Consider the following 144,179-nt stretch of genomic DNA (forward strand, 5'->3'; position numbering starts at 1 on the left):
ATTATTTATTATTTATATTTATTATTTATTATTTATTATTTATTATTTATTATTTATTATTTATTATTTATTATTTATTATTTATTATTTATTATTTATTATTTATTATTTATTATTTATTATTTATTATTTATTATTTATTATTTATTATTTATTATTTATTATTTATTATTTATTATTTATTATTTATTATTTATTATTTATTATTTATTATTTATTATTTATTATTTATTATTTATTATTTATTATTTATTATTTATTATTTATTATTTATTATTATTATTTATTATTTATTATTTATTATTTATTATTTATTATTTATTATTTATTATTTATTATTTATTATTTATTATTTATTATTTATTATTTATTATTTATTATTTATTATTTATTATTTATTATTTATTATTTATTATTTATTATTTATTATTTATTATTTATTATTTATTATTTATTATTTATTATTTATTATTATTATTTATTATTTATTATTTATTATTTATTATTTATTATTTATTATTTATTATTTATTATTTATTATTTATTATTTATTATTTATTATTTATTATTTATTATTTATTATTTATTATTTATTATTTATTATTTATTATTTATTATTTATTATTTATTATTTATTATTTATTATTTATTATTTATTATTTATTATTTATTATTTATTATTTATTATTTATTATTTATTATTTATTATTTATTATTTATTATTTATTATTTATTATTTATTATTTATTATTTATTATTTATTATTTATTATTTATTATTTATTATTTATTATTTATTATTTATTATTTATTATTTATTATTTATTATTTATTATTTATTATTTATTATTTATTATTTATTATTTATTATTTATTATTTATTATTTATTATTTATTATTTATTATTTATTATTTATTATTTATTATTTATTATTTATTATTTATTATTTATTATTTATTATTTATTATTTATTATTTATTATTTATTATTTATTATTTATTATTTATTATTTATTATTTATTATTTATTATTTATTATTTATTATTTATTATTTATTATTTATTATTTATTATTTATTATTTATTATTTATTATTTATTATTTATTATTTATTATTTATTATTTATTATTTATTATTTATTATTTATTATTTATTATTTATTATTTATTATTTATTATTTATTATTTATTATTTATTATTTATTATTTATTATTTATTATTTATTATTTATTATTTATTATTTATTATTTATTATTTATTATTTATTATTTATTATTTATTATTTATTATTTATATTTATTATTTATTATTTATTATTTATTATTTATTATTTATTATTTATTATTTATTATTTATTATTTATTATTTATTATTTATTATTTATTATTTATTATTTATTATTTATTATTTATTATTTATTATTTATTATTTATTATTTATTATTTATTATTTATTATTTATTATTTATTATTTATTATTTATTATTTATTATTTATTATTTATTATTTATTATTTATTATTTATTATTTATTATTTATTATTTATTATTTATTATTTATTATTTATTATTTATTATTTATTATTTATTATTTATTATTTATTATTTATTATTTATTATTTATTATTTATTATTTATTATTTATTATTTATTATTTATTATTTATTATTTATTATTTATTATTTATTATTTATTATTTATTATTTATTATTTATTATTTATTATTTATTATTTATTATTTATTATTTATTATTTATTATTTATTATTTATTATTTATTATTTATTATTTATTATTTATTATTTATTATTTATTATTTATTATTTATTATTTATTATTTATTATTTATTATTTATTATTTATTATTTATTATTTTATTATTTATTATTTATTATTTATTATTTATTATTTATTATTTATTATTTATTATTTATTATTTATTATTTATTATTTATTATTTATTATTTATTATTTATTATTTATTATTTATTATTTATTATTTATTATTTATTATTTATTATTTATTATTTATTATTTATTATTTATTATTTATTATTTATTATTTATTATTTATTATTTATTATTTATTATTTATTATTTATTATTTATTATTTATTATTTATTATTTATTATTTATTATTTATTATTTATTATTTATTATTTATTATTTATTATTTATTATTTATTATTTATTATTTATTATTTATTATTTATTATTTATTATTTATTATTTATTATTTATTATTTATTATTTATTATTTATTATTTATTATTTATTATTTATTATTTATTATTTATTATTTATTATTTATTATTTATTATTTATTATTTATTATTTATTATTTATTATTTATTATTTATTATTTATTATTTATTATTTATTATTTATTATTTATTATTTATTATTTATTATTTATTATTTATTATTTATTATTTATTATTTATTATTTATTATTTATTATTTATTATTTATTATTTATTATTTATTATTTATTATTTATTATTTATTATTTATTATTTATTATTTATTATTTATTATTTATTATTTATTATTTATTATTTATTATTTATTATTTATTATTTATTATTTATTATTTATTATTTATTATTTATTATTTATTATTTATTATTTATTATTTATTATTTATTATTTATTATTTATTATTTATTATTTATTATTTATTATTTATTATTTATTATTTATTATTTATTATTTATTATTTATTATTTATTATTTATTATTTATTATTTATTATTTATTATTTATTATTTATTATTTATTATTTATTATTTATTATTTATTATTTATTATTTATTATTTATTATTTATTATTTATTATTTATTATTTATTATTTATTATTTATTTTATTATTTATTATTTATTATTTATTATTTATTATTTATTATTTATTATTTATTATTTATTATTTATTATTTATTATTTATTATTTATTATTTATTATTTATTATTTATTATTTATTATTTATTATTTATTATTTATTATTTATTATTTATTATTTATTATTTATTATTTATTATTTATTATTTATTATTTATTATTTATTATTTATTATTTATTATTTATTATTTATTATTTATTATTTATTATTTATTATTTATTATTTATTATTTATTATTTATTATTTATTATTTATTATTTATTATTTATTATTTATTATTTATTATTTATTATTTATTATTTATTATTTATTATTTATTATTTATTATTTATTATTTATTATTTATTATTTATTATTTATTATTTATTATTTATTATTTATTATTTATTATTTATTATTTATTATTTATTATTTATTATTTATTATTTATTATTTATTATTTATTATTTATTATTTATTATTTATTATTTATTATTTATTATTTATTATTTATTATTTATTATTTATTATTTATTATTTATTATTTATTATTTATTATTTATTATTTATTATTTATTATTTATTATTTATTATTTATTATTTATTATTTATTATTTATTATTTATTATTTATTATTTATTATTTATTATTTATTATTTATTATTTATTATTTATTATTTATTATTTATTATTTATTATTTATTATTTATTATTTATTATTTATTATTTATTATTTATTATTTATTATTTATTATTTATTATTTATTATTTATTATTTATTATTTATTATTTATTATTTATTATTTATTATTTATTATTTATTATTTATTATTTATTATTTATTATTTATTATTTATTATTTATTATTTATTATTTATTATTTATTATTTATTATTTATTATTTATTATTTATTATTTATTATTTATTATTTATTATTTATTATTTATTATTTATTATTTATTATTTATTATTTATTATTTATTATTTATTATTTATTATTTATTATTTATTATTTATTATTTATTATTTATTATTTATTATTTATTATTTATTATTTATTATTTATTATTTATTATTTATTATTTATTATTTATTATTTATTATTTATTATTTATTATTTATTATTTATTATTTATTATTTATTATTTATTATTTATTATTTATTATTTATTATTTATTATTTATTATTTATTATTTATTATTTATTATTTATTATTTATTATTTATTATTTATTATTTATTATTTATTATTTATTATTTATTATTTATTATTTATTATTTATTATTTATTATTTATTATTTATTATTTATTATTTATTATTTATTATTTATTATTTATTATTTATTATTTATTATTTATTATTTATTATTTATTATTTATTATTTATTATTTATTATTTATTATTTATTATTTATTATTTATTATTTATTATTTATTATTTATTATTTATTATTTATTATTTATTATTTATTATTTATTATTTATTATTTATTATTTATTATTTATTATTTATTATTTATTATTTATTATTTATTATTTATTATTTATTATTTATTATTTATTATTTATTATTTATTATTTATTATTTATTATTTATTATTTATTATTTATTATTTATTATTTATTATTTATTATTTATTATTTATTATTTATTATTTATTATTTATTATTTATTATTTATTATTTATTATTTATTATTTATTATTTATTATTTATTATTTATTATTTATTATTTATTATTTATTATTTATTATTTATTATTTATTATTTATTATTTATTATTTATTATTTATTATTTATTATTTATTATTTTTATTTATTATTTATTATTTATTATTTATTATTTATTATTTATTATTTATTATTTATTATTTATTATTTATTATTTATTATTTATTATTATTATTTATTATTTATTATTTATTATTTATTATTTATTATTTATTATTTATTATTTATTATTTATTATTTATTATTTATTATTTATTATTTATTATTTATTATTTATTATTTATTATTTATTATTTATTATTTATTATTTATTATTTATTATTTATTATTTATTATTTATTATTTATTATTTATTATTTATTATTTATTATTTATTATTTATTATTTATTATTTATTATTTATTATTTATTATTTATTATTTATTATTTATTATTTATTATTTATTATTTTATTATTATTTATTATTTATTATTTATTATTTATTATTTATTATTTATTATTTATTATTTATTATTTATTATTTATTATTTATTATTTATTATTTATTATTTATTATTTATTATTTATTATTTATTATTTATTATTTATTATTTATTATTTATATTTATTATTTATTATTTATTATTTATTATTTATTATTTATTATTTATTATTTATTATTTATTATTTATTATTTATTATTTATTATTTATTATTTATTATTATTATTTATTATTTATTATTTATTATTTATTATTTATTATTTATTATTTATTATTTATTATTTATTATTTATTATTTATTATTTATTATTTATTATTTATTATTTATTATTTATTATTTATTATTTATTATTTATTATTTATTATTTATTATTTATTATTTATTATTTATTATTATTATTTATTATTTATTATTTATTATTTATTATTTATTATTTATTATTTATTATTTATTATTTATTATTTATTATTTATTATTTATTATTTATTATTTATTATTTATTATTTATTATTTATTATTTATTATTTATTATTTATTATTTATTATTTATTATTTATTATTTATTATTTATTATTTATTATTTATTATTTATTATTTATTATTATTTATTATTTATTATTTATTATTTATTATTTATTATTTATTATTTATTATTTATTATTTATTATTTATTATTTATTATTTATTATTTATTATTTATTATTTATTATTTATTATTTATTATTTATTATTTATTATTTATTATTTATTATTTATTATTTATTATTTATTATTTATTATTTATTATTTATTATTTATTATTTATTATTTATTATTTATTATTTATTATTTATTATTTATTATTTATTATTTATTATTTATTATTTATTATTTATTATTTATTATTTATTATTATTATTTATTATTTATTATTTATTATTTATTATTTATTATTTATTATTTATTATTTATTATTTATTATTTATTATTTATTATTTATTATTTATTATTTATTATTTATTATTTATTATTTATTATTTATTATTTATTATTTATTATTTATTATTTATTATTTATTATTTATTATTTATTATTTATTATTTATTATTTATTATTTATTATTTATTATTTATTATTTATTATTTATTATTTATTATTTATTATTTATTATTTATTATTTATTATTTATTATTTATTATTTATTATTTATTATTTATTATTTATTATTTATTATTTATTATTTATTATTTATTATTATTATTTATTATTTATTATTTATTATTTATTATTTATTATTTATTATATATTATTTATTATTTATTATTTATTATTTATTATTTATTATTTATTATTTATTATTTATTATTTATTATATATTATTTATTATTTATTATTTATTATTTATTATTTATTATATATTATTTATTATTTATTATTTATTATTTATTATTTATTATTTATTATTTATTATTTATTATTTATTATTTATTATTTATTATTTATTATTTATTATTTATTATTTATTATTTATTATTTATTATTTATTATTTATTATTTATTATTTATTATTTATTATTTATTATTTATTATTTATTATTTATTATTTATGATTTATTATTTATTATTTATTATTTATTATTTATTATTTATTATTTATTATTTATTATTTATGATTTATGATTTATTATTTACTATTTATTATAATTTCCGGATTCCAGCGCCATCTCTCCATCCAAATGCAATTTATACCAAATTTAGTATTTTCCGTACTTAAAAGTACGAATTTCAGAATTACCTCAATCCTACACTTCAAAAGTAGTTTTAATTCCAAATTTCAGTATTCCATCTCTATGCGTTTACTCACATCCAAATTGTACCAAATTTAGTACTTTTCGTACCCATAAGTACGAATTTCCAAAACTTCCTCAATCCTACACTCCAACAGTAACCATAATTCGAAATTTCAGGATTCCAACTCTATCCGTTCACCCAAATATAAATTTATACCAAATTTAGTATTTTCCGTACTTAAAAGTACGAATTTCAGAATTACCTCAATCCTACACTTCAAAAGTAGTTTTAATTCCAAATTTCAGTATTCCATCTCTATGCGTTTACTCACATCCAAATTGTACCAAATTTAGTACTTTTCGTACCCATAAGTACGAATTTCCAAAACTTCCTCAATCCTACACTCCAACAGTAACCATAATTCGAAATTTCAGGATTCCAACTCTATCCGTTCACCCAAATATAAATTGTACCAAATTTAGTACATTTAGTACTTTCCGTACACATAAGTATGAATTTCCAAAACTATCTTAATCCTACACTCCATCAGTAACCTTAATTCCAAATTTCAGGATTCCAACTCTATCCGTTCACCCAAATATAAATTGTACCAAATTTAGTACATTTAGTACTTTCCGTTCCCATAAGTATGAATTTCCAAAACTACCTCAATCCTACACTCCATCAGAAAACTTAATTCGAAATTTCAGAATTCCAACTCTATCCGTTCAACTAAATTTAAATTGTACCAAATTTAGTACCATTTAGTATTTTCCGTACCCATAAGTATAAATTTCCAAGACTAACTTAATCCTACACTCCAAAAGTAATTAAATTCCAAATTTCAGAATTCCAGCTCTATCCGTTCACCCAAATCCAATTTGTACCAAATTTAGTACCGTTTACTACTTTTCGTACCCATAAGTAAGAATTTCCAAAACTACCTCAATCCTTTACTCCATCAGTAATCTTAATTCCAAATTTCAGGTTTCCATGTCTATCTAAATCCAAATTGTACCAAATTTGGTACCATTTAGTACTTTTCGTACACATAAGTATGAATTTCCAAAAGTACACCCATATCTGAATCGTACGCTTCAACGGTAATCTAAATTCCAAGTTTCAGGTTTTCAGCTCTATCCGTTCACCCAATCCAAATTGTACCAAATTTAGTACCATTTAGTACTACTCGTACACATTAGTACGAACTTCCAAAATCATTTCCTTATATCAACACCACTTCCCAACCTTAATTTCCATACCAAATATGAAGATTGTAGCTATATCCGCTCAAAATATACAATTGGTACCAAATTTAGTAACTTTTCGTACACTTATAGGTCGAATTTTCAAAAGCCCTTTGGTACATCTTTCTAACTCTCCATCAGTTACCCTCATTCCAAATTTCAGAATTCTAGCTCTTCCCGTTTGTCTAATACAAAGGGTACCATATTTAGTACCTTTTAGTACTTTTCGTACCCTTCTAGGTCGAATTTCCAAAAACCCAGCCTTATTCTCACCCCTACACATCGACAGCAATCCACAGTCAAAATTTCAGATTTCTAGCTTCAGCGGTTTCGTCTGGGCGATGATATGTCAGTCACTCACTCACTCACTCACTCACTAAGCTCTTTTATATATATAGATATTTTATATTTTATATTTTATATTTTATATTTTATATTTTATATTTTATATTTTATATTTTATATTTTATATTTTATATTTTATATTTTATATTTTATATTTTATATTTTATATTTTATATTTTATATTTTATATTTTATATTTTATATTTTATATTTTATATTTTATATTTTATATTTTATATTTTATATTTTATATTTTATATTTTATATTTTATATTTTATATTTTATATTTTATATTTTATATTTTATATTTTATATTTTATATTTTATATTTTATATTTTATATTTTATATTTTATATTTTATATTTTATATTTTATATTTTATATTTTATATTTTATATTTATATTTATATTTTATATTTTATATTTTATATTTTATATTTTATATTTTATATTTTATATTTTATATTTTATATTTTATATTTTATATTTTATATTTTATATTTTATATTTTATATTTTATATTTTATATTTTATATTTTATATTTTATATTTTATATTTTATATTTTATATTTTATATTTTATATTTTATATTTTATATTTTATATTTTATATTTTATATTTTATATTTTATATTTTATATTTTATATTTTATATTTTATATTTTATATTTTATATTTTATATTTTATATTTTATATTTTATATTTTATATTTTATATTTTATATTTTATATTTTATATTTTATATTTTATATTTTATATTTTATATTTTATATTTATATTTTATATTTTATATTTTATATTTTATATTTTATATTTTATATTTTATATTTTATATTTTATATTTTATATTTTATATTTTATATTTTATATTTTATATTTTATATTTTATATTTATATTTTATATTTTATATTTTATATTTTATATTTATATTTTATATTTTATATTTTATATTTTATATTTTATATTTTATATTTTATATTTTATATTTTATATTTTATATTTTATATTTATATTTTATATTTTATATTTTATATTTTATATTTTATATTTTATATTTTATATTTTATATTTTATATTTTATATTTTATATTTTATATTTTATATTTTATATTTTATATTTTATATTTTATATTTTATATTTTATATTTTATATTTATATTTTATATTTTATATTTTATATTTTATATTTTATATTTTATATTTTATATTTTATATTTTATATTTTATATTTTATATTTTATATTTTATATTTTATATTTATATTTTATATTTTATATTTTATATTTTATATTTTATATTTTATATTTTATATTTTATATTTTATATTTTATATTTTATATTTTATATTTTATATTTTATATTTTATATTTTATATTTTATATTTTATATTTTATATTTTATATTTTATATTTTATATTTTATATTTTATATTTTATATTTTATATTTTATATTTTATATTTTATATTTTATATTTTATATTTTATATTTTATATTTATATTTTATATTTTATATTTTATATTTTATATTTTATATTTTATATTTTATATTTTATATTTTATATTTTATATTTTATATTTTATATTTTATATTTTATATTTTATATTTTATATTTTATATTTTATATTTTATATTTTATATTTTATATTTTATATTTTATATTTTATATTTTATATTTATATTTTATATTTTATATTTTATATTTTATATTTTATATTTTATATTTTATATTTTATATTTTATATTTTATATTTTATATTTTATATTTTATATTTTATATTTTATATTTTATATTTTATATTTTATATTTTATATTTTATATTTTATTAATTTATATTTTATATTCTATATTTTATATTTTATATTTTATATTTTATATTTTATATTTTATATTTTATATTTTATATTTTATATTTTATATTTTATATTTTATATTTTATATTTTATATTTTATATTTTATATTTTATATTTTATATTTTATATTTTATATTTTATATTTTATTTTTTATATTTTATATTTTATATTTTATATTTTATATTTTATATTTTATATTTTATATTTTATATTTTATATTTTATATTTTATATTTTATATTTTATATTTTATATTTTATATTTTATATTTTATATTTTATATTTTATATTTTATATTTTATATTTTATATTTTATATTTTATATTTTATATTTTATATTTTATATTTTATATTTTATATTTTATATTTTATATTTTATATTTTATATTTTATATTTTATATTTTATATTTTATATTTTATATTTTATATTTTATATTTTATATTTTATATTTTATATTTTATATTTTATATTTTATATTTTATATTTTATATTTTATATTTTATATTTTATATTTTATATTTTATATTTTATATTTTATATTTTATATTTTATATTTTATATTTTATATTTTATATTTTATATTTTATATTTTATATTTTATATTTTATATTTTATATTTTATATTTTATATTTTATATTTTATATTTTATATTTTATATTTTATATTTTATATTTTATATTTTATATTTTATATTTTATATTTTATATTTTATATTTTATATTTTATATTTTATATTTTATATTTTATATTTTATATTTTATATTTTATATTTTATATTTTATATTTTATATTTTATATTTTATATTTTATATTTTATATTTTATATTTTATATTTTATATTTTATATTTTATATTTTATATTTTATATTTTATATTTTATATTTTATATTTTATATTTTATATTTTATATTTTATATTTTATATTTTATATTTTATATTTTATATTTTATATTTTATATTTTATATTTTATATTTTATATTTTATATTTTATATTTTATATTTTATATTTTATAATTTATATTTTATATTTTATATTTTATATTTTATATTTTATATTTTATATTTTATATTTTATATTTTATATTTTTATATTTTATATTTTATATTTTATAATTTATATTTTATATTTTATATTTTATATTTTATATTTTATATTTTATATTTTATATTTTATATTTTATATTTTATATTTTATATTTTATATTTTATATTTTATATTTTATATTTTATATTTTATATTTTATATTTTATATTTTATATTTTATATTTTATATTTTATATTTTATATTTTATATTTTATATTTTATATTTTATATTTTATATTTTATATTTTATATTTTATATTTTATATTTTATATTTTATATTTTATATTTTATATTTTATATTTTATATTTTATATTTTATATTTTATATTTTATATTTTATATTTTATATTTTATATTTTATATTTTATATTTTATATTTTATATTTTATATTTTATATTTTATATTTTATATTTTATATTTTATATTTTATATTTTATATTTTATATTTTATATTTTATATTTTATATTTTATATTTTATATTTTATAATTTATATTTTATATTTTATATTTATTTTACATTTTATATTTCATATTTTATTTTTTATTTGATATTTTTTATATTATGTTAGACACTTCAATGTCTGCCTTTTGTAAATAAGCTGGTGAATTGTTGATGACATGAAAGTGTCCTTATATATTTATGGGACATATTACAAATAATTTCTTAGTTTGGTGTAGTTTTTTACTCCATAGACAAACTAGGAAGAGGATATTACAAAAAAAAAAACTCAAAGTAAAAAAATAAAATTTCAAAATTATTTCAAAATAAAGTTGATGTCTTACGCTTATGTTCAAATTCATGGTACTCTCGGCGGATATTTTGCGGGCATTGAATGGTGGTATTTCCGTTAGCTTCGCTATTGTGGGTAATTTCTTTTCTTGTGTGCTTGACTGAGGCTGAGGACTGGATGATGATGTTGATGTAGCAGCTGCGGGTGGTGTTGATGCAGCAGAGCCAACTAGCGACTGTGAAGCCAATTGATGTTGTTGTTGGCGGGAAATGGAACTAGCATTATTATTGATAATAAGTTGGGAATTTGCGGCATGGATAGTAGTGCGCTGTGGACTACTGCTGGCACTACTGCCTGTATTTTCCGCCGAATCCGTGGATTTCTTCCGGAAGGGTGGTATTTCTGGTAGATGCATACATTGACGGGTATTTAAGGCCAAGGAACTTGCAGAAGCTCTATATGTATTTACAGGATTTTTTGTACAAAAAAAAAACACAAAAGGAAATTGGAAGCCAAAGAGAAATAGAGGAAGACAAGAGAGAAAGGAAAGTAGACCAAAATGTAAGCAAGATCAAGTGATATAGGAAAGCAAAAAAGGATGAGATAGGAAAACAAATGAATGCGGGAGTGACAAAGGACCAAATCATGAGACAATCAAAATGTTAAAGAAGTGATTTAATAGAAGGTGTAAAAATTTTAATAAAAAATGGAAAGTGAAGAGAAACATTTCAGACAAGAAAGAGAAGACATGGAATTTAAGAAAAAAATTAGCAACATTTTCATAAAAATGGTGTTTAAAAAACGGTAAACATTAATAAATTTTTAATATTTTTTTCTTATTTTAAAACATGCAAATTCTTTTCAATTCGATTATGTTTACCCTAAGGGAAACTAACCAAATATTTTTTATTGTTACAAAAATTGATTAATCAAAGTTTTATTGATTTTTGGTAGGAATATTGGTCTTATTAACATCTATCTCTTCTATTTTTTACATACACACACACACACTTAAATATTTAAACTTTACCCCGTTAAAGCGTGCAATCTTTGTATTGGTATGGATGTTAAATTACGAACTGAATATCCATGAAATGGGGGTATTTCCGGTATTTTCTTTTTCTGCTTACAACTTTTACATGCGCTTTAGTAAGTAAAAAAGTAAAATCATATTATATATTTTCGTATTTTGATTTATAAATGGAATGGAAAATACAAATACACAGAAATTAGAAAATTATTTTTTGTCTACTTTGTGGGTATCGGTGGGGTTACTTTGTGGTGTGGTGTTTTTTAGTATTTTGAAAATTATGAAAACGAAATAAAAAATATTGCCTTGAAATAGTTCAAATAGAAACAACATCCCTAAAACCTTTTACGATTTCAGATCAACTTATTGATTCTTGTTAATGCTTGCAGCTAAAAATTCTAAGGCTTTTCCTACTTAATAGACAATAGTTGTGAGGGGGTATAAAATATTAAAAAAGTATGACAGGCTGATGATTGTTTCGCCAAAAAACTTTTCATTTCATTGGAGCTAAAACTTTGCAGTAACATAGGAAAAGGGAGTGAGATTTAAGCTCCGCTAGTAAGAAGGAAAGATATACTGCTGACATTTGCATGAATTGAAGATTATTATTCATCAATAAACTGCATAATTATGCAAATCAAATACCACTTAGGATTCACTAATGCGGACGAGAACATAAAACAAAACCTTTTTACTAAGAAAGCACATTTGTCAAAAAGAAACCAAAAGCTAAGGAATGGATCTAAGAGTAACCTATTCAAAACTACATTAAAACCCAAAATCCCAAAGCAAATCAGACTAGGTTCATAATGCATTGGTATTTACTTCAGGATCAGACTCATTTATTCTAGATTCCTACAGATATATCAAAACTCAACGAATATTTTCCTAGGCCACCACAAAATATTTTATATATTTTTTATACACCACCAAAAGATAAGGATTTTTAAAAATGTATATTTCTAGGCCTTAATTAAAAAACTTAAATTGTATAAAAAATATTCTTTTAGACCTTAATTAAAAAAGTAAAAAACATGATTTTTCTAGACCTTCTTATTTTATTAATTTAAAATAAAACGAAATTGATTTCGTATTGTGCACGGCGTTAAAAATTAAATTTAGCAAAAAATCAAGAGCTTAATTTAAAAAATATTTGTATAAGCTTATTATACCCTCAGCATTTATGCTAACGAGGGTATATACACTTTCATACGGGCAAACTGTGTCTCATCGAAATAATGGTTTTAGACCCCAAGTATGTTTGGACGAAATGTGTTTCAGACAATTTGGAGTTGATTTAGCAATGTCCGTTCGACCGTCTGTCTGTCTGGCTGGCTGGTGCGCACGATAACTCTCGAACGGATGAACCGATTTTGTCCAAACTTAGTTTAAGTTCAAAGATGGGTTATATTGGTCCACTTCTTCCAGTACCTACCTCCCACAAAAGTTCAGAAATGTTCGAAAAATTTGTGCGCACGATAACTCTTGAAGGAAGTAACCGATGGACATTGCACATCGTGAAATTTTTACCAGACTTAGATGAGGTTCCAATATGGAACCACACAAAATTTCGGAAAAGTTCAGTTTAGGACCTGCTCTCGAATCGCTTTGATTTTTGTTGTAGCAACTTGTACCCACTGCCCCCCATATGACGGTATACGTTTCATCAGGGGCAAGTCCATACTTCTACTACTACTGAGAAAATAGCCTGAAAGTTACAAAACCCCTATGACACCGTGTGTAGTGGTTAGAGCGCAAGATAACTCTCGAACGGATCTGCCTATTCGGTCAAAAATATGACCTTCGTAATATTTTGTCCAAACATAGTTTAAATTCGATGATAAGCAATATCGGTCCACTCCTTTAGGTACCTCCCTCACAAAAGTTCAAAAATGTTCGGAAAAATTGTGCGCACGACAACTCTTGTAATCCATACTTTGCATATCTTAATATATCTACCAGATATAGATCAGGTTCGAATATGGACTATATTTGTCTACTCCTTCTGGTACCTTTCACACAAAATATCGGATAAGTTCACTTTAAGACCTGCTCTCGAATCACTTTGATTTTTGTTGAAGCGATTTGCATTCGCTACCTCAATTACGACGTTAAAAGTTTTTTCAGAGGCAAGTCCATATTTCTTAGGAAAACAGCCCGAAAGGTGTAAAAAAATCCCTATGCACCATATGTGGCTGTCGGAGAGCACGATAACTCTCGAACTGTTCAACCGATTTGGTCCAACTTTCAGCCTTCGTCATACATATTATATCGAAACTTAGTTTCTTGGGGCAATACCGGTCCACAACTTCCGGTACTTCTCCCCAATATTTAAAAATGTCACTAAAATGCTAGGACGATATCACTTGAATGGGGCAACCAATTTGGTCCAAACGTTGGATCTCCAAATATTTTGTCAAAATTAATTTAACTTCTAAAATGGTCCATATCGGTTCTCCCTAAGGGTACCTCCCCCACAAAGGTTCAACATATTTGTGAAATTTTCACTTCACATTGGCTGAGGGTATGTATCTGCCGAAAGTTTTTTTTCTTGTTATAATTAATTTCTCTTTGGAGTCGAGCTTAATGACCGATAATTTTTTGAAAATTTTTCAAGTTCAACAAACAAACAACGAGGAAGGATCGCATCAGAAGTGGTGGTGGGGGACTAGCTTTCCTGTTGCACCAGTCTGTCAAATACAGACTTATCTCGCTTCAGCCTGTCTCTAATGACCCGTACAAGGAATGTATGGGGGTCGCAGTCAGGTGTGGAACTGCCGAGATAGAGTTGCTGAACGTATACATCTCGCCGTGAAATAGCTGTATCTCAGATTACGAGCCCGACATTAGCCCGCGTTTGGAATCTGGTCCTGGGGGACTTTACTGCGCATCATGAGATGTGGCATTCGGCCCTCGGAAACGACCAGAGGGGTGTAGCGCTGGCTGAGCAGATTGATAGCTCTACGTTTTGCTCGGTCAATGAGGATGCCCCTACCAGAATTAGAGGAGTGTGTCACAGTTCGCCAAACATAACCATCGTGTCACGTGGTCTGACAAAAGACTTTACCAGGCAACCTGTCATTTTCCTTGGATCAGACCATCCCCCAATAATTGTCTCCATTAGCAGACCAGCCGATTTCATCACCTCTGAACGCCGCACATTCGTCAATCATGGGAAAGCTGATTGGCCGAGTTTCAGAAAGTTCAACAATCACCGCTTCAGAGAATTGCCCAATCCTTCTGATGTTCGGGTAGCGGAAAGGACGTTCCGAGACATCATCAATGCTGCAGCCGCTCGCCATATACCTGCTGGTCGAATACCCGAAGTAAGACCAAATTTCCCAGCAGAGGCGACGGGATTAGCCAATGAGCGTGATGAGCTTCGTGGAACCAACCCCGACGATCCCAGAGTCAGGGAGCTGACACTGGAAGTTAGCAGAGTGGTCGGCGAGCATAAGCTGAACAAATGGTTAAATCATCTGAAGAGCTGCAACATTGGAACCGGTATAGGTGAATTGTGGGCAACGGTTAAGTCACTCTCGAACCCTGGAAGAAGGGAAGATAGGACCTCAGTCACGTTTGGCGACGTTACGTTGACTGACCCGAAGAGGTGCGCAAGTAATTTCAATCGACAGTTTGTCGAGCATCCCGAGAGTGACAGGGCGAAGAGAAGAGTATTACGTCGCATCAGATCTCTTCCTGCCGAGGATGAACCACCACAATTTACAATGGATGATGTTGCCAATGCCATCAGGAACGCTAAATCATCCAAAGCGTTGGGCCCTGATGGAATCTCCATGGTAATGTTGAAGCAGCTGGATGAGCCGGGAGTGGAGTATCTCACTAAACCTGTCGGTAGCCACCCTTATTGTTCCCGAAGTCTGGAAAATGGGCAGGGTGGTCCCGCTACTGAAGCCAGGCAAGGATGCCAGCAACGGTGGATCGTACAGGCCGATTTCGCTTTTGTCACCTGAAAGCCCTTGAGGCCTTAGTCCTCCCCAGCATTAGCTATCAAGTTGTCGATCATCAGCATGGATTCCGTAAGCAGCACACCACGACAACAGCCCTGTACGCCATCTCCACATATATTTGTCGAGGACTCAACCAGAAGCGGTGGTGTGATAAAACAGTGATGGTGGCGTGGCGCTTGACTTATCAAAAGCCTTTGATACTGTCAAGCACTCCACGCTGTTCGAGGACATGGAGCAGACAACTCTTCGGCTAAGTCTGAAACGTTGGATCAACTTTATGTGTGGTCGCCAGTCGTATGTGGAATTAAGGAACAAGAAATCCAAGCCCCGTAAAGTGAAAGAGGGAGTTCCCCAAGGAGGGGCGATATCTCCGGAACTGTTTAACCTCTACCTTTCCTGTATTCCGCCCCCTCCAGACGTTGAGATCGTAACGTATGCGGATGATTGTACGATCCTGGCGTCAGGTACCTACCCTGATGACATCTGTGAGAGACTGAACTACTATTAACCCGATCTTACCACCTTTTTCCACGCGAGAAATATGCAGATATACGCCACTTAATCGACGGCCGCTCTGTTCACCACATGGACGGCTCAGTATAGAAGAGAGTTGAATATCAGAGTCGATGGTAGCAGAATTCCGACCACAAACTGCCCCAAAATTCTAGGGGTCACATTCGACACCACTTTCACGTCGTCCTCGCATGCCACAGCTATCTGCGATAAACTGAAATGTAGGAACAAGGTCCTCAAGTCCCTAGCCGGCAGCACTTGGGGTGCAGATAAAGAAACCTGGTTGATCACGTATAAAGCGATAGGTCGGTCTGTGGTAAGCTATGCGGCGCCAGTTTGGTCCCCGAATTTATGTGACAAGCAGTGGGATAGGATTCAAATTTATCAGAACGCCGCCCTGAGAACAGCAACAGGGTGCCTCCTCAAATCTACAGTGGGCCATCTACATGAGGAGGCAAAAATTCTTCCAGTACGACAATGATATGCTATCGTTACCGTGAGAGCCATCTCAATCACCATCTGCTGGCCACCGATACACCCAGGCATATCAAGAAGGATATTCATGCTCTAGAGACGGCGGTCCAACAATATAGGAGAGAATCTCTAGATCAACAGGCATATCAGGCAGGTTTGAATAGCATTTACGCGGGCACAGTTGCTAAGACCATAAGCAATTATTATGTGAATGCAGTCATCGGAGTACATCCCCCATCTACCGCAGCTGAAGAGCGTCAGCTGCCACGACAAACCAGAGTAGTTTTGGCTCAATTACGCTTGGAATATTGCAGTCGCCAAAATTCCTATTGGGCGGGAATCGATCACACCGTGCAAGACATCTGCCCAGTATGCGGCATGAGCCCGCACGATACTAAGCACCTATTCAACTGCCCCGCCAAGCCTACTCATCTGACTCCAGTGGATCTGTGGTTACATCCCATATAAAGTAGCCACCTTCCAGGAACTGGAGATAGACCTAGAGCCAGATTGAACAGGGGAACTAACATACAAACATAATAATAAAAAAGATCAACATGCATATGATACAGTCGCTGAGGGTATAATAGTCTGTCGTATGAAGACCGTCCGGTAGAGCAACAGTTGCCTAGGCATGAGATAGTTGTTTTGGCGCAAGAGAGGTCCATGTGGTACAGCCACCTCAGTTTTTACTGACCCAGTATTGATGGCACCTTTTCAACTGGCCAGCCAAACCAACTCAGCTAACTCCACTCTCATTATGGACCAATCTTATCCAGGTGTCGTCTTTTCTGAACTGGGAGTTGGAAGCAGAGTCGAATCGATAAAATAAAGACATAAACGTACATATCGCAGCTGATACTTCCCCAGCCGATATACCTGATGAGCTGCCTAACTAACAGCGAAACCGAACGCATAATTTGGTGGTTGTGTGGGAATCCCTTCGAATGCTAAAGCTTGAGAGTTTCTGGATTTATAACCCGATCCACTTCAAGATATTTTTTCCTTAACTATGCCCTAACTATGAATCAATTATTTAAATGAGTGACAATTAGAATTGGTGGCCAAATGCTTCTCATTTAGGACAATCTAAAGTGGAAAAGGGATTACAGGCAGGTCATAAACTCGGGTCTAAAAATAATTTATAAAATTTTAGAAGAAAAAAATGCATACAAAGAAATAGCAAAAATGTGTGTTAGTGTAAGTAAGGCAAGAGAAAAAAAACTTGAAAATGTGTTAGTATATGTTATGCAAAAATATTTGGAGGAGAAAAGGTGTGAGGTAAGGTAAGGTGGGTGTGTTAAAAATATTATAGAAAGTGTGTGTCTATTTTGAGTATCATGGTAGGGTAGAAGTACGAAAAATGTTTTCAAATTTAGTGTGGCATTAATATAAACCTATCTACACGAACAACTAAATACATACCCGCTATGTGAACGGCCAACATCCTGATTAAGACTTGTCAGGGAGGCACCACCAAGAGGTGGTGTAGATTCCAAAAGAGGGCGGATGAGTATGGTACTTGTCTGAAATTAAGGAAATATGTTTTTTAACTTCTTGATATTTTATTAAAAAATAGAAAGTCTTACCTGTGATGGTGGTGAATCTGGCGAGGAATCACGATTCTCAAAAACATTAACATCTGCCTCAACGTTACGCTGCAAACCAAAACGTTGTATTTCATCAACATATGGTTCATATTCCCTTTGCTTAAGCATTTCCTGTTGATAGAGTAAATCTTCGGATAATTGTCGTTGTATGGACTGCTGATTGGCAGCAGCAGCTGCAGCAGAGGCAGACAGTGCAGCAGCACCATTATTAACACCATGTAAATTCAATGCAGCCAAATCGTGATCAGGTTGGGTTGAGGTGGTACTGGGTGGTGTTGGTGGTGTCGGCCTTGGTGATGTACCCTTACATTGCATTTCACGGCGACAGTGTTCGGCACGAGCAATCTCTGCAGCCAACCATGAGGGTAATTCGGGCAATAGCCAAGTCAAAGCTGAACGTAAACCCAACATAATATGCTAAACGGAAATAAATGGTAATTTATTACTGACTCTACCCCCTAACCCACTACGCAACTAAACACCTACCTCTAGTGTCACTATCAAAATGATTGTTTGTGCCGTAGTCAAACCCGGCCACAAACGAGACACTTGTCCGGACAAACCAATTAGTGCACAATTCACTATGACCGCAGCCAGTGACAGTAGGCTGAGAGCATTTTGCCACGTTCCAATATTGGCAACACGTTGACCAAATGGCCTCTGATGTACATGGGCCAATTTAAAGGCATCTGAACGTATTTCCATCAAATTATTAATGAGGGCACATATTCCGGCCAATGGGAAGGCGGCCGAAAATAGCACAACATAACCCATTTGGACAAGCATTTCCAAATGATCCGAAAAGGTGCCATCGTACTGGAATGGGATGAAAACAAAAATGTAAGTGAATTACTAGCTAGGCAGATGAAAGAGAAAGGAAGGTGATAAAAAAATAATTTTGAAAATAATTGGGTGATTTTTTTTAATGCAGGCTCGAAAATATTTTTTTAAATACACACGCAAAAATCAAGAATATTTTTCACAAAATCCCAGCTTAAAAATGATTTTTCAAAAAATCCACGCTTAAAAATATTTTTCAAAAAATCCACGCTTAAAAATATTTTTCAAAAAATCCACGCTTAAAAATATTTGTCAAAAAATCCACACTTAAAATATATTTTTCAAAAAATCCACGCTTAAAAAAAATTTTTCAAAAAATCAACGCTTAAAAATATTTTTCAAAAAATCCACGCTTAAAAATATTTTTCAAAAACTCCATGCTTAAAAACTATTTTTAAAAAAATTCAAAAATTCATTTTAAAGCGTCGACGCTTTAAAATATTTTTCATAAATCCACGCTTAAAAAATATTTTTCAATAAATCCACGCTCAAAAAATATTTTTCAATAAATCCACGCTTAAAAAATATTTTTCATAAATCCACGCTTAAAAAATATTTTTCAATAAATCCACGCTCAAAAAATATTTTTCAATAAATCCACGCTTAAAAAATATTTTTCAATAAATACACGCTTAAAAAATATTTTTCAATAAATCCACGCTTAAAAATATGTTTCAATAAATCCACGCTTAAAAATATGTTTCAATAAATCCACGGTTGAAAAATATTTTTCAATAAATCCACGCTTAAAAAATATTTTTCAATAAATCCACGCTTAGAAAATATTTTTCAATAAATCTAGGCTTTAAAAAATATTTTTCAATAAATCCACGCTTAACTGATTTTTTTTTATCAACGATTATTTTTTAATCCACGCTTGAAAAATATTTTTCACTAAATCCAGGCTTAAAAAATATTTTTCAATAAATCCACGCTTAACTAATTTTTTTAATCCACGATTATTTTTTTAATCTACGCTTGAAAAATATTTTTCAATAAATCCAGGCTTAACTAATTTTTTTAATCCACGATTATTTTTTTAATCCACGCTTGAAAAATATTTTTCAGTAAATCCACGCTTAATTAATTTTTTTAATCCACGATTATTTTTTTAATCCACGCTTAATTATTTTTTTTAGTCCACGATTATTTTTTTAATCCACGCTTCAAAAATATTTTTCAATAAATCCACGCTTAATTAATTTTTTAATCCACGATTATTTTTTTAATCCACGCTTAATTAATTTTTTAATCCACGATTATTTTTTTAATCCACGCTTAATTGTTTTTTAAAAAGATTTTTTAAAAACACACGCTTGAAAAATATTTTTTTTTTAAATCCACGCTTGAAAAATAATTTTTTTAATCCACGATTGAATAATTTTTTGAAAAATATTTTAATAAAAATCCACGCTTGAAAAATATTTTATTAAAAATCCACGCTTGAAAAATATTTTATTAAAAATCCACGCTTGAAAAATATTTTATTAAAAATCCACGCTTGAAAAATATTTTATTAAAAATCCACGCTTGAAAAATATTTTATTAAAAATCCACGCTTGAAAAATATTTTATTAAAAATCCACGCTTGAAAAATATTTTATTAAAAATCCACGCTTGAAAAATATTTTATTAAAAATCCACGCTTGAAAAATATTTTATTAAAAATCCACGCTTGAAAAATATTTTATTAAAAATCCACGCTTGAAAAATATTTTATTAAAAATCCACGCTTGAAAAATATTTTATTAAAAATCCACGCTTGAAAAATATTTTATTAAAAATCCACGCTTGAAAAATATTTTATTAAAAATCCACGCTTGAAAAATATTTTATTAAAAATCCACGCTTGAAAAATATTTTATTAAAAATCCACGCTTGAAAAATATTTTATTAAAAATCCACGCTTGAAAAATATTTTATTAAAAATCCACGCTTGAAAAATATTTTATTAAAAATCCACGCTTGAAAAATATTTTATTAAAAATCCACGCTTGAAAAATATTTTATTAAAAATCCACGCTTGAAAAATATTTTATTAAAAATCCACGCTTGAAAAATATTTTATTAAAAATCCACGCTTGAAAAATATTTTATTAAAAATCCACGCTTGAAAAATATTTTATTAAAAATCCACGCTTGAAAAATATTTTATTAAAAATCCACGCTTGAAAAATATTTTATTAAAAATCCACGCTTGAAAAATATTTTATTAAAAATCCACGCTTGAAAAATATTTTATTAAAAATCCACGCTTGAAAAATATTTTATTAAAAATCCACGCTTGAAAAATATTTTATTAAAAATCCACGCTTGAAAAATATTTTATTAAAAATCCACGCTTGAAAAATATTTTATTAAAAATCCACGCTTGAAAAATATTTTATTAAAAATCCACGCTTGAAAAATATTTTATTAAAAATCCACGCTTGAAAAATATTTTATTAAAAATCCACGCTTGAAAAATATTTTATTAAAAATCCACGCTTGAAAAATATTTTATTAAAAATCCACGCTTGAAAAATATTTTATTAAAAATCCACGCTTGAAAAATATTTTATTAAAAATCCACGCTTGAAAAATATTTTATTAAAAATCCACGCTTGAAAAATATTTTATTAAAAATCCACGCTTGAAAAATATTTTATTAAAAATCCACGCTTGAAAAATATTTTATTAAAAATCCACGCTTGAAAAATATTTTATTAAAAATCCACGCTTGAAAAATATTTTATTAAAAATCCACGCTTGAAAAATATTTTATTAAAAATCCACGCTTGAAAAATATTTTATTAAAAATCCACGCTTGAAAAATATTTTATTAAAAATCCACGCTTGAAAAATATTTTATTAAAAATCCACGCTTGAAAAATATTTTATTAAAAATCCACGCTTGAAAAATATTTTATTAAAAATCCACGCTTGAAAAATATTTTATTAAAAATCCACGCTTGAAAAATATTTTATTAAAAATCCACGCTTGAAAAATATTTTATTAAAAATCCACGCTTGAAAAATATTTTATTAAAAATCCACGCTTGAAAAATATTTTATTAAAAATCCACGCTTGAAAAATATTTTATTAAAAATCCACGCTTGAAAAATATTTTATTAAAAATCCACGCTTGAAAAATATTTTATTAAAAATCCACGCTTGAAAAATATTTTATTAAAAATCCACGCTTGAAAAATATTTTATTACAAATCCACGCTTGAAAAATATTTTATTAAAAATCCACGCTTGAAAAATATTTTATTAAAAATCCACGCTTGAAAAATATTTTATTAAAAATCCACGCTTGAAAAATATGTTATTACAAATCCACGCTTGAAAAATATTTTATTATAAATCCACGCTTGAAAAATATTTTATTAAAATTCCACGCTTGAAAAATATTTTATTAAAAATCCACGCTTGAAAAATATTTTATTAAAAATCCACGCTTGAAAAATATTTTATTAAAAATCCACGCTTGAAAAATATTTTATTAAAAATCCACGCTTGAAAAATATTTTTCAATAAATCCACGCTTAATTATTTTTTTAATCCACGATCAATTTTTTTAATCAACGCTTGAAAAATATTTTTGTAAAAAATCCACGCTTGAAAAATATTTTTGTTAAAAATCCACGCTTGAAAAATATTTTTCAATAAATCCACGCTTGAAAAATATTTTATTAAAAATCCACGCTTGAAAAATATTTTATTAAAAATCCACGCTTGAAAAATATTTTATTAAAAATCCACGCTTGAAAAATATTTTATTAAAAATCCACGCTTGAAAAATATTTTATTAAAAATCCACGCTTGAAAAATATTTTATTAAAAATCCACGCTTGAAAAATATTTTATTAAAAATCCACGCTTGAAAAATATTTTATTAAAAATCCACGCTTGAAAAATATTTTATTAAAAATCCACGCTTGAAAAATATTTTATTAAAAATCCACGCTTGAAAAATATTTTATTAAAAATCCACGCTTGAAAAATATTTTATTAAAAATCCACGCTTGAAAAATATTTTATTAAAAATCCACGCTTGAAAAATATTTTATTAAAAATCCACGCTTGAAAAATATTTTATTAAAAATCCACGCTTGAAAAATATTTTATTAAAAATCCACGCTTGAAAAATATTTTATTAAAAATCCACGCTTGACAAATATTTTATTAAAAATCCACGCTTGAAAAATATTTTATTAAAAATCCACGCTTGAAAAATATTTTATTAAAAATCCACGCTTGAAAAATATTTTATTAAAAATCCACGCTTAAAAAATATTTTTTAAAAGTCTACGCTTGAAAAATATTTTTTTTAAAAGTCGACGCTTGAAAAATATTTGTTTAAAAGTCCACGCTTGAAAAATATTTTTTAAAAGTCGACGCTTGAAAAATATTTTTTTAAAAGTCCACGCTTGAAAAATATTTTTTTTTAAAGTCGACGCTTGAAAAATATTTTTTTAAAAGTCCACGCTTGAAAAATATTTTTTTAAAAATCCACGCTTGAAAAATATTTTTTTAAAAATCCACGCTTGAAAAATATTTTTTAAAAAAATCCACGCTTGAAAAATATTTTTTAAAAAAATCCACGCTTGAAAAATATTTTTTAAAAAAATCCACGCTTGAAAAATATTTTTTAAAAAAATCCACGCTTGAAAAATATTTTTAATCCAGGCTTGAAAAATATTTTATTTTACGCTTGAAAAAATATTTTTCTCTACGCTTGAAAAATATTTTATTAAAAATGCACGCTTGAAAAATATTTTTTTTAATCCACGCTTGTAAAATAGTTTTTTTTAATCCACGCTTGTAAAATATTTTTTTTTAATCCACGCTTGTAAAATAGTTTTTTTTTAATCCACGCTTGTAACATAGTTTTTTTTAATCCACGCTTGAAAAATATTTTTTTTTTTAATCCACGCTTGAAAAATATTTTTAAAAATCCACGCTTGAAAAATATTTTTAAAAATCCACGCTTGAAAAATATTGTTAAAAATCCACGCTGGAAAAATATTTTTAAAAATCCACGCTTGTAAAATATTTTTTTTTTAATCCACGCTTGTAAAATAGTTTTTTTTTAATCCACGCTTGTAACATAGTTTTTTTTAATCCACGCTTGAAAAATATTTTTTTTTTAAATCCACGCTTGAAAAATATTGTTAAAAATCCACGCTTGAAAAATATTTTTAAAAATCCACGCTTGAAAAATATTTTTAAAAATCCACGCTGGAAAAATATTTTTAAAAATCCACGCTTGAAAAATATTTTTTTTTAAAATCCACGCTAGAGAAATATTTTTCTTAAAAATCCACACTTGAAAATATTTTTGTTAAAAATCCACGCTTGAAAAATATTTTTGTTAAAAATCACGCCTGAAAAAATTTTTTGTTAAAAATCTAAGCTTGAAAAATATTTTAAAAAATCTACGCTTGAAAATATTTTTAAAAATCCACATTTGAAAAATATTTTTTAAGAACTCCACGCTTGAAGTTTTTTTTAACAACCCAGGCCATAAATATAATTTTAAAAATACACGCTTGATTTTTTTTAAAAATCTAGGCTTAAAAATTAAGTTTTATAAAAATCGAATGCAATTAAAAAGCACGCTAAGAAGATATTGTTTAAAATACACTTTTAAAAAATCGAAAAAATCAAGCTTGAAAAATATTTTGTTTAAAAATCCACCGTAAAATTTTCGAAAAAAAATCCACTCTTAAAAATGTCAAAAACACGCTTAAAAAATCGAAAAAAAACGCTTTAAAAATTTCGAAATATTCTTAAAAAATCCACGCCTATTTTGGGTGATTGAAAAAAATATTGTTAATAAAAATCCACGCCTATTTTGGGTGATTGAAAAAAATATTGTTAATAAAAATCCACGCCTATTTTGGGTGATTGAAAAAAATATTGTTAATAAAAATCCACGCCTATTTTGGGTGATTGAAAAAAATATTGTTAATAAAAATCCACGCCTATTTTGGGTGATTGAAAAAAATATTGTTAATAAAAATCCACGCCCATACTGGGTGATTGGAAATATATTTTTCAAAAAATCCTAGCCTATTTTGGAGCTGAAAATATTTTCCAAAAAATCCACGCCTATATTGACTAATTGAAAAAATATTTTTAAAAAAAATCCACGTCTATATCGGGTGATTGAAAAAATATTCAAGCCTATATTGAGTGAGTGTGTGTTTTCCACGTGTCGTATAACTGCTGTCACAACTCATACGCCCTCCCAAACTTACCTTATACAATGAACTTTCAATCTCTGCTTGGTTAATATTCCGCTTCGTGGCACTCGTTGTAGTTGAGGGTGTTGAGCAACCCGTATCTGTTGAGGGTTTCTTGGGTAGCTGTTTAGATGGTGTACCTGGTTGTTGGGGAGTTGATGTGCCACTGGCCTGTTTAGTTTTATCCGAATCTGTGGAAGCAGCGCCTGCTGCAGCCACAGTTTCAGCAAATGTCCGAGTATGATCTTGAGTGGGGCTTAAGGCACCCCACATGTTGAAGCTTAATTTTGCCAGGCGCACCTGTTCGGCCACATATGGCAAGGCAGACTCACGTAGATTGCCAATAATTTGACGAGATATCAGCAGACCAGCCAATTGCTGAAGGGCAACAAAAAAGTGTATGAAATTGGAGAAAAGTGTAATTTTTGGGGAACTCACCTCTTTCAACTTCTCCTCATCTCTTAGATAAAACGCTATATAGAATAGCGATAGAAAAGAGTTAACAAATTGAAATAATGCCACCTTGGCTATTAAATGATTTTCATACTTTGATTGTAGGCGATAATTTTCTAGAGGAAGTAAACATAAGAAAATCGAAAAGTATGTATTAAAAATTAAAAAAAGTTGTTTTTGATGTTTCTTTTCCACTTGACTGGTTTTTTTCTTTTATGCACCTTTTACCTTACCTTTATCGTTTAACCAAACTGCCAATTTATAATATGCCTCATCCATAAGGGTTATGGCGCCAGCCAACAAAACCTTGGGTATTACACTTAAACAACAAAGGACACCAGTTTCGGGTAGTTTGGAATCCCACCAATCCTGTGAAGCAGAAGAGTAAAGAAAGAAACAAAAGAGATGAAAGAAGCTTAATACATGAAAATTAATTATGGTTAATAAAAGCTTATTAATACTTTAAGAATCTTTTTGAGGTTTCGTTTTCGTAGAGCGGTTTGAGTAAAATTTAGTTTGGAAATTAAATTTTCTGAAAATACTTTTATAAGTTTTGAAGAAAAATTAATTGGTTAAAAATTGATTAAAATAATATAAAGGGGGACTTGGTGGCGTATTAATGTGGTCACCACGTATACGCTTACAAAAATATACGCCTTTTTAGGTTATTTGGAAATATATTTTTATATATTATGTACTTAGAAAATATTAGGTACTTAGAAAAATATTATAAAATAATCCACACCTATGTTGGGTACTTAGAAAAATATTTTAAAATAATCCACGCCTATGTGAAGTACTTAGAAAAATATTTTAAAATAATCCACGCCTACGTAAGGTGCTTAGAAAAATATTTTAAAATAATCCACGCCTACGTAAGGTGCTTAGAAAAATATTTTAAAATAATCCACGCCTATGTGAAGTACTTAGAAAAATATTTTAAAATAATCCACGCCTATGTGAAGTACTTAGAAAAATATTTAAAGAAAATCCACGCCTATGTGAAGTACTTAGAAAAATATTTAAAGAAAATCCACGCCTATGTTAGGTACTTAGAAAAATATTTAAAAAAATCCACGCCTATTTTAGTTACTTAGAAAAATATTTTAAAAAATCCACGCCTATGTTAGTTACTTAGAAAAATATTTAAAAAAATCCACGTCTATGTTAGTTACTTAGAAAAATATTTAAAAAAATCCACGCCTATGTTAGTTACTTAGAAAAATATTTAAAAAAATCCACGCCTATGTTAGTTACTTAGAAAAATATTTAAAAAAATCCACGCCTATGTTAGTTACTTAGAAAAATATTTTAAAAAATCCACGCCTATGTTAGTTACTTAGAAAAATATTTAAAAAAATCCACGTCTATGTTAGTTACTTAGAAAAATATTTAAAAAAATCCACGTCTATGTTAGTTACTTAGAAAAATATTTAAAAAAATCCACGCCTATGTTAGTTACTTAGAAAAATATTTAAAAAAATCCACGCCTATTTTAGTTACTTAGAAAAATATTTTAAAAAATCCACGCCTATGTTAGTTACTTAGAAAAATATTTAAAAAAATCCACGTCTATGTTAGTTACTTGAAAAATATTTAAAAAAATCCACGCCTATGTTAGTTACTTGGAAAAATATTTAAAAAAATCCACGCCTATGTTAGTTACTTGGAAAAATATTTAAAAAAATCCACGCCTATGTTAGTTACTTGGAAAAATATTTAAAAAAATCCACGCCTATGTTAGTTACTTGGAAAAATATTTAAAAAAATCCACGCCTATGTTAGTTACTTGGAAAAATATTTAAAAAAATCCACGCCTATGTTAGTTACTTGGAAAAATATTTAAAAAAATCCACGCCTATGTTAGTTACTTGGAAAAATATTTAAAAAAATCCACGCCTATGTTAGTTACTTGGAAAAATATTTAAAAAAATCCACGCCTATGTTAGTTACTTGGAAAAATATTTAAAAAAATCCACGCCTATGTTAGTTACTTGGAAAAATATTTAAAAAAATCCACGCCTATGTTAGTTACTTGGAAAAATATTTAAAAAAATCCACGCCTATGTTAGTTACTTGGAAAAATATTTAAAAAAATCCACGCCTATGTTAGTTACTTGGAAAAATATTTAAAAAATCCACGCCTATGTTAGTTACTTGGAAAAATATTTAAAAAAATCCACGCCTATGTTAGTTACTTGGAAAAATATTTAAAAAAATCCACGCCTATGTTAGTTACTTGGAAAAATATTTAAAAAAATCCACGCCTATGTTAGTTACTTGGAAAAATATTTAAAAAAATCCACGCCTATGTTAGTTACTTGGAAAAATATTTAAAAAAATCCACGCCTATGTTAGTTACTTGGAAAAATATTTAAAAAAATCCACGCCTATGTTAGTTAATTGGAAAAATATTTAAAAAAATCCACGCCTATGTTAGTTAATTGGAAAAATATTTAAAAAAATCCACGCCTATGTTAGTTACTTGGAAAAATATTTAAAAAAATCCACGCCTATGTTAGTTACTTGGAAAAATATTTAAAAAATCCACGCCTATGTTAGTTACTTGGAAAAATATTTAAAAAAATCCACGCCTATGTTAGTTAATTGGAAAAATATTTAAAAAATCCACGCCTATGTTAGTTACTTAAAAAATTTTTAAAAAAATCCACGCCTATGCTAGTTAATTAGAAAAATATTCTTAAAAAATTCACGCCTATGTTAGTTACTTAGAAAAATATTTAAAAAAATCCACGCCTATGTTAGTTACTTAGAAAAGTATTTAAAAAATTGACGCCTATGTTAGTTACTTAGAAAAATATTTAAAAAAAATCCACGCCTATGTTAGTTACTTAGAAAAATATTTAAAAAAATCCACGCCTATGTCAGTTACTTAGAAAAGTATTTAAAAAATTTACGCCTAAGTTAGTTACTTAGAAAAATATTTAAAAAAATCCACGCCTATGTTAGTTACTTAGAAAAATATTTAAAAAAATCCACGCCTATGTTAGTTACTTAGAAAAATATTTAAAAAAATCCACGCCTATGTTAGTTACTTAGAAAAATATTTAAAAAAATCCACGCCTATGTTAGTTACTTAGAAAAATATTTAAAAAAATCCACGCCTATGTTAGTTACATAGAAAAATATTTAAAAAAATCCACGCCTATGTTAGTTACTTAGAAAAATATTTAAAAAAATCCACGCCTATGTTAGTTACTTAGAAAAATATTTAAAAAAATCCACGCCTATGTTAGTTACATAGAAAAATATTTAAAAAAATCCACGCCTATGTTAGTTACTTAGAAAAATATTTAAAAAAATCCACGCCTATGTTAGTTACTTAGAAAAATATTTAAAAAAATCCACGCCTATGTTAGTTACTTAGAAAAATATTTAAAAAAATCCACGCCTATGTTAGTTAATTAGAAAAATATTCTTAAAAAGAACCACGCCTATGTTAGTTACTTAGAAAAATATTTAAAACATTCCACGTTACTTAGAAAAATATTTAAAAAAATCCACGCCTATGTTAGTTAATTAGAAAAATATTCTTAAAAAGATCCACGCCTATGTTAGTTAATTAGAAAAATATTCTTAAAAAGAACCACGCCTATGTTAGTTACTTAAAAAAATATTTAAAAAATCCACGCCTATGTTAGTTACTTAGAAAAATATTTAAAAAAAAATCCACGCCTATGTTAGTTACTTAGAAAAATATTTAAAAAAATCCACGCCTATGTTAGTTACTTAGAAAAATATTTAAAAAAATCCACGCCTATATAAGGTGCTTAGAAAAATATTTAAAAAAATCCACGCCTATATTAGGTGCTTAGAAAAATATTTAAAAAAAAATCCACGCCTATATTAGGTGCTTAGAAAAATATTTAATAAAATCCACGCCTATATTAGGTGCTTAGAAAAATATTTAAAAAATCCACGCCTATATTAGGTGCTTAGAAAAATATTTTATCGTCACTACGTATACGCTCCGTGGCTACTATACTTAAATTATTTATAACAGCGATCAAAATCTTGAGCTCATTAGACTGGAATAACAAGTATTCAGATGGATGAACTCGCTGTATATATTTATACATTAGAGTGGGAATACCGTCCTCGGATTCCGTCTACCGCCCTTTACGTCCTTTGCATTTTGAACAAATATTTAAATATGATTAACGCACATTTATATCTCGCATTGTGTAAATCCACCAAAATGTTAATTCTTTGTTTGGTTTTATTTATCTTTGTTGCCAGTTGAATGTAAATACAGACGAGGCACTCCCCCTACCCCACTCCCCATAGCTCTATTACACCCTCTCCTCTAAGTATCCTCACACGAGCAATAATTATTTTCTTCATGTTACAAATGTAAAGAGCTTTGACCCTTTTATATACCACTGGGCCGAAACATTTGTGTTGTTAAAATTGTTGCTTTGTAAATAAATGAATAATAACAAAAGACCGCTGTTTGTTTATGGCGGTGATGTATACTTTTAGGCGTCTACGTGTGGTGGGGAATAACACTCAAGTCAATTATATGTCACAATGGATGGTTATAAAACAAAAAAAGAAAGATATACACAACATTGTATAAATGTGTGGAAAACACACATATAAACCCACATGCACGTACACCTACTCACACTTATACGATACAATTACCGTAGAGTAGCGAGCAGGAGAACCATAATCAACAGTTGATTTGCTTTAATTTTCATATCCACGCTTTATAGAGGAGGATATGAAAAAGAACCATAGAATGAGTCACAAAGTATTTTATGACAAGTCGTTTCACAATGTTCTATCAGTGTGACAGCGTGGTAAGTGGTGCGTGATTTCGACGCCACACAGGCTCATTTATGTGCATGGCTAAATAAAGCAACAACATTTTGCTTGCATTAATTTTTAAAGAGGTCACCCCCCGCCGCTGTCAGGGTGTTGCGATTTAATGGCTAAGAAACAAAATGATTGTAATTAAAAATAAAATGACAAAACTATTTGCATAAAATGTTTGAATGAGCATGTCAGAGATTATCGTTTTGTTAAACGTGGGTTATGATAGGCATAATTTAAATTAAAATTAAAATAAACTAAAAAAAATATATGTAAAAAATTTGTTTTTAAAAATATGTACGCCTATTTTTGTTACTTGAAAAAATATTCTTACAAAAATCCAACCCGAGGTTGTTTGTCAGATCCCCTACCGGAAGCATCACAAACGGCGGATAGGGGGAGGTGCATGGTCATACTAATCTGCCCTAAACAAGAAAAATCACTTGTGACATGACCAATCAGTAAAGGTACCTCTGCAGGCATATTCTGTAACTTTTATCGAATGAAAAATTGTTAAAATGAAATCGTTGTAAAACAAACAATGAGTAAAGTTGTTAAAAAGTTACTGAATGGGGGTGCTGGAAACCTTTGCTTTCCCCTAAAATAAAAAAGGCTATGGTGCAGAGCCTAAATAACCCAATGCGGGCGGGGACCTGTGATCTGCCTGTGAGTTCTAACTCCTCGTCATCAAGCGATTGAGAGCAAATATTTCCCGTAGATGTGAGTGCCTCGGCATCTATGGTCGAAGGTACGGTTACATACATACACCCTTAAGGAAAAGGGAGGAAGTGACAGGGAAGCTTATGGGGAGATTGAACTTGACCCAACCATCAGAGACTGGGAAGGACCCTGACTCCGAATCCGACAGCAATAACAAAATAAACACCACCGTTGGGTAAAATGCCAATTAAGAGGAGTCCCACAAAATGGTAGAAGAAGTAAGTGATAGGTATCGCAAAACTTACAACGAAAGGGGCGCAGTGGTCACGGGTCCAACGACGGAAATTTAAGAAGAACCAGGCGCGACGGCATGGAGGACAATGGGATGATCCAAAGGAGATCAATAATACTCCCTCCACTTCCAGGGAAGAGGCGAAGAGGATAATATCTCCTGAGGAACAGAACAACGCTAAACTTTGTAAGAAGAAAAAGAGCTTCCCACCATCAAATGTACAGAGCAAACCTATTCAAGACCAAAGCGGAGAAGGGTATCCAAAGTATCCACTGACAGAGGCCAACAAGGTGAGCTCGAACATGAAGAGGGTGAGCGCAACCGAAGAATCTTTTTTAAATATTTTTAAAAGTAACCAAAATAGGCGTGGATTTTTTGAAAAATATTTTTAAAATTTGCCAAAATAGGCGTGGATTTTTTGAAAAATATTTTTAAATTTAACCAAAATAGTCGTATATTTTTTGAAAAATATTTTTAAAAGTAACCAAAATGGCCGTGGATTTTTTGAAAAATATTTTTAAAAGTAAACAAAATAGGCGTGGATTGTTTGTAAAATATTTTTAAAAGTAACAATAATAGGCGTGGATTTTTTGAAAAATATTTTTAAAAGTAACCAAAACAGCCGTGGATTTTTTGAAAAATATCTTTAAAAATAACCAAAATGGGCGTGGATATTTTAAAAAATATTTTTAAAAATAACCAAAATGGGCGTGGATATTTTGAAAAATATTTTTAAAAGTAACCAAAATAGGGTTGAATTTTTTGTAAAATATTTTTAAAAGTAACCGAAATAGGCATGGATTTTCTGAATAATATTTTTAAAAATAACCAAAATAGACCTGGATTTTTTGAAAAATATTTTTAAAAGTAACCAAAAGAGGCGTGGATTATTGAAAAATATTTTTAAAATTAACCAAAACAGCCGTGGATTTTCTGAATAATATTTTTAAAAGTAACCAAAATAGACCTGGATTTTTTGAAAAATATTTTTAAAAGTAACCAAAAGAGGCGTGGATTATTGAAAAATATTTTTAAAATTAACCAAAATAGTCACAAATTTTTTTAAAAATATTTTTAAAAGTATCCAAAATGGCCGTGGATTTTTTGAAAAATATTTTTAAAAGTAAACAAAATAGGCGTGGATTTTTTGAAAAATATTTTTAAAAGTAACCAAAACAGCCGTGGATTTTTTGAAAAATATTTTTAAAAATAACCAAAATGGGCGTGGATATTTTGAAAAATATTTTTAAAAGTAACCAAAATAGACCTGGATTTTTTGAAAAATATTTTTAAAATTAACCAAAATAGTCGCAGATTTTTTTAAAAATATTTTTAAAAGTATCCAAAATGGCCGTGGATTTTTTGAAAAATATTTTTAAAAGTAAACAAAATAGGCGTGGATTTTTTGAAAAATATTTTTAAAAGTAACCAAAACAGCCGTGGATATTTTAAAAAATATTTTTAAAAATAACCAAAATGGGCGTGGATATTTTGAAAAATATTTTTAAAAGTAACCAAAATAGACCTGGATTTTTTGAAAAATATTTTTAAAAGTAACCAAAATAGTCGTAGTTTTTTTTTAAAAATATTTTTAAAAGTAACCAAAATAGACCTGGATTTTTTGAAAAATATTTTTAAAATTAACCAAAATAGTCGTTTTTTTTTTTAAAAATATTTTTAAAAGTAACCAAAATAGACCTGGATTTTTTGAAAAATATTTTTAAAAGTAACCAAAAGAGGCGTGGATTTTTGAAAAATATTTTTAAATGTAACGAAAATAGGAGACATTTTTTGAAAAATATTTTTAAAAGTAACCAAAATAGCCGTGGATTTTTTGAAAAATATTTTTAAAAGTAACCAAATAGACGTAGATTTTTTAAAGGATTTTTAAGGATATTTTTTCAAGCAAACACAATAGGCGTGGATTTTTTGAAAAATATTTTTGCAAGTAACACAAATTGGCGTGGATTTTTTGAAAAATATTTTTAAACGTAACCAAACTAAGCGTGGATTTTTTGAAAAATATTTTTTCTAGTAACCAAATATACATACCACCGATAAATAGTTGTATTCTATTAGCCCGCTTTTGGAAGGTCATAACTGGCTGGTCTTATGGGACTTAAATTGTCATCATGAGTTGTGACATTCGATCCTCGAAAATTTCCAGAGGGGTATTGTTCTGACTGAGCATATTGATGGCTCTATGTTTTGTCTGATCAATGAGGACGTCCCTACCAGATTAAACGGAAAATGTCCCAGTTCGCCAGATGTAACCATCGTGTCACCTGTTCTGACAAATGACGTCAGTTGACAACCCTCTGTCCTCGGTAATGTTCAGAGGGATATTTTGCTGGCTGAACAGATTGACGTTTTGTTCGGTCAATGAGGACGCCTCTGACAAATGACGTCACCTGGCAACCCTTCATTTCCCTTGGAACAGACCATCTCCCCATAATTGCCTCCATTAGCAGACCACCCGATTTATCACCTCTGAATGCTTTCGTCAATCATGGGAAAGCTTATTAGTTTGAGAGAGTTCACTTATCACCGATTCTGAGATCTTCCCAACCGGTCTGATGTTCGTGTTGCAGAGAGGACGTTTCGAGATATCATCACTGCTGCAGCCGCTGGCTATATACCTGCTGGTCACATACCCGAAGTGAGACCAAAATTCCCAAAAGAGGAATGCCAACCCTAGAGTCAGGAAGCTGATATTGGAAGTTAATAGGTTGTTCGGTGAGCATAAGCTCAACAAGTGGCTAAATCATCTGAAGAGTTGCAACATTGGAGGTGGAATAAGTGAATTGTGGGCAACGGTTAAGTTACATTCGAACCCTGGAAGGAGGGAAGATAGGTCCTCAGTCACGTTTGCCCACGTTACTCATACTGACCCGAAGAGATGCGCAAGTTATTTTAATGGAAAATTTGTTGAGTTACCCGTGATGGACAGATCAAAGAGAAGAGTACTACGTATCATTAGATTTCTTGCTGCCGAAGAGGAACCACCACAATTTACCATAGATGATGTGAGCGCAACCGAAGAATCTTTTGGAGTGGTCGGGGACTCAGAAAAGAAGTCCAGAATCTTCCAGAAGTGAAAGATGGCCCCAGAATCTGGAAATAGGGGGTCATATAATAATGCCAAGGTAGCCAGAAAAAACTGCAGACCCGCAGAGCATAGAAAAAACATTAGAAGGCCATCGAAAAAATGGTCAACGACAAAATATTGCAACACATACTGGTAGGAAGTGGACCTATAAAAATAGACAGCAGTGAGGTTAAGGTGGACCTCTTATTGTGCCAACCGCACGTGGTAAATTAAAGCTGGTAAAGAAGGATGAAATCCCTCACCTGAACAAAATGGCGATATACGTCAAGGGGTATGGACACAAACTGAAGATTTCTCAGAGGTCAGTCTGACAATGACAAAGATCATAACATCATATTACGTCTCAATCGGTACATGAATCGGTGGCAAGGTGGATGCAAAACTAAGCAGCCAGGATGTTAAACTACCATCACTTCATCAGCTATATCAGCATAACTATTTAGCCACGGGCAAAAACTTCTTCCTCGAGAGCACCTTGATTTTATAAGGGTCATGCAGCTCGCTGGGTGGACAGTCTTCTTCACTTCTCATCACAAAAATGTGGAAGTGAAAACTAAGAATAAAATGGAGTGGAGAACCCATGCTGGTGATCGGCAGCTGGATAGTTTTGTATGTATGGAAGAGTAAAACCTCAAAAGCCTTTGCTACGGGTGGCAAAAGCTATATCGGTCTCCACGATTAACCTTTGCTGGCTTCAGTAGAGAGACCACCCTGCCCATTTTCAGTCATCGGGAACGATGTGGGTGGCTAGCGACAGGTTGAAAACTTTGGTGAGGTACTCGACTCCCAGCACATCCAGCTGTTTCAGAATTACCATGGAGATTCGAATCAGGGCCCAATGCTTTGGAGGATTTAGCGTTCCTGATGACATGCACTACGTCTCGTCTTCGCCCTGCACCTCCCAGGGTACTCGACGAACTGTCAATTAATGTAACTTGTGCTACTTTTCAGTGTGCGTAACGTCGCCAAACGTGACTGAGGTCCTACCATCCTTCTTTCCAGAGTTCGATAGTGATTTAACTGTTGTCCACAATTCACTTATCCTGGTTCTAATGTTGCAACTCTTCAGATGATTTAGCCATTTGTTGCGCTTATGCTTACCAACAAAACTGTTAAATTTGACTCTAGGGATGGCTTGACGAAGTTCATAACGCTCATTTGCGTATCTTGTCGCCTCTGCTGGGAATTTTCGTCTCACTTCGGGTATGTGACCAGCAGGTATATAACCAGCGGCTGCAGCAGTGATGATATCTCGAAGCGTACTCTCTGCAACCCGAACTTTAGAAGGGTTGGGAAGATCTCCGAATCGGTGATTAGTGAACACTCTTAAACTAAGCTACTAAGCTTTCCCATGATTGAAGAAAGCATTCAGAGGTGATGAAATCGGGTGGTCTGCTAATGGAGGCAATTATGGGGAGGTGGTCAAATCTAAGAGAAATGACGGGTTACCAGGTGAAGTCATTTTTCAGACCAGGTGACGAGATGGTTACATCTGGCGAACTGTGACACTCTCCACAAATGCTGGTAGGGTCGTCCTCATGGATCAGGCAAAACGTAGAGCCATCAATCTGCTCAGCCAGCACTATATCCCTCTGAACATTACCGAGGACAGAGGGTTGCCAACTGACGTCATTTGTCAGACCAGGTGACACGATGGTTACAACTGGTGAACTGTGACATTTTCTGTTTATTCTGGTCAGGCAAATCGTAGAGTCATCAATCTGCTCAGCCAGAACTATCCCCTAGTTGATATTTCCGAAATGTCAAATGTCACAACTCATGATGAGAATTTAAGTCCCACAAGACCAGTCAGTTATGACCTTCGAAAAGCCTGCTAATGTTTTTTCGCCTATTTTGTGTTACGTGAAAAAAATATTGTTCAAAAAAACCACGCCTATTTGTGTTACGTGAAAAAAATATTTTTCAAAAAAACCACGTCTATTTGTGTTACGTGAAAAAAATATTTTTTAAAAAAACCACGCCTATTTGTGTTACGTGAAAAAAATATTTTTCAAAAAAACCACGTCTATTTGCGTTACGTGAAAAAAATATTTTTCAAAAAAACCACGCCTATTTGTGTTACGTGAAAAAAATATTTTTCAAAAAAACCACGCCTATTTGTGTAACGTGAAAAAAATATTTTTCAAAAAAACTACGCCTATTTGTGTTACGTGAAAAAATATTTTTCAAAAAAAAACACGCCTATATGTGTTACGTGAAAAAAATATTTTTCAAAAAATCCACGCCTATTTGTGTTACGTGAAAAAAAATATTTTTCAAAAAAAACCACGCCTATTTGTGTTAGGTGAAAAAAATATTTATCAAAAAATCCACGCCTATTTGTGTTACGTGAAAAAAATATTTTTCAAAAAAACCACGCCTATTTGTGTTACGTGAGTGTTACGTGAAAAAATATTTTTCAAAAAAACCACGCCTATTTGTGTTACGTGAGTGTTACGTGAAAAAAATATTTTTCAAAAAAACCACGCCTATTTGTGTTACGTGAAAAAAATATTTTTCAAAAAATCCACGCCTATTTGTGTTACGTGAAAAAAATATTTTTCAAAAAAACCACGCCTATTTGTGTTACGAGAAAAAAATATTTTTCAAAAAAAACACGCCTATTTGTGTTACGTGAAAAAAATATTTTTCAAAAAAACCACGCCTATTTGTGTTACGTGAAAAAAATATTTTTCAAAAAAACCACGCCTATTTGTGTTACGTGAAAAAAATATTTTTCAAAAAAACCACGCCTATTTGTGTTACGTGAAAAAAATATTTTTCAAAAAAAACACGCCTATTTGTGTTACGTGAAAAAAATATGTTTCAAAAAAAACACGCCTATTTGTGTTACGTGAAAAAAAATATTTTTCAAAAAAACCACGCCTATTTTGGTTACTTTTAAAAATATTTTTCAAAATCTCCACGCTCATTTTGGTTATTTTTAAAAATATTTTTAAAAAAATCCACGCCTATTTTGGTTACATTTAAAAATATTTTTCAAAAAAATCCACGCCTATTTGGGTTATTTTTAAAAATATTTTTCAAAAAATCCACGCTTATTTTGGTTGCTTCTAAAAATATTTTTCAAAAAATCCACGCCTATTTTGGTTACTTTTTAAAATATTTTTCCAAAATCCACGCCTATATAGTTTACTTTTAAAATTATTTGTCAAAAAATCCACGCCCTTTTTGGTTACTTTTAAAAATATTTTTCAAAAAACGCACGCCTGTTTTGGTTGCTTAAAAATACCCTTTAAAAAATCCACGTTTAATAGGATGCTTGAAAAAATATTCTTTAAAAATTCCACTTTAGAAAAATATTCCTAAAGCCCCAGAATTCCTAAATTCTTCTTATCTCCCCATTACATAACCCACATCCTTCTTTTCAAAAATTTAATTTATATTTTTCGGCAGTAGCAGTAACACCAACAACAAAACAGCATGATCCAAAACAACCATAAATAAGGCCAATGCATAACGATAATGAATACGCCCAAAAGGCGTTATCGAACAATAGCAATTTACGAGCGCACACTTGCTGTTCATAAGTAGCACAATATTACGCCAACAATAGTGTTATTGCGTGTCGTTTACACAAACACACTCACACATGTACATGCACTAAAATTCTCAAAAGTATATAAATCCTTGCAAAATGTAATTAGTTTACAACATTTTTATGAGAAGGTTGATAAGGGGAGGAGTGGGCAAAATATATGAAAATCTTTAAAGGATGTAGGAAAGTCTAAAAACTATAAGTTAAATATGTTAATTAAGCAAAGCAAAAGGTTTGATCTACAAAGAGAAATTAAAATATCTTGTTACGTAGTGAAAGTTAAGCGTATTAAGTTTTAGTTGGGGGAGGGAAGGTGGACAGAGACGATAAAGTTTCTTGCGATATTCACATGTTGAGGAAGATATGAATCTTGAAGGACATATTTAGGTTAATCGAAATTTTGTTGGCAAATGTATTAAATTTAAAAAATATTAAATTATTAAAAAATATTTTCAAAAAAATCCACGATACTTGAAAAATATTTTTAAACAATTCACGATTATTGAAAAATATGTCTTAAAAAATCCACGATTATTGAAAAATACTTTTTAAGAAATCCAAGATTAGTGGAAAATATTTTTTAAAAAATCTACGATTCTTGAAAAACATTTTTTAAAACATCCATGAATATTGAAAAATATTTCTTAAAAATCCACGATTATTAAAAAACACTTTTTAAAAAATTCAAAATTAATGAAGAATATTTCTTAAAAAATCCACTATTATTAAAAAATATTTTTTAGAAAATCTACGATCATTGAAAAATATTTTTTAAAAAATCCACGATTATTGAAAAATGTTTTTAGAAAATCCAAGATTAATGAAAAATATTTAAAAAAAAATCAACTATTATTGAAAAATATTTTTTAGAAAATCCAAGATTAATGGAAAATATTTTTTTAAAAAATTCACGATTATTGAAAAATATTTTTAAAAAATCCACGATTAATGAAACTTATTTTTTAAAAAATCCACCATTACTGAAAACGTTTTTGAAGAAATCCACGATTATTGAAAACATTTTTTTTAAATCAACGATTATTGCAAAATATTTTTTTAAAAAATCCATGATTATTTGAATATAATTTTCTTAAAAAATCCACGATTATTAAAAGATAGTTTTCTTTAAAAATTCACGAATATTTTTAATATACAATAAAAAATATTTTTTTAAAAAATCCACGATTATTGGCAAATATTTTTTTTTAAATCCATTGAAAAATATTTTTTAAAAAATCCATGATTATTGAAAAATATTTGTTTTAAAAATCCAAGATTATTGAAAAATATTTTTTAAAAAATCCACGATTATTGAAAAATATTTGTTTTAAAAATCCAAGATTATTGAAAAATATTTTTTTTAAAAAATCCACGATTATTTAAAATATATTTTTTTAAATTCACGATTATTGAAAAATATATTTTTCAAAAATCCACGATTATAGAAAAAATATATTTTTAAAAAATCTACGATTATTGAAAAATATGTTTTAAAAAATGCACGATTATTTAAAGAAACTTAAAAAAAATCCACGATTATTAAAAAATGTTTTTTTTTTTAATCCACGATCAATGAAAAATATTTTTTAAAAAATGTTATTATTAAAAAATGTTTTTTTTTAATCCACGATCAATGAAAAATATTTTTAAAAAAAAAATCTTTTAAAAAATCCACGATTATTGAAAAAATAATTTTTACAAAATCCACGATCATTGAAAAAATATTTTTTAAAAAATCGACAATTATTGAAAAAATATTTTTTAAAAAAACGACGATTATTGAAAAAATATTTTTTAAAAAATCGACGATTATTGAAAAAATATTTTTTAAAAAACCACGATTTTTGAAAAAATATTTTTTAAAAATCCACTATTATTGAAAAATATTTTTTTAAAAGTCAACGATTATTGAAAAAATATTTTTTACAAAATCCACGATTATTGAAAAAATATTTTTTACAAAATCCACGATTATTGAAAAAATATTTTTTAAAAATCCACGATTATTGAAAAAATATTTTTTAAAAAATCCACGACTAATGAAAAAATATTTTTTAAAAAATCCACCATTATTGAAAAAAAAATTTTTAAAGATCCATGATTTTTGAAAAAATATTTTTTAAAAATCCGCCATTACTGAAAAAATATTTTTTAAAAATCCACGATTATTGAAACAAAAAACATTTTTTAATAATCGTGGATTTTTTTTTTAAGTTTTTTTTAATAATCGTGCATTTTTTAAAACATATTTTTCAATAATCGTAGATTTTTTAAAAATATATTTTTTCTATAATCGTGGATTTTTGAAAAATATATTTTTCAATAATCGTGAATTTAAAAAAATATATTTTAAATAATCGTGGATTTTTTAAAAAAATATTTTTCAATAATCTTGGATTTTTAAAACAAATATTTTTCAATAATCGTGGATTTTTTAAAAAATATTTTTCAATAATCTTGGATTTTTAAAACAAATATTTTTCAATAATCATGGATTTTTTAAAAAATATTTTTCAATGGATTTAAAAAAAAATATTTTCCAATAATCGTGGATTTTTTAAAAAAATATTTTTTATTGTATATTAAAAATATTCGTGAATTTTTAAAGAAAACTATCTTTTAATAATCGTGGATTTTTTAAGAAAATTATATTCAAATAATCATGGATTTTTTAAAAAAATATTTTGCAATAATCGTTGATTTAAAAAAAAATGTTTTCAATAATCGTGGATTTCTTCAAAAACGTTTTCAGTAATGGTGGATTTTTTAAAAAATAAGTTTCATTAATCGTGGATTTTTTAAAAATATTTTTCAATAATCGTGAATTTTTTAAAAAAATATTTTCCATTAATCTTGGATTTTCTAAAAAATATTTTTCAATAATAGTTGATTTTTTTTAAATATTTTTCATTAATCTTGGATTTTCTAAAAACATTTTTCAATAATCGTGGATTTTTTAAAAAATATTTTTCAATGATCGTAGATTTTCTAAAAAATATTTTTTAATAATAGTGGATTTTTTAAGAAAGATTCTTCATTAATTTTGAATTTTTTAAAAAGTGTTTTTCAATAATCGTGAATTTTTAAGAAATATTTTTCAATATTCGTGGATGTTTTAAAAAATGTTTTTCAAGAATCGTGGATTTTTTAAAAAATATTTTCCACTAATCTTGGATTTTTTAAAAAGTATTTTTCAATAATCGTGGATTTTTTAAGAAATATTTTTCAATAATCGTGAATTGTTTAAAAAATATTTTTCAAGTATCGTGGATTTTTTTTGAAAATATTTTTTAATAATTTAATATTTTTTAAATTTAATACATTTGCCAACAAAATTTCGATTAACCTAAATATGTCCTTCAAGATACACATCTTCCTCAACATGTGAATACCGCAATAAACTTTTCCGTCTCTGCCCAACTTCCCTCCTCCAACTAAAAGTTAATACGCTTTACTTTCACTACATAACAAGACATTTTAATTTCTCTTTGTAGAGCAAACCTTTTGCTTTGCTTAAATAACATATTTAACTATTGAAAAAATATTTTTTAAAAAACCACGATTTTTGAAAAAATATTTTTTAAAAATCCACCATTATTGAAAAATATTTTTTTAAAAGTCAACGATTATTGAAAAAATATTTTTTACAAAATCCACGATTATTGAAAAAATATTTTTTACAAAATCCACGATTATTGAAAAAATATTTTTTAAAAAATCCACGATTATTGAAAAAATATTTTTTAAAAAATCCACGATTAATGAAAAAATATTTTTTAAAAAATCCACCATTATTGAAAAAAAATTTTTTAAAGATCCATGATTTTTGAAAAAATATTTTTTAAAAATCCGCCATTACTGAAAAAATATTTTTTAAAAATCCACGATTATTGAAAAATATTTTTTTAAAAATCAAAGATTATTTCAAAATTATTTTTTAAAAATCCGCCATTACTGAAAAAATATTTTTTAAAAATCCACGACGATTGAAAAATATTTTTTTAAAAATCAACCATTATTTCAAAATTATTTTTTAAAAATTCACGATTATTGAAAAAATATTTTTTTAAAAAATCAACGATTATTGATAAATATGCTTTTAAAAAGTCCACGATTATTGAAAAAATAATTTTTATAACATCCGAGATTATTGGAAAAATACTTTTTAAAAAATCCACTATTATTGAAAAAATATTTGTTACAAAATCCACGATTATTGAAAAAATATTTTTTAAAAATCCACCATTATTTAAAAATCAACAAATATAATTTTTTTTTTAATCCACGATTATTGAAAAATATTTTTTTAATAAAATCCACAATTATTGAAGAATGTTTTTTAAAAAATTGACGATTATTGAAAAAATATATGTTAAAAAATCCAAGAAAAAAAGAATATATTTTTTTAAAAATCCACGAGTATTGAAATAATTTTTTTAAAAATCCACGAGTATTGAAATAATTTTTTTAAAAATCCACGAGTAGTAAAATAATTATTTTAAAAATCCACGATTATTCAAAAATATTTTTTTAAAAAATCCGTGATTATTGAAAAATGGTTGTTTAAAAAATTTACGATTATTGACATATATTTTTAAAAATTATCGAATATTGAAAAATAATTTTTTTAAAGTCCACGATTATTGAAAAATATTTTTTAAAAAATCCACGAAAAAAAGAATATACTTTTTTAAAAATCCACGAGTATTGGAATAATTTTTTTAAAAATCCAAGAGTAGTAAAATAATTATTTTAAAAATCCACAATTATTCAAAAATATTTTTTAAAAAATCTACGATTCAAGAATATATTTTTTAAAAAATCCACCAGTATTGAAAAAAAAATTACAAATCCACGATTATTGAAAACTATTTTTTAAAACATCCACGATTATTGAAAAATATTTTTTAAATCCATTATTCAAAAACATATATTTTTTTAAAATCGACGATTTTTGAAAAATATTTTTTTTAAAAATCCACGACTTTCGAAAAAAATTTTAAATCCACGATTATTGAAATGAAATGTTTTTTAAAAGAATCCGCGACTATTGAAAAATATTTTTTTAAATATATATATTTTTTGAACAATTTTGGAAAATACGAGATTTGAAATCACATTAGCAGCAGAGGTTATGTGTGAAAGCATTAATATATGTTGGTGATTTGCACTTTTGTCTAATCCACCACCATCAACACACCCAAACATGTGTACTTTCTTCTCTCTTTCAGTTCTATTGAATTTAATTATTTATTTTGTTATAATTGAATTTAATTTGATATATTTTTTTCCAATTTCCTAAATTCCTCTGAACATGTCCGGGTCACATTTGTTAAATATGAAGCTACATATGTATGATTTTCCACAAGATTGTGTATACATATGTGGGTATATGTGTGGATATGTGTGTGTTTACAATAAATTCAATTTGTTCTCTGATGCCACTGTTTTTGTTGATATTCAATATCAATTTTCATTGGCAACAACCAACCAACAACAAGGCTAGAACCAATATTTTCATTTGCATTTATTTTAATAACTTTTGATTGTTTGGGTTCCATTGTGATACTAAATATACACAGGCAAAAATATACATGTATAAGTAAGATTTTTCATTCAACCATTTATGAGTAGTTTGCGAAATACTGTGCAGTAAAACATCGATATAAAGGTTCAGATTTTGTGACATATAACCTGTAGTATTTTTCTATTCCAACTGAAATAAATTTAAATGGCAAATATCTTTATACGGAACAAATAATCCACTTGCGACTAACTTCATTATAATAATTTTTCAATTCACTTTGCGAACGTCACACAAAATCTCCTTGGCGCCAAAAAGTATGCAAAGGTTTTTACCATATCACACGTTCAACTGCTACTAAAAAAGCATCATCCATTAATGTCAAAACCATTTATAAATTTAATAACAATAATGTTTATCCTTTCCCATACCACGAAAAAATAGCGACAAAATCCACAACACCAACAACCTTTGTCCTCAAAATAAATTTCACCCTAAACTGTCAAAGGCAGAACTCTACGTTTACAGCGCTTAAGTGTTATAAATTTAACAATTACCCCCAATAACCGACATGTCATTCATAGTTTTACAAATTAAAACACACAAACAACAACAAAAACTTAATATTCAACAGAATATTTAATTTAGCGGCTTTCGCAAAAACGACAGCCACAAAAGGTTGGCTTTTGTAGAAAAAGGGGGAAAGGGGCAATTGTTGTAAAGGTCACAGCAATGTAACAAGAAGTAACTGTTTTGTGTTGGTGACATACTGGACAATTTCAATTTATTTTAAAAATATTTTTTAAAAAATCCACGATTATTGAAAAAATATTTTTAAAAAAATCCACGATTATTGAAAAAATATTTTTAAAAAAAATCCACGATTATTGAAAAAATATTTTTAAAAAAACCCACGATTATTGAAAAAATATTTTTAAAAAAATCCACGATTATTGAAAAAATATTTTTAAAAAAATCCACGATTATTGAAAAAATATTTTTAAAAAAATCCACGATTATTGAAAAAATATTTTTTAAAAAATCCACGATTATTGGGAAAATATTTTTTAAAAAATTCACGATTATTGGGAAAATATTTTTTAAAAAATCCACGATTATTGAAAAAATATTTTTTAAAAAATCCACGAGTATTGAAAAAATATTTTTTAAAAAATCCACGATTATTGAAAAAATATTTTTTAAAAAATCCACGATTATTGAAAAAATATTTTTGAAAAAATCCACGATTATTGAAAAAATATTTTTAAAAAAATCCACGATTATTGAAAAAATATTTTTAAAAAAATCCACGATTATTGAAAAAATATTTTTTAAAAAATCCACGATTATTGAAAAAATATTTTTTAAAAAATCCACGATTATTGAAAAAATAATTTTAAAAAAATTCCACGATTATTGAAAAATATTTGTTAAAAAATTCCACGATTGTTGAAAATATATTTTTTAAAAAATCCACGATTATTGAAAATATATTTTTTAAAAAATCCACGATTATTGAAAATATATTTTTTAAAAAATCCACGATTATTGAAAATATATTTTTTAAAAAATCCACGATTATTGAAAATATATTTTTTAAAAAATCCACGATTATTGAAAATATATTTTTTAAAAAATCCACGATTATTGAAAATATATTTTTTAAAAAATCCACGATTATTGAAAAAATATTTTTAAAAAAATCCACGATTATTGAAAAAATATTTTTTAAAAAATCCACGATTATTGAAAAAATATTTTTTAAAAAATTCACGATTATTGAAAAAATATTTTTTAAAAAATCCACGATTATTGAAAAAATATTTTTTAAAAAATCCACGATTATTGAAAAATATTTTTTTTAAAATCCACGATTATTGAAAAATTCTTTCTTAAGAAACACGATTATTGAAAAAATATTTCTTAAAAAATCCACGATTATTGAAAAAATATTTTTTTTAAAATCCACGATTATTGAAAAATTCTTTCTTAAGAAACACGATTATTGAAAAAATATTTCTTAAAAAATCCACGATTATTGAAAAAATATTTTTTTTTAAATCCACGATTATTGAAAAATTCTTTCTTAAGAAACACGATTATTGAAAAAATATTTTTTAAAAAATCCACGATTATTGAAAAAATATTTTTTAAAAAATCCACGATTATTGAAAAAATATTTTTTAAAAAATCCACGATTATTAAAAAAATATTTTTTTTAAAAAATCCACGATTATTAAAAAAATATTTTTTTTAAAAAATCCACGATTATTGAAAAAATATTTTTTAAAAAATCCACGATTATTGAAAAAATATTTTTTAAAAAATCCACGATTATTGAAAAAATATTTTTTAAAAAATTCACGATTATTGAAAAAATATTTTTTAAAAAATCCACGATTATTGAAAAAATATTTTTTTTAAAATCCACGATTATTGAAAAATTCTTTCTTAAGAAACACGATTATTGAAAAAATATTTCTTAAAAAATCCACGATTATTGAAAAAATATTTTTTTTAAAATCCACGATTATTGAAAAATTCTTTCTTAAGAAACACGATTATTGAAAAAATATTTCTTAAAAAATCCACGATTATTGAAAAAATATTTTTTAAAAATCCACGATTATTGAAAAAATATTTTTTAAAAAATCCACGATTATTGAAAAAATATTTTTTAAAAATCCACGATTATTGAAAAAATATTTTTTAAAAAATCCACGATTATTGAAAAAAAAATCCACGATTATTGAAAAAATATTTTTTAAAAAATCCACGATTATTGAAAATATATTTTTTAAAAAATCCACGATCATTGAAAATATATTTTTTAAAAAATCCACGATTATTGAAAATATATTTTTTAAAAAATCCACGATTATTGGAAAAATATTTTTCAAAAATCAATGAATTTTGAAAAAAAAAATTTAAAAATCCACAATTATTGAAAGAATATTTTTCAAAATCCATCATTATTAAAAAAAATATTTTTTAAAAAATCCAAGATTATTGAAAAAATCTTTTTTAAAAAATCCACGATTATTGAAAATATATTTTTTAAAAAATCCACGATCATTGAAAACATATTTTTTAAAAAATCCACGATTATTGAAAATATATTTTTTTAAAAAATCCACGATTATTGAAAATATATTTTTTAAAAAATCCACGATTATTGGAAAAATATTTTTCAAAAATCAATGAATTTTGAAAAAAAAATTAAAAATCCACAATTATTGAAAGAATATTTTTCAAAATCCATCATTATTAAAAAAAATATTTTTTAAAAAATCCACTATTATTGAAAAAATATTTTTTAAAAAATCCACGATTATTGAAAAAATATTTTTTAAAAAATCCACGATTATTGAAAAAATATTTTTTAAAAAATCCACGATTATTGAAAAAATATTTTTTAAAAAATCCACGATTATTGAAAAAATATTTTTTAAAAAATCCACGATTATTGAAAAAATATTTTTTAAAAAATCCACGATTATTGAAAAAATATTTTTTAAAAAATCCACGATTATTGAAAAAATATTTTTTAAAAAATCCACGATTATTGAAAAAATATTTTTTAAAAAATCCACGATTATTGAAAAAATATTTTTTAAAAAATCCACGATTATTGAAAAAATATTTTTTAAAAAATCCACGATTATTGAAAAAATATTTTTTAAAAAATCCACGATTATTGAAAAAATATTTTTTAAAAAATCCACGATTATTGAAAAAATATTTTTTAAAAAATCCACGATTATTGAAAAAATATTTTTTAAAAAATCCACGATTATTGAAAAAATATTTTTTAAAAAATCCACGATTATTGAAAAAATATTTTTTAAAAAATCCACGATTATTGAAAAAATATTTTTTAAAAAATCCACGATTATTAAAAAAATATTTTTTTTAAAAAATCCACGATTATTAAAAAAATATTTTTTTTAAAAAATCCACGATTATTGAAAAAATATTTTTTAAAAAATCCACGATTATTGAAAAAATATTTTTTAAAAAATTCACGATTATTGGGAAAATATTTTTTAAAAAATCCAAGATTATTGAAAATATATTTTTTAAAAAATCCACGATTATTGGGAAAATATTTTTTAAAAAATCCACGATTATTGGGAAAATATTTTTTAAAAAATCCACGATTATTGGGAAAATATTTTTTAAAAAATCCACGATTATTGGGAAAATATTTTTTAAAAAATTCACGATTATTGGGAAAATATTTTTTAAAAAATCCACGATTATTGGGAAAATATTTTTTTAAAAAATCCACGATTATTGAACAAATATTTTTTAAAAAATTCACAATTATTGAAAAAATATTTTTTTAAAAAATCCACGATTATTGAACAAATATTTTTTAAAAAAATCACAATTATTGAAAAATATATTTTTAAAAAATCTACACTTGTTGAAAAATATTTTTATTGAAGAATATTTTATTAAAAATTTCGCGTTCTTTGAAAAATATTTTTTAAAAACTCCTCGTTTTTTCAAAAATATTTTTTAAAAATCCATTTTTATTGTTCAGAAGTTACTCAGAAGATTTGGTGATTTGTGGCGTATCATTGTTGTCAGTACTAATACGCCCATATTCTAATATATTTGCTCATATTAAAAAATCGTTTACCCTCTTTATATAATTTCCTTAGTTTGACAATAATTTTGTTGGATGATAATGATGTTATGATGATGATGTTAAACATAATTTAATGACAAACCATAATCATAAATTGATATTTAAATTATTACAAATGTTTACCACAAAAACCAACGTAAACTTATTTATATGTTTGTTTGTATATACAAATTAAATACAAACATAATTTAAAGAAATAAAATTGAATAATAATAACCTTGTGCAAATTATACATGCATTGAGCAATTCCACTATCGGGTATATTATTATTATCCAGCCAATCCTGTAAAAATAAAATATTGGATGATGATTAAAATGAATTTGAGTGGTTAACTATTTACGTATGTATATAATGTTGATAATAATTAAATTATTAATTAAAAAGATAAAATAAGAAAAAAATCCTAAAAATATAAAAAATGTAAGTTATTCCATTTTGCATTGTTCCACATTAATCACAAAAAAACTAATTAAAACAAATCGTGAAAAAAACTTTAAAAAACGAACACCACATTCCTTCCATCAAGAAAAAAGTATTGTTATGACACAAAAAAAAAAAAAACATCAAACCGGAAATAAAACAGTAAAGGAAATGCATAATAGAATGAAATAACAAAATAGTAATAACAATGAAAACAACAAGAAGAACAACAATGGTGTCAACATGAAGTGATAAAAATTTAAGTACAAAAACACACTCTCTTAAGAAGTAGAAAAATGCAAATGATTTGACAAAGTGTAAAATATGCAGAAAATAAAAGAGTAAAGGAGTGAATTTTTTTATAATGCCATGATGTTGATGGGTGATGGTGCAGTGAAAGGTGAGGGTATAATGAAGTGTCATGAAATGGGTGTTTTTTTTATTATTTTTTTACAAATAGAATTTAATGGAAAGTTTGCTATTTCACCATCAAAAAGTTTTTTGAACTTTTAATAAATTGAGTTTAAATTACTTTGAGTGTCAAATAGTTTAAAGCTGCTTTACATGTTAAAAGAATTTGTAAATTGTGGACCTGAAGCAAAGTGAGGACGAATTCTTCAGCATTCCGGTAGAGACATTCATACAAACAATGGGAATTGAAAATATGAATTAACACTGTAACATTGCTTGAGCTGATTGGGAGAAAAATTCTTCGAAAGATCTACGTGCTATTTTATATTTTATATTTTATATTTTATATTTTATATTTTATATTTTATATTTTATATTTTATATTTTATATTTTATATTTTATATTTTATATTTTATATTTTATATTTTATATTTTATATTTTATATTTTATATTTTATATTTTATATTTTATATTTTATATTTTATATTTTATATTTTATATTTTATATTTTATATTTTATATTTTATATTTTATATTTTATATTTTATATTTTATATTTTATATTTTATATTTTATATTTTATATTTTATATTTTATATTTTATATTTTATATTTTATATTTTATATTTTATATTTTATATTTTATATTTTATATTTTATATTTTATATTTTATATTTTATATTTTATATTTTATATTTTATATTTTATATTTTATATTTTATATTTTATATTTTATATTTTATATTTTATATTTTATATTTTATATTTTATATTTTATATTTTATATTTTATATTTTATATTTTATATTTTATATTTTATATTTTATATTTTATATTTTATATTTTATATTTTATATTTTATATTTTATATTTTATATTTTATATTTTATATTTTATATTTTATATTTTATATTTTATATTTTATATTTTATATTTTATATTTTATATTTTATATTTTATATTTTATATTTTATATTTTATATTTTATATTTTATATTTTATATTTTATATTTTATATTTTATATTTTATATTTTATATTTTATATTTTATATTTTATATTTTATATTTTATATTTTATATTTTATATTTTATATTTTATATTTTATATTTTATATTTTATATTTTATATTTTATATTTTATATTTTATATTTTATATTTTATATTTTATATTTTATATTTTATATTTTATATTTTATATTTTATATTTTATATTTTATATTTTATATTTTATATTTTATATTTTATATTTTATATTTTATATTTTATATTTTATATTTTATATTTTATATTTTATATTTTATATTTTATATTTTATATTTTATATTTTATATTTTATATTTTATATTTTATATTTTATATTTTATATTTTATATTTTATATTTTATATTTTATATTTTATATTTTATATTTTATATTTTATATTTTATATTTTATATTTTATATTTTATATTTTATATTTTATATTTTATATTTTATATTTTATATTTTATATTTTATATTTTATATTTTATATTTTATATTTTATATTTTATATTTTATATTTTATATTTTATATTTTATATTTTATATTTTATATTTTATATTTTATATTTTATATTTTATATTTTATATTTTATATTTTATATTTTATATTTTATATTTTATATTTTATATTTTATATTTTATATTTTATATTTTATATTTTATATTTTATATTTTATATTTTATATTTTATATTTTATATTTTATATTTTATATTTTATATTTTATATTTTATATTTTATATTTTATATTTTATATTTTATATTTTATATTTTATATTTTATATTTTATATTTTATATTTTATATTTTATATTTTATATTTTATATTTTATATTTTATATTTTATATTTTATATTTTATATTTTATATTTTATATTTTATATTTTATATTTTATATTTTATATTTTATATTTTATATTTTATATTTTATATTTTATATTTTATATTTTATATTTTATATTTTATATTTTATATTTTATATTTTATATTTTATATTTTATATTTTATATTTTATATTTTATATTTTATATTTTATATTTTATATTTTATATTTTATATTTTATATTTTATATTTTATATTTTATATTTTATATTTTATATTTTATATTTTATATTTTATATTTTATATTTTATATTTTATATTTTATATTTTATATTTTATATTTTATATTTTATATTTTATATTTTATATTTTATATTTTATATTTTATATTTTATATTTTATATTTTATATTTTATATTTTATATTTTATATTTTATATTTTATATTTTATATTTTATATTTTATATTTTATATTTTATATTTTATATTTTATATTTTATATTTTATATTTTATATTTTATATTTTATATTTTATATTTTATATTTTATATTTTATATTTTATATTTTATATTTTATATTTTATATTTTATATTTTATATTTTATATTTTATATTTTATATTTTATATTTTATATTTTATATTTTATATTTTATATTTTATATTTTATATTTTATATTTTATATTTTATATTTTATATTTTATATTTTATATTTTATATTTTATATTTTATATTTTATATTTTATATTTTATATTTTATATTTTATATTTTATATTTTATATTTTATATTTTATATTTTATATTTTATATTTTATATTTTATATTTTATATTTTATATTTTATATTTTATATTTTATATTTTATATTTTATATTTTATATTTTATATTTTATATTTTATATTTTATATTTTATATTTTATATTTTATATTTTATATTTTATATTTTATATTTTATATTTTATATTTTATATTTTATATTTTATATTTTATATTTTATATTTTATATTTTATATTTTATATTTTATATTTTATATTTTATATTTTATATTTTATATTTTATATTTTATATTTTATATTTTATATTTTATATTTTATATTTTATATTTTATATTTTATATTTTATATTTTATATTTTATATTTTATATTTTATATTTTATATTTTATATTTTATATTTTATATTTTATATTTTATATTTTATATTTTATATTTTATATTTTATATTTTATATTTTATATTTTATATTTTATATTTTATATTTTATATTTTATATTTTATATTTTATATTTTATATTTTATATTTTATATTTTATATTTTATATTTTATATTTTATATTTTATATTTTATATTTTATATTTTATATTTTATATTTTATATTTTATATTTTATATTTTATATTTTATATTTTATATTTTATATTTTATATTTTATATTTTATATTTTATATTTTATATTTTATATTTTATATTTTATATTTTATATTTTATATTTTATATTTTATATTTTATATTTTATATTTTATATTTTATATTTTATATTTTATATTTTATATTTTATATTTTATATTTTATATTTTATATTTTATATTTTATATTTTATATTTTATATTTTATATTTTATATTTTATATTTTATATTTTATATTTTATATTTTATATTTTATATTTTATATTTTATATTTTATATTTTATATTTTATATTTTATATTTTATATTTTATATTTTATATTTTATATTTTATATTTTATATTTTATATTTTATATTTTATATTTTATATTTTATATTTTATATTTTATATTTTATATTTTATATTTTATATTTTATATTTTATATTTTATATTTTATATTTTATATTTTATATTTTATATTTTATATTTTATATTTTATATTTTATATTTTATATTTTATATTTTATATTTTATATTTTATATTTTATATTTTATATTTTATATTTTATATTTTATATTTTATATTTTATATTTTATATTTTATATTTTATATTTTATATTTTATATTTTATATTTTATATTTTATATTTTATATTTTATATTTTATATTTTATATTTTATATTTTATATTTTATATTTTATATTTTATATTTTATATTTTATATTTTATATTTTATATTTTATATTTTATATTTTATATTTTATATTTTATATTTTATATTTTATATTTTATATTTTATATTTTATATTTTATATTTTATATTTTATATTTTATATTTTATATTTTATATTTTATATTTTATATTTTATATTTTATATTTTATATTTTATATTTTATATTTTATATTTTATATTTTATATTTTATATTTTATATTTTATATTTTATATTTTATATTTTATATTTTATATTTTATATTTTATATTTTATATTTTATATTTTATATTTTATATTTTATATTTTATATTTTATATTTTATATTTTATATTTTATATTTTATATTTTATATTTTATATTTTATATTTTATATTTTATATTTTATATTTTATATTTTATATTTTATATTTTATATTTTATATTTTATATTTTATATTTTATATTTTATATTTTATATTTTATATTTTATATTTTATATTTTATATTTTATATTTTATATTTTATATTTTATATTTTATATTTTATATTTTATATTTTATATTTTATATTTTATATTTTATATTTTATATTTTATATTTTATATTTTATATTTTATATTTTATATTTTATATTTTATATTTTATATTTTATATTTTATATTTTATATTTTATATTTTATATTTTATATTTTATATTTTATATTTTATATTTTATATTTTATATTTTATATTTTATATTTTATATTTTATATTTTATATTTTATATTTTATATTTTATATTTTATATTTTATATTTTATATTTTATATTTTATATTTTATATTTTATATTTTATATTTTATATTTTATATTTTATATTTTATATTTTATATTTTATATTTTATATTTTATATTTTATATTTTATATTTTATATTTTATATTTTATATTTTATATTTTATATTTTATATTTTATATTTTATATTTTATATTTTATATTTTATATTTTATATTTTATATTTTATATTTTATATTTTATATTTTATATTTTATATTTTATATTTTATATTTTATATTTTATATTTTATATTTTATATTTTATATTTTATATTTTATATTTTATATTTTATATTTTATATTTTATATTTTATATTTTATATTTTATATTTTATATTTTATATTTTATATTTTATATTTTATATTTTATATTTTATATTTTATATTTTATATTTTATATTTTATATTTTATATTTTATATTTTATATTTTATATTTTATATTTTATATTTTATATTTTATATTTTATATTTTATATTTTATATTTTATATTTTATATTTTATATTTTATATTTTATATTTTATATTTTATATTTTATATTTTATATTTTATATTTTATATTTTATATTTTATATTTTATATTTTATATTTTATATTTTATATTTTATATTTTATATTTTATATTTTATATTTTATATTTTATATTTTATATTTTATATTTTATATTTTATATTTTATATTTTATATTTTATATTTTATATTTTATATTTTATATTTTATATTTTATATTTTATATTTTATATTTTATATTTTATATTTTATATTTTATATTTTATATTTTATATTTTATATTTTATATTTTATATTTTATATTTTATATTTTATATTTTATATTTTATATTTTATATTTTATATTTTATATTTTATATTTTATATTTTATATTTTATATTTTATATTTTATATTTTATATTTTATATTTTATATTTTATATTTTATATTTTATATTTTATATTTTATATTTTATATTTTATATTTTATATTTTATATTTTATATTTTATATTTTATATTTTATATTTTATATTTTATATTTTATATTTTATATTTTATATTTTATATTTTATATTTTATATTTTATATTTTATATTTTATATTTTATATTTTATATTTTATATTTTATATTTTATATTTTATATTTTATATTTTATATTTTATATTTTATATTTTATATTTTATATTTTATATTTTATATTTTATATTTTATATTTTATATTTTATATTTTATATTTTATATTTTATATTTTATATTTTATATTTTATATTTTATATTTTATATTTTATATTTTATATTTTATATTTTATATTTTATATTTTATATTTTATATTTTATATTTTATATTTTATATTTTATATTTTATATTTTATATTTTATATTTTATATTTTATATTTTATATTTTATATTTTATATTTTATATTTTATATTTTATATTTTATATTTTATATTTTATATTTTATATTTTATATTTTATATTTTATATTTTATATTTTATATTTTATATTTTATATTTTATATTTTATATTTTATATTTTATATTTTATATTTTATATTTTATATTTTATATTTTATATTTTATATTTTATATTTTATATTTTATATTTTATATTTTATATTTTATATTTTATATTTTATATTTTATATTTTATATTTTATATTTTATATTTTATATTTTATATTTTATATTTTATATTTTATATTTTATATTTTATATTTTATATTTTATATTTTATATTTTATATTTTATATTTTATATTTTATATTTTATATTTTATATTTTATATTTTATATTTTATATTTTATATTTTATATTTTATATTTTATATTTTATATTTTATATTTTATATTTTATATTTTATATTTTATATTTTATATTTTATATTTTATATTTTATATTTTATATTTTATATTTTATATTTTATATTTTATATTTTATATTTTATATTTTATATTTTATATTTTATATTTTATATTTTATATTTTATATTTTATATTTTATATTTTATATTTTATATTTTATATTTTATATTTTATATTTTATATTTTATATTTTATATTTTATATTTTATATTTTATATTTTATATTTTATATTTTATATTTTATATTTTATATTTTATATTTTATATTTTATATTTTATATTTTATATTTTATATTTTATATTTTATATTTTATATTTTATATTTTATATTTTATATTTTATATTTTATATTTTATATTTTATATTTTATATTTTATATTTTATATTTTATATTTTATATTTTATATTTTATATTTTATATTTTATATTTTATATTTTATATTTTATATTTTATATTTTATATTTTATATTTTATATTTTATATTTTATATTTTATATTTTATATTTTATATTTTATATTTTATATTTTATATTTTATATTTTATATTTTATATTTTATATTTTATATTTTATATTTTATATTTTATATTTTATATTTTATATTTTATATTTTATATTTTATATTTTATATTTTATATTTTATATTTTATACATTTTAAACATTTCATATATCTTTAAAGTGTAACACGCAATAGCTTCACCTTTCGTGTGATTTTGACATGGTTGGCATTTTACTGGTTTTATTTTTTCTTTACATTTTACTACACTTCAACGCACACACACACGCAAATCAAACAATGACCCAGAATTTCAACACTATTCACCCCAAAATACTGCAATTTTGTGTGCACTGCATTGAAGGTGTTGTTTGAAGTGTTGCTTTGTTTAACTGAAAAAAAAACTGAAACAAAAAAGGAAAATTTACTTAACACAAAAACTAAGAGGACTTGTTTTTATTAAAACAGTCAAGAGAAAGAGTGGGAGAGGGAGACAAAAAACGAAGCAAAACAATACCAACAAATGAATGACTTGGCATTAAACAGCTGCGAAAAGTTTAAACAATGAACGTTTTCAAACAAATTATATTTTAAATGATTGCAATTCTATTTCGTGTTGAATTAATTGGTGTATACTTCATATTTAGTTTTAATATGAAGTTGTGATGTTTGATTTTCAAAACCAAAAGCTTCCTAAACGCATAAAAGGGTTCCAACATGTTATATGATGTTTAAAATAAATTATTTGATTCTTCAGACCTAAAAAACAACAAATAACCCCTTCATAAATTTAATTTGTAATGAAAAAAGTCACATTTTTGAAAGGATAGATTTCTGTGCTTAAGGAAATCAACATTCATGAAGAGGATTAAACAATAACACACGATTAATTTTCGACCATTTTAGCATACGTCAGGTTATACGAAAATTTTACTGACAAGTTGGGAAAAAATGTATTAAAAAATTGAAAAACCTTTAAAAATGATAACAACAGATATAACCAGCAGCAGTAATTTCGAAATTTTTTCATTTTTAATTGCAATTTTTTATAGGCTTTATACTTCATAATTTAATATATTGAAAAAAGATTTTTTAAAAAATCCACGTTTATTGAAAAATATTTTTTAAAAAATCCACGTTTATTGAAAAATATTTTTTAAAAAATCCACGTTTATTGAAAAATATTTTTTAAAAAATCCACGTTTATTGAAAAATATTTTTTAAAAAATCCACGTTTATTGAAAAATATTTTTTAAAAAATCCACGTTTATTGAAAAATATTTTTTAAAAAATCCACGCTTATTGAAAAATATTTTTTAAAAAGTCCACGCTTATTGAAAAATATTTTTTAAAAAGTCCACGTTTATTGAAAAATATTTTTTAAAAAATCCACGTTTATTGAAAAATATTTTTTAAAAAATCCACGTTTATTGAAAAATATTTTTTAAAAAATCCACGCTTATTGAAAAATATTTTTTAAAAAGTCCACGTTTATTGAAAAATATTTTTTAAAAAATGCACGTTTATTGAAAAATATTTTTTAAAAAATCCACGTTTATTGAAAAATATTTTTTAAAAAATCCACGTTTATTGAAAAATATTTTTTAAAAAATCCACGTTTATTAAAAATTATTTTTTAAAAAATCCACGTTTATTAAAAATTATTTTTTAAAAAATCCACGTTTATTAAAAATTATTTTTTAAAAAATCCACGTTTATTAAAAATTATTTTTTAAAAAATCCACGTTTATTAAAAATTATTTTTTAAAAAATCCACGTTTATTAAAAATTATTTTTTAAAAAATCCACGTTTATTAAAAATAATTTTTTAAAAAATCCACGTTTATTAAAAATAATTTTTTAAAAAATCCACGTTTATTAAAAATTATTTTTTAAAAAATCCACGTTTATTAAAAATAATTTTTTAAAAAATCCACGTTTATTAAAAATAATTTTTTAAAAAATCCACGTTTATTAAAAATAATTTTTTAAAAAATCCACGTTTATTAAAAATTATTTTTTAAAAAATCCACGTTTATTAAAAATTATTTTTTAAAAAATCCACGTTTATTAAAAATTATTTTTTAAAAAATCCACGTTTATTAAAAATTATTTTTTAAAAAATCCACGCTTATTAAAAATTATTTTTTAAAAAATCCACGTTTGTTAAAAATTATTTTTTAAAAAATCCACGTTTATTAAAAATTATTTTTTAAAAAATCCACGTTTATTACAAATTATTTTTTAAAAAATCCACGTTTATTACAAATTATTTTTTAAAAAATCCACGTTTATTAAAAATTATTTTTTAAAAAATCCACGTTTATTACAAATTATTTTTTAAAAAATCCACTTTTATTAAAAATTATTTTTCAAACAATCCACTTTATTAAAAATTATTTTTTTAAAAAATCCACTTTATTAAAAATTATTTTTTCTACAGAAGCCTGCCAAGGAGGCCTTCTGTACTATAAAAGCTTCCTAAGGTGGCGTTCTAAGCTGTAGAAGTCTTCTAAAGAAGTTGTATATACTATAGAAGTCTCCTTAGGAGAACTTCTGTACTATAGAAGTCTTCTAAAGAGGCATTCTCTACTACACAAGTCTCCTAAGGAGGCCTTCTACACTGTAAAATTATCCTAAGGAGGCCTTACATGCTACAGGAGCCTGTCAAGGAGGCCATCTTAGCTGTAGAAGCCTTCTAAATAGGTTTTCTATACTATAGACATCTCCTAAGAAGGCTTTCTGTACTATGGAAGTGTTTTAGAGAGACCTTCTGTACTATAAAAGGCCCCTAAGGAGGCCTCCTATACTGTAAAAGTATCATAAGGAAGCCGTCTATTTTACAGAAACCTGCCAAGGAGGCTTTCTATACTATAAAAGCTTCATAAGGAGGCCTTCTAAGCTGTAGAAGTCTTCTAAAGAGGTTTTATATACGATAGAAGTCTTTAAAAGAGAACTTCTGTGTTATAGAAGCGCTCTAAAGAGGCATTATGTACTATAAAAGTACCCTAAGGAGTCCTCGCATACTGTAAAAGTATCCTAAGGAGCCCTTCTATACTATAAAAGCTTTCTATATTATAGAAGTCTCCTAAGGAGGCCATTTGTACTATAGAAGGCTTCTTCAGAGGTCTTTTGTACTATATAAGTCTTCTAAGGAGGCCTTCTATACACCTAAGGAGGCTTCTTATACACCTTATCTTCCTATGGAGGTCTTTCATGCTACAGGAACATCTTAATGAGAAGCTTTATAATGAGACCTTCTATGCTAAAAAAGCCTGCTATGGAAGCCTTCTATACTATAGAAGTCTCCTAAGGAGGCCTTCTCTGCTATAGAAGGCCCCTACAGAGGCCTTTTGTACTGTAGAAGCCCTCTAAGGAAGTTTTCTATACTGTAAAAATCTCTTAAGGAGGCCGTCTAATCTACAGGAGCCTTTCAAGGAGGCCTTCTGCACTATAAAAGCTTCCTAAGGTGGACTTCTAGCTGTAGAAGCCTCCTAAAGAGGCTTCCTATACTATAGAAGTTTTTGAAGGAGATCTTCTGTACTATAGAAGTCTTCTAAAGAGGCCTTCCGTATTATATAAGTCTTCTAAGGAGGCGTTCTATACAGTAAACAAGGAGGACGCCTATTCTACAGGAGCCTACCAAAGAGGCCTTCTGTACTATAAAAGCTTCCTAAGGAGGCCTTCTAAGACGCAGTCGCCTCCTTAAGGGGCCTTCTATTCTGTAGAAGTCTCCTAAGGATGTCTTCTCTGCTTTGTACCAACTTTCCTGGCTTCTTGTATAATGTAGTTGGCTAACGATATATTGGGGACACTTGTTAAATATTCAACCCCGGGTTCATTCAGCCGATTAAGCATTACCATTGAAATTCCTTGTGGGTCCAACGCTTTGGATGATTTTGTGTTTCGAAGGACGTCTGCAAGGCCGCCCATTGTAAATTGTGGTGGTCTTCCTCAGCTGGGAGAGCTCTTCTTATACGTAGCACACTCCTCATTGTCTTATCATTCTCGGGGTGTTGTTTAAACTGTCGATTACAATAACAAATAACACTTACCTCTCGGGTCAGTTACTGTCATCATTCTTCTTTCCCGGACTCGAGAGTCACTTAATCATTGCCAACAATTTACTTAATCTTGTACCAATGTTACATTTCCTGAGGCGGTCTAGCCACCTTTTCCGCTTATGTTCGCCTTCTAGCCTCTTGACTTCAGTAGTAAGTTCTCCACCGACGAAGCTCATAACGCTCATTTGTTAGTTCCGTCGCCTATGCTGGGAAATTTGGTCTGATTTCGGGTATTCGACCAGCAGATATTTAACAAGCGGCTGCAACAACGATGATGTCCCGGAAAATTCTCTCGGCTACCCGAGGATCTGAGGGTATGTCCAGCCCTCTGAAGCGGTGATTGTTAAATTCTTTGAACTCTTGCCAATCAGCTTTTCCATAGTTCAGAAATGTTATGAAGGCTATGGAGTCAGGTGGTCTGTTTACGCAGACGATGCTCGGAAGATGGTTTGAGCTAAGGTTAGTGACGCGTTGCCAGGATACGACATTTATCAGACCGGATGCCACAATGGTGATGTCTGGCTAGCTGTGGCAATCCGCTCTTATCATCATAGGAGCGTCTTCTTTCACCGAGCAAAACGTTGAGCTATCAATTTGCTCGGACAGCCTCCCTGAGATTGCGCTAGATAAGTGATTTTGTCCAATAATATATCCAACAGCCCTCACACGCCCTCCAATCGCTACGTTAATTGTGTTAAATTTCCTAAAGAAGAAGAAAGGTTGGAAAAGAACCACCTTCAATTACCGAAGTAGTCCCGCAATATTACTGCACCCTCTCTCTCTCTCTATCTATCTCTCTCTCTCTTGATGTTTTCGTTGAGTGAGAGACCGAAGATAGTGGCACCACTCACGCACATTGCCCTATATCTTTCCCAAGGAGTCAGGAACTCGGACCCTCTACTTTCTCCATCTACTACTCTAAATCTGAGTTGAAGATGATCATCATCGCTAAGACAGCCATAAAAGCTGGTCATTGCTGTTGTTGTTGTAACAGTGTTTATTATTATGTTTGTATGTTCGTTCTTAGTGGAGTTAGATGAGTAGGTTTGGCGGGGCAGTTGAAAAGGTGTTCTCTGTCGTGCGGGCCCATGCCGCATACTGGGCAGATGTCTTGCATGGCGCGATCGATTTCCGCCCAATAAGAATTTAGGCGACTGCAATATCCCGAGCATAGTTGAGTCAAACCTACTCTGGTTTGTCGTGGCAGCTGACGCATCTCAGCTGCGATAGATGGGGGATGTACTCCGAGTAATTTATTCACACTATAGTTGCTTAAGGCCTTAGCAACTGTATCCGTGTGAATGCTATTTAAAACTGCTTGATATGCATGTTGATTTAGGGGTTCTCTTCTGTATCGTTGGACCTCTCCCTTTAGAGCGTCGATATTCTTCCTGATGTGCTTGAATGTGTCGGGCATACCCACCAGATGGTGATTGGGATGGCTCTCACGGTAACATCCAAGCAAGTACTGCAACGAAAGCATCTCATTTTATTGCTGTACTGGAAGAATCTTAGCGTCCTCTTGTAGATGGTCCACTGAAGACTTGAGAAGGCACCCTGTTGCTGTTCTTAGGGCGGCATTCTGACAGGTTTGAATCTTTTTCCAATTCGTATCTCGGGGACCAAACTGGAGCCGGATAGCTTACCACAGACCGACCTACCGCGTTATATGTGGTCAACAAGGTTTCTTTATCTGCACCCCAAGTGCTGCCGGCTAGGGACTTGAGCACCTTGTTCCTGCTTTTCAGTTTGTCGCCGATAGCTGTGACGTGAGCGCACGACTTGAATGTAGTGTCGAATGTGACCCCTAAAATTTTGGGGCAGTTTGTGGTCGGAATTCTGCTACCGTCGATCATGACATTCAACTCTCGTCCAAACTGCGCTGTCCATGTGGTGAACAGAGTGGCTGTAGATTTTGTGGCGGAAATCTGCATATTCCTCGAGTGAAAAAAGCTGGTAAGATCGGTTAAATAGCTGTTCAGTCTCTCACAGATGTCATCAGGGAAGGTACCTGACGCCAGGATCGTGCAATCATCCGCATACGTTACGATCTCGATGCCGTCTGGAGTGGGCGGAATACATGAGAGGTAGAGGTTAAACAGTTCCGGAGATATCACGACACCTTGGGGAATTCCCTTTTTCACTTTACGGGGTTTGGACTTCTCGGTCCTGAATTCCACGTACGACTGGCGTCCACACATATAATTGAATATCCAACGTTTCAAGATAGGCCGGAGGGTTGTCTGCTCAATGTCCTAAAACAGCGTGGAGTGCTTGACTGTATCAAAAGCTTTTGATAAGTCAAGCGCCACCATCACTGTTCTATCACACGGCGGTCTCTGGTTGAGTCCTTGACAAATATGTGTGGAGATGGCGTGCAGCGCTGTTGTCGTGCTGTGCTGCTTACGGAATCCATCCTGATGTTCGGCAACTTGATAGCTATCTCTGATACTGGGGAGGAGTAAGGCCTCAAGTGTCTTTGCCACGGGCGACAAAAGCGAAATCGTCCTGTACGATTCACTTTTGCTGGCATCCCTGCCTGGCTTCCGTAGTGGGACCACCCTGCCCATTTTCCAGACTTCGGAAACAATGGGGGTGGCTAGCGTCAAGTTGAGAACTTTAGTGAGATACTCCACTTCCGACTCATCCAGCTGCTTCAGCATTACCATGGAGATTCCATTAGGGCCCAACGCTTTGGATGATTCAGCGTTCCTGATGGTATTGGCAACATCATCCATTGTAAACTGTGGTGGTTCGTTCTCGGCACGAAGAGATCTGATGCGACGTAATACTCTTCTCTTCGCCCTGTCACTCTCGGCGTGCTCGACAAACTGTCGATTGAAATAACTTGCGCATCTCTTCGGGTCAGTCAACGTAACGTCGCCAAACGTGACTGAGATCCTATCTTCCCATCTTCCAGGGTTCGAGAGTGACTTAACCGTTGCCCACAATTCACCTATACCGACTCCAATGTTGCAACTCTTCAGACCAGCCTGTTAACCTCTAGTGTCAGCTCCCTGACTTTGGGGTCATTGGGGTTGGCTCGACGAAGCTCATCACGCTCATTTGCTAATCACGTCGCCTCTTCTGGGAAGTTTGGTCTTACTTCGGGTATTCGACCAGCAGGGATATGGCGAGCGGCTGCAGCAGTGATGATGTCTCGGAACGTCCTTTCGCTACCCGAACATCAGAAACATTGGGCAGTTCTCTGAAGCGGAGATTGGTGAACTCTCTGAAACTCGGCCAATCAGCTTTCTTATGATTGACGAATATGCGGCGTTCATAGGTGATGAAATCGGGTGGTCTGCAAATGGAGACAATTATGGGCAGAGGGTTTGATCCAAGGGTAATGACGGGTTGCCTGGTAACGTAATTTGTCAGACCAGATGACACGGTGGTTATGTCTGGCGAACTGTGACACTCTCCTCTAATTCTGGTAGGGGCGTCCTTATTGACCGTGCAAAACGTAGAGCTATCAATCTACTCAGCCAACGCTGTACCCCTCTGGTCTTTTCCGAGGGCCGAATGCCACATCTCATGATGCGCATTAAAGTCCCCCAGAACCAGACGATTATGACCTTCCAAAAGCGGGCTAATGTCGAACATCAGAAACATTGGGCAGTTATCTGAAGCGGTGATTGGTGAACTCTCTGAAACTCGGCCAATCAGCTTTCCCATGATTGACGAATGTGCGGCGTACAGAGGTGATGAAATCGGGTGGTCTGCTAATGGATACAATTATGGGGAGATGGTTTGATCCAAGAGTAATGACGGGTTGCCTGGTAACGTCATTTGTCAGACCAGGTGACACGATGGTTATGTCTGGCGAACTGTGACACTCTCCTCTAATTCTGGTAGGGGCGTCCTTATTGACCGTGCAAAACGTAGAGCTATCAATCTACTCAGCCAGCGCTGTACCCCTCTGGTCGTTTCTGAGGGCCGAATGCCACCTCTCATGATGCGCATTAAAGTCCCCCAGGACCAGATGATTATGACCTTCCAAAAGCGGGCTAATGTCAGGCTCGTAATCTGAGATACAGCTATTTCTCGGCGGGATGTATAAGTACAGCAACTCTATCTCGGCACTTCCACACCTGACTGCGACCCCCATACATTCCATGTACGGATCATTAGAGACAGGCTCAAGCGAGATAGGTCTGTATTGGACAGACTGGTGCAATAGGAAAGCCAATCCCCCCCCCCCCCTCCACTTCTGGTGCGATCCTTCCTTAGCACGTTGTAACCATCACAACGTTGTAAGCTACAGTTGTTGTTGAGTTTGGTTTCTTGCACCGCCGCGACGGTTGTTGTCGAGGGGACTGCAGGGGAGTCTCATAATTTGACGACGAGGGAGTTTCGTAATCGGCTGACGACTCACTGGGGACTGTATTCACGTAGCATGCAGCAACATAGTCCCTGTCGTAGTCCCTCACGTGGACAAGTCCAGAGCAACCCCTTAGATGCGACCACTCCTGACATCTATTGCATCTCACCGAAGGTTGGATGTGGGTGAAGATGCGGATGTGGAAAATCGACCACAAATATATTGGTCCTGGGTTTTCCTCCGTCCCGGCACGGACCAAAAGAATTCGGAGCAGGCATTTCGGGATATGTTGCTCCCAGAACGACTGAGCGACATTATTTTCTAGGGACAAGGGAACTGCGCCAACACACTTTTCGGAATAGTGACAAGAATTCTGGTGGACAGCTGTATGGTCTCCAGCCCACCCACATATACGGGGAAGCTAATCTAAAGCTAGATTCTGTCGGATCCTCCCAAAGGATCCTAAGCCAATTTGCGTACAGGAACCACGATAAAATATAAAAAACATTTCATGAATATGCTTTGGTCCACAAGCTTTTGTGCGGATATTATTGATATTATTAATGAATTAATTGTCTTATAGCTCACGAAGACTTTTGACTTTCTACCTTTTAAATTTGAGTCGTATACATAACTACAACACTTATACGCACGGTGGTATAATGAAAATAAAAGCCCTCAAACTGCTGCTTCATCTGTTGTTATCACTTTACAAACCATTGGATTTTGAACATTTCATAGGTAAGGCAGGGCAATAAAGAGCTTACATATATCCACTACAACACCTGTCGAGCATTACTTTTGTTACGGTTTATTGTTAACACCATGTTAGCTTGACCTACCCCAGACAAAACAAAAAAAAAAACAAACACTTACCTGAAAACGTAACATGAGGAACATCACAACAAATACCAAAAACAAACATAAGCCGATTATGGGGAAACTGACAAGATAGCGAAAGGCACGACGCTTCCAGGCGGGTGCTTCTTTGGGCTCCAAACGACCGGTGACATTGTTTTCAACAAGTGGACCCTGTTTAAGGGAGGAAAGAAGCAAAAATTAAGGAATAAGAGATGGATTAATTTAGAAAAAATTATATAATTACCTTATACAGGGGCCTCGGTGGTTCCAAAAGTTCCGGTGGTGTTGACAGTGTTCCCCAACGAAAAGCCAGCTCTACCGAGTATCTCTTCCAGGCCTCCAAATACAAAGAAGCCCATGCCACATTGAAAAGAGAAAACAAAACATGACCCATATCTTGGGCCATTTGATTTTTGCCCCACAGAAAGGCATAGAGAATGGTGCCAAAGACCGCCGGTACACCCAAAGCACAGGTGTAGTGGCCCAGCCAGGCAAAATATAAGGCTACCTTGACACCAAAATATTCAGCAATGTCATCTAAAAACAAACATCAATGAAATACTTTTTATATGTCCACAAGAAATCCATTTTCCTTCTTCCTCACCCAATGGCTGTGGGGCCAAGACCTGCTTAACCCAACTCTTTTGCAGCGAGGCCAAACTTTTTGTCTCATGCAGTGGAAAAATTTGCATTATCAACCCGGTCTCTTGCCATGCGGCCACAATACTTTGACCCTCTTCCACTGCGGCACGGCCCTGTAAGGCTTCTATATCTGACTGGCCTGCCCTCAAGCCTTGCAATACCTGCAGCACCAACCATTGACGTTCCTGTGACGTGAAAAGCGATGTATTGCCGTCATCACTTTTGATTTGTTGAAAACAATGACTTTCGCGGGTTGTAAATTCTCTTAAGGCACCACCCAAATCCGGACGTAAACGTTTCGGTAATCGAGCCTCTTCCGCTGCTCGAAATAATCTATAAACACACACACACACCCAAAAGAAAAGAAGAAATAAATTAATGGATTTCCTTCTCCAGCCTAAATCCGCCAATATAAAAAAGAAAATTGTATTTACATATTTGTGGGAGCACTTATATAAAATGAATTTCGCCTTGAACTTTCGTGAGCCTTCACTTGCACCACCAAACCCAAACCGGCTGGCGGTTGTGAACGAATGCGTGCCAATAGCCATCGCAATGCTTCATCGGGGGCATCTTCGGGAAATTCAATGACCACATCACATTGAGTGGGTATTTTGTTAAGCCACAGGCGTCTTGGTGTCATTAAATGACCGGCATAGGGCACCTTACGCCTTAACTGGCGAGAAGCTGAAAAGAAGGAAATAAAGAAGATAAGTGAAAGACTTGTTTTGTTTAAAGAAAAAAAAGCAAAATATGGCCAAAATAAACAGAAAGGGAAATAAAAATATATGAGACAGTGGGGCGTATACATTGCGACATCACTAATACGTACGAGGGTTCAATACGATATCCATGAAGTTTTTCAATTAACCAATAAAAAAATATTTTTTCAATTAACCAACAGAAGCGTGGATTTTTTAAAAAAATATTTTTTCAATTAACCAACAGAAGCGTGGATTTTTTAAAAAAATATTTTTTCAATTAACCAACAGAAGCGTGGATTTTTTAAAAAAATATTTTTTCAATTAACCAACAGAAGCGTGGATTTTTTAAAAAAATATTTTTTCAATTAACCAACAGAAGCGTGGATTTTTTAAAAAAATATTTTTTCAATTAACCAACAGAAGCGTGGATTTTTTAAAAAAATATTTTTTCAATTAACCAACAGAAGCGTGGATTTTTTAAAAAAATATTTTTTCAATTAACCAACAGAAGCGTGGATTTTTTAAAAAAATATTTTTTCAATTAACCAACAGAAGCGTGGATTTTTTAAAAAAATATTTTTTCAATTAACCAACAGAAGCGTGGATTTTTTAAAAAAATATTTTTTCAATTAACCAACAGAAGCGTGGATTTTTTAAAAAAATATTTTTTCAATTAACCAACAGAAGCGTGGATTTTTTAAAAAAATATTTTTTCAATTAACCAACAGAAGCGTGGATTTTTTAAAAAAATATTTTTTCAATTAACCAACAGAAGCGTGGATTTTTTAAAAAAATATTTTTTCAATTAACCAACAGAAGCGTGGATTTTTTAAAAAAATATTTTTTCAATTAACCAACAGAAGCGTGGATTTTTTAAAAAAATATTTTTTCAATTAACCAACAGAAGCGTGGATTTTTTAAAAAAATATTTTTTCAATTAACCAACAGAAGCGTGGATTTTTTAAAAAAATATTTTTTCAATTAACCAACAGAAGCGTGGATTTTTTAAAAAAATATTTTTTCAATTAACCAACAGAAGCGTGGATTTTTTAAAAAAATATTTTTTCAATTAACCAACAGAAGCGTGGATTTTTTAAAAAAATATTTTTTCAATTAACCAACAGAAGCGTGGATTTTTTAAAAAATATTTTTTCAATTAACCAACAGAAGCGTGGATTTTTTAAAAAATATTTTTTCAATTAACCAACAGAAGCGTGGATTTTTTAAAAAATATTTTTTCAATTAACCAACAGAAGCGTGGATTTTTTAAAAAATATTTTTTCAATTAACCAACAGAAGCGTGGATTTTTTAAAAAATATTTTTTCAATTAACCAACAGAAGCGTGGATTTTTTAAAAAATATTTTTTCAATTAACCAACAGAAGCGTGGATTTTTTAAAAAATATTTTTTCAATTAACCAACAGAAGCGTGGATTTTTTAAAAAATATTTTTTCAATTAACCAACAGAAGCGTGGATTTTTTAAAAAATATTTTTTCAATTAACCAACAGAAGCGTGGATTTTTTAAAAAATATTTTTTCAATTAACCAACAGAAGCGTGGATTTTTTAAAAAATATTTTTTCAATTAACCAACAGAAGCGTGGATTTTTTAAAAAATATTTTTTCAATTAACCAACAGAAGCGTGGATTTTTTAAAAAATATTTTTTCAATTAACCAACAGAAGCGTGGATTTTTTAAAAAATATTTTTTCAATTAACCAACAGAAGCGTGGATTTTTTAAAAAATATTTTTTCAATTAACCAACAGAAGCGTGGATTTTTTAAAAAATATTTTTTCAATTAACCAACAGAAGCGTGGATTTTTTAAAAAATATTTTTTCAATTAACCAACAGAAGCGTGGATTTTTTAAAAAATATTTTTTCAATTAACCAACAGAAGCGTGGATTTTTTAAAAAATATTTTTTCAATTAACCAACAGAAGCGTGGATTTTTTAAAAAATATTTTTTCAATTAACCAACAGAAGCGTGGATTTTTTAAAAAATATTTTTTCAATTAACCAACAGAAGCGTGGATTTTTTAAAAAAATATTTTTTCAATTAACCAACAGAAGCGTGGATTTTTTAAAAAAATATTTTTTCAATTAACCAACAGAAGCGTGGATTTTTTAAAACATATTTTTTCAATTAACCAACAGAAGCGTGGATTTTTTAAAAAATATGTTTTCAATTAACCAACAGAAGCGTGGATTTTTTAAAAAAATATTTTTTCAATTAACCAACAGAAGCGTGGATTTTTTAAAAAATATTTTTTCAATTAACCAACAGAAGCGTGGATTTTTTAAAAAATATTTTTTCAATTAACCAACAGAAGCGTGGATTTTTTAAAAAATATTTTTTCAATTAACCAACAGAAGCGTGGATTTTTTAAAAAATATTTTTTCAATTAACCAACAGAAGCGTGGATTTTTTAAAAAATATTTTTTCAATTAACCAACAGAAGCGTGGATTTTTTAAAAAATATTTTTTCAATTAACCAACAGAAGCGTGGATTTTTTAAAAAATATTTTTTCAATTAACCAACAGAAGCGTGGATTTTTTAAAAAATATTTTTTCAATTAACCAACAGAAGCGTGGATTTTTTAAAAAATATTTTTTCAATTAACCAACAGAAGCGTGGATTTTTTAAAAAATATTTTTTCAATTAACCAACAGAAGCGTGGATTTTTTAAAAAATATTTTTTCAATTAACCAACAGAAGCGTGGATTTTTTAAAAAATATTTTTTCAGTTAACCAACAGAAGCGTGGATTTTTTAAAAAATATTTTTTCAATTAACCAACAGAAGCGTGGATTTTTTAAAAAATATTTTTTCAATTAACCAACAGAAGCGTGGATTTTTTAAAAAATATTTTTTCAATTAACCAACAGAAGCGTGGATTTTTTAAAAAAAATATTTTTTCAATTAACCAACAGAAGCGTGGATTTTTTAAAAAAAATATTTTTTCAATTAACCAACAGAAGCGTGGATTTTTTAAAAAAATATTTTTTCAATTAACCAACAGAAGCGTGGATTTTTTAAAAAAATATTTTTTCAATTAACCAACAGAAGCGTGGATTTTTTAAAAAAATATTTTTTCAATTAACCAACAGAAGCGTGGATTTTTTAAAAAAATATTTTTTCAATTAACCAACAGAAGCGTGGATTTTTTAAAAAAATATTTTTTCAATTAACCAACAGAAGCGTGGATTTTTTAAAAAAATATTTTTTCAATTAACCAACAGAAGCGTGGATTTTTTAAAAAAATATTTTTTCAATTAACCAACAGAAGCGTGGATTTTTTAAAAAAATATTTTTTCAATTAACCAACAGAAGCGTGGATTTTTTAAAAAAATATTTTTTCAATTAACCAACAGAAGCGTGGATTTTTTAAAAAAATATTTTTTCAATTAACCAACAGAAGCGTGGATTTTTTAAAAAAATATTTTTTCAATTAACCAACAGAAGCGTGGATTTTTTAAAAAAATATTTTTTCAATTAACCAACAGAAGCGTGGATTTTTTAAAGAATATTTTTTCAATTAATTTAATTAAAATATTTTTTAAATCTATGTTTTTTGAATATTTGAAAAATATTTTTGTAAAAAATAAAGCATTTAGTTGGTTGCTTGAAAAATTATTTTTAAAAAAATCCACGTTTCTTGTGGACGCTTAAAAAATATTTCTTCTAAATACAAGCGATGGATACCTAAAAAAATATTCCTTAAAAAATGTTGTTAATTTATGAATGTTTTAACGAATATTCTATAAAAAATCCATGGTCCTGTTGCATGTTTAAAAAGATATTCCTTAAAAATCTACCTCTTTCAATCTGTTGCCATTCGGTTCGTATAACTGATGTCATCACTTATACGCGCCAATGACCAATTTCAAATATACCACTAAAATGGAAATTAATTTCCCATTTCTAAGCTCTCATTAATTGATGATATTATCAACTGCTTCTTTTCATTCCTTCTCATGAAGTGATGTGATTTCAGCTCTAGTAGCAGTTTACTGCCGTTTTCATTTCCTTTGACGTATCATTACCGCCAACAGATGGATTACATTGCAATTTGTGTTGAAAAATTATATATGGCCTTTTTAAGGTGGAAAAATGTTCGAATGTTTAGGAGTCAATTCAATGTGTCCTTATATTTTTTCTGAATGACATCTCAGATTACTGGTAATTATGTTAAGTAATTTGGGAAGGGCAATTTTTGGGAACTTTTTTTTTTGTTTTTTTGCTAATAAGCAATCCATTGATCCTAATACCAAAGGTCAAATAAAGTGTTGCTAGTAAATTGTGGTCCATCGGTTGCATGATTTAAGTTTTTTTGTGAATTTTGATTTCAGTCCCCAAGGGTGCGTATAACTTGCGACAATATGTATACGACCCAAACCTCTCACTCTTAGGATTTTGTATCAATTCCAAGCAAGTTATCAGCAGACTATATTGACTTGCTTTCGCATCATTTTTACTTTTAATTGCTTTAAAATGTTTATGCATGTCACAAAATATTGAAAAAAATTCCAACAACAAGAAACATATCTCAGCACTCAATCATATGCCTGGCTTCCTAGTTGTTCAAATTGTTATCAACTACCACAATTCCCTGGCTGTGTTCTCAAGTTAACGTTCATTAAGGCAACGACAACAATAGTTGTGACAGAAAAGGAATTCTGTCCTTAGCTGATAACTGTGAAACCAATTTTCATATAACATTCAACTGCAAACCAAAATAAATGTTCTGACGGCTTACAGGCGGACGGGGGACTGCCATAAACAAGAAAATATTTCCAAGGAAGTAGAACAACATGACCTTTTGAGACTCCGAAAACAAAAGCTAACAAGAAAACGAAGAAGAAAACGGTGGAGGAAGAAATAAATTTCCTCTGCATGCAGTCCGTCTTTAGAAATTGTGCAAAAGCAAGTAGTTTGCATACCAGGAGGGGAAATGAATTCGATGTTATTGTCAGGATGCAAGCGATATGAATGCCTCAAATGTAGGTATGCTGCGGAAGTTGGAAAAAATGTTGGTTGCTTCTCCGGTTGTTTTACACAAATTGGCTGAGATAAAAAGGAGAGATTTTAATTAGACAATTGAGGTGAGTGATAGAATTTTTGTAGAGGAAATTGTTTTCCTCGAAATGGCTTAAATAAGTGGGAATTTTTTCTGATAGACAATGAGTTAGGTTTATAGGTTCTATGGAATGATTTGGGGTGTTCAATAATGGGGTTTATGGAAAGTTTTGGGAGCGCATACTTATCGACACAACAAAGACGTACCAAAGCATTTCAAAGCATGTCTTTAGGTCGTATAAGCGTTGTCACAACGTATACGTACCCCTGAACAAACCCTCGAAATCAAAAAATCATGTTAGAAAAATATTTTTTAAAAAATCCACGTTTTGTTAAATGTTAGAAAAATATTTTTTAAAAAATCCACGTTTTGTTAAATGTTAGAAAAATATTTTTTAAAAAATCCACGTTTTGTTAAATGTTAGAAAAATATTTTTTAAAAAATCCACGTTTTGTTAAATGTTAGAAAAATATTTTTTAAAAAATCCACGTTTTGTTAAATGTTAGAAAAATATTTTTTAAAAAATCCACGTTTTGTTAAATGTTAGAAAAATATTTTTTAAAAAATCCACGTTTTGTTAAATGTTAGAAAAATATTTTTTAAAAAATCCACGTTTTGTTAAATGTTAGAAAAATATTTTTTAAAAAATCCACGTTTTGTTAAATGTTAGAAAAATATTTTTTAAAAAATCCACGTTTTGTTAAATGTTAGAAAAATATTTTTTAAAAAATCCACGTTTTGTTAAATGTTAGAAAAATATTTTTTAAAAAATCCACGTTTTGTTAAATGTTAGAAAAATATTTTTTAAAAAATCCACGTTTTGTTAAATGTTAGAAAAATATTTTTTAAAAAATCCACGTTTTGTTAAATGTTAGAAAAATATTTTTTAAAAAATCCACGTTTTGTTAAATGTTAGAAAAATATTTTTAAAAAAATCCACGTTTTGTTAAATGTTAGAAAAATATTTTTAAAAAAATCCACGTTTTGTTAAATGTTAGAAAAATATTTTTAAAAAAATCCACGTTTTGTTAAATGTTAGAAAAATATTTTTTAAAAAATCCACGTTTTGTTAAATGCTTGAAAATTAATTTTTAAAAAATCCACGTTTTGTTAAATGTTAGAAAAATATTTTTTAAAAAATCCACGTTTTGTTAAATGTTAGAAAAATATTTTTTAAAAAATCCACGTTTTGTTAAATGTTAGAAAAATATTTTTTAAAAAATCCACGTTTTGTTAAATGTTAGAAAAATATTTTTTAAAAAATCCACGTTTTGTTAAATGTTAGAAAAATATTTTTTAAAAAATCCACGTTTTGTTAAATGTTAGAAAAATATTTTTTAAAAAATCCACGTTTTGTTAAATGTTAGAAAAATATTTTTTAAAAAATCCACGTTTTGTTAAATGTTAGAAAAATATTTTTTAAAAAATCCACGTTTTGTTAAATGTTAGAAAAATATTTTTTAAAAAATCCACGTTTTGTTAAATGTTAGAAAAATATTTTTTAAAAAATCCACGTTTTGTTAAATGTTAGAAAAATATTTTTTAAAAAATCCACGTTTTGTTAAATGTTAGAAAAATATTTTTTAAAAAATCCACGTTTTGTTAAATGTTAGAAAAATATTTTTTAAAAAATCCACGTTTTGTTAAATGTTAGAAAAATATTTTTTAAAAAATCCACGTTTTGTTAAATGTTAGAAAAATATTTTTTAAAAAATCCACGTTTTGTTAAATGTTAGAAAAATATTTTTTAAAAAATCCACGTTTTGTTAAATGTTAGAAAAATATTTTTTAAAAAATCCACGTTTTGTTAAATGTTAGAAAAATATTTTTTAAAAAATCCACGTTTTGTTAAATGTTAGAAAAATATTTTTTAAAAAATCCACGTTTTGTTAAATGTTAGAAAAATATTTTTTAAAAAATCCACGTTTTGTTAAATGTTAGAAAAATATTTTTTAAAAAATCCACGTTTTGTTAAATGTTAGAAAAATATTTTTTAAAAAATCCACGTTTTGTTAAATGTTAGAAAAATATTTTTTAAAAAATCCACGTTTTGTTAAATGTTAGAAAAATATTTTTTAAAAAATCCACGTTTTGTTAAATGTTAGAAAAATATTTTTTAAAAAATCCACGTTTTGTTAAATGTTAGAAAAATATTTTTTAAAAAATCCACGTTTTGTTAAATGTTAGAAAAATATTTTTTAAAAAATCCACGTTTTGTTAAATGTTAGAAAAATATTTTTTAAAAAATCCACGTTTTGTTAAATGTTAGAAAAATATTTTTTAAAAAATCCACGTTTTGTTAAATGTTAGAAAAATATTTTTTAAAAAATCCACGTTTTGTTAAATGTTAGAAAAATATTTTTTAAAAAATCCACGTTTTGTTAAATGTTAGAAAAATATTTTTTAAAAAATCCACGTTTTGTTAAATGTTAGAAAAATATTTTTTAAAAAATCCACGTTTTGTTAAATGTTAGAAAAATATTTTTTAAAAAATCCACGTTTTGTTAAATGTTAGAAAAATATTTTTTAAAAAATCCACGTTTTGTTAAATGTTAGAAAAATATTTTTTAAAAAATCCACGTTTTGTTAAATGTTAGAAAAATATTTTTTAAAAAATCCACGTTTTGTTAAATGTTAGAAAAATATTTTTTAAAAAATCCACGTTTTGTTAAATGTTAGAAAAATATTTTTTAAAAAATCCACGTTTTGTTAAATGTTAGAAAAATATTTTTTAAAAAATCCACGTTTTGTTAAATGTTAGAAAAATATTTTTTAAAAAATCCACGTTTTGTTAAATGTTAGAAAAATATTTTTTAAAAAATCCACGTTTTGTTAAATGTTAGAAAAATATTTTTTAAAAAATCCACGTTTTGTTAAATGTTAGAAAAATATTTTTTAAAAAATCCACGTATTGTTAAATGTTAGAAAAATATTTTTTAAAAAATCCACGTTTTGTTAAATGTTAGAAAAATATTTTTTAAAAAATCCACGTTTTGTTAAATGTTAGAAAAATATTTTTTAAAAAATCCACGTTTTGTTAAATGTTAGAAAAATATTTTTTAAAAAATCCACGTTTTGTTAAATGTTAGAAAAATATTTTTTAAAAAATCCACGTTTTGTTAAATGTTAGAAAAATATTTTTTAAAAAATCCACGTTTTGTTAAATGTTAGAAAAATATTTTTTAAAAAATCCACGTTTTGTTAAATGTTAGAAAAATATTTCTTAAAAAATCCACGTTTTGTTAAATGTTAGAAAAATATTTTTTAAAAAATCCACGTTTTGTAAAATGTATGAAAAATATTTTTTAAAAAATCCACGTTTTGTTAAATGTTAGAAAAATATTTTTTAAAAAATCCACGTTTTGTTAAATGTTTAAAAAAATATTTTTTAAAAAATCCACGTTTTGTTAAATGTTAGAAAAATATTTTTTAAAAAATCCACGTTTTGTTAAATGTTAGAAAAATATGTTTTAAAAATTCCACGTTTTGTTAAATGTTAGAAAAATATTTTTTAAAAAATCCACGTTTTGTTAAATGTTAGAAAAATATTTTTTAAAAAATCCACGTTTTGTTAAATGTTTGAAAAATATTTTTTAAAAAATCCACGTTTTGCTAAATGTTTGAAAAATATTTTTTAAAAAATCCACGTTTTGCTAAATGTTTGAAAAATATTTTTTAAAAAATCCACGTTTTGTTAAATGTTAGAAAAATATTTTTTAAATTTTATTTTGGGTATCGGAGCGTATACATATTGTCACAACTTATACGCTCTTGTGAACAAACGTGTATCAGAATTCGAATCAAAATTCTCGAACAAAAACTTAGTTGAAATTCAATTTTGTCTACCCAAGATTTTAATTAATTGCAAAATTCTGGCCATGTTGACCACAATTCATTATCAAAAAAATCTATTTGACCCTTACTATCAAAAGCAATATGTCGATGTTTTGCCAACAGGACAAAAGTCAAAGTCCACTTTTTTTCAAAAGGCCACTTTCCCAACTCTCTCCCCCATCCCAAAAAATATTGAACATAATTAGCCGCATTAAGATGTCATTCAAACCGTAGATAATGACAAATTGAATTGATTCCTAGCAGTTAAGAAAATGTTCACAGAAACATTGATTGCAAATGACATCAAAAGTCGTTGACACACATGAAGACAAATTTGGCAATGTCATTTTTTTGAAAAAAAAGAAAAACAATCATTAACCTCCACTCCCTCCCATGACACCCACTATTATTTTCACATCTGTATCACGTAGAATGCAATCAAATAAATCCTCCATAACCAATACAAATGACATTAGAATCCATCACCAGTTTGTGGTAATGACGATAGGTAAAAGGAAATGAAAATGACAGTAAAACGGATACAGAAGCTAAAAACACATCACACAAAATAAGGAGGGGAAATGAAAATAAGCAGTTGGTAATTTCAGCCATTAAATAGAGCTTAAAAATGGGAAATTAATTTGTGATGCTGGAGTTCTTTTTTTAAATGACATATCAGTTCGTATAAGTGATGACAATAATTATACGACCCGGATGTAAAGAACAAAATTGTCACATCAATTCATGAAAAGAAGCCCCACTGTCTTAGATATATTACATTTATTTATCTGAACAAATTTTGGCTATAAAACTGAGATTAGATAGGCAATAGGTCACATACGAGCCCTTTATTCTTCTAACGACGAAAACTTAAACTAAAAAGCAGTATATATGTAATGTCACTTTTAAAGAAACTATACATACGGCTTCCATACTAGACAAACTTTGTTACACATAATACAGATACACACATGAAATATTACATTCCAACATACATACGTATGTTTCCCATCTTTCGAAACTTGCCATAGTAAATACTGGTTAGAATACATTACATATTCAAAACACGTTTACATACATATGTATAAAGGAGACCAAAGGGGTCAATACCAATTGAAAACTTCATTTTCACATCATGTGTATTACACATACAAATACACATATTTTAGTTTATCTTACATAAAGAAGAAACTGATGTAAGTGGGGATTTTATTATTAAGTCCCGTGTCCTTCGAAGAGTATTGTTATGAGATTTTCACATATTGACAATACATAGCCTAATAAGGTAATTTTGAGAATAGTGTAACATTTTGTGAAATTAAGCTACTTATGGCTGGGTAATTGGAAGAAATTGTCAGGTTCCAAGGATGTGTATTTGGGTTTTATAAAACCTTGAATTTTAATAAATGTACTTATGAGCGTATACGTTGTGACGTCTATTATACGTCCTATGGCACGAATATGAGAAGAATCTATAAGGGCCACAAATGCGGGGATTTCTTAAATAATATTGTAACCTACTTTGAAAATGTTGGTATTATAAATAACTTTGGAAAAGGGAAAATATTTAACATACGTGAATTTTGTTTAACAATTCCCAGACCAACGAATCACCTCCAAAAAATCGAAATGCCTAAATATTGTTGAAATAAAAAAGTTTTTCGCAAAACGTGAATTTCTAGAAAATGTAAGATATTAAATGAGTTTTTTTCAAGAATTCTAGAATTTGTTTTAATTAGCAATATTTTTTAACAAAATCCATTTTTTTAATAAAAAATTAAATCCTCGATTTATTAAAAACTGTATTTCAAAAATCAACTATTATTAATATCTTTTTTCAAAAATTCAAGTTTTTTGAAAAAAATATTTTCTGACAAAAAACACGTATTTTAAGGAAGGAAGGAAAAACTTCTCATTGAACTTTTTTCTTTGCTTACCTTTATACTTCGAGCTGACGATTGATGTTTAGGTATAACAAGTTTTTTGTTGAAGAAGTTATTGAAAAATAAAACAAAACACAAGGGAACTGATGAGATTCTGTGGCGAGAATCGAAACTATAGTATTCCCTGCCTTACCCCTTGGCGAACTATGCCAAATCTTTTCCACTAATAATAACACAATTTTTGATGAATACCCTTCAAGCCCCTGTTTAATTTCATATTAGAAATTAAAAAAAAAATGTTTTTTTTTCATCTTTGTGTTTATTTCAGCTTGAGTCCATATTTTGTTGTAATTCAATTGTTTGAATAACAACAAAATATTTTAAAGTGGATATGAAATTGATTAGTTGCGGGCGAAGGGTAGGGAATACTATAGTTTCAGTTGTCACCAAACAACTTCATCAGTTCCCTTTTTCGCCGACTCTGTATCGATAAACAGGTCAATAAAGCCATCTAGCAAATTAAATAAAATGAGAAATTTGCTGTATGGCCCTAAAGCTGTTTACCCTACAATTTGAGTCGAACTAAAGAATTTCATATCCACCACTGTTTTTATGTCGTCTTTGCTTCGCAAAGAATACGAACATATGAATGGGTAAAAACAACAAGAAAGTTGTTTTTGCATTACGCATTGGTCAACAAGGCCGTGCTGATGCCTATTATTGTTGTTGGCGTTTTTTATTGTTGGACTGCAGAATTTTACATCTTTGTGTTTATTTATTTATTTATTTATTTTTTTTTTTTTTGAATTTTTGCCTTTTAGGGCGAAGATCATTTTTAATGATTTTTTATTAACTTTCTCGTTTAGAGTTAAGCTTGATGAAATAAAAAACAGGCTGAGCCCGGCTGGGATTTGAACCCACGTCCTTGAAAACATATCAAAAAATGTTGTCACGGCGTGTTAGCGTTCAAAGCCAAAACTCATAACTTCAAAGGCAGCGCAAAAAAGCGTTTGTCGTGAAGAAAATAAACTTCAGCGGACAAATATCCGCGTAAATGTAGAAAAAACACATTTGCATTTGAGAAACGAAAAGTTCTAGGACAGAGAAGCCACTACGTAGTCGATACGTCCGAAGATCTGCTTTACCACCAGTGAAACCAGGTAACGTAATTTGGTGACTATGTAGGTTCGAGTCCTTGGCTTTCCTTTTTCACTTGCAAATAATTTCCGATCATCAAGCTTAACTCTAAACGAGAAAATTAATAAAAAATCATTAAAAAAGATCTTCGCCCTAAAAGGCAAAATTTCAAAAAAAAAAAAAATAAAAAACCCATTTGTTTTTAATTTCTAATATGACCTCAAGCCAAATTAAAACGAAAGAAAAATCACGTTTTCTCAAAAAAAGGTTTTTTTTTTAAATCCACGTTTTGCAAAGAAACATTCTTTAAAATCTACTAAAAAAATTTTAAAATCCGCTCAAAAAACATTTTTAAAATCCACTTTTCCTCAAACAATATCTTTTAACATCCACTTTCTCTCAAAAAATATTTTTTTTTAAATCCAAGTTTTTAAAAAAAATATTTTTTTTAATTCCACGTTTTCTCAGAAATTTTTTTTTAAAATCCAAAAAACAAATTTTTTTTAAAATCCACCTTTATAATTTTTTTAAAAATGCTTTTTTTATGTATTCATATTTTTGAAAAAATGCAAGTCCTCTTGAAATAAAATATGTTATTAATATTTTCCATGTTTTTTTAATATTTTTTCAAAATCAAATTTTTTTTAATTTATTAGATTTACTTTTGTTTTTTAATATTTTTAATACGCGACATTTTTTTAAATCCACATTCTTAAATTGTTAACAATCCATTTTTTTTAATTTTAAAAATCGATTATTTAAAGTTTTTTAATCCCCTTTTTAAATTTTTTAATTACTCATTTTCTTTAAATCCACGTTTTCTCAAAAATATTTTTTAAAATCAACGTTTACTCAAAAAATATTTTTTTTTTTTAAATCAACGTTTTCCCAAACAATATTTTTTTTTAATCGACGTTTTCTCAAACTGTAATATAATTGTTCCACAAACATCCCATACGGGACAAGGGAGACCTCTCTCATATCAATGAGTGCACCCCGATTCATATTAGCTCAGTGATATGGGACCTACAGTTTATCGCCGAGTCCGAACGGCGTGTCCCAAGATACCACTTGTAGAGAAGTTTTACATGGCTGTAATACTCAGGAAATGTCGCCAACATTACTGAGGGGTATTTTGCCAACGTTGAAAATTTTGATGTTTGACTGGCCGGGGAATCGAACCCACGACCTTCAGCGTGCAAGGCGGGTGTGCATACCATTGCACCACGTTGGCACTCAAACTGTATTATTGTTATTTTTAAAATAAAAGTTTTCTCCAAAAATATTTTTTTAAATTCACGTTTTCTAAAAAAAAATTTTTAAATCCACGTTTTCTCAAAAATATTTTTTAAACAAATTTTTTAAAATTCACGTTTTCGCAAAAAAAGCATACCCTTTAAAATTCACGTTTTGCTAAAAAAATGTCTACGTTTTCTCAACAAATATTTTTATTAAACTCCACGTTTTATTACAATTTCTTTTTTTAAATCACGTTTTTTTAAAAAAAAAATACTTTTTAAAATCCACGTTTTCCCAAAAAATATTTTTTTTTTTAAATCCACTTTTTCTCAAAAAATATTTTTTAAAGTCCAAGTTTTCTCAAAAAATATTTTTTAAAATCCATGTTACTCAAAATATATTTTTTTAAATCCACGTTTTCTCACACAATAGTATTATTATTATTATTTTTAAATTAATGTTTTCTCAAAAAATATTTTTTAGAATTAACGTTGTTTGAAATATCCACGTTTTCAAAAAAAATATTTTTTTTTTTAAATCCACGTTTCATTGAAAAAAATATTTTTTAAAAACCACGTTTTCTCAAAAAATTTTGAAAAAACAAAAACAATAAATTTGAAAAAAAAATTATTTTGTTGAAAAAAATAATTTTTAAAAAATGCACGTTTAGCTGAAAAAATAATTTTTAAAAAAAATGCACGACTAGTTGAAACAAAAATTATTAAAAAATACACTTTTTGTTGAAAAAATGATTTTTTAAAAAATCCACGTATTTTTGAAACAAGATTTCAAAAAATCCACGTTTTGTTGAAAAAATAATGTTTAAAAAATCCACGTTTTGTTGAAAAAATAATGTTTAAAAAATCCACGTTTTGTTGAAAAAAAATGTTTAAAAAATCCACGTTTTGTTGAAAAAATAATGTTTAAAAAATCCACGTTTTGTTGAAAAAATAATGTTTAAAAAATCCACGTTTTGTTGAAAAAAAATGTTTAAAAAATCCACGTTTTGTTGAAAAAATAATGTTTAAAAAATCCACGTTTTGTTGAAAAAATAATGTTTAAAAAATCCACGTTTTGTTGAGAAAATAATGTTTAAAAAATCCACGTTTTGTTGAAAAAATAATGTTTAAAAAATCCACGTTTTGTTGAAAAAATAATGTTTAAAAAATTCACGTTTTGCTGAAAAAATAATGTTTAAAAAATCCACGTTTTGTTGAAAAAATAATGTTTAAAAAATCCACGTTTTGTTGAAAAAAAATTTAAAGTCCTCGTTTTGTTGAAGAAATATTAATTTAAGTTTTTTGAAAAAAATATATATTTTGTTTAAAAAAATATACGTTTCGTAGCAAAAATATTTTTTTTTAAATCCACGTTTCGCTGCTAAAAATATTTTTTTAATCCACGTTTCGTTGCAAAAAATATTTTTTTAAATCCAAGTTTCGCTGCTAAAAATATTTGTTTTTAATCCACGCTTCGTTGCAAAAAATATAAAATCAAAAAAAATTTAAAAAATGTCGCGGATTGAAAATTATTTAAAACCCGTAAATCTAAAAAATTAAATGCTTTTCCAAACTTAGATTTTGAAAAAAATACTTTTTTAAAACAAGTGGATTTTGAAAAATCTATTTCGTTGCAGTTAATATTTCGTTGCAAATAAATATTTTTAAAAAAAAAACCCACGTTCCGCTGCAAATTTTTCTTATATCACGTTCCTTTGCGAAAAAATATTTTTTTTTTAAATTTCTTAACATACATAAAATATGTTATTAATTGTAGTCCAAATTTTTTAATATTTTTCAAAATCCACTTGTTTTAAAAAAGTATTTTTTTTCAAAATCTAAGTTTTGAAAAACATTTATTTTTTAGATTAACGGGTTTTAAATAATGTTCAATCCGCGACATTTTTTAAATCCGCTTTCTTCAAAACTGTTATTTGAAATTTTTAAAAAGCTATTATTTAAAATTTTTAAATCCAATTTTTTTAATACATACATAAAATATGTTATTAATTGTAGTCCAAATTTTTTAATATTTTTCAAAATCCACTTGTTTTAAAAAAGTATTTTTTTTCAAAATCTATGTTTTGAAAAACATTTATTTTTTAGATTAACGGGTTTTAAATAATGTTCAATCCGCGACATTTTTTAAATCCGCTTTCTTCAAAACTGTTATTTGAAATTTTTAAAAAGCTATTATTTAAAATTTTTAAATCCAATTTTTTTAATTTTTAAAAAATCATTTTTTAATTTTTTTTAAATCTACGTTTTCTCAACAAATATTCTTTAAAATACACCCTCTCACAAAAAAATTTTTTAAATCCACATTTGCTCAAAAAATATTTTTTAAAATCCGCATTTTCTCAAAAAAAATTTTTAATCCACATTTTCTAAAAAAATATTTTTTAAAATCAAAGTTTTGTCACAAAATATTTTTTAAAAAATCCAGGCTTTTTTTAAAAAAGTATTTGTTAAAAAATCCAGGCTTTGTTGAAAAAATATTTTTTAAAATCCACGTTTTCTCACAAAATATTTTTAAAAAAAAAATATAGACTTTGTTGAAAAAATATTTTTTAAAAAATCCACATTTTGTTGAAAAAATATTTTTTAAAATCCACGTTTTCTCACAAAATATTTTTAAAAAAAAATATAGACTTTGTTGAAAAAATATTTTTTAAAAAATCCACGTTTTGTTTAAAAAATATTTTTTAAAAAATCCACGTTTTGTTTAAAAAATATTTTTTTAAAAATCCACGTTTTGTTGAAAAAATATTTTTTAAAATATCCATGTTTTGTTAAAAAATAGTTTAAAAAAAATCCACGTTTTGTTGAAAAAATAGTTTTAAAAAATCCGCGTTTCGTTGAAAAAAAAATTAATTTCAGTTTTTGAAAAAACAAATATATATTTTTTTCAAATCCACGTTTCGTTGCAGAAAAAAAATATTTGTTTTAAATTCACGTTTCGTTGCAAACAAGTATTGTTTTAATCTAAATCCACGTTTCGCTGCTAATTTTTTTTTTTTAAATCCACGTATCGTTGCAAAAAATATTTACTTCAAAAAATCCACGATCCGTTGAAAATTTTTTTTAGATCCACGTTCCAAAATCCACGTTTTGTTTTTCAGCAGTTATTTGTTAAACAAAAAAAGTAAATAAAAAAATTATACTACTTTTTCTTTTAAATCCTCGTTTTGTTGAAGTTCTTTTTAAACCACGTTTTTTTTTTTTGATTTTTTTTAATCCACGTTTTGTTTTTTTTTTAATAAAATCCCTAGGTCGATTATCTGGATTAATTCAATTAATTAACAACTTTAACAAAATAAGGACCTTCGTCCTAATAAGACAATAATAAGAAAAAATCCAGGATTAGTTAAAAAAAATATTGTTTTTAAAAAAAATTGTTAAAAGAAATATTTTTTAAAGAATTTTTTTGTTGAAAAAAATATTTTTTAAAAAAAAATCCATGGATTGTTGAAAAAAATATTTTTTATAAAATCCACATTTTATAGAAAAAATATTTTTAAAAAGAAATCATGTTTTGTTGAAAGAAATAAGTTTTAAAAAATCCACGTTTTTTTGAGAAAAATATAATAATATTTCTTCTTTCAGAGTACACCTTCAATTTCATTTTCAATTATTCGCACACATGGAAAAAATTATTTTCAAAGACTTAATATTTTTCCAATATTTTGGATCTCTCAAATAAAACGGTTGCGTTGAAAAAAAATTACAAATCCACATTTTATTAAATACTTATAAAAAAAATTAAAAAAAAACAACCTATTGTGAGATGCTTGAAAAAATATTCTTTAATAAATCGACGCTTCTGCTGTACGCTTGAAAAAATATTCCATAAAAATTTATTTTCAATTGACTTATATTACTTAACCTCTTTTTACCTCATTCCATACTCAATTCTAAAATTTAATTAACTGCAATTTTTTTAAATTTCATTTCCATTTTACTATTTTTCCAATTTCACCGAAACTTTGATATGTTTTATCTACCGTGATGACCTTTTGAGGATGGGTGATTAATGAACTTACCGACTGTCTGACTGAGTGATGGTATTAAATGAACTTAAATGCGATTGGTATGCAATGAACCTGATGTAATTGTGTGTATGTGAGAGAGAAAGATTGTTATGTGGAAAGCAGAAAAACGGAAAATTTCAATTCATCCAATTTGTTGACGTAATACCGTCACGGTGATGGCATGAGAAACAAATATAGAAAGTGTGGAAAAAAACTAGTAACAATGATATAGTTATGAGGTAAATAAAGTAATGTCCCATTGGGGAGGGGATCAATAAGCCACTCTAAATAAGTAATTAAGGAACTTTTGTGAGTTTATCGCTTTGAACAAATCCTAGGTGCTAATTGGGATTTAATGGCTTCTATACATTTTAAAGTGGGGCAAGTGTTTAGGAAAATAAAGCAAAACAGTTTAAGATCTTTTTTTAAAAAATAAAAAATGACACATACTGCGTATATTTTACGTCATAAGTTATACGACAAGGTGGACACAGAATATGTTGACATGATCCCGAAGAAATGTAAATCTATTTTTATTTTCCAAATAAAAAAATCCAAAACATAAATAAATTTATAGATCCGAATTCTGCTTACTACTAAATTTTGCTAGCATAGAGCGTATACATAACGACACAACGTATACGACGTGCTAAACAAATTATTTTCTTCAAAGTACGTATTTAAACAGTTCGTCTTTGCTGTTTCATTTTCGAAACGTTTTCTTCTTTAAAGGACATTCCTTTAGAAAAAGTTTTAATTATAATCAAAAGCCCCCTGTGAAAACAAAGAAACAAATCTCTTCACAATTATCCACTCAAAACCTAACACCACATTATTCTCGCTTGCTGCTTTCATGTCTTCATTATCTTTTAACTTATCCTCCCCACGCTGATGTGCTCACATCCTTATTACATTTCATTATGCAATGCCAACGTTAACATATGTTTCTCTCACGTATACTCAGCACTCCATTAGAGCTGACCACAACTGGAAATTACAAAGCTTTACGATAAATTGCCATATACATTGTTGCAAATGGATAACAATACAACAACAAAATAGCAAGAAATAAATCTTGTTCAATGTAAGGCAAAATTGAACAGTGAGTTTGTTATCTTGGAAAGGGGCAATAAGGCGTATGACAATTGTCAAAACGTATACGCTGTACAGGCATGAGAAAACTTCTTAAATAATTTGTTCTGCCTTCAACAGAACGTGGATTTTTTAAGACTAATTTTTAAAAGCTTTGGGTTTTTTAAAATATGTTTTTCAATTAACCAACAGAAGCGTGGATTTTTTAAAAACATATTTTTTCAATTAACCAACAGAAGCGTGGATTTTTAAAAAAATATTTTTTCAATTAACCAACAGAGGCGTGGATTTTTTAAAAAATATTTTTTCAATTAACCAACAGAGTCGTGGATTTTTTAAAAAATATTTTTTCAATTAACCAACAGAGGCGTGGATTTTTTAAAAAATATTTTTTCAATTAACCAACAGAGGCGTGGATTTTTTAAAAAATATTTTTTCAATTAACCAACAGTGGCGTGGATTTTTTAAAAAATATTTTTTCAATTAACCAACAGAGGCGTGGATTTTTTAAAAAATATTTTTTCAATTAACCAACAGAGGCGTGGATTTTTTAAAAAATATTTTTTCAATTAACCAACAGAGGCGTGGATTTTTTAAAAAATATTTTTTCAATTAACCAACAGAGGCGTGGATTTTTTAAAAAATATTTTTTCAATTAACCAACAGAGGCGTGGATTTTTTAAAAAATATTTTTTCAATTAACCAACAGAGGCGTGGATTTTTTAAAAAATATTTTTTCAATTAACCAACAGAGGCGTGGATTTTTTAAAAAATATTTTTTCAATTAACCAACAGAGGCGTGGATTTTTTAAAAAATATTTTTTCAATTAACCAACAGAAGCGTGGATTTTTTAAAAAATATTTTTTCAATTAACCAACAGAAGCGTGGATTTTTTAAAAAATATTTTTTCAATTAACCAACAGAAGCGTGGATTTTTTAAAAAATATTTTTTCAATTAACCAACAGTAGCGTGGATTTTTTAAAAAATATTTTTTCAATTAACCAACAGTAGCGTGGATTTTTTAAAAAATATTTTTTCAATTAACCAACAGAAGCGTGGATTTTTTAAAAAATATTTTTTCAATTAACCAACAGAAGCGTGGATTTTTTAAAAAATATTTTTTCAATTAACCAACAGAAGCGTGGATTTTTTAAAAAATATTTTTTCAATTAACCAACAGAAGCGTGGATTTTTTAAAAAATATTTTTTCAATTAACCAACAGAAGCGTGGATTTTTTAAAAAATATTTTTTCAATTAACCAACAGAAGCGTGGATTTTTTAAAAAATATTTTTTCAATTAACCAACAGAAGCGTGGATTTTTTAAAAAATATTTTTTCAATTAACCAACAGAAGCGTGGATTTTTTAAAAAATATTTTTTCAATTAACCAACAGAAGCGTGGATTTTTTAAAAAATATTTTTTCAATTAACCAACAGAAGCGTGGATTTTTTAAAAAATATTTTTTCAATTAACCAACAGAAGCGTGGATTTTTTAAAAAATATTTTTTCAATTAACCAACAGAAGCGTGGATTTTTTAAAAAATATTTTTTCAATTAACCAACAGAAGCGTGGATTTTTTAAAAAATATTTTTTCAATTAACCAACAGAAGCGTGGATTTTTTAAAAAATATTTTTTCAATTAACCAACAGAAGCGTGGATTTTTTAAAAAATATTTTTTCAATTAACCAACAGAAGCGTGGATTTTTTAAAAAATATTTTTTCAATTAACCAACAGAAGCGTGGATTTTTTAAAAAATATTTTTTCAATTAACCAACAGAAGCGTGGATTTTTTAAAAAATATTTTTTCAATTAACCAACAGAAGCGTGGATTTTTTTAAAAAATATTTTTTCAATTAACCAACAGAAGCGTGGATTTTTTAAAAAATATTTTTTCAATTAACCAACAGAAGCGTGGATTTTTTAAAAAATATTTTTTCAATTAACCAACAGAAGTGTGGATTTTTTAAAAAATATTTTTTCAATTAACCAACAGAAGCGTGGATTTTTTAAAAAATATTTTTTCAATTAACCAACAGAAGCGTGGATTTTTTAAAAAATATTTTTTCAATTAACCAACAGAAGCGTGGATTTTTTAAAAAATATTTTTTCAATTAACCAACAGAAGCGTGGATTTTTTAAAAAATATTTTTTCAATTAACCAACAGAAGCGTGGATTTTTTAAAAAATATTTTTTCAATTAACCAACAGAAGCGTGGATTTTTTAAAAAATATTTTTTCAATTAACCAACAGAAGCGTGGATTTTTTAAAAAATATTTTTTCAATTAACCAACAGAAGCGTGGATTTTTTAAAAAATATTTTTTCAATTAACCAACAGAAGCGTGGATTTTTTAAAAAATATTTTTTCAATTAACCAACAGAAGCGTGGATTTTTTAAAAAATATTTTTTCAATTAACCAACAGAAGCGTGGATTTTTTAAAAAATATTTTTTCAATTAACCAACAGAAGCGTGGATTTTTTAAAAAATATTTTTTCAATTAACCAACAGAAGCGTGGATTTTTTAAAAAATATTTTTTCAATTAACCAACAGAAGCGTGGATTTTTTAAAAAATATTTTTTCAATTAACCAACAGAAGCGTGGATTTTTTAAAAAATATTTTTTCAATTAACCAACAGAAGCGTGGATTTTTTAAAAAATATTTTTTCAATTAACCAACAGAAGCGTGGATTTTTTAAAAAATATTTTTTCAATTAACCAACAGAAGCGTGGATTTTTTAAAAAATATTTTTTCAATTAACCAACAGAAGCGTGGATTTTTTAAAAAATATTTTTTCAATTAACCAACAGAAGCGTGGATTTTTTAAAAAATATTTTTTCAATTAACCAACAGAAGCGTGGATTTTTTAAAAAATATTTTTTCAATTAACCAACAGAAGCGTGGATTTTTTAAAAAATATTTTTTCAATTAACCAACAGAAGCGTGGATTTTTTAAAAAATATGTTTTCAATTAACCAACAGAAGCGTGGATTTTTTAAAAAATATTTTTTCAATTAACCAACAGAAGCGTGGATTTTTTAAAAAATATTTTTTCAATTAACCAACAGAAGCGTGGATTTTTTAAAAAATATTTTTTCAATTAACCAACAGAAGCGTGGATTTTTTAAAAAATATTTTTTCAATTAACCAACAGAAGCGTGGATTTTTAAAAAAATATTTTTTCAATTAACCAACAGAAGCGTGGATTTTTTAAAAAATATTTTTTCAATTAACCAACAGAAGCGTGGATTTTTTAAAAAATATTTTTTCAATTAACCAACAGAAGCGTGGATTTTTTAAAAAATATTTTTTCAATTAACCAACAGAAGCGTGGATTTTTTAAAAAATATTTTTTCAATTAACCAACAGAAGCGTGGATTTTTTAAAAAATATTTTTTCAATTAACCAACAGAAGCGTGGATTTTTTAAAAAATATTTTTTCAATTAACCAACAGAAGCGTGGATTTTTTAAAAAATATTTTTTCAATTAACCAACAGAAGCGTGGATTTTTTAAAAAATATTTTTTCAATTAACCAACAGAAGCGTGGATTTTTTAAAAAATATTTTTTCAATTAACCAACAGAAGCGTGGATTTTTTAAAAAATATTTTTTCAATTAACCAACAGAAGCGTGGATTTTTTAAAAAATATTTTTTCAATTAACCAACAGAAGCGTGGATTTTTTAAAAAATATTTTTTCAATTAACCAACAGAAGCGTGGATTTTTTAAAAAATATTTTTTCAATTAACCAACAGAAGCGTGGATTTTTTAAAAAATATTTTTTCAATTAACCAACAGAAGCGTGGATTTTTTAAAAAATATTTTTTCAATTAACCAACAGAAGCGTGGATTTTTTAAAAAATATTTTTTCAATTAACCAACAGAAGCGTGGATTTTTTAAAAAATATTTTTTCAATTAACCAACAGAAGCGTGGATTTTTTAAAAAATATTTTTTCAATTAACCAACAGAAGCGTGGATTTTTTAAAAAATATTTTTTCAATTAACCAACAGAAGCGTGGATTTTTTAAAAAATATTTTTTCAATTAACCAACAGAAGCGTGGATTTTTTAAAAAATATTTTTTCAATTAACCAACAGAAGCGTGGATTTTTTAAAAAATATTTTTTCAATTAACCAACAGAAGCGTGGATTTTTTAAAAAATATTTTTTCAATTAACCAACAGAAGCGTGGATTTTTTAAAAAATATTTTTTCAATTAACCAACAGAAGCGTGGATTTTTTAAAAAATATTTTTTCAATTAACCAACAGAAGCGTGGATTTTTTAAAAAATATTTTTTCAATTAACCAACAGAAGCGTGGATTTTTTAAAAAATATTTTTTCAATTAACCAACAGAAGCGTGGATTTTTTAAAAAATATTTTTTCAATTAACCAACAGAAGCGTGGATTTTTTAAAAAATATTTTTTCAATTAACCAACAGAAGCGTGGATTTTTTAAAAAATATTTTTTCAATTAACCAACAGAAGCGTGGATTTTTTAAAAAATATTTTTTCAATTAACCAACAGAAGCGTGGATTTTTTAAAAAATATTTTTTCAATTAACCAACAGAAGCGTGGATTTTTTAAAAAATATTTTTTCAATTAACCAACAGAAGCGTGGATTTTTTAAAAAATATTTTTTCAATTAACCAACAGAAGCGTGGATTTTTTAAAAAATATTTTTTCAATTAACCAACAGAAGCGTGGATTTTTTAAAAAATATTTTTTCAATTAACCAACAGAAGCGTGGATTTTTTAAAAAATATTTTTTCAATTAACCAACAGAAGCGTGGATTTTTTAAAAAATATTTTTTCAATTAACCAACAGAAGCGTGGATTTTTTAAAAAATATTTTTTCAATTAACCAACAGAAGCGTGGATTTTTTAAAAAATATTTTTTCAATTAACCAACAGAGGCGTGGATTTTTTAAAAAATATTTTTTCAATTAACCAACAGAGGCGTGGATTTTTTAAAAAATATTTTTTCAATTAACCAACAGAGGCGTGGATTTTTTAAAAAATATTTTTTCAATTAACCAACAGAGGCGTGGATTTTTTAAAAAATATTTTTTCAATTAACCAACAGAGGCGTGGATTTTTTAAAAAATATTTTTTCAATTAACCAACAGAGGCGTGGATTTTTTAAAAAATATTTTTTCAATTAACCAACAGAGGCGTGGATTTTTTAAAAAATATTTTTTCAATTAACCAACAGAGGCGTGGATTTTTTAAAAAATATTTTTTCAATTAACCAACAGAGGCGTGGATTTTTTAAAAAATATTTTTTCAATTAACCAACAGAGGCGTGGATTTTTTAAAAAATATTTTTTCAATTAACCAACAGAGGCGTGGATTTTTTAAAAAATATTTTTTCAATTAACCAACAGAGGCGTGGATTTTTTAAAAAATATTTTTTCAATTAACCAACAGAGGCGTGGATTTTTTAAAAAATATTTTTTCAATTAACCAACAGAGGCGTGGATTTTTTAAAAAATATTTTTTCAATTAACCAACAGAGGCGTGGATTTTTTAAAAAATATTTTTTCAATTAACCAACAGAGGCGTGGATTTTTTAAAAAATATTTTTTCAATTAACCAACAGAGGCGTGGATTTTTTAAAAAATATTTTTTCAATTAACCAACAGAGGCGTGGATTTTTTAAAAAATATTTTTTCAATTAACCAACAGAGGCGTGGATTTTTTAAAAAATATTTTTTCAATTAACCAACAGAGGCGTGGATTTTTTAAAAAATATTTTTTCAATTAACCAACAGAGGCGTGGATTTTTTAAAAAATATTTTTTCAATTAACCAACAGAGGCGTGGATTTTTTAAAAAATATTTTTTCAATTAACCAACAGAGGCGTGGATTTTTTAAAAAATATTTTTTCAATTAACCAACAGAGGCGTGGATTTTTTAAAAAATATTTTTTCAATTAACCAACAGAGGCGTGGATTTTTTAAAAAATATTTTTTCAATTAACCAACAGAGGCGTGGATTTTTTAAAAAATATTTTTTCAATTAACCAACAGAGGCGTGGATTTTTTAAAAAATATTTTTTCAATTAACCAACAGAGGCGTGGATTTTTTAAAAAATATTTTTTCAATTAACCAACAGAGGCGTGGATTTTTTAAAAAATATTTTTTCAATTAACCAACAGAGGCGTGGATTTTTTAAAAAATATTTTTTCAATTAACCAACAGAGGCGTGGATTTTTTAAAAAATATTTTTTCAATTAACCAACAGAGGCGTGGATTTTTTAAAAAATATTTTTTCAATTAACCAACAGAGGCGTGGATTTTTTAAAAAATATTTTTTCAATTAACCAACAGAGGCGTGGATTTTTTAAAAAATATTTTTTCAATTAACCAACAGAAGCGTGGATTTTTTAAAAAATATTTTTTCAATTAACCAACAGAAGCGTGGATTTTTTAAAAAATATGTTTTCAATTAACCAACAGAAGCGTGGATTTTTTAAAAAATATTTTTTCAATTAACCAACAGAAGCGTGGATTTTTTAAAAAATATTTTTTCAATTAACCAACAGAAGTGTGGATTTGTTAAAAAATATTTTTTCAAATAACCAACAGAAGTGTGGATTTGTTAAAAAATATTTTTTCAATTAACCAACAGAAGCGTGGATTTTTTAAAAAATATTTTTTCAATTAACCAACAGAAGCGTGGATTTTTTAAAAAATATTTTTTCAATTAACCAACAGAAGCGTGGATTTTTTAAAAAAATAATTTTTCAAATATCCAACAAAACAAAATATTCTTTAAGAAATCCACGTTTTCTGTGGCTGCTCAAAAAATATTCTTTAAGAAATCCACGTTTTGTGTGGCTCCTCACAAAAAATTCTTTAAGAAAGCCACGTTTTGTGTGGCTCCTCAAAAATATTATATAAGAAATCCTCGTTATGTGTGGCTCCTCAAAAAATATTCCTTAGAAAATCCACGTTTTGTGTGGCTCCTTAAAAAATATTATTTAAGAAATCTATTTGTCAATGGTGCGTATACGTTGCGACACAACTTATACGTCCCTGTGGCCAATCATTATTCACCTTTGCCTTCAATAAATGTTTCTTAAAAAAATCTAACTTAATTTACTTAATAAATATTTTTTTAAATAATCCTGGTTTATTGCTCTGTTGTTTGTCTTTCAATTCCACTGTCCCACCTTTGTTATTTTTCACATCTGAAATACTTGTGACAGAAACATCGATTACTGTTGCAGCTGCCACAGCTGCAACCATTGTTTCATCGTTGACTAAAAACTTCCTTGATTGCTATTGTTGCAAGTACTGTTATTATTGTTTTTGTTGTTCTAACAAATCAAATGTGTTATTGTTTCTGTGTCGGTATTGCCATTTGTATTCTGATTCAAATCTTTATAAAGGACATACACACAGAGACATACATTTATATTTCGTATAGCATATATCTTAGATTTCCATCCAAGAAGTGAAGAAGGAAAGAGAAGAGGCCACACATTTCAGTATAAATTATGTGCATGTATACGTGAACAATTTGTTATTCTTTTTGAAGATTCTAAAAAGGGATTTGTGTACTTAATTTACCTCAAAGGCACATGGGCGGATGTGAAAGTTCTCATATCTACACACTTCTAAAGACAGTCGCATTTGTAAGCGAATGTTTACGACTTTGATTATCAATTTAAAAAAACCCACACATTGTTTTTCAGTTTCTTTTTATAATTTCATGCCAAATCACAAAAAAAAAAACACTTGATCCATTTGATATCTCTGCTTCACATTTGACGATTTCTTCTTTATTTGTTTTTCTTTTGTGAATTTCCTCTCATGTATGTGTTTGTGGGAATGCCAAAAGCTTCCTCACCACAATATCACATCTTGACAAATTTTTGACTTGATTAAAAGGATTTGAATTTTATTTCATTGTCAGAAAAGCAAAATTCACACGAAAGTCCTTTGAATGTTTATCATGTTCTTTGTATTCAGATTACCATCATCTTAAGCTAAGATAATCAGAATAAATGTCATGATAAGTATTTAAATTGTTTTATTTATTATTATCAATTCTTGAGGTTTCTTTTATTTTGAAATGGATCAAGAATCTATCAATATTTGGAAGATACTTTAAAAATTTATTTATAATTTAAGGCAAAAATGTGCATGGAATATTGTTTAGTTAGTGGAGCGAATACGTGGTGACGTCTTTTATACGCACCATGGGACAGATGTGATTTATTTTAAAGAATATATTGGAGCAACTCAAAACGTGCATTTCTTAAAGAATATTTTTTGAGCAACCACACAAAACGTAGATTTCTTAAAGAATATTTTTTGAGCAACCACACAAAACGTGGATTTCTTAAAGAATATTTTTTGAGCAACCACACAAAACGTGGATTTCTTAAAGAATATTTTTTGAGCAACCACACAAAACGTGGATTTCTTAAAGAATATTTTTTGAGCAACCACACAAAACGTGGATTTCTTAAAGAATATTTTTTGAGCAACCACACAAAACGTGGATTTCTTAAAGAATATTTTTTGAGCAACCACACAAAACGTGGATTTCTTAAATAATATTTTTTGAGAAGCCTCACAAAACTTGGATTTCTTAAAGAATGTTTTTGAGCAACCACACAAAACGTGGATTTCTTAAAGAATATTTTTTGAGCAACCACACAAAACGTGGATTTCTTAAAGAATATTTTTTGAGCAACCACACAAAACGTGGATTTCTTAAAGAATATTTTTTGAGCAACCACACAAAACGTGGATTTCTTAAAGAATATTTTTTGAGCAACCACACAAAACGTGGATTTCTTAAAGAATATTTTTTGAGCAACCACACAAAACGTGGATTTCTTAAAGAATATTTTTTGAGCAACCACACAAAACGTGGATTTCTTAAAGAATATTTTTTGAGCAACCACACAAAACGTGGATTTCTTAAAGAATATTTTTTGAGCAACCACACAAAACATGGATTTCTTAAAGAATATTTTTTGAGCAACCACACAAAACGTGGATTTCTTAAAGAATATTTTTGAGCAACCACACAAAACATGGATTTCTTAAAGAATATTTTTTGAGCAACCACACAAAACGTGGATTTCTTAAAGAATATTTTTTGAGCAACCACACAAAACATGGATTTCTTAAAGAATATTTTTTGAGCAACCACACAAAACGTGGATTTCTTAAAGAATGTTTTTGAGCAACCACACAAAACGTGGATTTCTTAAAGAATATTTTTTGAGCAACCACACAAAACGTGGATTTCTTAAAGAATATTTTTTGAGCAACCACACAAAACGTGGATTTCTTAAAGAATATTTTTTGAGCAACCACACAAAACGTGGATTTCTTAAAGAATATTTTTGAGCAACCACACAAAACGTGGATTTCTTAAAGAATATTTTTTGAGCAACCACACAAAACGTGGATTTCTTAAAGAATATTTTTTGAGCAACCACACAAAACGTGGATTTCTTAAAGAATATTTTTTGAGAAGCCTCACAAAACGTGGATTTCTTAAAGAATATTTTTTGAGCAACCACACAAAACGTGGATTTCTTAAAGAATATTTTTTGAGCAACCACACAAAACGTGGATTTCTTAAAGAATATTTTTTGAGCAACCACACAAAACGTGGATTTCTTAAAGAATATTTTTTGAGCAACCACACAAAACGTGGATTTCTTAAAGAATATTTTTTGAGCAACCACACAAAACGTGGATTTCTTAAAGAATATTTTTTGAGCAACCACACAAAACGTGGATTTCTTAAAGAATATTTTTTGAGCAACCACACAAAACGTGGATTTCTTAAAGAATATTTTTTGAGCAACCACACAAAACGTGGATTTCTTAAAGAATATTTTTTGAGCAACCACACAAAACGTGGATTTCTTAAAGAATATTTTTTGAGCAACCACACAAAACGTGGATTTCTTAAAGAATATTTTTTGAGCAACCACACAAAACGTGGATTTCTTAAAGAATATTTTTTGAGCAACCACACAAAACGTGGATTTCTTAAAGAATATTTTTTGAGCAACCACACAAAACGTGGATTTCTTAAAGAATATTTTTTGAGCAACCACACAAAACGTGTATTTCTTAAAGAATATTTTTTGAGCAACCACACAAAACGTGGATTTCTTAAAGAATATTTTTGAGCAACCACATAAAACGTGGATTTCTTAAAGAATATTTTTTGAGCAACCACACAAAACGTGGATTTCTTAAAGAATATTTTTTGAGCAACCACACAAAACGTGGATTTCTTAAAGAATATTTTTTGAGCAACCACACAAAACGTGGATTTCTTAAAGAATATTTTTTGAGCAACCACACAAAACGTGGATTTCTTAAAGAATATTTTTTGAGCAACCACACAAAACGTGGATTTCTTAAAGAATATTTTTTGAGCAACCACACAAAACGTGGATTTCTTAAAGAATATTTTTTGAGCAACCACACAAAACGTGGATTTCTTAAAGAATATTTTTTGAGCAACCACACAAAACGTGGATTTCTTAAAGAATATTTTTTGAGCAACCACACAAAACGTGGATTTCTTAAAGAATATTTTTTGAGCAACCACACAAAACGTGGATTTCTTAAAGAATATTTTTTGAGCAACCACACAAAACGTGGATTTCTTAAAGAATATTTTTTGAGCAACCACACAAAACGTGGATTTCTTAAAGAATATTTTTTGAGCAACCACACAAAACGTGGATTTCTTAAAGAATATTTTTTGAGCAACCACACAAAACGTGGATTTCTTAAAGAATATTTTTTGAGCAACCACACAAAACGTGGATTTCTTAAAGAATATTTTTTGAGCAACCACACAAAACGTGGATTTCTTAAAGAATATTTTTTGAGCAACCACACAAAACGTGGATTTCTTAAAGAATATTTTTTGAGCAACCACACAAAACGTGTATTTCTTAAAGAATATTTTTTGATTAGCCTCACAAAACGTGGATTTCTTAAAGAATATTTTTTGAGCAACCACACAAAACGTGGATTTCTTAAAGAATATTTTTTGAGCAACCACACAAAACGTGGATTTCTTAAAGAATATTTTTTGAGCAACCACACAAAACGTGGATTTCTTAAAGAATATTTTTTGAGCAACCACACAAAACGTGGATTTCTTAAAGAATATTTTTTGAGCAACCACACAAAACGTGGATTTCTTAAAGAATATTTTTTGAGCAACCACACAAAACGTGGATTTCTTAAAGAATATTTTTTGAGCAACCACACAAAACGTGGATTTCTTAAAGAATATTTTTTGAGCAACCACACAAAACGTGGATTTCTTAAAGAATATTTTTTGAGCAACCACACAAAACGTGGATTTCTTAAAGAATATTTTTTGAGCAACCACACAAAACGTGGATTTCTTAAAGAATATTTTTTGAGCAACCACACAAAACGTGGATTTCTTAAAGAATATTTTTTGAGCAACCACACAAAACGTGGATTTCTTAAAGAATATTTTTTGAGAAGCCACACAAAACCTGGATTTCTTAAAGAATATTTTTTGAGAAGCCACACAAAACGTGGATTTCTTAAAGAATATTTTTTGAGGAGCCACACAAAACGTGGATTTCTTAAAGAATATTTTTTGAGGAGCCACACAAAACGTGGATTTCTTAAAGAATATTTTTTGAGGAGCCACACAAAACGTGGATTTCTTAAAGAATATTTTTTGAGGAGCCACACAAAACGTGGATTTCTTAAAGAATATTATTGAGTGCATGGATTTACTGGATGACGTGAATTACATGTATAACAAAAAATGTTCTTTATTGTCAAACTCCTACAACTTCATGTTGTTCTTAGAAAAGAAAAACTTGACTACAAGCCCATGAATTATGATTAAACTACAACTAAACATCAACATTTAAATTCTTCGAACAAAAGAGAGAAAATCCCCGGCAACATAACCACAAAATTCCATGAATTTTTTCCATCCATTCATCTATTTCTTTCGTGATAAGCTTTATAAAAAAAGACTTTACCGTGCATTTTTGAAACGTCAGGGTTAAAACTCTTAAGCTACTTGCTATTGTCATAAGATATGTTCATAGCAACATCTTCCGGTACATACATATAAAGATACACACACTCAAACAGCAACACGTATCCTTTGATACTAATCATGGTCTCATTATGAACTTTTAAACTTAACGAAAGAAAGAAAAGTGCAACCTAGAGATGATTTGCAATGGCTTACTTACTGCTTGGCTGGCTGCCTAGTTGTGTCGAAGATGTGTGCTTGAACACGCATGGGACTAAGTTGTTAAGGATGTTTGCTAGAGTAGTAACTTGGGCACACATAATACCGTGTATTAATAAAAACGAAATCTCTCCTTGGAAAGATATTTCATGATGTCCTGATTTGACTTTAAAGGTTAACACGAAAGAAATTTATGAACAAGCCAAGGTGAGGATGCTGAAAAATTAAGATAATTTTCTAAAAGCGGATAAAATATTTTTTAAGAAATTTACGTGTTCATGGCTCCTCAAAAAATATTTTTTAAGAAATCTACGTGTTCATGGCTCCTCAAAAAATATTCTTTAAGAAATCCACGTTTTGTGTGGCTCCTCAAAAAATATTCTTTAAGAAATCCACGTTTTGTGTGGCTCCTCAAAAAATATTCTTTAAGAAATCCACGTTTTGTGTGGCTCCTCAAAAAATATTCTTTAAGAAATCCACGTTTTGTGTGGCTCCTCAAAAATATTCTTTAAGAAATCCACGTTTTGTGTGGCTCCTCAAAAAATATTCTTTAAGAAATCCACGTTTTGTGTGGCTCCTCAAAAAATATTCTTTAAGAAATTTACGTTTTCTCTGGCTTATCAAAAAATTATTCTTTAAGAAATTTAGGTTTTGTGTGGCTCCTCCAAAAAATATTCTTTAAGAAATCCACGTTTTGTGTGGCTCCTCCAAAAAATATTCTTTAAGAAATCCACGTTTTGTGTGGCTCCTCCAAAAAATATTCTTTAAGAAATTCACGTTTTGTGAGGCTTCTCAAAAAATATTCTTAAAGAAATCCACGTTTTGTGTGGCTCCTCAAAAAATATTCTTTAAGAAATCCACGTTTTGTGTGGCTCCTCAAAAAATATTCTTTAAGAAATCCACGTTTTGTGTGGCTCCTCAAGAAATATTCTTTAAGAAATTTACGTTTTCTCTGGCTTATCAAAAAATTATTCTTTAAGAAATTTAGGTTTTGTGTGGCTCCTCCAAAAAATATTCTTAAAGAAATCCACGTTTTGTGTGGCTCCTCAAAAATATTCTTTAAGAAATCCACGTTTTGTGTGGCTCCTCAAAAAATATTCTTTAAGAAATCCACGTTTTGTGTGGCTCCTCAAGAAATATTCTTTAAGAAATTTACGTTTTCTCTGGCTTATCAAAAAATTATTCTTTAAGAAATTTAGGTTTTGTGTGGCTCCTCCAAAAAATATTCTTTAAGAAATCCACGTTTTGTGTGGCTCCTCCAAAAAATATTCTTTAAGAAATCCACGTTTTGTGTGGCTCCTCCAAAAAATATTCTTTAAGAAATCCACGTTTTGTGTGGCTCCTCCAAAAAATATTCTTTAAGAAATCCACGTTTTGTGTGGCTCCTCCAAAAAATATTCTTTAAGAAATCCACGTTTTGTGTGGCTCCTCCAAAAAATATTCTTTAAGAAATCCACGTTTTGTGAGGCTTCTCAAAAAATATTCTTTAAGAAATCCACGTTTTGTGTGGCTCCTCCAAAAAATATTCTTTAAGAAATCCACGTTTTGTGAGGCTTCTCAAAAAATATTCTTAAAGAAATCCACGTTTTGTGAGGCTTCTCAAAAAATATTCTTAAAGAAATCCACGTTTTGTGTGGCTCCTCAAAAAATATTCTTTAAGAAATCCACGTTTTGTGTGGCTCCTCCAAAAAATATTCTTTAAGAAATCCACGTTTTGTGTGGCTCCTCCAAAAAATATTCTTTAAGAAATTCACGTTTTGTGAGGCTTCTCAAAAAATATTCTTAAAGAAATCCACGTTTTGTGTGGCTCCTCAAAAAATATTCTTTAAGAAATCCACGTTTTGTGTGGCTCCTCCAAAAAATATTCTTTAAGAAATCCACGTTTTGTGTGGCTCCTCCAAAAAATATTCTTTAAGAAATCCACGTTTTGTGTGGCTCCTCCAAAAAATATTCTTTAAGAAATCCACGTTTTGTGTGGCTCCTCCAAAAAATATTCTTTAAGAAATTCACGTTTTGTGAGGCTTCTCAAAAAATATTCTTAAAGAAATCCACGTTTTGTGTGGCTCCTCAAAAAATATTCTTTAAGAAATCCACGTTTTGTGTGGCTCCTCAAAAAATATTCTTTAAGAAATCCACGTTTTGTGTGGCTCCTCAAAAAATATTCTTTAAGAAATCCACGTTTTGTGTGGCTCCTCCAAAAAATATTCTTTAAGAAATCCACGTTTTGTGTGGCTCCTCAAAAAATATTCTTTAAGAAATCCACGTTTTGTGAGGCTTCTCAAAAAATATTCTTAAAGAAATCCACGTTTTGTGTGGCTCCTCCAAAAAATATTCTTTAAGAAATCCACGTTTTGTGAGGCTTCTCAAAAAATATTCTTTAAGAAATCCACGTTTTGTGAGGCTTCTCAAAAAATATTCTTTAAGAAATCCACGTTTTGTGTGGCTCCTCCAAAAAATATTCTTTAAGAAATTCACGTTTTGTGAGGCTTCTCAAAAAATATTCTTAAAGAAATCCACGTTTTGTGTGGCTCCTCAAAAAATATTCTTTAAGAAATCCACGTTTTGTGTGGCTCCTCAAAAAATATTCTTTAAGAAATCCACGTTTTGTGTGGCTCCTCAAAAAATATTCTTTAAGAAATCCACGTTTTGTGTGGCTCCTCCAAAAAATATTCTTTAAGAAATCCACGTTTTGTGTGGCTCCTCAAAAAATATTCTTTAAGAAATCCACGTTTTGTGAGGCTTCTCAAAAAATATTCTTAAAGAAATCCACGTTTTGTGTGGCTCCTCCAAAAAATATTCTTTAAGAAATCCACGTTTTGTGAGGCTTCTCAAAAAATATTCTTTAAGAAATCCACGTTTTGTGAGGCTTCTCAAAAAATATTCTTTAAGAAATCCACGTTTTGTGTGGCTCCTCAAAAAATATTCTTTAAGAAATCCACGTTTTGTGTGGCTCCTCCAAAAAATATTCTTTAAGAAATCCACGTTTTGTGTGGCTCCTCCAAAAAATATTCTTTAAGAAATCCACGTTTTGTGAGGCTTCTCAAAAAATATTCTTTAAGAAATCCACGTTTTGTGAGGCTTCTCAAAAAATATTCTTTAAGAAATCCACGTTTTGTGAGGCTTCTCAAAAAATATTCTTTAAGAAATCCACGTTTTGTGAGGCTTCTCAAAAAATATTCTTTAAGAAATCCACGTTTTGTGAGGCTTCTCAAAAAATATTCTTTAAGAAATCCACGTTTTGTGAGGCTTCTCAAAAAATATTCTTTAAGAAATCCACGTTTTGTGAGGCTTCTCAAAAAATATTCTTTAAGAAATCCACGTTTTGTGAGGCTTCTCAAAAAATATTCTTTAAGAAATCCACGTTTTGTGAGGCTTCTCAAAAAATATTCTTTAAGAAATCCACGTTTTGTGAGGCTTCTCAAAAAATATTCTTTAAGAAATCCACGTTTTGTGAGGCTTCTCAAAAAATATTCTTTAAGAAATCCACGTTTTGTGAGGCTTCTCAAAAAATATTCTTTAAGAAATCCACGTTTTGCGAGGCTTCTCAAAAAATATTCTTTAAGAAATCCACGTTTTGTGAGGCTCCTCAAAAAATATTCTTTTAGAAATCCACGTTTTGTGAGGCTTCTCAAAAAATATTCTTTAAGAAATCCACGTTTTGTGAGGCTTCTCAAAAAATATTCTTTAAGAAATCCACGTTTTGTGAGGCTTCTCAAAAAATATTCTTTAAGAAATCCACGTTTTGTGAGGCTTCTCAAAAAATATTCTTTAAGAAATCCACGTTTTGTGAGGCTTCTCAAAAAATATTCTTTAAGAAATCCACGTTTTGTGAGGCTTCTCAAAAAATATTCTTTAAGAAATCCACGTTTTGTGAGGCTTCTCAAAAAATATTCTTTAAGAAATCCACGTTTTGTGAGGCTTCTCAAAAAATATTCTTTAAGAAATCCACGTTTTGTGAGGCTTCTCAAAAAATATTCTTTAAGAAATCCACGTTTTGTGAGGCTTCTCAAAAAATATTCTTTAAGAAATCCACGTTTTGTGAGGCTTCTCAAAAAATATTCTTTAAGAAATCCACGTTTTGTGAGGCTTCTCAAAAAATATTCTTTAAGAAATCCACGTTTTGTGAGGCTTCTCAAAAAATATTCTTTAAGAAATCCACGTTTTGTGAGGCTTCTCAAAAAATATTCTTTAAGAAATCCACGTTTTGTGAGGCTTCTCAAAAAATATTCTTTAAGAAATCCACGTTTTGTGAGGCTTCTCAAAAAATATTCTTTAAGAAATCCACGTTTTTGTGAGGCTTCTCAAAAAATATTCTTTAAGAAATCCACGTTTTGTGAGGCTTCTCAAAAAATATTCTTTAAGAAATCCACGTTTTGTGAGGCTTCTCAAAAAATATTCTTTAAGAAATCCACGTTTTGTGAGGCTTCTCAAAAAATATTCTTTAAGAAATCCACGTTTTGTGAGGCTTCTCAAAAAATATTCTTTAAGAAATCCACGTTTTGTGTGGCTCCTCAAAAAATATTTTTTAAGAAATCCACGTTTTGTGTGGCTCCTCAAAAAATATTTTTTAAGAAATCCACGTTTTGTGAGGCTTCTCAAAAAATATTCTTTAAGAAATCCACGTTTTGTGAGGCTCCTCAAAAAATATTCTTTAAGAAATCCACGTTTTGTGTGGCTCCTCAAAAAATATTCTTTAAGAAATCCACGTTTTGTGAGGCTTCTCAAAAAATATTCTTTAAGAAATTCACGTTTTGTGTGGCTCCTCAAAAAATATTTTTTAAGAAATCCACGTTTTGTGTGGCTCCTCAAAAAATATTTTTTAAGAAATCCACGTTTTGTGTGGCTCCTCAAAAAATATTCTTTAAGAAATCCACGTTTTGTGTGGCTCCTGAAAAAAATATTCTTTAAAAAATCCCCGTTTTGTTTGGCTCCTCAAAAATGTTCTTTAAAAAATCCACGTTTTGTAAGGCTCCTCAAAAAATATTCTTTAAGAAATCCACGTTTTGTGTGGCTCCTCAAAAAATATTCTTTAAAAAATCCACGTTTTGTGTGGCTCCTCAAAAAATATTCTTTAAGAAATCCACGTTTTGTGTGGCTCCTCAAAAAAATATTCTTTAAGAAATCCACGTTTTGTGTGGCTCCTCAAAAAATATTCTTTAAGAAATCCACGTTTTGTGTGGCTCCTCAAAAAATATTCTTTAAGAAATCCACGTTTTGTGTGGCTCCTCAAAAAATATTCTTTAAGAAATCCACGTTTTGTGTGGCTACTCAAAAATATTCTTTAAGAAATCCACGTTTTGTGAGGCTTCTCAAAAAATATTCTTTAAGAAATCCACGTGTGTATGGCTCCTGAAAAAATATTCTTTAAGAAAATCCACGTTTTTGTGTGGCTCCTGAAAAATATTCTTTAAGAAATCCACGTTTTGTGTGGCTCCTGAAAAAATATTCTTTAAGAAATCCACGTGTGTATGGCTCCTCAAAAATATTCTTTAAATAATCCACGTGTGTATGGCTCCTCAAAAATATTCTTTAAGAAATCCACGTTTTGTGTGGCTCCTCAAAAAATATTCTTTAAGAAATCCACGTTTTGTGTGGCTCCTCAAAAATAATCTTTAAGAAATTCACGTTCTGATGACTCTTCATTAGGTGTTAAGGGTGCGTATACGTTGTGACACAAATTATACGCACCGTGGTACAAGTACTGAAAATATTCTCAAATTGACGTTTCATATATCCAACAGTTTTCTAAAATTCCACATTCCCTAAGTTCTCAATCCATTTAATACTCCTCCATCTAATCTTTCAGACATATCTCATTAGTCTTCATTATTATGTCTGCTTTATTTATTCTTAATACTCGTACATATGTCCTTGGTCTTCTTCTCCGCTTTCTTCTCTTCGTCTTTATTAAATCTTAAATTAACCATTTTATTTAATAAATAATATTTCTTGTAATTTATCATTTTCAAGACTTAGTGAATTGATGTTTCTACACAAACAGTTTATTTAGTCGTAGCGGCCAACGAGGCAAGATGTTCAGCTGAAAGACAAAAAGGATGAAATTAAATATTCCTTCTTTGTTTTCGCCATTCACTCTTTCTTTCTCTTCTGGGCACAGAATGTCATTCATGTCGCATTGTGTGTGTGTGAGCGTTTGGTGTCAGGAGACTGAGAGTGATGGATGGCGAACACTTAATTTGTAAATGAATCGCTATTTTCTCCCTATTTGCCATCCATTCGTGGGTTGTTTTGTGTCGTGTGGAGGTGAAGGAGACCTAAGAATAGTGCTGAACATTGACATTCAAAACTTCATCATCAGCGCTTATGGTTTTAGATGTTCGTCATGTAAATTTAGAATGTATTATACGACAGAATTCTTGTTTATTTTTCATGTAAAGCATGGCGTTGTGATGGATAAAGGAAGGGAACTTATACAACAAATTTCAACACCCACAGGCTTTTGCGTGTTCAGGACACGAAATAGGACACAAGTGAGCGAAGGTGGTTAAGGTGGCCAGGAAAAATTGGCGGAAAAAAATCAATCATAAATATTTGTTTAATAAAAAACTATTTACAGATGCCCTTTAGGAAAATTGTGTAAAGAAAAATCTAACAATAATACAGAAGAATGTCAGAAAATTACCGTATTATGAGGATTGCGTATGATTCCATAGTAATTGTACCACGGTGCGTATAATATGTGCCCCAACGTATACGCACCCTTAAACGAATAATGATAACATTTTTGAGAAACCATACAAACGTGGATTTCTTAAAGAATATTTTTTGAGGAGCCATTACAAACGTGGATTCCCTTAAGAATATCTTTTAACAGCCAATAGAACGTGGATTTCTTAAAGAATATTTTTTAACAGCCACTTGAACGCGGATTTCTTAAAGAATATTTTTTGAGCAGCCACTAGAACGTGGATTTTTTAAAGAATATTTTTTGAGAAGACACTAGAACGTGGATTTTTTAAAGAATATTTTTTGAGCAGCCACTAGAACGTGGATTTCTTAAAGAATATTTTTTGAGCAGCCACTAGAACGTGGATTTCTTAAAGAATATTTTTTGAGGAGCCACACAAAACGTGGATTTCTTAAAGAATATTTTTTGAGGAGCCACACAAAACGTGGATTTCTTAAAGAATATTTTTTGAGGAGCCACTAGAACGTGGATTTCTTAAAGAATATTTTTTGAGGAGCCACACAAAACGTGGATTTCTTAAAGAATATTTTTTGAGGAGCCACACAAAACGTGGATTTCTTAAAGAATATTTTTTGAGGAGCCACACAAAACGTGGATTTCTTAAAGAATATTTTTTGAGGAGCCACACAAAACGTGGATTTCTTAAAGAATATTTTTTGAGGAGCCACACAAAACGTGGATTTCTTAAAGAATATTTTTTGAGGAGCCACACAAAACGTGGATTTCTTAAAGAATATTTTTTGAGGAGCCACACAAAACGTGGATTTCTTAAAGAATATTTTTTGAGGAGCCACACAAAACGTGGATTTCTTAAAGAATATTTTTTGAGGAGCCACACAAAACGTGGATTTCTTAAAGAATATTTTTTTAAGGAGCCACACAAAACGTGGATTTCTTAAAGAATATTTTTTGAGGAGCCACACAAAACGTGGATTTCTTAAAGAATATTTTTTGAGGAGCCACACAAAACGTGGATTTCTTAAAGAATATTTTTTGAGGAGCCACACAAAACGTGGATTTCTTAAAGAATATTTTTTGAGGAGCCACACAAAACGTGGATTTCTTAAAGAATATTTTTTTAAGGAGCCACACAAAACGTGGATTTCTTAAAGAATATTTTTTGAGGAGCCACACAAAACGTGGATTTCTTAAAGAATATTTTTTGAGGAGCCACACAAAACGTGGATTTCTTAAAGAATATTTTTTGAGGAGCCACACAAAACGTGGATTTCTTAAAGAATATTTTTTGAGGAGCCACACAAAACGTGGATTTCTTAAAGAATATTTTTTGAGGAGCCACACAAAACGTGGATTTCTTAAAGAATATTTTTTGAGGAGCCACACAAAACGTGGATTTCTTAAAGAATATTTTTTGAGGAGCCACACAAAACGTGGATTTCTTAAAGAATATTTTTTGAGGAGCCACACAAAACGTGGATTTCTTAAAGAATATTTTTTGAGGAGCCACACAAAACGTGGATTTCTTAAAGAATATTTTTTGAGGAGCCACACAAAACGTGGATTTCTTAAAGAATATTTTTTGAGGAGCCACACAAAACGTGGATTTCTTAAAGAATATTTTTTGAGGAGCCACACAAAACGTGGATTTCTTAAAGAATATTTTTTGAGGAGCCACACAAAACGTGGATTTCTTAAAGAATATTTTTTGAGGAGCCACACAAAACGTGGATTTCTTAAAGAATATTTTTTGAGGAGCCACACAAAACGTGGATTTCTTAAAGAATATTTTTTTAAGGAGCCACACAAAACGTGGATTTCTTAAAGAATATTTTTTGAGGAGCCACACAAAACGTGGATTTCTTAAAGAATATTTTTTGAGGAGCCACACAAAACGTGGATTTCTTAAAGAATATTTTTTGAGGAGCCACACAAAACGTGGATTTCTTAAAGAATATTTTTTGAGGAGCCACACAAAACGTGGATTTCTTAAAGAATATTTTTTGAGGAGCCACACAAAACGTGGATTTCTTAAAGAATATTTTTTGAGGAGCCACACAAAACGTGGATTTCTTAAAGAATATTTTTTGAGGAGCCACACAAAACGTGGATTTCTTAAAGAATATTTTTTGAGGAGCCACACAAAACGTGGATTTCTTAAAGAATATTTTTTGAGGAGCCACACAAAACGTGGATTTCTTAAAGAATATTTTTTGAGGAGCCACACAAAACGTGGATTTCTTAAAGAATATTTTTTGAGGAGCCACACAAAACGTGGATTTCTTAAAGAATATTTTTTGAGGAGCCACACAAAACGTGGATTTCTTAAAGAATATTTTTTGAGGAGCCACACAAAACGTGGATTTCTTAAAGAATATTTTTTGAGGAGCCACACAAAACGTGGATTTCTTAAAGAATATTTTTTGAGGAGCCACACAAAACGTGGATTTCTTAAAGAATATTTTTTGAGGAGCCACACAAAACGTGGATTTCTTAAAGAATATTTTTTGAGGAGCCACACAAAACGTGGATTTCTTAAAGAATATTTTTTGAGGAGCCACACAAAACGTGGATTTCTTAAAGAATATTTTTTGAGGAGCCACACAAAACGTGGATTTCTTAAAGAATATTTTTTGAGGAGCCACACAAAACGTGGATTTCTTAAAGAATATTTTTTGAGGAGCCACACAAAACGTGGATTTCTTAAAGAATATTTTTTGAGGAGCCACACAAAACGTGGATTTCTTAAAGAATATTTTTTGAGGAGCCACACAAAACGTGGATTTCTTAAAGAATATTTTTTGAGGAGCCACACAAAACGTGGATTTCTTAAAGAATATTTTTTGAGGAGCCACACAAAACGTGGATTTCTTAAAGAATATTTTTTGAGGAGCCACACAAAACGTGGATTTCTTAAAGAATATTTTTTGAGGAGCCACACAAAACGTGGATTTCTTAAAGAATATTTTTTGAGGAGCCACACAAAACGTGGATTTCTTAAAGAATATTTTTTGAGGAGCCACACAAAACGTGGATTTCTTAAAGAATATTTTTTGAGGAGCCATGAACACGTGGATTTTTTAAAGAATATTTTTTGAGGAGCCATGAACACGTGGATTTCTTAAAGAATATTTTTTGAGCAGCCACTAGAAAGTGGATTTCTTAAAGAATAATTTTTGAGCAACCACTAGAACGTGGATTTCTTAAAGAATATTTTTTGGGCAGCCATTAGAATGTGGATTTCTTAAAGAATATTTTTTGAGCAGAAACTAAAACGTGGATTTCTTAAAGAATATTTTTTGTGCAGCCACTAAAACGTGGATTTCTTAAAGAAAATTTTTTTAGCAGCCAATAGAACGTGGATTTCATAACGAAAAATTTTTCAAGTATTGTATTTTTTCAAATGTTGAATCTATAAACCTGTAAAAATAGACATATTATGTGATTTGAAGAAGTTTCTGTCACAGTTATCCCATGTGGCGTATAATAGACATCACCAAGTATACGCTCCCTGGTATACTCAGTACTGCAACTTTTATAACTTAATTCGAAATAATTTTCCCATCACAAATGTTGTTTTGCCATCGGCCCATGTTCAAATGCAAATTGCGGCTATCAATTTGTAGGTTAGCCGCACACAAAAACCAACCTTGCTTACACATGTCCACATGCTCGTGTGGAATTTATGATGCGAATTGTGAATACTGGCAGTAATAGGGCCACCATAGCTAGCGATTCACTAGGCATTGGTAATATTTAAATGAACATAAATGTACATGAACATGCAATTTGCATACGAGTCTATATCTACACGTACATAGTGGAAAATTCAAAATAATTCCACATAAAATATATTCAAATTACCGTGGGCATAGTTTAAAACTGTTATAACAATTTACAGTAAGTTTGAGTTTGCTATATGGTTTTCTATTTTTATTTTTCATAATAAAAATAATAATTTTTAACTTCTCATTACCACAAGCTGAGTTCATGAAGTTACTTTGTTTCATACATTTTATCTCTGAGCGTATACGTTGTGACATCTTTTATACGCACTATTGTACAAATATGAGAGAAACAAATAACAACCTTCAGAGGTGAAATTTTTAAAGAATTTCTGACGAAAGGAATACTATAAAATGAACTATGTTTTCCTTTGGGGCAGGAGCTACAACCTTGTCTCTGAGAGTATATAGAAATACCGAACAGTTTCCAAAATGTCTAGGGACACTAGTTATGGAAGGTGGTAAATGTCGTAAGTAAAAAATCACAGAAAAAAATTGATCATAAATATTATTTAGAAAAAAAAACTATTTAACGGTGTCCTTTAAGTAATTTCAATGAAGAAAATCTAAAAAATAAAAAACTGCCGCATCGTGAGGCTTGCATTTGCTTCTAAAGTAATTGTACTGCGGTGCGTATAATACGTGCCACAACGTATACGCACCATTAAACAAATAATGATCATATTTTTGAGAAGCCATACAAACATGGATTTCTTAAAGAATATTTTTTGAGGAGCCATCACAAACGTGGATTTCTTAAAGAATATTTTTTGAGGAGCCATGAACACGTGGATTTCTTAAAGAATATTTTTTGATGAGCCATGAACACGTGGATTTCTTAAAGAATATTTTTTGAGGAGCCATGAACACGTGGATTTCTTAAAGAATATTTTTTGAGGAGCCATGAACACGTGGATTTCTTAAAGAAAAAATTTTTTGAGGAGCCATGAACACGTGGATTTCTTAAAGAATATTTTTTGAGGAGCCATGAACACGTGGATTTCTTAAAGAAAAAATTTTTTGAGGAGCCATGAACACGTGGATTTCTTAAAGAATATTTTTTGAGGAGCCATGAACACGTGGATTTCTTAAAGAATATTTTTTGAGGAGCCATGAACACGTGGATTTCTTAAAGAATATTTTTTGAGGAGCCATGAACACATGGATTTCTTAAAGAATATTTTTTGAGGAGCCATGAACACGTGGATTTCTTAAAGAATATTTTTTGAGGAGCCATGAACACGTGGATTTCTTAAAGAATATTTTTTGAGGAGCCATGAACACGTGGATTTCTTAAAGAATATTTTTTGAGGAGCCATGAACACGTGGATTTCTTAAAGAATATTTTTTGAGGAGCCATGAACACGTGGATTTCTTAAAGAATATTTTTTGAGGAGCCATGAACACGTGGATTTCTTAAAGAATATTTTTTGAGGAGGCATGAACACGTGGATTTCTTAAAGAATATTTTTTGAGGAGCCATGAACACGTGGATTTCTTAAAGAAAAAATTTTTTGAGGAGCCATGAACACGTGGATTTCTTAAAGAATATTTTTTGAGGAGCCATGAACACGTGGATTTCTTAAAGAATATTTTTTGAGGAGCCATGAACACGTGGATTTCTTAAAGAATATTTTTTGATGAGCCATGAACACGTGGATTTCTTAAAGAATATTTTTTGAGGAGCCATGAACACGTGGATTTCTTAAAGAATATTTTTTGAGGAGCCACGAACACGTGGATTTCTTAAAGAAAAAATTTTTTGAGGAGCCATGAACACGTGGATTTCTTAAAGAATATTTTTTGAGGAGCCATGAACACGTGGATTTCTTAAAGAAAAAATTTTTTGAGGAGCCATGAACACGTGGATTTCTTAAAGAATATTTTTTGAGGAGCCATGAACACGTGGATTTCTTAAAGAATATTTTTTGAGGAGCCATGAACACGTGGATTTCTTAAAGAATATTTTTTGAGGAGCCATGAACACGTGGATTTCTTAAAGAATATTTTTTGAGGAGCCATGAACACGTGGATTTCTTAAAGAATATTTTTTGAGGAGCCATGAACACGTGGATTTCTTAAAGAATATTTTTTGAGGAGCCATGAACACGTGGATTTCTTAAAGAATATTTTTTGAGGAGGCATGAACACGTGGATTTCTTAAAGAATATTTTTTGAGGAGCCATGAACACGTGGATTTCTTAAAGAAAAAATTTTTTGAGGAGCCATGAACACGTGGATTTCTTAAAGAATATTTTTTGAGGAGCCATGAACACGTGGATTTCTTAAAGAATATTTTTTGAGGAGCCATGAACACGTGGATTTCTTAAAGAATATTTTTTGAGGAGCCATGAACACGTGGATTTCTTAAAGAATATTTTTTGAGGAGCCATGAACACGTGGATTTCTTAAAGAATATTTTTTGAGGAGCCATGAACACGTGGATTTCTTAAAGAATATTTTTTGAGGAGGCATGAACACGTGGATTTCTTAAAGAATATTTTTTGAGGAGCCATGAACACGTGGATTTCTTAAAGAATATTTTTTGAGGAGCCATGAACACGTGGATTTCTTAAAGAAAAAATTTTTTGAGGAGCCATGAACACGTGGATTTCTTAAAGAATATTTTTTGAGGAGCCATGAACACGTGGATTTCTTAAAGAATATTTTTTGAGGAGCCATGAACACGTGGATTTCTTAAAGAAAAATTTTTTTGAGGAGCCATGAACACGTGGATTTCTTAAAGAATATTTTTTGAGGAGCCATGAACACGTGGATTTCTTAAAGATATTTTTTGAGGAGCCATGAACACGTGGATTTCTTAAAGAATATTTTTTGAGGAGCCATGAACACGTGGATTTCTTAAAGAATATTTTTTGAGGAGCCATGAACACGTGGATTTCTTAAAGAAAATTTTTTTTGAGGAGCCATGAACACGTGGATTTCTTAAAGAATATTTTTTGAGGAGCCATGAACACGTGGATTTCTTAAAGAATATTTTTTGAGGAGCCATGAACACGTGGATTTCTTAAAGAATATTTTTTGAGGAGCCATGAACACGTGGATTTCTTAAAGAAAATTTTTTTTGAGGAGCCATGAACACGTGGATTTCTTAAAGAATATTTTTTGAGGAGCCATGAACACGTGGATTTCTTAAAGAATATTTTTTGAGGAGCCATGAACACGTGGATTTCTTAAAGAAATTTTTTTTTGAGGAGCCATGAACACGTGGATTTCTTAAAGAATATTTTTTGAGGAGCCATGAACACGTGGATTTCTTAAAGAATATTTTTTGAGGAGCCATGAACACGTGGATTTCTTAAAGAATATTTTTTGAGGAGGCATGAACACGTGGATTTCTTAAAGAATATTTTTTGAGGAGCCATGAACACGTGGATTTCTTAAAGAAAAAATTTTTTGAGGAGCCATGAACACGTGGATTTCTTAAAGAATATTTTTTGAGCAGCCGCTAGAACGTGGATTTCTTAAAGAATATTTTTTGAGCAGCCGCTAGAACGTGGATTTCTTAAAGAATATTTTTTGAGGAGCCATGAACACGTGGATTTCTTAAAGAATATTTTTTGAGGAGCCATGAACACGTGGATTTCTTAAAGAATATTTTTTGAGGAGCCATGAACACGTGGATTTCTTAAAGAATATTTTTTGAGGAGCCATGAACACGTGGATTTCTTAAAGAATATTTTTTGAGGAGCCATGAACACGTGGATTTCTTAAAGAATATTTTTTGAGGAGCCATGAACACGTGGATTTCTTAAAGAATATTTTTTGAGGAGCCATGAACACGTGGATTTCTTAAAGAATATTTTTTGAGGAGCCATGAACACGTGGATTTCTTAAAGAATATTTTTTGAGGAGCCATGAACACGTGGATTTCTTAAAGAATATTTTTTGAGGAGCCATGAACACGTGGATTTCTTAAAGAATATTTTTTGAGGAGCCATGAACACGTGGATTTCTTAAAGAATATTTTTTGAGGAGCCATGAACACGTGGATTTCTTAAAGAATATTTTTTGAGGAGGCATGAACACGTGGATTTCTTAAAGAATATTTTTTGAGGAGCCATGAACACGTGGATTTCTTAAAGAAAAAATTTTTTGAGGAGCCATGAACACGTGGATTTCTTAAAGAATATTTTTTGAGGAGCCATGAACACGTGGATTTCTTAAAGAATATTTTTTGAGGAGCCATGAACACGTGGATTTCTTAAAGAATATTTTTTGAGGAGCCATGAACACGTGGATTTCTTAAAGAATATTTTTTGAGGAGCCATGAACACGTGGATTTCTTAAAGAATATTTTTTGAGGAGCCATGAACACGTGGATTTCTTAAAGAATATTTTTTGAGGAGGCATGAACACGTGGATTTCTTAAAGAATATTTTTTGAGGAGCCATGAACACGTGGATTTCTTAAAGAATATTTTTTGAGGAGCCATGAACACGTGGATTTCTTAAAGAAAAAATTTTTTGAGGAGCCATGAACACGTGGATTTCTTAAAGAATATTTTTTGAGGAGCCATGAACACGTGGATTTCTTAAAGAATATTTTTTGAGGAGCCATGAACACGTGGATTTCTTAAAGAATATTTTTTGAGGAGCCATGAACACGTGGATTTCTTATAGAATATTTTTTGAGGAGCCATGAACACGTGGATTTCTTAAAGAATATTTTTTGAGGAGCCATGAACACGTGGATTTCTTAAAGAATATTTTTTGAGGAGCCATGAACACGTGGATTTCTTAAAGAATATTTTTGAGGAGCCATGAACACGTGGATTTATTAAAGAATATTTTTTGAGGAGCCATGAACACGTGGATTTCTTAAAGAATATTTTTTGAGGAGCCATGAACACGTGGATTTCTTAAAGAATATTTTTTGAGGAGCCATGAACACGTGGATTTCTTAAAGAATATTTTTTGAGGAGCCATGAACACGTGGATATCTTAAAGAATATTTTTTGAGGAGCCATGAACACGTGGATTTCTTAAAGAATATTTTTTGAGGAGCCATGAACACGTGGATTTCTTAAAGAATATTTTTTGAGGAGCCATGAACACGTGGATATCTTAAAGAATATTTTTTGAGGAGCCATGAACACGTGGATTTCTTAAAGAATATTTTTGAGGAGCCATGAACACGTGGATTTCTTAAAGAATATTTTTTGAGGAGCCATGAACACGTGGATTTCTTAAAGAATATTTTTTGAGGAGCCATGAACACGTGGATTTCTTAAAGAATATTTTTTGAGGAGCCATGAACACGTGGATTTCTTAAAGAATATTTTTTGAGGAGCCATGAACACGTGGATTTCTTAAAGAATATTTTTTGAGGAGCCATGAACACGTGGATTTCTTAAAGAATATTTTTTGAGGAGCCATGAACACGTGGATTTCTTAAAGAATATTTTTTGAGGAGCCATGAACACGTGGATTTCTTAAAGAATATTTTTTGAGGAGCCATGAACACGTGGATTTCTTAAAGAATATTTTTTGAGGAGCCATGAACACGTGGATTTCTTAAAGAATATTTTTTGAGGAGCCATGAACACGTGGATTTCTTAAAGAATATTTTTTGAGGAGCCATGAACACGTGGATTTCTTAAAGAATATTTTTGAGGAGCCATGAACACGTGGATTTCTTAAAGAATATTTTTTGAGGAGCCATGAACACGTGGATTTCTTAAAGAATATTTTTTGAGGAGCCATGAACACGTGGATTTCTTAAAGAATATTTTTTGAGGAGCCATGAACACGTGGATTTCTTAAAGAATATTTTTTGAGGAGCCATGAACACGTGGATTTCTTAAAGAATATTTTTTGAGGAGCCATGAACACGTGGATTTCTTAAAGAATATTTTTTGAGGAGCCATGAACACGTGGATTTCTTAAAGAATATTTTTTGAGGAGCCATGAACACGTGGATTTCTTAAAGAATATTTTTTGAGGAGCCATGAACACGTGGATTTCTTAAAGAATATTTTTTGAGGAGCCATGAACACGTGGATTTCTTAAAGAATATTTTTTGAGGAGCCATGAACACGTGGATTTCTTAAAGAATATTTTTTGAGGAGCCATGAACACGTGGATTTCTTAAAGAATATTTTTTGAGGAGCCATGAACACGTGGATTTCTTAAAGAATATTTTTTGAGGAGCCATGAACACGTGGATTTCTTAAAGACTATTTTTTGAGGAGCCATGAACACGTGGATTTCTTAAAGAATATTTTTTGAGGAGCCATGAACACGTGGATTTCCTAAAGAATATTTTTTGAGGAGCCATGAACACGTGGATTTCTTAAAGAATATTTTTTGAGGAGCCATGAACACGTGGATTTCTTAAAGAATATTTTTTGAGGAGCCATGAACAAGTGGATTTCTTAAAGAATATTTTTTGAGGAGCCATGAACAAGTGGATTTCTTAAAGAATATTTTTTGAGGAGCCATGAACACGTGGATTTCTTAAAGAATATTTTTTGAGGAGCCATGAACAAGTGGATTTCTTAAAGAATATTTTTTGAGGAGCCATGAACACGTGGATTTCTTAAAGAATATTTTTTGTGGAGCCATGAACACGTGGATTTCTTAAAGAATATTTTTTGTGGAGCCATGAACACGTGGATTTCTTAAAGAATATTTTTTGAGCAGCCAATAGAACGTGGATTTCTTAAAGAATATTTTTTGTGGAGCCATGAACACGTGGATTTCTTAAAGAATATTTTTTGTGGAGCCATGAACACGTGGATTTCTTAAAGAATATTTTTTGAGCCATGAACACGTGGATTTCTTAAAGAATATTTTTTGAGGAGCCATGAACACGTGGATTTCTTAAAGAATATTTTTTGAGGAGCCATGAACACGTGGAATTCTTAAAGAATATTTTTTGAGCAGCCACTAGAACGTGGAATTCTTAAAGAATATTTTTTGAGCAGCCACTAGAACGTGGATTTCTAAAAGAATATTTTTTGAGCAGCCACCAGAAAGTGGATTTCTTAAAGAATATTTTTTGAGCAGCCACTAGAACGTGGATTTCTTAAAGAATATTTTTTGAGCAGCCACTAGAACGTGGATTTCTTAAAGAATATTTTTGAGCAGCCACTAGAATGTGGATTTATTAAAGAATATTTTTTGAGCAGCCACTAGAATGTGGATTTATTAAAGAATATTTTTTGAGCAGCCATGAACAAGTGGATTTTTTTAAGAATATTTTTTGAGGAACCATTAGAAAGAATATTTACTTTATTTCGTATACGTTGTGACGTCTTTTATACGCACTATTGTACAAATACGAGAGAAGCATTTTAAAACTTCCAGAAGTGGGATTTTTAAAGAACTTTTTGGCAAGTGTAATACGTTTTTATCGGCCCAAATCCACCCTATACTCCACACGTTTTGCTGCTATAGAAGGAGTTTATTTTGAAATTACTTTAATACATCCATTTGTAGCCATTTCTATACCCACTGTGCATATTTATGGAATCTATAAATATGTTAATGACCAGAAATTTAATATGATAAAATGTAAAGTATTTATCTATAAACGCATTATATGATTATTATAAATAAATTGATATTTATTGGAAACGAACAACGCATTACCGAGAATACTCTGCTACTAAGTAACTGAATGAGTGGTTGAGGGTTACGTGAATAATTTTCCTGGTAAATGTCATAATGAGATTAATTTTAAAAATAGTATCAAATATATCAAAGCAAATATGAAAAGATGAGATGGCGATAAGTTCGTCGAATGGATGTGGGTGTACATTACTCATCAACTTGTTGCTTGATCACACGCCACCTACTAAAGTAAACATTTATAGTTTAAATTTATAGAATTAATATTTTAAAATAAAATATTTATTAATATTTTATCAACTATAAGAATACTGAAGGCGTTTACTTAACGTCAACACGTATACCCACTGACCCATATAATACAAAACAATTTTCCAAGAATATCCCATAAGTAGTAAGAAGAAATACTACTTTAATATTAAAAAGTGCAGACCGATTCCCTTTCATTGCCATTTAATGAAGTAGGATTTAATTTTTATGGCAAAGTAAAAACCGCACTGTAATAATTGCTCAAGATTGTTTTAGTTTAGTTTGCGTATAAGTGATGTCATAAGTTATACGCTATAGAGCACTTTTGCTTCAACGAAATAGAGCCGTGTTCATTTCATTTCTAATAAATTTCAATTAAGCAAAAAGCTGTAATATATATTTACCACATTAATTCAACTTTTAATCTCCATTGATTTAAATATTTACCTGAAAAGAGAGTGAACATAAAAACAATTATTAAATATTAAACAAATTCAATATCAGCACATAAAATATTTACTTTTTACACACAAGGACCTGTATGTGACAAGTAAAACTTTAAATACCATGAAACTGTTCTTAAAATTCTCTCTACCCCAAAGGGTTAACACATTTCCTTCCTTTTACTCAGCCCAAGGGCATTGTCAAGCGCTTACAATTTTCACTAGATTAACTTGTTTAATAAATTAACAGCTATTGAATACGAAGGTGTTAAGGTGGAATTTCTTTCATCAACACAAACACACGCTTACATGCGATCCACATGACTCTTTAAATCCTCGAAAAGTAATGACTGTAATTAATCCTATTATTTATGTGGGTGATTTAAAGAGAGAATTGTTAAAAACGAAATTTAAAGCAGCAATTAAAGCGACGTTTTTTAGCAAATAAAAATTTTAAGTTGCAAATTAGTGTTGAGATTGTTTGTGTGGACAATGGGTTGTATAAGTAGTGACAGTAGTCATACGCACCCAAACATACTAAGATGCATGATATGAGCCGGAGAAAATACTTTGTTGAAAAATACACATTTGTAGGACTCAACGATTTTTTTTACAAAAATCTTCAAATTGTTGTGTAGCCTTTTAAAAAATTATCTTATAATAATATACTACTTTTCACAGAATATCTGGATTTTGTTTATTTTTTTAAATATTAAATATTATTTTAAAATAACATTATAAACGTTTGTGGCTCTGATAGTTCTTCGTAAACTATGCTTTAAAAAATCAAAATTAGGAGCTCCGATTCTATTATTATTTTAAAATTCTCGTTTTTGGAAATAATATTCCTTTAAATCCCACATTTTTAATATCTTTAAAAAATTTGTTTCCTTTTTTGCCAAATATTCCTTACAACATCTGCCTGTATTCTCTAAAAATATTATATATAAATATATTCTGTAAAAATACAAAATTGTTAAAAATCCACGTTGAAAACATTTTTTAAAAAGTCAATAAATATAAAATATTTAAAAAATCCAAATCATCAAAATATTTTTTTTGATACAACTTATTACAATATTAAAAAAAAACACGTTCAATTTGTTTCTCTAAAATGTCCACGACCAAAAATGTTGCTTTCAACTTTAAGTAAAAAAATATTTTTTAAACATATCACAATTAAAACAAGTAAGAACGGCATTAAGTTCGGCCGGGCCGAACTTGTTATACCCTCCACCACAAGTTGTATTGAAGTAAAATGGAATAATTAGTTTCCTTTCGTGTATGAAGAAAACTTAATACTAAATTTCAGCAATTTCGGTAAAACAATGTGAGACACCATTCTATGGGGGCTATTTCAAAACGTCGATCTATACCGACAAATTTCTGACGGAAAGCTTTAAGGCTCAAAGAAGACTAAATACCAAATTTCCTATATTTCGGTAAGAGAATGTGGCTAAATCTTAAAAAATACCGAAAATCAAGAAGTACGCTTCTATGGGGATATAGGAAGACGTGGACCTATACTGATAATACTCTTCTGGAATATTTTATAACTCTTGGAAGACGAAATATCGAATTTCAGCCAGTTCGGTTAGGTATTGACGTCACAATATTCAGTATTACGAAAATATGGAGGTACCGTTCTATGGGGGCTATATCGAAAAGTGGACCTATACCGACGAATTTTTAGCCAGAAATGGGGCAATATGAAAGCGTGGACCTGTACAGACATATTTCTGACGAACAGTTTACATCACATTGAAGACTAAATACCAAATTTCAGCCATTTTTGGTGGAATATTGAAGACACAACCTTCAAAATACGAAAAATCTGGAGGTTCCTTTCCATGGGGCTATATGAAGGCGTGGACCTATACCGACACATTTAAAGGGGAAGTTTGAGTACCCCCAACGAAGTCTAAATGCCAAATTTCAGCCATTTCGGTGGTATATTGAGGGAAAGTTTTATACCACCAACGTAGACTAAGTACCAAATTTCAACCATTTCGGTGTGATAATGAAGCTAAAACCTTCAAAATACCGAAAATCGGGAGGTACCGTTCTATGAGGGCTATATGAAGGTGTGGACCGATACCGACAAAATTCTAGGGGAAAGTTTTATACCCCTAAGGATGACTACGTACCAAATTTCAGCCATTTTGGCAGGATAATGAAGCTAAAACCTTCAAAATACCGAAAATCGGGAGATACCGTTCTATAGGGGCTATATGAAGGTGTCGACCGATGCCAACAAAATTCTGGGGAAAGTTTTATACCCCCAAAGAAGGCTACGTGCCAAATTTCAGCCATTTTGGTTGGATAATGAAGCTAAAACCTTAAAAATACCGAAAATCGGGAGGTACCGTTCTATGGGGGCTATATGAAGGTGTGGACCGATACCGACAAAAATCTGGGGGAAAGTTTTATACCCCTAAAGAAGACTACGTACCAAATTTCAGCCATTTTGGTAGGATAATGAAGCTAAAACCTTAAAAATACCGAAAATCGGGAAGTACCGATCTATGGGGGCTATATAAACACGTGGACCGATATATCCCATTTTCAATACCAACCATCCTGCAAGTAATAAAAACTTCTGTACCAAATTTTGACTCTCTATCTTTTAAATTGCGAGCTGTATCTTGATTTCAACAGACAGACGGACGGACTGACGGGACGGACGGACGGACAGACGGACATGGTCAAATCGACATAGAATTTTATGCTGATCAATAATATATATACTTTATACGGTCTCCGACGAATATTTCGATGTGTTACACACGGAATGACAAATTTAATTATACCCTCCATATGGTGGAGGGTATAAAAATGCTATTTAAAAAATTTCTTTCAAAAAAACATGTTATTATACGTTATTATAATATGAAAAAAACGTTGTAAATTTTGTCTAAAAATATCTATGATATTTGCTTTAAAAATATTCAACTTAAAAAATTACAACTCGCGTTTGAAAAAAATACGTTTTAGAAACTCCACGTTCATCATTTTCTCTAAAAATCCAGGTTATATAAAATACCACATTCAAACATTTAAAAAAAAATCCATGTCCTAAATTAAAAAAACGATCAATTTATTATTAAAAAAGTAATTTTTAAATTTTATTTGAAAAAAAAACACGTTTGAAAAAAAACATATTTACTCTATGTTTTAAAAGGTATCCAAAAACCTATTTAAAAAAATCTTAAAAATCCTAATCTGTAAATTAAAAAATATATTTAATTTTTTAAATATTCTTTTAAAAAATCCAGAATATTTTTTTTACAAAATATTTTGTAAAAAACTTTAATTTTTACGAATATTTTTCCCAAATACTTGGATTTTTAAAGAATAATTTTCCTTTTTATTTTTAAAGTAAGACCCAGCTTAATCACAGATTTGTTGTTTTCAAATTTTAAAAACAACAAGTTTTTTTTTTAAATTGTGGTAGTTAAAATTGATTTACTTTAGGGAAGGGCAGAGAATACTAGTTTCGTCCAACGCCACTTGGACTCATCAGTTCTCTTAGTTCTTTGCATTGCAGCAAAGAACTCTTCCCCAATTTTATGACGACTCGAGCTCAAGAATAAATGTGACCGACGAATTCGTTTAAATGCAAATTCAACAGAATCATTCAAAAACTCTCGTAGCCGCATATGCAAACCAAATTAACTACTCCCACTGTTATGCGTCTCCACAATGCAGAGAATCATCATAACTATGTTGATAGTTTGTCGAAAATAACAACAAACAAATCGTCCACCGTGATGTGTGTCTATTTTAGACTCACTTTTATCCAACCCACTTCAAAAAACTTGTTGTTTTTAAAATTTAAAAACAAGAAATCTGTGATTACGCTGGGTCTTATTTTAAAAATAAAAAGTAAACACACATCACAACAAAACTGCCAAAGTGAATCTAGAATATTTTTCCCAAAAGCGTGTACTTTTTAATGGTTAAAGATTTAATTTTTTTCCCAAAAAAAATTGGATTTTTTTTCAAAAAAAAACTGGATTTTTTTCTTTTAAAAAATTAACGTTTCGAGAAAAATATTCTTTAAAAAATACTCATTTTGGGAAAAATGTTCTTTAAAATGTCCATGTTTTTAAGCAAAATATTCTTTAAAAATCCAAGTATTTTGGAAAATATTCTTTAAAAAATCCGTATTTTGGGAAAATATTCTTTAAAACTTAACGTTTTTGAGAAAAAATATTCTTAAAAAAATCCAAGTATTTCGTTTTTGGGAAAAATATTATTTAAAAAATATACGATTTTGCAAAAATAAACGTTTAAAAAAAATAATCCTAAAAATCCAAGTATTCGAATAATATTCTAAAAAATCCGTGCTTTTTTGGGAAAAATATTTTTTAAAAAATCCACGTAAAAATATTATTTAAAAAATAACATTTTTGCGAAAAAAATCTTTAATAAATAGTGTTTAAAAAATTTTTTGTAGAAATATTCTTTAAAATATCCCTTAAAAACTCCACGTTTCTGGGAAAATTATTCTTTAAAAACCCACGATTTTGGGAAAAATGTTTTTTTTTTTTTTAATTCACGTTTTTGGGAAAAATATTCTTTAAAACATCTATGCTTCTTGGAAAAAATATTCCAAGTCATTCGGATAAATATTCTTTAGAAATTCCCAATTTTTGGAAAAACGTTTTTGAGAAAAACATTCTTTAAAAAATCCAAGCATTTCGAAAAAATATTCTAAAAAAACTGTGGTTTTGGGAAAAATATTCTTTAAAAAATCTACGTTTTTGGGAAAAAATATTCTTTAAAAAAATCCACGTTCTTGGGAAAAATATTCGTTTAAAAATCAAGTTTTTGGGAAAAATATTCTTTAAAAAATTCACGATTTTGAGAAAAATATTCTTTAAAAAATGCACGTTTTTGTGAAATATATTCTTTCTCCAAGTTTTTGGGAAAATATTCTTTAGAAACTCCATGATTCTCGACAAAATATTCCTTAAAAAATTCACGTTTTTGTGAAAAATATTCCTTAAAAAATCCACGTTTGTGGGGAAAGTATTCTTTAAAAATTCCACGTTTTTGGGGGAAGTATTCTTTAAAAATATTCTACAAAAATCCTTAAAAATCCAAGATTTTGGGAAACATATTTTTTAAAAATCCGAGTTTTTGAGAAAAAATATTTTTAAAAATTCGATGTGTGTGAGAACAAAATATTCCATAAAATCCAAGTTTTTGGGAAATATATTCTTTAAAAATTCACGTTTTTGGAAAAAATATTCTTTAAAAAATCCTCGTTTTTGGGAAAAATGTTCTTTAAAAAATCCGTGTTTTTAACAAATATTATTATTAAATAAACGTTATTACTAAGTAAACGTTTTGGGAGAAGTATACTTTAAAAAATCCACGCTTTTGAAAAAAACATTCTATAAAATTGTGAAAAATATTTTTGGAAAATATTCTTTAAAAATCCACGTTTTTAGGGAAAATATTCTTTAAAAATCCACGTTTTTAGGGAAAATATTCTTTAAAAAATCGACGTTTTTGGGAAAAATATTCTTTAAAAATCCACGTTTGTAGGGAAAATATTCTTTAAAAAATCCACGATTTTGGGAAAAATATTCTTTAAAAAATCCACGTTTTTGGGAAAATAGTCTTTGAAAAATCCACGTTTTCGGGAAAAATTGTTCTGAAAACCACGTCTTGTAAACAAATATTAAAAAAAAACACACATTAAATAAACATAAAAAACGATCTAAATAATTCACACTTAACAAAATATACGTCAAAAAATCAAAAAAAAAAATTTTTAAATATCATTTTTTAAAAAAAATATTTAAAAATTCAAGTTTTTAAATATTTAAAACAATCACATTTTTTAGAAAATATTCCACAAAACAATCCACTTAAAAAATTATTCTCTACAAAATCCACATTTATTAAAATATTTAAAAAAATCAAGTTTTTATAAATATTTGTTAGATATTCACTTTTTAAAAAAAATATTTAACAAAATCTTTTTCAATTTTTAAAAACACATTTTTTAATATTCTTTAAAAATGCGTTTTTTAAATCCACTAAAAATCATTAAAAACACGCTTTTTTATGTTCTAAAAAATAGATATTTTCAATACTCTTTAAAAAAAAAAAATTATATTCTATAAAAAATTAGCGATCAAAATTTTCTTTGAAAATATTTTTAAATCAACGTTTAAAATGTATTCATATAAAATCGAAGTTCAAAAGTTTTGTTAAAAAATCAATGAAATGATAAATTGTTTCCTTATAAAATCCACGTTCAAATTATTTCTCTTGGAGGGTAGTCGTAGGTACTAGAGGGAGGGGGGGGGGGGGGGTGGGGCGTGTCGTGCCGAGAGTAGTGCGTGTTCGTGGCGGAATACATTTTTGGCCGTGCGTGATCGTGTTTTTTTTTTTTTTTTTTTTTTTTTGACACGGTTTTGCACGGCACGACTAAACACGATCTGCACTATGTGACACGATCGTGAGAAATTTTTGGTCTCCCTTGAGAAGTCGTACAAGAGGCCATACTAAACACTAATATGGAAAGGCCAGAGTATGAGTTAAAAAAAAAAGATGACGTTTGTTTGCCATTTGTTTTGCTCACATATACTCTTTTTGCAAATCAGATGTTTATCTGACTGTATTATCTGTTATGGATGATGTTATTGCAAAACATCCTATTCCCGAATTGGGAAAACTGATTGACTGGCCAAAAAACGTTGTAAGATATTTTAAACACTCGGAGGCAAACAATCCGAAAAATTAAGCTCGGAAAACTAAAGGCCTCGACACTTAAGAAGCATGGCATTCTTGCTTAAGTCATATCTGGTAAATGACTAAAGACAAAGTTCACCTAATAAAAAGATTACAGAATCACATTAGAATTAGGTCGAAATTGGATATGACTTAAGCAAGAATGCCATGCTTCTTATGTGTCGAGGCCTTAAAAAACTTTTGAAAGTCAGCTCAATTGATACCATTGACTCTCAATTCATGAAAGATTTGAAAGGTAAAACTAAACAATCATTGCTTAAACGCTTTGTACCAACATTACACATCTTATAGGGACGTTTTTATTTCCGCCGTTTAATGAGATGAATTTTTTATTAGTTAATGTTAAAGCAATGTTACTTGATATACAAAGTGAGAACATAGAGTTTTCTAATAATGAGCATAGACTAATAAATGTATAGACAGAGAAATTTTAGTGTGCTTGTTTTTTGTAGGTGTCGCCCTTACGGAAACAGCGCAGCGTTGTCACTCAATTGCAAAATGTTTTGGGGTAAATTGCAATATTTTGTTGAATATTTTTATATAAGGACCAAATAATATTGTCTTTTACAGATAAAATAGTTTAAAAATTTATATTTTTGCCTTATTAAGGCGAAGGTCATTTATAGTGATATTTAATTAATTCTCTTTCGAGTCAAAAAGGATCAAAATAGGATTTGTTAAAAATCATTGTTTTAAATATTATATAAAAAATCACGCTTTTCAAAATTCTAGAAAATTACCCTGCAAAGTCCAAATTTATAAAAAATCACGTTTTGAAATATGTTTTGGAAATCCACATTTTAAAATAAAATATTTCTACAAAATGAACGTTATTTTTTTTTTTTAATTAAAAACACTTTGTAACACTCCTTAAAAAGTACGATTTTATATAAAAAATCAGATTTTTTAACATTCTTTAAACAAATATTTTTTTTTTTAAAATCTTAAAAAAACACGCCAAAATAGTATTCTTTAAAATCCACCTTAAAGATATTCTTTTAAAAATCCTCGTCAAGAATATTCGTTAAAAATCTACAATAATTTTTTTTCAAAATCTGCTTTAAAAACGTTTTCTTAATATATTCTTTAAAAATTCCCGTTTTGAAAATATTATTTTTATACCCTACACCACTATGTGGGGAGGGTATTATAAGTTGGTTTTGGCCAAAAAGTTTGTAACGCATCAAAATAATGGTCGTAGACCCATACTTATATATATCGAAATGAATCTCTCGACGAGCTGAGTCGATCTGGCTATGTGTGTCCGTCCGTCAGTCCGTCAGTCCGTCCGTCTGTCCGTCTGTCCATCTAAACCTTGTAATCACGCTACAGGTCGCAATTTTGATCGGATCGTCACGAAATTTTGGGGTGTTGATGGGCGTCCCGGAGGGGAAGAAGCCTATTGATTTTGGTGATGGTCGGATAATATTTAGGGGTCGGAATGGGCAAACAACTTATGTGGATAAAAAGACAACGTTTTTTTTCCAAAGCGAATATCTCAGCTTCTATATGGGATATACCAAAAGCAAAACCTGACAATGAAAGTAGAAAATATCGCCTTTCTAATGATGTAAAGTAGGTTCTTGTAGGTGATCAAACAACGAAGATATCACAATAGTCGCAAATCAACCCCAAATTTTCATGTTTGCGATTTTAGTTATAATGACGAATATCACAGCTTTGGCTGGGGCTTTCCAAAAGCAAAGGCTGGCTATGAAAGTAGAAGATTCCACCTTTACAATAATGCAAAGTAGGTCGGCGTAGGTGACCAAATAGCGGAGATATCACAATAGCCGGTAATTCATCCCATTTTTCCATTTTTTTTTGGAAATCACGCTACAGGCCGCAATTTTGATCGGATCGTCACGGAATTTTGAGAGTTAATGGGGATCTCAAAGAGGAAGAAGCCTCTTGATTTTGGTGAGGTTCGAATAATATTTAGGGGTCGGAATGGGCAAAAAACTTATTTGGATAGAAAGACAACGTTTTTTTCCAAAGCTAATATCTCAGCTTCTATAAGGGGTATACCAAAAGCAAAACCTGACAATGAAAGTAGAAAATATCACCTTTCTAACGATGTAAAGTAGGTTCTCGTGGGTGATCAAACAACGAAGATATCACAATAGTCGCAAATTAAACCAAATTTTCATTTTTGCGATTTTAGTTATAAAGACGAATATCACAGCTTTGGTTAGATACTTTCCAAAAGCAAAGCCTTACTATGAAAGTAGAAGATCCCATCGTTACAATGATGCAAACTAGGTCGGCGTAGGTGACCAAATAACGGAGATATCGCAATATTCGATAATACATCCCATTTTTCCATTTTTTTTTTTGGAAATCACGCTAACGGGCGCAATTTTGATTGGATCGTCACGAAATTTCGAGGGTTAATGAGGGTCTCACAGAGGAAGAAGCCTATTGATTTTGATGATTGTCGGATAATATTTAGGGGTCGGAATGAGCAAAAACTTTATTTGGAGAAAAAGTCAATATATATAAAATATCACCTTTACAACAATGTAAAGTAGGTTGTCGTAGGTGGTCTAACAACGAAGATATCGCAATAGTCGCTAATAAAACCCAACTTCTCATTTTTACGATTTTAATAATAATGACGGATATCACACCTTTGGTTGGGGACCTTCTAAAATCAAAGCCGGACTAAGAAAGTAGAAAATCCCATCTTTGAAATTATTTTTCAATTTTTTGTTTTTTAAGTCGTCGTATTTGTAAATCATTTTTCATGACGTCGAATTTTTAAATATTTTTTCGTCTTGAAGACTTCTCAAATATTTGGTTTTTCAAGTCAAGTTTAAAAAAAAAGCAAAGTGGATTTAAAAAAAAAGCAAATCAAAGATTATTGAAATGTTTTTTTTTTTTCAAGTCAAAGATTATTTAAATAATCTTTTTCCTGGTGAATTTTTTAAATAAATTTATTTAATTTGTGGATTTTTCAAATAATCTTCTTTAAAGTTGGCGTAGGTAGTCAAATAATAGATCTGATCGGATCATCACTAAATTTTCTCACAGAGATAGAAGCCTATTGATGTTGGTGATGTCGACAGTAGTCAAATATAAAATTAAATATTAATTATTTCGGTTCAGTTCGTCTTAAGTCATTTGGTATAAAAGCCAGATAGGTGAAAACTTTCGTATCTCCATAAAAGAAATGTTTTCGAATGAAAAGATTATTCACAGAGGTAGTGGTGTAGGGTATCACATAGTCGGCCCCGTACCGACAATAGCCTTTTCTCACTTGTTTTTAAATATGTTAATTGAAAAATCCACTATTGCAGCTCATTTAATGGTTCTGGTATTTCTTGGTGCGTATACATGTTGTCGTTATGTATACGCAACGTAGATATTTATTGAAAAGCCCACTTCAATTTCGTTCAATCAATCGTTTCCATTCTTTTCAAATAATATATTTTTGATCTCCAATATCAACAAAAAATCCTTTCATGTCTTAAACTTCGAAATATTTGAGTATATATTTTTTATTGGAAATTAATATCCCTCCAAGGAATCATAAACAACAAATACCTACCTACAATGTCAAATGAAGCAAAAACAAGAAAAAACAAGTAAGAACAGACTATAGTCGGACGGGGCCGACCATGTGATACCCTATACCACTATCCCTGTGCACTAGCTTTCCGGGCTAGCTGTTATAAGATGTGCATTAGAAATTTTACCAATTTTCACACAAAAGTTTTGATCAATTTAACCCGCTAAATATTATCCGATCATACCGTTGACTTGCACGCTACTTCTTCATCTCAAACTAAAACTACGTTTAAAATTTCGCGCCGATCGGACTATTATTGCGACCTACAGAGCGGCTACAAAATCGAGCAAAAATTTTGTTTTTGGTCTATTTCATCCCTTTAACATTTCACGATCATCGCCAAAAACTAATCAGTTCTATTCTGGTCCAAACCCGACCTCCATACTAAATTTCGTGACAATCGGTCCATAATTGCGGCCTCTAGCTTGATTACAATTTTTAATGGACGGACAGACGGACGGACGGACGGACGGACGGACACACATCGCTAAATCGCTTTATCTCGTCGAGATATGAAGTTTGGTATACCACATGAGGGGTCTACGACGAATATTTCGCGGCGTTACATGAATTTTTGGGAAAACAAACTTATTATACCCTTTTCCACATTGTGGTATAGGGTATAAACATTGTGTCATCGGCCATACAACAACTACCACAATTTGCCTGTCGAACAACACCAAAAATTGCCAAATAATATCGAAAGCAAAAAAACAAAAAAATTCCAACCTTGATGTCATTAAGGCTATGATGAGTGACTTTGAGGACACAACAAATGTTGTTTAACATGACATTTACATGTATCCGACAACAGTTGTTCGTTTGTGGATAATTACGGTTGCTGACTACAATAGGGATTTTTTAAAATTGATATTGAAATAGATTTTGGTTTGATATGAGTGGTTGGTGGGTTAGGAGTTAAGGGAAATGGTCGAATAGGTTAAAGCATAAAATGGATTGGGGACAAAGGAGATCAGAAACGAGTAAGTTTTAGGATATTTCTTTAAAGGACCGTCAATAGTCGTAGAATTTTTAAACCATTTTTGAAAGCCTCAGTAAGAAAAACAGTCGTGGATTTTTTAAATAATTGTTGAAGGCCTCAGAAAAGACAATAGTTGTGGATTTTTTAAATAATTTTTGAAGGCCTCAGAAAGGGCAATAGTCGTGAATTTTTTAAATAATTTTTGAAGGCCTCAGAAAGGACAATAGTTGTGGATTTTTTAAATAATTTTTGAAGGCCTCAGAAAGGACAATAGTCGTGGATTTTTCAAATAATCTTTGAAGGCGTCAGAAAGGACAAGAGTCGTGGATTTTTAAAATAATTTTTGAAGGCCTCACAAAGGACAATAGGCGTGGATTTTTTAAATAATTTTTGAAGGCCTCACAAAGGACAATAGGCGTGGATTTTTTAAATAATTTTTGAAGGCCTCACAAAGGACAATAGGCGTGGATTTTTTAAATAATTTTTGAAGGCCTCACAAAGGACAATAGGCGTGGATTTTTTAAATAATTTTTGAAGGCCTCACAAAGGACAATAGGCGTGGATTTTTTAAATAATTTTTGAAGGCCTCACAAAGGACAATAGGCGTGGATTTTTTAAATAATTTTTGAAGGCCTCACAAAGGACAATAGGCGTGGATTTTTTAAATAATTTTTGAAGGCCTCACAAAGGACAATAGGCGTGGATTTTTTAAATAATTTTTGAAGGCCTCACAAAGGACAATAGGCGTGAATTTTTTAAATAATTTTTGAAGGCCTCACAAAGGACAATAGGCGTGGATTTTTTAAATAATTTTTGAAGGCCTCACAAAGGACAATAGGCGTGGATTTTTTAAATAATTTTTGAAGGCCTCACAAAGGACAATAGGCGTGGATTTTTTAAATAATTTTTGAAGGCCTCACAAAGGACAATAGGCGTGGATTTTTTAAATAATTTTTGAAGGCCTCACAAAGGACAATAGGCGTGGATTTTTTAAATAATTTTTGAAGGCCTCACAAAGGACAATAGGCGTGGATTTTTTAAACAATTTTTGAAGGCCTCAGATAGGACAATAGTGTGGATTTTTTTTAATAATTTTTGATTTTTTTACCTTTGCCATTTATGAAAATCGTTGTGGCTATAAATGTAAAGTTTTTGAAGGACTCTCGTACCGGCAAATCGGACTTCTGAAAAAAAAATTTCTATTTACCTTCTACCTTCTTACTTATAACGTTTATAAGTGTATACGGTAACAAGTATTATTTTTATTTCCAAACTTCAATAATTATTCTCATTTTTTTCGAACGACCTCTTCTTCTTGTTGACACACCATGTTCGAGGTACGCCTAAGTTTTCTCATTAATATTTTATGAAAACCCATTAAACTATTTTCAGTAACGATCTTTTAAGAGTTTCGCAAAAAACCAACAAACCATCATAACTATATACTACAATATATACTAATACATACATATGTGTTCCACACTCACCCATGTCGAATGTAAATAGGCACACTAGAACCTTTTATATCCATTCATGTGTGTGGCTGAATATGTTTATGTTTGCATAAAACCACCTTCTCTGAATGTTCCCCCAGTAATGATGTTGGATATGGTGTCAATACCAGTTGGCAAAACGTAGCAAAAAAAAAACAATATTTCATGCCATTAAAACATTGAAACGTTTTTGCCAATGTGTTGGTGGTAGTGGTGGTACTGGTGGGTGACCTACTCTATTCATCAAGAAGAAAAAAAAACACCCAACCACAGTTTAGCCTGTAGGTCGTCTATGGTCTACTTGTGGCCTAAATGCATAATAAGCATGTGAACCTAACACACACACGACTCTTTGTACAAATGTGGTTAGGTATCCAACACTTGACACAACAAAACAGAAAAAAATAAAACAACAGTATAACCTGCCTGAGTAAATATTACGGTATGATGATGCTGGCCTGTTTACCTTTTCTCTAACCCTACCAATATGTGGATAATGAGCGGGCAACCATCATTCAAAATTCTCTTGGTTTGGCCTAATTAAAACAGTTTTGTTGTAGAGTTGTTTTTGTTGCAATTTCATTGTTGGCTCTGAGAAGAGTTCATTCTCCCACAAACATAGATAGACTTAGTTTTAGTTGCCATAACATGGACTTAATAATAACACTTGATATTAGCTTACAATTGCCAAAAATATTTTCAAGGTCATTAAGGTCGTATAAGTAATGTCATGGTGTTCAACATAATTATTTGGGTAGGAACTTCTAGGTCAGTCAAAACCTACATATACCGATTTTTAAAAAGAATACCTTATGTCAAAACGATACAGCGTGGAGTTTACAACCCTTCTGCTTCAAAATTAATTACAACAATTTCCACACTACCTGCAAATTTTTAATTACAAATCCCTCGAATTTAGCTTAGCCAAAAATTGGTTCATACTACACTCAGGTCGAATACATTATGTCAAAACGTATACGACATGGTAAACACAACAATAAAATTATGTGAAAAAGCAAAACCCACGTTCAATTTTTTAAATCCAAATTCAAAATTCAGCGGTTCGAAATTTTTTCTCAAAAAAATCAAAATTCGACATTTCTATTTTTAAAAATTCACGTTCAATTTTTTTCTCAAAAAAAATCAAAATTCAAAATTTCCTTATTTAAAAAACCACGCTCAAATTTGTTTCTTTAAAGAATGCAAGTTCAAAGTACTTTTCTTAAAAAAATTAACGTTCAAATTTTTTTTCTTAAAAATCCAATTTCAACATTTTTTTCTTACAATAAAAACGTTTAAAGTCTTTTGTTCTTAAAAAAATTAACGATCAATTTTATTTTTTTTCTTAAAAAAACATTTTTTTTTCTTAAAAAAACGCATTCAAATTTTTTCTTAAATTTTTTTCTTTAAAAAACACGTTAAAATTTTGTTCTTAAAAAATTAAGGTTAAAAATTTTTTTCTTAAAAAAAAGCACGTTCAATTTTTTTCTAAAAACATCAAAATTCAAAATTCCTTTTTGTAAACAAATTACGTTCAAAATTTTTTTTCTTAAAACATCCACACTCAGAATTTTTTTCTTTAAAGAATGCAAATTCAAACTATTTTTCTTAAAAAAATCAACGTTCACAATTTTTTTTCTGAAAAAAACCTATTTTCAAAATGTTTTCTTAAAAAACGGGTTTAATTTTTTTCTTAAAAAAAAACACATTTAAAATATTTTTCTCAAAAAAATAAGGTTCAATTTTTTTTTCTTAAAAAAACACGTTTTCTTTAAAAATCCACGCCCAGAATTTTTCTTTAAAGAATGCAAGTTCAATGTAATTTTCTTAAAAAAATTAAGGTTCACAATTTTTTTTCTGAAAAAATCCACTTTCAAAATTTTTTCTTAAAAAACGGGTTTAATTTTTTTTCTTAAAAAAATCCACGTTAAGCATTTTTTCTTATAAAAACCAAATTTAAAATATTAAAAAATAAGGTTCAATCTTTTTCTTAAAAAAAAGTTTTAAATTTTTTCTTAAAAAATTAAGTTTCAAAATTTTTTTCTTAAAAAAGCACGTGCACATTTTTTTTAAAAAGATATCCAAATTAAAACTTTCTTTCCTTAAAAATTTACGATCAACATTTTTTTCTTAAAAAAATCCAAATGCAAATTTTTTCTTTAAAAATCCAAGCTAAAAATTTTTTTGTTTAAAGAATCCAAGTTCAAAGTATTTTTCTTAAAAAACTTATCGTTCAACATTTTTTCTTAAAAAAAACACGTTTAATTTTTTTTCTTAAAATACCATGTTTAAAATTTGTGTACTTAAAAAATTAAGGTTCAAAATTTATTTCTTAAAAAAATCCAAGTTCCAAATTTTTTTCTTAAAAAATCACCTTTCAAATCTTTTTCTTTAAAAAATTCACTTTCAATTTTTTTGTTCTCTTTAAAAAATCCGTTTTAAATTTTTTTTTCTTTAAAAATTCACTTTCAATTTTTTTCTTTAAAAAATCCACTTTCAATTTTTTTTCTTTAAAAAATCCACGTTCAAATTTGTTTTCTTTAGAAAAATCCATGTTCAAATTTTTTTTCTAAAAAAAAATTTGCGACAAAATTTCTTTCTTTAAAAATACACGTTCAAATTTTTTTCTTGAAAAAATCTACGTTCAAATTGTTTTCTAAAAATTCATGTTCGAGATTTTTTTCTTAAAAATCCATGTTCAGATTATTTTATTCAAAAATATTTTTTTCTTTAAAAAAAAAAAAAATCTTTAAAAATTCACGTTCAGAATTTTTCTTTAGAAATCCACGTTCAGTATTTTTTTAACTTTTTTTTAAATATTTTTTCTTATAAAACTACGTTCAGAATTTTTCCTTTAAAAAATATTTTTGTCCATAATTAACTTGAATTTCTTCTTTAAAAATTCAAAATTTATTTTTCAAAATTGATTTTTTAAACTCCCAAAATTAATTTTTAAAAACAGACTTTTTTCTTTAGAAATGAAAAATTAATCCTTTAGAAATCCACGTACCAAAACCTCTTCTTTAAAAAATATTTTCTTAACAAAAATAATTTTTACTTTAAAAATCCAAAATTAATTCGTTAAAAAATTGTTTTCTTTAAAAATAGTTGTTTCTTTAAATAAGCATTTTTCTTCAAAAATTTTCTTAATTCTTTGTTTAAAAATCCACGTTCCAAATACGTTTCATAAAAAATATTTTTTTTTTCAAAATCGAATTTTTCCTTAAATAAAAATAGGTAAAAAAAAACTTTTTTAATTAAACGGTTTTATGTTAAACATACATTGCAATGTTTAAGATAAATGTACTAAAAACCAAAAAATAATAAAATAGATACAGTCGTGGGAATTATAAACATATGCATAGACTAGACTAAAATAAAACCGTGGGGCACGTCAATTGTCTACAATCGTTGATTAAAATGTTTTTTTGTAATGTTACACTATAATTAGGCAGTTGTTCAACCGACAACGATGGGCGTGCGATAAGTAGGGCTAGAATGTGGAAACAGGCTAGCAAGCTTGATTATATGCGAGTTTTAGGGTTTCATAGTGGTGAGCGAGTAGCACTTTGTCGATTAAAGACAAACTACGAGCAGTGAAACGCTTCCTCGCCAGGCAGCAGTGTGAATGTCCAACGATAAACTAGTTGAAACATCTCTTTTATTTACATGGAGTGTATAACTATTGGAATTTCCATGAGCAAGAAAATAGTAAGTAATTTCCTCACCGTCTGCGGGCCAACTGCTTAACGACGAATTAAACGATTCTTCTATCGCACATTAATTCGATAATTTGTAGACAATTGACGTGCCCCACGTTTTTATTTTAGTCTAGTCTATGCATATATTTATAATGTCCACGACTGTATCTATTTTATTATTTTTTGGTTTTTAGTACATTTATCTTAAACATTGCAATGTATGTTTAACATAAAACCGTTTAATTAAAAAAGTTTTTTACCTATTTTTATTTTCTAGTTTTTAGTTTTTATTCGCATTCTGTTTAATTCATTTAGTGCTTCATTATTGCAAGGTTTCTTGCCCCTTAGTTTATTGCAGTCCAACTCCTCTATATGTAGTCCCTGCAAAGATCTTACTCTACTAAGAGCCACGTAGGCTTGACCTTCTTCAAACAGTTTCGCACCTAAGTATACGACTGCGTGATCCACAGTGCTGCCCTGCATTTTATGTATTGTAGAAGCCCATGATAGCATTAAAGGCAACATTCTTCTTTCAGCCGTCCCGTAATTGTACTTAGCTGGAAACTGTATGGCTTTCAGATGTATAAGATGTACTGTATAGTGCACTGTATTCTTCTTGTCAAGCCATTTTATTTGATACCCATATTGGTGGGATTGATAAAAAATTGTTATCAGCCATTTGGTAGCGGCGGCCATCTTAGATTTCAATTTTGCATTGTAAATTGTATTCTACTTGTTGAGACCTTTCATTTGATACCCATTTTGAGGGGATTGATAAAACCTAAGTTATCCGCCATTTTGTAGAGGCCGCCATCTTGGATTTCAATTTTTTATATTATATTGTATTCTGCTTGTTGAGACCTTTCATTTGATACCCATATTGATGGGATTGATAAAACCTAAGTTATCCGCCATTTGGTAGCGGCGGCCAACTTAGATTTCAATTTTGCATAGTAAATTGTATTCTACTTGTTGAGACCTTTCATTTGATACCCATTTTGAGGGGATTGATAAAACCAAAGTTATCCGCCATTTTGTAGAGGCCGCCATCTTGGATTTCAATTTTTTATAGTATATTGTATTCTGCTTGTTGAGACCTTTCATTTGATACCCATATTGATGGGACTGATAAAACCTACGTTATCCGCCATTTTGTAGCGGCCGCCATCTTGGATTTCAATTTTTTATAGTATATTGTTGTTGAGCTTGTTGAGCCCTTTCATTTGATACCCATATTGATGGGATTGATAAAACCTACGTTATCCGCCATTTTGTAGCGGCCGCCATCTTGAATTTATAATGATAATGAATAAACATAATTGTATTGTCACCAAAATCCAAAGTGTATGCAAAATTTCAGATTATTCGGTTGACAGGAAGAGGGTGAAATTTGAATTACTAAATTTGACCCAAGAATAAATAAAACAAACGGGGTGAGCTAAATAAAACCATTTAAAAACGCGTTCCAAATACGATTCTTAAAAAACTATTTTTTTCTTTAAAAATTCACGTTCAGAATTTTTCTTTAAAAACCCGCCTTCCAAGTACGTCTTTTAGAAAGATATTTTTTCTTTTAAAATCCACGTTCAGAATTTTTCTTTCAAAATCCACGTTCGGAATTTTTTCATCAAAAAATATTTTTTCTTTTAAAATCCACATTCGGAATGTTTTCTTCAAAAAATATTTTTTTTCTTTTAAAATCAAGTCAAAATTTTTTTTAAAAAAATATTTTTTCTATTCTTGAAAAATTCACGTCAATATTTTCTCAAGCACTAGAAAATATTATATGAAGTGCTTGATAGTGCTTAAAAAAATTTTAAAAATACTTTTTAAATAATATCTGCCTAAAAATCATTTCTAGTCATTGGGTCGAATACATTACATCGCAACGTATACGACACGATATTCACATAAATTATTTGTGTCATAATTCTCGTTTACATCTCTTATAGTGCTTAAAAAAATATTTCCATTCGGGTCCTAGCTCTTCTAGGGCTTGCTAAAATATGACAAGACTTCTCGTTGAAATTTCTACAATGAGAAGATACAAAAGTGCCTATCTTTAATAGTGCTTGAGAAAATTTTACTTAAATCCCACGATCCTGCAAACACACATGTAACTCAAATACGTTTTTAAGCCACTTAATTTAGTTTTTAAGGTCTGCTATTGTTTGTGGAAATTTGTAAATAAGGACATCTATTCCCAATGGATGTATACGTGACGATATCAATCATACGCTATTAAGTACTGAGCATGAAACATTATTGTAAAGAAAATTTTATTATTTTAATGCAATGCTTAAGAGTCACGATTTATAAATTTAAGTAAAAATCTACGCTTCAAACTCTATACTTAAGGACTTGTATAGGGAATGCTTAAGTCCAACTAATACAAAATATAGTTCAGAATACTTAAGATTTTTTTTGCGAAAAAAATAAAACCAATACACATACCAGCTTATTCGGAACCCACGATTTTGGGTCAGCCAAAACAAAGTCATATTAAAAGACACTCGGGTCGAATACGTTGTGTCAAAACGTATACGCCACAATATGGACTTCACTAATTTGTGAAAAAAGACATTTAAATACCCCAATTTCAAGCTTTCAACAAATAATTTTTAGAGAAATCTCTGGATCATGAACTAAGATAAATCTGAATTTAAAATGTTTCGTATTGTATTTTTTCTTCTACTTCTCGTGAGAGTTTCCATTAGACATGTTCAACTATGGTTCGCATATGCCGTTAACTTCATTATTTTGTACATATTTTGTTAAAAACCAAAATTCTCGTTTCCCTTCCTTTCTGCTAATATTAAAAACATAGTATTTAAAGAAATTTATAGAAAGAACATATATTTCTAATGGACGTATAAGCGACGACAGTAATTATACGCTCATATGTACTCTCAATTCCCACATATTTATCATTGCCCGAAAAACGCATTTCAAAATTTCATGCCATGTTCTTCGATTCATGTGGCTACATATTGCAATTAAAGAACTTCTATCTTTGCTATATTTTAATGTCTTGTCACCATTCCTCCACAAAATTTAAATAAATTTGTTTGTCTTGATATCTGCATTTCGTATAATTCTTTACCAGCTTTGATTTGCATAACTGCCTAATCTGCTAATGATTTTCCACATCAAATTTATTCTTGTTTTTATCCCATGTAGTTGTCATGAAATATCTCAAACTTCAGATGCTGCTGGTTACCATTTTTGAATGTATAACACATTAAGGACAGGTGCTACCATTTTCGAATATATCGTTTTCTTATGTGCAAGGGGAATAATATTTCTTTTTTCTTCATGCTTTCTTTTTTTTGTTTTTTGTTCCACCACCCATTGTATGGAGTATGCTGTGATTTTGTGATTCAAATTAAAACACCATTCAAGTTTATGGGTAGATATTTGCTGTTGTAGCTTCCCTCTCGAGTATAGGGCCATGATAATTGCTGTTCTCATTTGCTCCAATTAAAAACTAATTAAGTATTTACGAAGAAAATAACAAGGCAATCATAATCCTTTTTAGGTATTTTGAAAAGTCCAAAAATCAATGTGTCGTATAATGTACGACGATACTTACACGCACCTGTGTACAAATATTGAATAAGGCCGTTGTGAAAAATATTTAGGCATTAATTTAAAAAAAAAAGAAAAATTTTCATTAGAACTCCTATAAAAGAAGATATTTGACACTCTTTCGACGACTTAGTAATTTGCGAGTTCTAGCTCGTATTAAATTGTTCCCTAGTTGACTACACAAGAGATCAACGTTCACTTAAAAAGAACAGGAAGCCAAGATATGTCCTGAACTCTACTGTGTTACACGTGGAACCACAAAATCTATGTGACGTATACAGCTTAACAACACTTATACGCACAAATGTACCCGAGATTTCCTTGAAGAAATCATTGTTTTTTGCTATAGAATGCGAATCTGTATTCTTTATTTTAGTTAAAAATATATTAAATCACGACAAAATTTTCTAACACAAAGCCTCCTACACTTTGAATCAAAAAGCAAATGTTCCGTATACATTATGTCAGCACTAATACGCACAAATGTATCCATGAATATAATACGAATTACTTGTTGATTAATTGAAAACATTATGTCGATAGAGATATACATCACAATGTAATTTTTATGCTAATCTTAAAGCTTACTCTTGAACAAAATATTTTCATTATATTCGTATACTTGTTTATGACCTAGAAAACATCAAAATCCTCTCAAATAAACTTGATATATTACCTACCGAAATCCTATTTAAGCATTGGTGTTTGCAATAAAATTTTGTGACCATGCAGTTTATGACCACGCAAACGAATTTTATTTCACCTAAAAAATGTCACATATTAGGCCATAAACATTTATTCCATTTACAGCGAAACACATAGAGAAATGTTCTATAAAAATATATATAGAAAAAATAAATAAAGGAGTTAATCCCTGAAAAAAACATATTCTATCAAATTGGTGCTTGAAAACATATTCTTTAGTAAATTCACTTCCAATGGTGAGTATACGTAGCGACAGCAATCATACGCACTTGCTTCCAAATATCTGCAGTACGTTAGAGCGTATGGGTTGTGCCGTTACGTTTACGCTCAATGTTAGTGGACTTTTAAAGAATATAAAATATAAAATATAAAATATAAAATAAAATATAAAATATAAAATATAAAAAATAAAATATAAAATATAAAATATAAAATATAAAATATAAAATATAAATATAAAATATAAAATATAAAAATATAAAATATAAAATATAAAATATAAAATATAAAATATAAAATATAAAATATAAAATATAAAATTATAAAATATAAAATAAAATATAAAATATAAAATATAAAATATAAAATATAAAATATAAAATATAAAATATAAAATATAAAATATAAAATATAAAATATAAAATAAAAATATAAAATATAAAATATAAATATAAAATAAAAAATATAAAATATAAAATATAAAATATAAAATATAAAATATAAAATAAAATATAAAATAAAAATATAAAATATAAAATATAAAATAAATATAAAATATAAAATATAAAAATATAAAATATAAAATAAAAATATAAAATATAAAATATAAAAATAAAAATATAAAATATAAAAATATAAAATATAAAATATAAAATATAAAATATAAAATATAAAATATAAAATATAAAATATAAAATATAAAATATAAAATATAAAATATAAAATATAAAATATAAAATATAAAATATAAAATATAAAATATAAAATATAAAATATAAAATATAAAATATAAAATATAAAAATTAAAATATAAAATATAAAATATAAAATATAAAATATAAAATATAAAATATAAAATATAAAATATAAAATATAAAATATAAAATAAAAATATAAAATATAAAATATAAATATAAAATATAAAATATAAAATAAAATATAAACTATAAAATATAAAATATAAAATATAAAAATATAAAATATAAAATATAAAATATAAAATATAAAATATAAAATATAAAATATAAAATATAAAATATTAAATATAAAATATAAAATATAAAATATAAAATATAAAATATAAAATATAAAATATAAAATATAAAATATAAAAAATATACATATAAAATATAAAATATAAAATATAAAATATAAAAATATAAAATATAAATATAAAAATATAAAATATAAAATATAAATATAAAATAAAATAAAATATAAAATATAAAATATAAAATATAAAATATAAAATATAAATATATAAAAATATAAAATATAAAATATAAAATATAAAATATAAAATATAAAATATAAAATATAAAATATAAAATATAAAATATAAATATAAAATATAAAATATAAAAAATAAAATATAAAATATAAAATATAAAAAATAAAATATAAAATATAAAATATAAAAATAAATATAAAATATAAAATATAAAATATAAAATAAAAAATAAAATAAAATATATAAAATATAAAATATAAAATATAAAATATAAAATATAAAATATAAAATATAAAATATAAAATATAAAATATAAAATATAAAATATAAAATATAAAATATAAAATATAAAATATAAAATATAAAATATAAAATATAAAATATAAAATATAAAATATAAAATATAAAATTAAATATAAATAAATATAAATATATAAAAATATAAAATATAAAATATAAAATATAAAATATAAAATATAAAATATAAAATATAAAATATAAAATATAAAATATCAAATATAAAATATAAAATATAAAATATAAATATAAAATATAAAAATATAAAATATAAAATATAAAATATAAAATATAAAATATAAAATATAAAATATAAAAATAAAATATAAAATATAAAATATAAAATATAAAATATAAAATATAAAATATAAAATATAAAATATAAAATATAAAATATAAAATATAAAATATAAAATATAAAATATAAAATATAAAATATAAAAATAAAATATAAAATATAAAATATAAAATATAAAATATAAAATATAAAATATAAAATATAAAATATAAAATATAAAATATAAAATATAAATATAAAATATAAAATATAAAATATAAAATATAAAATATAAAATATAAAATATAAAAATATAAAATATAAAATATAAAATATAAAAATAAAATATAAAATATAAAATATAAAATATAAAATATAAAATATAAAATAAAAATATAAAAATAAAATATAAAATATAAAATATAAAATATAAAAAAATAAATATAAAATATAAAATATAAAATATAAAATATAAAAATATAAAATATAAAATATAAAATAATAAATATAAATATAAAATATAAAATATAAAATATAAATATAAAATATAAATATAAAAATAAAATATAAAATATAAAATATAAAATATAAAATATAAAATATAAAATATAAAATATAAAATATAAAATATAAAATATAAAATATAAAATAAAATATATAAATATAAAAATAAAAATATAAAATATAAAATATAAAATATAAAATATAAAATATAAAATATAAAATAAAACTATACAATATAAAATATAAAATATAAAATATAAAATATAAAATATAAAATATAAAATATAAAATATAAAATATAAAATATAAAATATAAAATATAAAATAAAAATATAAAATATAAAATATAAAATATAAAATATAAAATATAAAATATAAAATATAAAATATAAAATATAAAATATAAAATATAAAATATAAAATATAAAATATAAAATATAAAATATAAAATATAAAATATAAAATATAAAATATAAAATATAAAATATAAAATATAAAATATAAAATATAAAATATAAAATATAAAATATAAAATATAAAATATAAAATATAAAATATAAAATATAAAATATAAAATATAAAATATAAAATATAAAATATAAAATATAAAATATAAAATATAAAATATAAAATATAAAATATAAAATATAAAATATAAAATATAAAATATAAAATATAAAATATAAAATATAAAATATAAAATATAAAATATAAAATATAAAATATAAAATATAAAATATAAAATATAAAATATAAAATATAAAATATAAAATATAAAATATAAAATATAAAATATAAAATATAAAATATAAAATATAAAATATAAAATATAAAATATAAAATATAAAATATAAAATATAAAATATAAAATATAAAATATAAAATATAAAATATAAAATATAAAATATAAAATATAAAATATAAAATATAAAATATAAAATATAAAATATAAAATATAAAATATAAAATATAAAATATAAAATATAAAATATAAAATATAAAATATAAAATATAAAATATAAAATATAAAATATAAAATATAAAATATAAAATATAAAATATAAAATATAAAATATAAAATATAAAATATAAAATATAAAATATAAAATATAAAATATAAAATATAAAATATAAAATATAAAATATAAAATATAAAATATAAAATATAAAATATAAAATATAAAATATAAAATATAAAATATAAAATATAAAATATAAAATATAAAATATAAAATATAAAATATAAAATATAAAATATAAAATATAAAATATAAAATATAAAATATAAAATATAAAATATAAAATATAAAATATAAAATATAAAATATAAAATATAAAATATAAAATATAAAATATAAAATATAAAATATAAAATATAAAATATAAAATATAAAATATAAAAATATAAAATATAAAATATAAAATATAAAATATAAAATATAAAATATAAAATATAAAATATAAAATATAAAATATAAAATATAAAATATAAAATATAAAATATAAAATATAAAATATAAAATATAAAATATAAAATATAAAATATAAAATATAAAATATAAAATATAAAATATAAAATATAAAATATAAAATATAAAATATAAAATATAAAATATAAAATATAAAATATAAAATATAAAATATAAAATATAAAATATAAAATATAAAATATAAAATATAAAATATAAAATATAAAATATAAAATATAAAATATAAAATATAAAATATAAAATATAAAATATAAAATATAAAATATAAAATATAAAATATAAAATATAAAATATAAAATATAAAATATAAAATATAAAATATAAAATATAAAATATAAAATATAAAATATAAAATATAAAATATAAAATATAAAATATAAAATATAAAATATAAAATATAAAATATAAAATATAAAATATAAAATATAAAATATAAAATATAAAATATAAAATATAAAATATAAAATATAAAATATAAAATATAAAATATAAAATATAAAATATAAAATATAAAATATAAAATATAAAATATAAAATATAAAATATAAAATATAAAATATAAAATATAAAATATAAAATATAAAATATAAAATATAAAATATAAAATATAAAATATAAAATATAAAATATAAAATATAAAATATAAAATATAAAATATAAAATATAAAATATAAAATATAAAATATAAAATATAAAATATAAAATATAAAATATAAAATATAAAATATAAAATATAAAATATAAAATATAAAATATAAAATATAAAATATAAAATATAAAATATAAAATATAAAATATAAAATATAAAATATAAAATATAAAATATAAAATATAAAATATAAAATATAAAATATAAAATATAAAATATAAAATATAAAATATAAATCATAAAATATAGAGTATAAAATAAAAAAATCCCTTTTCTCTTAGGAATATTTTATTTTCTATCAGAATATTCGTATATTATATTCGTTTTCGTATGCACACATACATACATATCCACATAATAACATATTTATGTGCGTGTTAACAGCCATCTGATAATGACGCAGTATATTTTTATCTTTATTTCTCTGTTGTTTTTTTCTTTCTTGTTTATTTTCTTTTTTGAAAAGTCAACATATTTGCCTGCTCCATTTATTCATTTCCTGCGGCTGTTTTTCTTTGCCAATGAATAATGAACGTCCATGATGATGATGAGTATATTTTTCTCATTCAATTTTGTTTTTTATTATTATTTTTTTTTTTTTTTTTTTTTTTTTGCTTTATTAATATTTTTATAAACGTGACAATGTGTTGGGAAGTTTTTATATTTGGGAAAAAATTGTGGATAAATAAGGATACTTAAATAATAGGGCGTACTGGAATAATTTTGAATTTTTAATATTTTTAATGGCAACCATGGCCTTGTGTGCCACCGTGATGCAATGGTATGCACACCCGCCTTGCACGTAGAAAGTCAAGGGTTCGATTCCCAGGCCAGGCAACATACCCCTCAGTAATGTTGGCGACATTTCCTGAGTATTTCAGCCATGTTAAACGTCTCTACAAGTGGTGTCTTAAGGCACGCCGTTTGGACTCGGAGATAAACAGTAGGTCCCATATCACTGAGCTAATATGAGAGA

General features: G+C 25.5%; 1 protein-coding gene across 1 annotated transcript; it reads right to left on the reverse strand.

The window, feature by feature from the left end:
- Positions 1-12,057: 12,057 nt before the first annotated feature.
- On the reverse strand, positions 12,058-93,987 carry LOC141392219 (anoctamin-10-like). Its single transcript, XM_073965173.1, has 15 exons — positions 93,912-93,987; positions 68,157-68,409; positions 67,685-68,055; positions 67,325-67,617; positions 67,096-67,251; positions 50,121-50,186; positions 27,497-27,632; positions 27,249-27,379; positions 26,826-27,188; positions 20,223-20,552; positions 19,716-20,153; positions 19,552-19,652; positions 13,169-13,282; positions 12,191-12,593; positions 12,058-12,105 (listed from the first exon to the last, which is right to left on the reverse strand). The coding sequence occupies exons 1-15, from the start codon at positions 93,985-93,987 to the stop codon at positions 12,058-12,060; spliced, it is 3,279 nt and encodes a 1,092-aa protein (XP_073821274.1).
- Between the last annotated feature and the right edge of the window lie 50,192 nt (positions 93,988-144,179).

This window comes from Musca autumnalis, unplaced genomic scaffold, assembly GCF_047663935.1.
Source record: "Musca autumnalis isolate F117 unplaced genomic scaffold, ASM4766393v1 scaffold_2, whole genome shotgun sequence".
NCBI classification, from domain to species: Eukaryota; Metazoa; Arthropoda; class Insecta; order Diptera; family Muscidae; genus Musca; species Musca autumnalis.

Bases quoted from the DNA above. Each gene is read 5' to 3' on its own strand.
- LOC141392219 (XM_073965173.1), bottom strand. From the start codon at position 93,987: ATGGTTGCAGCTGTGGCAGCTGCAACAGTAATCGATGTTTCTGTCACA. The intron at 50,187-67,095 runs GTAAGTGTTTGT...TTATTTTTACAG, and splicing joins TCCTCATGTTACGTTTTCAG to GATTGGCTGGATAATAATAA. The intron at 27,633-50,120 runs GTTATTATTATT...TCTGCTTCACAG, and splicing joins GCATGTATAATTTGCACAAG to GATTGGTGGGATTCCAAACT.